This window comes from Anopheles merus, chromosome X (assembly GCF_017562075.2).
Source record: "Anopheles merus strain MAF chromosome X, AmerM5.1, whole genome shotgun sequence".
NCBI lineage: Eukaryota > Metazoa > Arthropoda > Insecta > Diptera > Culicidae > Anopheles > Anopheles merus.
The window spans coordinates 1399633-1506192 of NC_054081.1; the positions used below are offsets into that span (position 1 = coordinate 1399633).

Sequence of the window (106560 nt, forward strand, 5' to 3'; positions counted from 1 at the left end):
CAGGTCTAATAGCGGGCCGAATTATGCAGATGCCCCCAAAAGCGCAGCGTCAACCGAATGCTGATGATGCTTCCTTTCTAAAAGCCATCTGGCAGCAGGCCGGCGGCGCCATTGTTACATCCAGTTCCAGTTCGTCGTAATCGACATCGCACGATGTTGATGACGCCCAAGCAAATCCAAAAAACCCGACCAAACATGGGTGACCGGGAATACGATAAGGGCAGGTTCGTCGCCTGCCGCTTTGCTTTGAATGTCATGCGCGCATTCGATCCGGCCATGATCCGGTATCGGTCGTGCGGTTGCACAAGCGCGAGGATTAGCAGCAGTTCGCGGTCGGCCAGTCCCCGCTCATCTTCACGGTCACCGGGCCATATTCCCAACCCCTTCCCCCTGCCCCGGAATTGGGAGCTAGCCGGTGGGAAGTGGGCGTCTGAGACTCGTGGCTTTGTGTCATCTTCAAACGGTGGTAGTAAAAAAAATCTTCCAAACATATGAGGTTGACTTGATCCTAAGGTAGGTCATGTCAGTCAGATGAGATTTTGATGCGACAGAAAGGCATTATTCCCATTCTATCGTCCTCCACAACGATGACTCTCCACAGGACGCTCAAGGAATCCATCGAGCGCCCTCAATCAATTCCCCTTCCGGTAGACACTGCCCGCCCAATCTTTTCGCACGTCATGTTGACAACAGTACTTGAGTGCCATCGCCGCAACTGCCGTCCTTTAATCTATCTTCCACCGAGCCACCTCCGGAACCGGCTATGCTAAGCAGCAGCAGCGACAGCCCCATCGGTTGATTTCCTCATAACCCATAAGTCATTCGGAACTTAGGGGGAAGCTCCTCGCCGATATCGGAGCAATCTCAACAAAAACAGACGTCATAAAAAAGCACACACACACACACATAGCAAACACGCGTATCTAGCTGCGTAGAGGGTTCCGCATCGGGCAATATTTTGTTACGATTATTACCTGTCGCGGGTTGCCAGGACGGTCGAAGATTGACGACCGGTGATGCTCTCGCCAGTTAGTTTTGAATTAAAAATTAGACTAGCGAGAGCCGCCGGGAGCCGCTGCCCAGCGAGGGCAAGGAAGCGAAACGAAAGGCTCAGCCGGTTGTTCAGTCTTGCCCTTGACGGTTTTCGGGGTGTGTCCAACCGGCTAGAGAGCCCCGGGGGCTTTCGTTTTGTATCAGTCAATATCTATTGCCTCTAAGTCTGAGTCGTAGACAGTGAGGCAGTGTTTGGATGTATGGGCAGGGCACTGGAAGCTCTGATGTTTTTGTTTTCCACAAAGGCACGATTGTTAACTTTCCCGGTCTGGTCTGGACCTTGGCATTGCACCGATTCTTGTGTCGAGAGATGTTTTGGCGCAATACACTATGACATCTTAGTGGTTAAAATTGATGGAAAAAAGTTTGAATTCGAATACACTTAGAGTCCTTATTGTCCTAGGTTCTAAAGAAACTCGCTGAGAGGGTTTTGTCCGACATTGCTCGCTAAAGAGTGCATGTATCCCAAAGGCAAAGTCCTGCAATAGTTTAAACCTCTCCAGAAAACACTTCATACCAGTGTTCATACGATGTTTCCAACAAAGAACATCACTTAATATCATTCATCTAATGTCCCAAACCTAAACTGTATGCTGATGATCATCACACTCACATCCGCCCATGGTGAGCCCAGAATCGATCAAAACATTTATACCAAAACTGCCCAATTCCCGAAACTGTCGTTGGTCAATCACCATCAAAACACCCGAACTGGGACCATTAAATGACGGAACTGCTTCTCCAAGCTGTGGGTTCAGATGTCTCAGCCCGTCTAAATGTCACACACCCGCTGCTGCCGAAGGATAGCGTCAGAACGTTGACGATCCGCTGACGGTTGACGAGGGGGAAAGAAATGAGAAGATGAGCTTGTTTTAATGTGGGTTTTTTCTTCATCTTCTTTTGATCAAGTGGCATTGGACGTCCTACACAGGTAGCAGAGCAGATGATGTAAACATAGTCGATCGAAGGAATGGCACAAACAGGCCCGAAAAAAATGGTGTTCCCGTGCCTAGCTGGTAGCACCCTCGATTTGCATCACAATTGCACACCGCTTTAGTGACTAATAGATTTTGCGGGTGTAGTGCTGGGACTCGGAGGTCGCTCACGCGGTGAGCAAATTTAAATGAAATCGGAAAAGAATCGCGCCCATACACACAAACACACGTTGGGTATGTCAATCATTGGACGAAGATATCGATACATTAGAAGTGGGTTTGACGATGAGCGTGCGCGCGCGGGTGTGTGTGATGATTGACTGTGCGTTGCCTTGGCATTTGAAGCACTCCATCACACGCCTGGGGCGTGCTGCGGGGGGGATATTTTCTTTTCCCCGCTATCCGTCACACCCCGAAAAAGTAGAAAATTTCAAAAGCGGTCTTGTGGGGGACGGCAGAACTATGCAGGTGCATTTTTGGTGATTAAGGCTAATCGTGATACTCTGACATATCTGGCACGAGCACGAGATGGGATGGTGATATATGGTAGATTGCTGGTTTTGTTTGGAACGTTGATATTTGGGAGTTTTGGAGCAATCAACAATTTGAGAAATGCGGGAATGCTCTTAGTTTTGCAGTCCCAAGTAAGTTATTCAATGATTCGCTGAAGAATTCAATACATTGTGTCATCTCTCGGACTATCAAGCTTTAGATATCACATAATTTAGCCGATTAAAATTTAGAATGTTTTGGTTGTTAGATACTACAAATCCGTTGCAAACAGACTGTGCTTGGAAAACAACAAAACATAACCTTCGATGGGCAATATTTAATGCGCTTTGGAGCTAAGAGCTAACTCCCCTGCCCCGATACGCTGAAGCTTGCTGTTGCGTTTGCCCATCACCATAAATCAAGTAATTAGCTAGCCGAATTACATTTCCACACGCTTCGGGCGTGACAAATCTCGCGCAGCACCGTATGACACTAAATCAACAAAGCGTTGAGCGTTAATGTACAGAGTTTCGGCTTGCCGTTTTAAGCACTTCCTGGCCGCATTTGGACCCGCAGCGAGCAACGTGTTCAACCAGATTTTGCCATTAACCTTTTGCTCCTCCGCTTCACGCGCGTGGGCTTTAAATTATTGGATCCTTCCGCTTGGAGACATCCTAAAAGGGCCCTTTTTTTTAGATGGGTGATAGGGCGTACTACGTCTTAGCGCAGTGATAATGTTGGATTTATTAGTCTGTGAAAAGGAATGGTATATGCTGTTGATAATAGCAACGCTTAAATCTAAATGTAATCGTATTCGTTTAGAGGTAAGCGTTCACTCTCCATCTCTGTCTGCACTCAAGTGATGGGTAAAGTTGGCAAAAACCCAGAGTCGACTCCGATCCAACTCCGATAAATTCGGAATCGACTCCGGAAGGTAGGTCCGCGCTGCAATATCCGGAGTCGTTCGGAGTTGTTCGGAGTCATTCGGAATCGTTCGGAGTCGTTCGGAGTCGTTTGGAGTCGTCCGGAGTCGTCCGAAGTCGCCCGGAGTTGGAGTCGTTCGGAGTCGTTCGAGGTCGTTCGGAGTCGTCCGGAGTCGTCCGGAGTCGCCCGGAGTCGGAGTCGTTCGGAGTCGTTTGGAGTCGTCGGAGTCGTTCGGAGTCGTCCGGAGTCGCCCGGAGTCGTCCGGAGTCGCCCGGAGTCGCCCGGAGTCGGAGTCGTTCGGAGTCGTTCGGAGTTGTTCGGAGTCGTTCGGAGTCGTTCGGAGTCGTTCGGAGTCGTTCGGAGTCGTTCGGAGTCGTTCGGAGTCGTTCGGAATCGTTCGGAGTCGTTCGGAGTCGTTCGGAGTCGTTCGGAGTCGTCCGGAGTCGTCCGAAGTCGCCCGGAGTTGGAGTCGTTCGGAGTTGTTCGGAGTCGTTCGGAGTCGTTCGGAGTCGTCCGGAGTCGTCCGGAGTCGCCCGGAGTCGGAGTCGTTCGGAGTCGTTCGGAGTCGTTCGGAGTTGTTCGGAGTCGGAGTCGTTCGGAGTCGCCCGGAGTCGGAGTCGTTCGGAGTCGTTCGGAGTCGTTCGGAGTCGTCCGGAGTCGCCCGGAGTCGGAGTCGTTCGGAGTCGTTCGGAGTGTCGGAGTCGTTCGACTCCAGACGACTCCAGACGACTCCAGACGACTCCGGACGACTCCGGACGATTCCGAACGACTCCGACTCCGGGTGGATCTAGTGGTTCCATTTTGCCGGAGTCGGAATCGAACTAACAATAGTCGGAGTCGGATCGGAGTCGTGGGTGCGCTCCATACAGCACATCACTACTGCACTCTTCAAAAGACCCATCAGAAATGTTGGGAGTTTCAGATTGTTCTGGGACTTCAAAACAATGTACGGTTTCGATGTTCGGCATATTCAAGTACGAACAACAATTCCAAATTACGAATGTTGCAATATCTTATCTTCCCAGGCGACATTATCATTGTGAGAGTTTGGAATGAGCAATTGGATAAATTATTTTACGATCATCACAGACGAAGTTTCTGCCTCCCGAATCAATAGGATCGCGGATATATTAACAGTTCCCAGCTGGTACAGATGCGCACACAGTGCATTTAGAGTTGTTTTGTCTTCTTCTTTATTGAAATACATGTTCCTTTTTCTTGTTTCTTTTTTAATAATAGCGGAATCATCATATAGTTAACATCGTTTTTGTTTTCTCTTAATTTCTTTGTTCATCTATGTCGATTTCGATGCTGCCCGTGTGCAGTTTTAACGCACCGGTCGCAGATTCTTAACTTTTCTCACGGCTGACATCCCTTTCGCACTCAGTTGATCTCACTTTTCTCGCACGCGCTATCCACTTCAATAGAAAATATATACCGATAACGCTCTCACGCACTGTAACGAAACTCCTGCAGCCTGATGTGTTCATTGCAGCCGTTACATTAAGCCCGTCGTCGAGTGAATGAACTTGCCGTATGCAAAGAAAGGAAATACCACTACTATTGATCCTTTCTTTAGTCGAGCAAAATCGGGAAACGTATCAATACTGCAGTGACACTGACCTTTTAGTAAAGCCATCACTATTATAATTATTACTGTTATTATTGTTAATAATATTATTATTGTAGCACAGAAACTGTACGCTAGGAAAGAAATAAGAAGGAAGAACTGTAGAATTGAACAAAAAAGTGAAGCAAGGTGACGGCATTTTAATCGCTTCGTTGGCTTTATCTATTTAATGGGGCTTTCTCACACTACTAATACATCATACACTCATCGACTACAGCTTTGCACACAGCTTTGCAGACTTTCTAACAGCTAATGCATTGGTTTGTGTTGGTTGCTTCTCTCGCTTTGCCGTTGCTTGTGGTAGCACGTTCCACTGCTATACGATCTAATTTCTTAGTTTTGTTTGTTTGATTTAGACTTCATTACAATATAATAAATAGTTTCTGTGTGTGTATTAATGCTTTTATTTATGGGTATGTGTGTTTTTTTAATACGACATTGTATCGGACTATTCAATCAGCGCCGACAGGTGAATGCACATCAGTTCCAGCACAGGATACACGCACACATATTCAAATGCGATAGCACAGTAATCGTTTGCCGGCATGCTTTGTGTGTGACTGTTAATATGTATCTGTGTGTTAGGGGTTCTGCTTTACCTTGTTTCAGTTTCCAAACTTAGCTTCATCTGCTTGGAACTTGCATTTGTTTCTTCACATTAAATATTTTATTTTAATTAATTTTTCACCATCTCTTCGTTTTCTCTTTTCGCTTCCTTTTGTAAACAAGATTGTTTCACATCTTTTGATTTTTTTGTTCTTCTTTGTTACATTATTCTATACTCGACGATCTAGTCTAGTTTCTTTTAGATATATACTCTATTTGTCACTTTTGTTATCCACTATTTCGCCCCAGCGAGACCTGATTTTCTTCAAATGAATTTAAATATGAATTTCGGGAGAGGGTGCAGGCCAGGGGATGCATCATCATTTGAAAGTGCAAATGAGTGTTCGCGTGTATGCGTGTGTTTTGAAAATATACCAAAATGGTTGAATTACATCAAAATCGCTTCCAGTAGTGCAAAGATGGCAGTACTGCAAGTTGACAAACAATTCCAATTATGTCAGCACTAGGTGGTAGTGACATCGCGTTCGCAGTTGCGTCGGTATCTAGCACCGTCTAGCTACAGTATACACGCAACGAAAGTGGACTACAGTATTGACCATAAATGTAAGGTTTATAATCTGGAGTAAAAAAACTCTCATATTTAGGGCAAAAGTGTACTTCCCTATTCCAACGTTTGGCTCGTTTGGCAAATCATGATCTCTTTTATATCTTTGTTGAATACATGCACGAGAGTGTGAGTGTGTATGATTATCTCTCTCTCTCTCTCTCTCTCTCTCCTCTCTCTCTCTCTCTCTCTCTCTTTCTTGCACCCACAGTAGTGAATAGGAACGAAAGGATGCTCAATAAAGTTGAGTGATTAGGGAACTGATAGCTACAATATGTGACAGGTTGTGCCTCCATAGAGTTAAATGATCAATTCTACTATTCCTATTGTCTTTCTTTCAAGCTGTACATCATCAACAGACACATTTGAAGGATGTTTTGTTGTTGTTGTTGAGATGCTGCAGGATGCAGACGGAATTGCACACACAAAAAAAAGGAAAACAATAACATCCCCACATCCAGAGAGAAAGCATTACTTTATTCAAGTCCATTTGCTGGAGTCAACTAAGAGACAGTGTGGAAAAATGACACTTATTGTTTGTAAGCGAGTGTGTTGTTGGGCTGCCCTTTTACTGCTGCTTTTGCGCCCTGACGAAGGGCTGAATCGTTTCAATATCATGACATTACATATCTGTTTCGAAAAATATACCATTTTGTTTTTGGGGGGAGGTTTTCGGTACCACAAACACCTTCCTTCTTAAAACACAGGACGCCTTTTGGGCGGGCGCAAGGAGACAGAACGGATCAACCGATCTTTACCGATAGGGTTCTCGTTACACATCTACCTGGAGCGAGCGCAACTCCTTCATCGATCCAGATTACACTGCGCTGCATTATTACACGGCAACCAGTACGTGGACAGCCTTCTGCTCACCCCCGGTTAGTATAGCGTATATCACGTTTAAACAACGCCTAATCAGGGTAAAGGGAGGGGGTCCTTGCGAGTACGATAAAGGTTTGTTTTGTTTGTTTTTTTTTGTGGTAATAAGGATCTTGGAATTAATTAAAATAAATATTAATAACACAGGAAGAGTAGCCAGCAAGGTCACCTCACTGCGCAGAGCTAAGGCGATTTTTTGTGTATATATGTGTGTGTGTGTATGTTGTAGGGACAAAAATATATATAAGATTCCCTTCTAATGACTCTTCCTGTTTCGCAAACACATTCACTTGCTTGGTTCCTTGCTTTCTTACAACTGTGATTATATGTTATTGCCATCTTTAATTTCACCCCCAAACAGTATCCGTGCCTTCCCTTTCCTTCTTTTGCGTTTCTTCTTACGGTTTGCGTTAAATAAATAGCTCCAGGATGGTCCGGCCCTTCGCCTGCTCGCGCAATATCACCCCCATTTTTGCACATCCACAAACGGCTACACATACAGTCACAAAATGCAGCGCAACTAAACCCTCTCGCTCCTCCCTTATTGCATTCGCTTCGCCGCTGCATTTCTCCTACAAATAACCTTTTCTTTTACTTTTTAATAGCCCCATTCGCCGCCTTCACGATGTTGCTGTATGCATTTTCTTTTTTGCCGGTGTATGTTTGTGGACGTGCGTCCGCTTACTTTTCTCTCCCCCTGCCCCACTTTTTAATACTAAACATTTCTAAATAGTAAAAATGTTACTCGTTTGGTTTACTCAGGAAGCACACCCCTGTAAATTTCTTTCGGGAGTGTCCGTGTATAGTCATGTGAGTGTGTATGTGTGTGTTTGCGGGTACAGTATGGTGGTACAAAAGCTAGCTGCAGATTTCCCCCACTGTACATCAAACGCATGAGGTGGCGCAAGCAAAGCAAGGTGATTTGGGGTCAGTCAGTTTGAAAAAAAAAAAGTGTTTTAAGTAATTAAAACGAAACCTAAAGTAAATCAACCACTGTTGGAGTTAATTACAACATGAATGCTTTACATCACAATCACCCACATACACCCACAGCTTACACACATATCGACTTACAAACACACACACACACACACGCACACACATACACGCAGTGGCACAGTGCGGTGCATTATGAGCCCTTTCTACTGAAAGCAAAAGGAAAGAATGACGTATCATAGCAGGGCTGTTTTTGTTTTTGTTGTTGTTGTTTTTTTTTTTGGGTAAGTTTATTTTAAAAGTAAAATAAATACTTTTGCTGTCAGAGTACACGATAAAATTTTCTCCTTTTCTTTCTTTCTATCTCTCTCCTCTCTCTCTCTCTCTCTCTCTCTATCTCGCTATGCATCTCTTTCCCTATCTCTATCTCTATCTCTCTATCGATAGTATTAATCTGTTTTGTTGTTGTTGTTGTTGTTCTGAACTACACAAAAGACGTCTTTGCGAAACATTTGTGTGCGAGCGAAACGGGACAGGCAAATGAAAGGACTGAAGCATTTAAAGAAAACGCTGAAGAGTTTGGAAGTACGGGGGTTGGTATGATCAGTTGCAATCTTACCACATTCGTCACCGTGTAGTAGAAAAAAAAGGGGGAAAATCCGGAGAACAGAAAGAGAGCAAGGTGAAGGTTGACATTTGGTGCAAAGAATGTTAGAATGGGCCAAGGAAATGGCCATCAGGGTTCTACGACCGCTTTGCCTGTTCCTTGGCGCTACTACGCTAGCACTACGCTTGATCGTCTGCCTTGCCCTGGCTAGCGCCGCCGCACTGTATGCACACATGTGTGTATGGTGTGTGGTGTGTGTGTGTGTGTTGGGATGTTGCGCACACCCAGCCGCACAAACACACACACACACACACACTCATTCTCCCTAACAAGCCCCACCTCCTCTCGTTCAATCCTTCATCGTCCTTCAGGTGGTTATGTGGTTTCCTCAAGGTGGAGCTTCTCGGGCTCTCACACGTCTACAGCACAATTAGTAGCCACGTTATGTAGTCCTATGTGTGTGTGTGTGTGTGGGTGTGTTACTCTTCCTAACATCAAACAAGCAGCAAGGTGATTTTTCTTAGCATTAAAACCCCTCTTCTCGATCCGCGCCCGCCTCACAGCAGAAGAAGACGTAGTATTTTAGGGCATCCGATGGCGGCGTTGCGGGCGCCTTTCGCTCACTGCAGCGCATTGCCGCAGCCATTTGCAGGAAGAGAGAGCGAGAGAGAAAGGATGCTGGTGCGTGCATGCGTTCGTGTGCGTGCGTGCGTGAGTGTGAGTTGATTTTGTTTGTTTGTTTGTTTGTTTTTTGCTAATATATTATGTATTTGGGTTGGGTTCCATCGAGTGTGCCCGTACGTTCGTCGTCTGCGGTCGTATAAATATATATATATATATGCATATGTATAACGATATATAGCGCAGAGAACGGGGTCGGGTTATTATTTCTTCCACCATCACGTCCACGTTTGTTGCTTTCCTATTTTCTCTTTCTCTCTCTCTCTCTCTGTCTCTCTTTTTCCTTTTCTTACTCACACACACACACACACACACACTCATACACAAACGCGCGCGCAACGCACCCACCGAACAGCCCCGTGCTCCTGCGTGTGGGTGGACTAGGAGGGGAGGGGTGGGGTTGGGTTGTTTACTGTATAACGCAACAGGTGCACTTTTTCTTCTTCTTCTCGTCGATCACGACGTGCGACGCGGACTGGGGACCGGGTATCACCTGGTTGCTGATCGGTGTCGTGCTGCTGTGGACCGTGCTGCCGTCCGCCCCGGTCGTGCCATTTTTCGCGCCGAGCGCGGGCGAACCGGCGGCACCTCCGCCGGCCGTGCCGGGCGATTTGTGGGGCGATTTGGTGCCGTTCTGCTGGGCAGCCGCTGCCTGCAGCTGCGAGGCCTGCGAAGCAAATGGAGGAGAGCGGAAAACCGTTGGAATTATTATTGTTTGCATTTGCAAAGGGGAGAGCACACCCAGGAAGTCGGCTGGAAGTGCTAGGAAGCCCAAATGCTAAACACTTTCTGACACGCTTTGACCTTTTATATCGATCGTCAAATAGCTTGCAATAGTAAGTATAAGAACAAGTTATCCCTAGCAGTAAAATAACATTTAGGCTCTAATGGCAATTGGAATAACTGAAGAAGTTGCAGTAACAGCTTAGGCAGCGCTCTGCCCCGAACCGAACAAGACATTGAAGCCTATTTAGGACATTTTTTCAATAATTAACACTTCTAAACCCTGTACTTTTTGTTTTTTTTTGCCTATTTCTTACTACTATACATGATGATGACTCATTTCTGAATTACTTGCAATTAGTGTGGTTTAAGTACTACTAGTAGAATTGCAAAACAAAACAAATCTCCTTACTCTAATCTGACGGAATAGTGTCATGTAATGCAAACGTTTGAGTTGCCTGACACGCATCACGATCAAAAAATACGAGAGATGTTGTCCAACATTATCGCATTATACGGCAGAGCAGTGCTACGGAGCAAAAAAACTACAAAAGCATACCAAAAACTGTTGTGCTTGTGCTTGGAAGAACATTTGGCTCATCTCCGTTTGGCTCAGATAATTGGTACCTTACTTACAGGGTTTTCCAACTCACTTACGAATGTCCACATCATTATTCATCACCTCGAAGATGTTGTCCAACAACTGTCAAATGGTGTATTTGCATCAAAATAAATAATTTTCAGTTCTTACACATGATTTTCAACACACCACTAAGAACTGTCAAACCCAATCCAGCTTGAGACATGGTGAAAATCAGGTGGAAGAGCTGAAACATTATTTTGATGAAAGTACAACATTTGACAGCTGTTGAAAAATATTTGGAAAGCTATGACTAATGTTGTAGACTTTGGGAATTGACTCAGAAAATCCTGTATTATCTCATAACTAATCAGCAGCTTGTCCTGTACGATCATACAAATCCTGTCTAACCTTCAAGAAACTCCTATAGGACGGAAAGCGGAATGAAATAGCAATTTCCTGCTTGTGCCTGTCCCAAAAAACTGGGTCGTAGAGAGCCGCTGAAAAACCATATATTCTTCCACTATCACTAAAGCTAACATTCACTAGCTCTGATGTAATAACCAGTAAACTATTGCATGCTATGTTGATGCATTTGCTTAAAACAAATAAAGTTTTTCGATTGATTTCTAGGTGATATGCAATTCTGCACTCTTGTCATAACATTTTTCCAACATTTGGCTGATCCTGTACTGTCCCACCACCAGGCGCAAGAATTCGCGTCTAATGGCGCCCGCAATCGCATGCATACGCACCTCGTGCTTTGCTACCGCACCGTCCACAACCGTCGTGTCCGGGTCGTCGGTGCTGTGGCTGTCCTTAGGAGTGCTGCCGTTCACTAAGCTTTGGTCGCCGGTTGGTGTGATCGGTTTGCCACCTACGGAGAAACGGGAAGGGACGGCAACGGGCAAATCGATTAGACACTGTGTGTGTGTGTGTTGTTTGTTGTTGTTCAGCTAGGCGGGAGGAGGGACAAACCCCGCCCGAACATACCTTTGATCAGATTGACTATTTCGTCCGCTTCCCTCGACAGGTCGCCGCCCGGTCTGAATGGATTGTCCCAGCCTGACTCGGTACTGCAAATGCGCGTGGAAGAGAAACAAGAAATCAATATTAGTGCATCAGTGTGTTTTGGGCTCGATTGTGGGCACAAATCAAACCCTAAACAAATCAAAAAACAATAAAACAGAATAACGCAACGCATCGCATTGTGGACTTAAAAAAAACAGTAAATCGGAGAATGGAAAGGAATGGGAAGGGAAGCGAAAGGGTGCAATGGGGTCCCTCGTTCAGGGTGGTGGCGCACAAACACAAACACGCGTGCCCACCTGTTCAGGCGCGCCAGGATGGTCGTGTTCGGTACGTTCTGGAACTGCTGGTGATGGGCGGCGTACTGCGCCTGGTAGGTGGGGTTCGGGTAGCCGCCGGCGCTGGCCATCGCCGTCGCCTGGGCGGCACACTCCTTCAGATACTCTTCGCGCGGCACCTCCACCACGTAGTACAGTGCGCCGCCGTGCGACTGGGACGGTGTCGTTGCCGTCGAGTTTACCATCGTGTTTCCCTTCCGGCTATGCGCACACACATACACGTACTCGCACGCTCGCTTTTGACACAGTTGCTGTGGTATGTTTTTGAAGTTGGTTCTGCGAGGAAATTTTTTCCCGCCGCACGACCGGATTAGTCTCCGCCCCGAGTGGATAAAGGTGGAAAAAGTGTTCAGCCCCTCGGTGGTACACTTTGCGAAAGCTTTTCGCCAAGCCGTCAGTAATGGGTTCGCCGCAACAGCTCGTTTTTGCAGTGCACTTTTGTAACCGCGTGTGAGCGACTGTCTCGGTCACTTAGCGCCCCTTACACAGCACAGTGTTTCAACGAAATGTCACTCACAGTCGGTAAAAGGTAACCGGCACCGGGCGCCTCCATTGTGTCGCGGGAATATCAAATCACTTTCGGAGTGTTCAACACATTCAATTTATTTTTAATTATTATTTCACTACAATCAGAAGGCTGCGGATTAAATTGTTTTGTTTGAAAAGATGGAAAACAGTCCTCCCTTGCACACAAAGCTAAAGTTGTGTCAAATGTCAAGGTCAACGTTATTTTCGGCCACTTGCCGTGGTTTTGGCGACATCTGTCCAAACAGCTCACACGCGTGTTTTTGTCATCCACCCACCGGGTCGGAGAAGATTGTACAGGTACCAAAAATGCTTCAAACGCTTTAACCTTAAAGCTTTGAAGCTGCAGCATTTATTTACTGTTCCCGCAGCACACGCACCACCGTTAGCAACAGGAAAACAGAGAAAGCGAGAAAAGATGAGAACCCCAATAAACGGACAATTTTTAAACGCCGGTGTCATATTTTTAGCCACCCGCAGTAGGTCACATGGGAGATTGCAGGGGAGGTGGGGATCGAGTAGCGGCACCATGGCGCGGTGCAATGCCAACCGCTGGTCGGGCTTAGCTATTTCCGACGTTAATTTTGTAAGCAAACGCACAATTTTGGGGCCGCGCGGGAGGGTGCCAACGGTTTCCATTTTTCCTTTCCACACAGCGTATGTGTGCGTGTGTCCCCGTGACAAGAAAAAACTACCACAAACACACACATACATACACATTAGAATCAGAGATACATTCGCGCCAACCTGTACGATCTCCATTTTGGCGTGAGCGAAATGAAAAGCGAGAGAACAAAAAACCCATGTCACACTCATTTCCGAAATGAATTATTCAGACAGGGTGGAAAGAGGGGGGGGGGGGTTGGTTGGTACCAAATTCCAACGATCGTAAGCGGGGGAGTCGAAACCAATGTTGCTCTGCTTTGCGTTTGGGGTGGTAGTGACGATAAGTGACGAAGGACGCGCACAATAATTAAAAAACGGAAAACCTCAAAGATTGAGCGGGAGCATTTATCGATATTTTTCTGCCCACCTTCCCCGTACGTGTGACTCAATCTAACGTAACGACACACACACACACACGCGCGCACTTACAAAAGAATTACTTCTTGCATTCTAATGCAAAAAAGGGCTCACGCGTCTGATTGCTGGTGCTCTCTTGATTAGATTCGAATCGAGCCGGAAATTTGACGTTCATTGTCCAACTTGTGTCCCTAGGACCACCCCCACCACCCTCTACACACACTCACACAAGGTGTGTGACGTGTGGGCCACCCGAATCGATGCGATTTAGCTCCAAAATGGACCGAAACACTGTCCGAAGAATGGCAACCTCATTGCTTGCTGATTTGCGTCCACTGTTGGGTGGGTGGGTGGGTGGGTGGGTGGGTGTTTGGGTGGGTCGGTGTGTACGCGCTTCACTCTTCCGCTAAACTGATCGGCCGGTTGATTGTGTGTCCAAAAGGGTTGGAGGTTGAGTTGAGCCATTATTTGCATTTTGAAAACGCGCCGTAGTCGCGCGCGCGAGCTGCTGTTTGATTGAAGTGCTCCGGAACGGAAGGGCAGAAAATCCACATCCAACACACACACACACACACGTCCGTTACACATCGCATTAGGATCAATTTAATTTGTGCTCATCATTATTAGTAGTAGGAAGAAAGAAAAAAAACGAACAGCCACCATCGACGGGTCACCGAGCAAAACCGATTTTGATGGCGACGGCAAACTGGCGCGGGATGTCGGGGAAGTGAGGCTAGATTTATTGCCCTATTTTCCCCCCCGATTGTATTCTTCTCTCGGGTGTGTGTGTGTTTAATACCGTTTGTCACTGTGTGTGTGTGTGTGTGTCTGTGTGGCGGTGACCTTTAAAAAATGGTTTATTTTGTGCATCGTTACGTGCTGAAGAGTTACTGCGTTACTCGCGTAAAATATAGACAGACACACACACACACACACACACACACACACACACACACACACACACACACACACACACACACACACACACACACACACACACACCACACACACACACACACACACACACACACCACACACACACACACACACACACACACACACACACACCTAAACACAGACACAAAATGTTGCTCTCTTCAATTAGATTTAACTTTTGGTGTTGTTGTTGTTGTGATTGAAATAGTAAGCAAACACTATACACACCCACGTGAGCAACATCACAACCTGACGCTACAGCGAACTCGTGAGCGTCCTGCAACAACAACAAAAAAACTGCCACAACTGTCAAATCGAACACTCTCACTGGTGGTAGCAAATTCGCTCCAGCAGTAATCGACTGTATCGAAGAAAATAGCAACGATTGCTTTTTTAGTGGTTTGTTTGTTTTAGATTTGACTTAAACAGATCGAGCTGCAGCATTCGGCCCGTAGATGTAAACGGCAACATTGAAGCTACTGTGCACACTGGAAGGGAAGCGTTAGTAACTCACGAATACGGCTTTGCCGTTCGAGAAGGCACCTTCTGCGCTGTCCAACCAACAACAACTAAAGATGTAAAAAAAAAGGAAGAAGCAACCAACCTCCGAGCAAGAAATGAGTGGTTGTGTGCGCGTGCGCAAATACACATGCCGGGCAAACCTGACATCACCTGTCAGTGGTGACAAAAATGCGAGCCAAAAGGCAGCAGCCCCTCCTGCCGCTCAACCCCTCCTCGAAACTGAACTGGCGCGCTATTTTCTTCGCTTTTCTCCCCCCCCCCCATCTCTCGTACCGCCCCGCTCAACCCCGCCCCTTAGTAGTGGGTCAGCAGTCAGAGTTTCCACCGACAATGGGCAATTGGGAGGAAGAAGAGGCAACAACCAGGGGGGGGGGAAACAGGTCGCCGTTAAAAAGAGCAAAACTGTCAACAAATTGTAGCGCCCTTGTACTGGTGTGGGTGTTTTTCCTGTACTGCTGCTATTTTGTATGGTTTCTGGTTTGCTGGTGCATTTCGCATGCACGCAAACACGAGCGAAGTAACTCCCGTTCTCGGTTTGTAGCGCACTTTCTTTTTCTTTTTTTTTTGTGTGACACTTTTGGCAGCCTGATGACACGCTCAGCACTATTCCATTACTTCTCGGCGCCTACTCCTGCCGTCTTCTTTCCCTCCAACCAACACGTTCCACCACAGCGTTTGGTCACAGTCTCGGCTTAACCTCACATTTGAAACCCCCGAACACCACTGGCTGTGTTTATTGACCTCTTGCCGCGACAAACAGTGGCCTTTCAAGCCACCCCAGCGCGCCAGCGACAGTCAACAATCCCTTCAGCGGTTAGCGCCAGGACAGGGCCACTGCAATCGAACCTTGGTGTGTTCCGTACGGGATGCCACTACCCTACTTTACACTGTTGTACGTGCGTCTGCATACGGTACGCGACTGTACAGTGCGAAAACTGGCGCGATCCGTGCTTCCCCTTTGCAGGCGAGAGCGTGTGTGTGTGTTGGTGATGTGCGAGACAGAGAGAGAGAGAGAGAGAGAGAGAGAGAGAGAGAGAGAGAGAGAGAGAGAGAGAGAGAGAGAAGCTACACACTCTTGAATTTTCTCATCACGGCGCTTCTCTTTGTGTGCGGGAAATTCGGGAAAAATCCCTATACACCACTGAATGAGCGCGTGTGTGCGTGATGAGTTCCTGGGCCATATCTCCTGAGCGGGCCTATGCACTACACACACACATACACACACACACATGGGGTGTGTAGTAACGCGTTCGCTTCATGGGTGCGTTTTCCACCCACCACCCTGGGGAGTGCGCGCGCACGAAAATTTTTACCACACATCTCGCTCGGTGCGACCACTCACCGTCACTCACTGAGACGGACGTGTCCTGCGAGTAGCTGCTTGTGTTTTTAGATTTGTTTTTGTTTCAAATATCCATTTTTGTGTTCCATCTTCTTCTTCTTTTTCTTATTCTTCTCAAACATACCCTAAGACCTTGAGTAATTTGTTTGTATATAAACAAAATTAACCCAACTTAAAAAAAAACAATTGACACCTGTCAAAGTGACATTTCGTTCGAAGGTGGTAAAACGTCATATTTCGCTGTGTTTCAGAATGTTTGTACAAACCAAAAGTGTCACTCACTTTGGGAGCTCACGTTTATCATCACTTTTACTCTCTTACGCAAACAGTCAAAAGACATGTCAGGAGTGTCTGGCTTGGCCCCTTCCACCTACTCGGAACGAAAAAAACGTCCCCTTATACGAATGTTTACGCTGCACCCCCGCTGCACAATGGCCTCCGGCAACACCCCCAGTACTGATAACTGTCATCTACCCACCCAGCAGGATTAGTGTGCGTGTGTTTGTAAGTGTTTTCATATTCTTCTTCAAAACGTCCAAGGATTGGAATCGCGTGTACAAATGGCCTACTTTTTCTTGACTGGTCGGACAGGAAAACTCGAGAACATAGGACACAGGAGGTAATGAGCGGAGGGACGTATTGGTGCGGCCAGGGTAATGACTTCACGGAGCGGAAGTGGATATCAATTACACGAAACCGCACAGAAAGCAAATAGACTTCATTGCCTACATTTCAATTCTAATTCTAGCACAGAATAAAGGCTAGCTGAGAGGGTGATACATCGAGAGAGAGAGAGAGAGAGAGAGAGAGAGAGAGAGAGAGAGAGAGAGAGAGAGAGAAAGAGAGAGAGAGAGAGAGAAGGACAGGGAAAGATGTTTTCTTTGAGATAACATCATTATCGAACCACTGTCTAGTATTGGTTGTGCTGTGCAGGAATGTAGAACAATACAAGCCGAGAAAGCAGTACATATTTTAGTAGCCAGCCACAGGAACGGTGGGGTGGGGGTTGGGTGGGGGTGGGGGGAGGGTGGTCCGCACACCTGATGACTCATCGCGCTTAATGTATACTTCGAGACCGTACCGACAGTACGAAAATAAATGAAAGTAAAAGCAAACAAAACGCGCTACCACCACCACCGTGCCGCCAAAATGGAGGGCAAACACACACCATGAGTATTTTAGTCGGTGGGTGTCATAATCCAAAGCGGAATATGAGCGCACCCTTAAAAAAAATCGGCAATGACTGGGCGGAAAACCAAGACATGAAATATGTATGGCGCGGTATAAGAGCAGTGGGCCGCGATAAGCGCCATCTGGAAAGTGAGGCAGGGTAGTTCACAACATCTCGTATGAATGATGCAAGTCGCAGTAAAGTTAAATTAGGCAGACAAAAATGTCCTTTTGTGCGTTTCCTTTCTTTGAAGATGTTTGGAGGAGCTTAGGAAGTTTCTGAGATCGGATATTTCTGAGGACCTCTGAGCTAAGGCCCACACCAAGGAGGAAATACCGTGCATAAAGGATTAGGTTTAAGATCATCTGGGCATATGAAGGCAATCAGTCCAAAGTATACAAATAAATTTCCAAAAAATCCGAAAAAATCACAAAACAAACATGAAATTCAGTTGGCTCATGCTGATTGGCCCATTTGTATGTAGGGCATCGTGCTCGTGTGCGTTCGCTTTGGGCAGCTTTATCGTACGTACAGTCATCTTGAAGCATCAAACTGTAAACCACGATTTCTTCCGATACTGGTAGCCTTAAGGTGGACTTATTCTAGATAAGATGATAAGGCACCGGTGGCATGAAGATTACGATAAAGCCCAAAGCGTCCAAAAGTTACGTTATCAGTCGCGAGACCTGTGACACTAAATATATAACCGACCAGCTGAACGGTCCGGCCATTACTGTAACGTTCAGCATCTGATTAGTCTGTGTCTTACACCCGAAACGTAAACCTTTGAACCTAGTGGCAGGTGGCAGTGTTTCAGCATGCTTGTCGTGGTGTTTCTCGTGACGCTACTGGTGCTAGCGGTACTGCGCGAGTATCGCGATCGCAAGCGGCTGCAGCACATTGCATCCCACTTCCAGGGTCCGAAGCCGCACTGGCTGCTCGGATATTTGCCACTGTTCCCGGTCAACGACATACCGGGCATCTTCGAGACGATGGTCAAGCTGCACGAACGCTACGGACAGGATCTGTTCAACTGGGGCCTCCTAAACGACCACATGGTCGTCGTAACCAGTGCCGCTAACGTGGAGAAGGTGGTGATGGCGAAGAAGACGGAAAAATCACAGATTTACGAGTTCATCGAGCCGTGGCTGGGACAGGGTCTGCTCATCTCCAGCGGCGAGAAGTGGTTCCACCGGCGAAAAATCATCACACCCACCTTTCACTTCAAGATACTGGAAAGCTTCGTGACCGTGTTTAACCGCGAGGCGGAGCTGCTGATAGAGAAGCTTGGACAGAATGCGGACGCGGGCCGTGAGTTTGACATCTACGAGCCGATCTCGCTGTACGCGCTGGACAGCATATGCGAGACGTCCATGGGTGTGGAGATTAACGCACAGCATAATCCCGAAAACCAGTACGTGCGGGACGTGAAGCGGATGAGCGAGCTGGTGCTGCTGCGCATCTTTCACGTGCTGTCAGCGTTTCCACGCACCTTCTGGTACACGATGCCGAACGCTTGGGAACAGCGGAAGCTGATCCGACGGCTTCACGCATTCACGGACTCGGTGATTCAAAGCCGTCGGCGACAGCTGCTGGCTGCGGTGGAGCAAGGAGAAGTCGGAAATCAAGAAACACACGCGGATGATCTGTACGGTGCAAAGCAACGTTACAGCTTTTTGGACCTGCTGCTGAACGTCACAGTCGGTGGAAAGCCACTGTCTGATGCGGATATTCGGGAGGAGGTGGATACCTTCATGTTCGAGGGTCATGACACGACCACTTCGGGCATTGCCTTTACCTTCTATCAACTTGCAAAGCATCCTGAAATACAGGAGAAGCTACACCAGGAGCTCCAAGATGTGCTCGGAGTAGATTATCGCCAGGTACCGTTGACCTACAATACACTCCAGAACTTCCGGTACCTGGACATGGTAGTGAAGGAGTCGCTGCGACTTCTACCACCCGTTTCGTTCATCGGACGTCGGCTAGTGGAAGATATCCAGATGAATGGCGTAACTATTCCAGCCGGCACTGACTTTACCATCCCCATCTACGTCATCCATCGTAATCCTGCTGTTTTCCCGGACCCGGAACGCTTTGATCCGGAGCGTTTTTCAGACGCCAATCAGCACCCTCCCGGACCGTACGACTACATCCCGTTCAGTGCTGGGTCACGGAACTGCATCGGACAGCGCTATGCGCTGCTGGAGATGAAAGTCACCGTCATAAAGATGTTGGCACATTTCCGCGTCTTGCCCGGTGAACAGATGCCCCAGGTGCGCTTCAAGACAGATCTAGTGTTGCGCCCGGATAAGGGTATTCCTATCAAACTTGTGCGCAGAAAATTCGATCCAATAAAATAATGCTCAAGCATGCGTGATTAGGTTTCTGATTTTACCGATTCGATGTTACTCCGCTGTTATCAGTTACATTATCGGAGCGTGTACTACAAACACTCAACATTAGACTACAGCGCGCATTAGTCACAGTGTGCGAATCCAAGGGGTAGTTCACCACAGCTCAAAAGAATGCTGGACACTCGTCTAATCAGCTACAGGTACTCAAAGATATGGTCGGTGGAGTGCCGGCGGGTACTGGTGTACGTTCTGTGCCGAAACAGAAGTAAAATCGTATCAAATACACTGAAGCCAGAACAAAGATAAGGCTCGACAGTGTTTATTTTTTAAAATATACCCACGATTAATCTGACCACGAAACACTTTAGCACTGGTGCTCATCTTTCCAATTTTACAACAGAAGCTCCAATCGTGTGCAGCATGCTTTTCACACGTAAAACAGAACTACTGCGGAACGGTCGAGCAATCAAGCCCTGTCTGTTAAAACAGAGCATCAACGGTATCAACATGTCGTTCGTATTGTTTCTGCTGGTCATTCTGATTGTATACGGGCTGGCGCAGGTCTATCGTAAGCGACGCCGGCTGCACCGCATTGCGGCCCATTTCGATGGTGCCAAGCCGCACTGGCTGCTGGGGAACGTGATGGAGTATCCGGCTAACGACATACCGGGCATCTTCGAGACGATGGTAGCGCTGCACAAGCGCCACGGTAAGGATCTGTTCAACTGGGGCCTCCTAAACGACCACATGATTACCGTCAGCAGTGCCGCTAACGTGGAGAAGGTAGTGATGGCAAAGAGGACGGAAAAATCCTCCGTGTACGAGTTTATCGAGCTATGGCTGGGACAGGGCCTGCTCATCTCCAAGGGCGAGAAGTGGTTCCATCGGCGTAAAATCATCACCCCCACCTTTCACTTCAAGATACTGGAAAGCTTTGTGACCGTGTTCAACCAGGAGGCGGAGATATTGATTGAGAAGTTAAGCCAGTATGCTGACACGGGTCGTGAGTTTGACATCTACGAGCCGATCTCGCTGTACGCGCTGGACAGTATCTGCACCACGTCAATGGGTGTGGAGATTAATGCGCAACGGCACCCGGAAAACCAGTACGTGCGGGACGTGAAGCGGATGAGCGAGCTGATACTGCTGCGCATTTTCCATGTGCTATCGTCCTTTCCGCGCACCTACTGGTACACGATGCCGAACGCGTGGGAGCAGAGGAAGCTGATCCGACGGCTGCATGCGTTCACGGACACCGTGATCCACAAACGTCGGGAACAGCTGTTGGAAAGGAGCTCGCAAGTGTCTAACGAGCAGGAGTGTCTGGATGAGGAACATCTTTACACAAAGCGTAGGGAAACGTTCTTGGATCTGCTGCTGAACGTTAGGGTGGATGGCAATTCACTCAGTGATCTTGATATACGGGAGGAGGTGGATACCTTTATGTTCGAGGGCCATGACACGACCACTTCGGGCATTGCGTTTACCTTTTATCAACTTGCTAAGCATCCTGAAATACAGGAGAAGCTTTATCGGGAGATCCAAGATGTGCTCGGCGTCGAATACCGCCATGTGCCGCTCACCTACAACACGCTCCAGAACTTCCCGTACCTGGACATGTTAGTGAAGGAGTCGCTGCGACTTCTACCACCCGTTTCGTTCATCGGACGTCGGCTAGCAGAGGACATCGAGATGAACGGTGTAACTATTCCAGCCGGCACTGACTTTACCATCCCCATCTACGTCATCCACCGCAATCCCGTTGTGTATCCCGACCCGGAACGATTCGATCCGGAGCGCTTCGCGGACGGAAATACGCAACGGCGCGGCCCGTACGACTACATCCCGTTCAGTATCGGCTCGCGGAACTGTATCGGACAGCGCTATGCGCTGCTGGAGATGAAGGTCGCTATCGTACGTATGGTTTCCTTTTATAGGATATTGCCCGGTGATACGATGCACGAGATTCGTCTCAAAACGGATCTGGTGCTACGTCCGGACAAATCCATACCGATAAAGCTGGTAGCACGCCCATGATTGGGTGTTGGAGGAGTGAGAATGGAGGGAAGGGGAAGAATTGAATAAATAAAAAAAAACATCGTACCAACCGAGGTGGTTAACCTCCGTGCTCCGTTTGCTTTTTATGAATGATGATTTTTTTTTTTTGCTTTGCGAGACAGGAATGAATATCCAATGAAGTTTACATAGTAACTAGCGCGAACGGGTGAAAGGGGATACGTGTAGGCTGGCGTTGCTGAGTACACATAGGTCACTCCTTCAAAGCCTCTGCTTCTTCACCAAACCTCCACCAAATTGCACTCAAGGTATCATTGTTCGGAGCTCTTGAAGATGGGCAGAGCGGGACAAAATTGCATCGTACATCAACCATGATGATACAGTAGATAAGATGACGTGAGCGACCTCTCGTATGTTCATTCCCCATTCTGAAAGCCTACGGAGGGACCACCATTGCACTACGTTGTGGGATACAAAGGAGTAAGGGGGAATATTGATTGAAAACAAATGTGGGAAGGCGATCGGGTAGAATCGGGTTTACTGACACGCAAACAACAACAACAGTAAAACACTAAAACAAAACACGTCACGACTCTTCCTCTACTTACCTCATTTGTCGGTTAAAGGCCGTTGGCGGCACGTTGGCACCTCCGTAGACAGCCGCCATGTCGGGATCCCGGTGGTCCGGATGAAAGTGTGCGTGCTGCTGCTGCTGCTGATGGCTGGACAGCGCGTCGTACTGCTGGTTGAGCGCGGCCGAGGTGATGTAGGTGTCTAGCGGCGAGTTGTTGTTATCATAGCCGCCGTCACCGCCGCTGCCGCCGCCGTTACCGAAATGAATCAAACTTTGCCCACCGTACAGGTGCAGCGACTCCGGCGGACTGATTGATTGCGGTTTGCTGCTCTGGAAGAACGATACACGCACCTTCGAGCGCTCTACTCTGTGTTTTTTTGGACGTCACACCGAAATAAATGAAAGAGAGAAAGAGGAACGATAGCTTAGCTAAAAGGAGGTTACATTACGGGTTTGGGTTGTATCTACGGGTAGACAATTTGGCATTTAAATTCACAGAGCTTGTTCTTAGGTGTGACGAGATACTACTAGCGATAATATAAGGTTGGTAGGATCTATTGGAAAGTACTTGAGATTGACATTTTACGCTGGAAGCTACTGTTCAGTAACGCACGTGCAAGACTTTGTACCAAAACAAACACAAAGTCTGGAGTCCGGAGTCCTCTCCGATTTTTTCCCACTCGACACATTCCATAGCGCGCTCAAGTGCCTTTGCAACGGTAGTAATTCCAAGGCGTTAAAATCCAACTAGCACCACCCTAAATGATGTCTCCAGAACGCTCTACTGTCAAGGTGAGCTTATGCCGGTGGGGCTGTCCTTGATACCACTTGATCTTGGCTCCCGGCGTCACCGTAGGCTCATCTCACCTGACTCACATTGACGGTTCCATCCGAGCTTGCAAACAGACACTCTAATCCTGCCTCTAAGTACCACTTCCAAGCCTTTTGGTCGTCTCCTGAGTGAGGGCACAAGCAACAGTTTGCAGGAGGCGTTTGGAGCTGAAATGGAGCCTATTCACACATTCGATTTAAAAAGCGCCTAGCCGTTCCAACTCCATCACCGACTACGAAAAACCTGTTACACTGCCAAATGCTGCTATCTGCCTCCCACCCCTCTACCCTTGACAGAAACAGTATAGAGCGCTCTGCCACGTAAAAACAAGAAACACCACAACGTGGACTGTTCGTTTAAAATATTCAAGCAAATCACTACGCCAAAACAGCACCTCCCCCCCAACAGCCGAAATTTGCTTCTCCTTTCCCACCAGAATGGAAGTCTTTCGCAGCGATACTTCGCAAGGCCCTAACAGGCTCGCACTATCTCGCAGCACCGGCGACCAAATAATGTGCCGGGCTGACCCGCAACAAAATCGGATCCGCGTATGGATGACGGCAAGAGCAAACAGAAAGGAAAGACATACGGCACACAGCACAAACTACGCACCACACTCAAGGCGAACCGATTCCGATGTGTCGGGGAAGATGATACAATCGGCCGTGGTCGGTGACTCTGTCTTGCATGCATTCCACCGCACTCCATTGCACCCCTTCCGCAGCCCCCGTTTGCCTTGAAAGGACGGCGAAGGGTGGAGGGGTGTGGAGCGATGGGAACAGAATCCACACAAACTAACCCGGTTGACCCCGGTGGTCAACTGGTGCCTTGGGGGTTGGTTGATGTCATCGCTAATGGTTCCCACATCTGATACAGGAGAGTGAGAGTGACTGAGAGAGTGTGTGAGATAGAGAGAGTGTGGTAAACAATTCACCAATTCTGTGATAGAGAGAAAGAGAAGGAGAGAGATTGTACGAGGTGTGACAATCGGGAGCACTATCTGCTGGGAGCGCACAGTGGTCTTGAGTGTGTCTCCCGTCAGGGAATGCCAAACTTTGAGCCGTGGCAATTTGCTGTGGGATAGTTTGAATTCCTCGCTTCTCCGTCGTTCTGGGCAATAAAATCGATACAATATATTGCCGACGAAGGCGACGGCTCCGGGGCCTGTGATGCGCACTACACGTTTGACCTGGTTGATTCGTTGAGGAATCTTGATGAAGCCCTCCACCCCCCGCTCCCACCTACTGAACGACATGGAATTTGATTGCGTCACCTTCTTACTCACTTTCTGCCGGGATGACAACAGCATGCATCTAATCACAGGCACTGGCGCGCGGTGGAGTTCAGTTTTATAGCTCCAATCAAAGTTCTTGTCCGGGTACCACGGGGAAGATGATGCAAGACGACTGCGTTTGGAGTTGAAGAACGGGAAAAAGTTGCTCGCGTAAAAGTTTGAAAGTTGCCGCAAAACGCTCGCGGCCATAGAGTACCGCGCGAAAGGAACGAAAAGCATTGAAAAGGAAACCCGAAACGCCCCATACATACGGGGGTGACCCAGGCTCCGGCGGGTAACTTGTTGGAATGACCTCGCCAATGACAGCTAATCAATTGTGCACCCCGTATAAATACACCGGCACTTGGCTCAACCATTTTAAGCAACAGATGGACATGGTTGGTGTCAAAATGCCAAACACTAAAAAAAAAACATACACGACCTCCCACTCCATGTGCCAAATGGTGTGCCAGCGGCAGGAACGTTCCAAAAACACATTATTGTCTTCCATCTCTTGCAACGCAAGCATTCTTATTTTTGGCTTTTCGGAGGATCGAGGATTACCGCACCCCCGGTGTTTCTCTGGACTCGATTGAGCGACGATCTCCAGACTGTATTAAAACGGAATCGATATCTTAATGTATGGCAACCATAAAAAACACACAGGCACAGAGAGAGAGAGCGAGAGAGCTGCTGGACTGACAAAAGTTTCGCAAAAGCAGTAAAAAACTTATCGATGGTTTATGAGGTTGCCCTGTTTGTCTGTGGGTTCTCCCGCCTGTACCACCGCACACCATGTTTGTTAAGGTCAGGCAAATTACGTCATCCAATCAGAGCAGACAACCGGCCATGTGGCGGTGAGACCGAGTTGGAGGAGCAACTCTTTCAACTTGCCGCTTGGCTTGGGCACCGCGACCCAGGATTGGTCGACCGTTCTGCCAGTGAAAGTATTCGCCCCGAACACTAATCGCACCGAATGGTACACATTGTGCCCCCCCCAAACCCTTTCGCGATGCCCCTTTAAAGTGCGTGCGCATTTAGCAGCAGGTTGTTTGTTTTGGAGCGGTTCTGGGGTTCCAATGCTTCAAAGGAAGCTGCCCGGTTGTACGCATCGGAGAAGTTTAAGTGAACACATCACTCGAACGGTTGAGAAAATTTATGATTTCTGCAAGTAGAATCTAACGTAGCAGTAGCGTATAAAACATCACTGTAGTGCACGGTTAACTTGAACGCTCTTTGGCCGCATTGATTGATGTGATTCGATTTCTTTTAAAAATATAGCAGCAAAATATCGTTGGTTTCTATTACACGAGAGCATTTTATTTGAAAACACGCTGAAGAATGTGGTCACCAACATCAATTATTTTCAAGCGATTTGAGACAGATTTTGTTGCTTTAAAGCATCAGTAGGGCTGTAATATGTTGAAACCTAAAAACAAGCAAGATGGTTAATCTTATGCAGCTCTTCTGCTGCCACTTTGCTGAGCGCCAGAAGATATGCAATGTGATATTTCATTCGCTCTTATTTTTTTCTTTTGAAATAACTCATTTTATTTTCCTAAAACGAATGTAATAGCTAAATCGTTCACATGATATACCGCCAAACTTATAAGCAACGTCACACAGCAGGACTAGGCGGATTGTGTTCGATTATGTCACCGGATCCATTTCTTTTATTCAATATTTTGTAAACAAAATTTCCCGCAGTGCTCTTCACCACCTCATAACGATCTACCGTAATCACTGTAATGTTTTAAAATCGATTAAAATCAGCTCGCAAACTAACGTAACGCATCGCTCCCTAGACGGCTGCAGGCTAGTGTTGGGCGTAGACTATTTGGCGACAGGAACCGTGGCGTGTGCGTGACCCACTAACACAATGCACGGCACCGAGAGAGCGTGTTCGTGGCATTGCTGGCTGACACAGTAAACGGTGCCGACCGTTGCCGAGGCTTGGGATGGGCGTCGAGCACGAACACAGAGGTTCGACACGCACATTGGTACGGTTGCGTTTGTTTAATTCGATTACCCTTAACGAATGGCGGAATGTACCGCCCGGGATAATATATCAGGGAATATCAATCGATTACGCTCACTTTGAATTCGAAGAGGTTTTTGATGGTTAGAAAAAAATAGTTTTATTTTCTCTTTTTTTTTAATTTATTGTATTTGTTTCGTATAAACAGTTCGTCAGGCTTCATTTCCACAAAGAAAATAAAACCACTTCATCAGCCACTGGAGCTAAACAATCAATACAAAGTCTGCCACAGTCTTAGCAAAACATTGTTGCACAAAATGGCCAAGCCCGATGAAATCATTCACGCGACCCACCGCCCCAGTCCCTTCCCGCGCTTGATGGGCGCAATAATTTGGACAATTTATTTGTTTGTGTTCACGGGCGAACTAATTGGGCGAGCGCACGGAGCGCAGAGGGCGCTCCGCTAAACATCTGCTAAACCGCTGAGGACCACCCCCTGAGGGGGATAGAGAGAGAGAAACAAACGAACGTTAACCCAAACGATCAATAAACGACACAAGCAAGTAGTTTAAATACGTTTCTGCACGTCACACGGATGACACACTGTTGCTTCAATCAGCGTAACTGTGCCCAGAATAACAGTTGCAGTTAATGTGGCCAGCAGATATGCGACGGAGAGTTGCACGGTTGCAAATGTTCGCTTGAATAGCCTATATTACGCAAACAGAGTGTCGTGCTCGTTTCGCAGTCATTGCTCTGCCCCTTTTGCCGACCGGGGGAAAAAAAACACTTCAGCGTACTTTGTATGCACTGCTTGAGTGGAATTATCGTTCACTGATGGCATAGTTTATTGACAAAATCAACTTCAAAGCATTGCATTCTTTACCAACATCTTCGCTGCACGATCACACGACCGTTAAGCAAATCGACAAGCCAGAACGGTGCTTTAACTAGGGTTAGAGCTGCTGGAAACGATCTTCCTATTGGGTGGATCGGCCAATAACAACAGGTGTACTTGTGTGTTATGTTTCCACCAACCTTGTGTAGCACAAATCACACCAGAAGTGTTTAGCTTGAACCATCCACGAACGCTCCAGCGAGACTATTTATTTCCACAAGAAATTGTTTGTTTTTGACGTTCGTGTGCTTATGTGTGTGTGTATTTGTGTTTGTTGAAAGTTGCAACTATTTCTCAAACTGGCCGGGAATTGGCACTGGAGTTAAATGTGTGAAGAGTACGTGTAAAGGGGCAGGGAGTTGTTTTTAACCTAACGGTTCGCGCTTCCATCTGGTATGATCTCATCGGAAACGATGATGCTTCTCCACAAACACACAAACACAGTCCTATGGTGTGTGTGTGTCCGTGTGGCAGTGAGACAAGTACCTTTGTATGGCACCCTCCGCGTGCGCCCATCATCCCCAGTATCCTCCGCTCGCTTGTGATTGTGTGCCGCTTCCTCCCAGCCCCGGGGACGACCACAGCGGAGAGCGCGAGACAGAGAGCGAGAGAATCCAAAAACTGTGAAAAACATATACCGCAACAAAGCAGCCACGGAACGGAAGCTGACGTCAAAATGAGGCACCCACCTACCTTAACCAGCCCCGCAGGAGCGCGCGCGCGTGCTCGCCCAGTGTTGCGCTCCCCTGGCCGCGGGCGTGCCATTATTGCCCTATCAACTTCCTCCCGATTACGTAATGACAACAACCGCGCGCGCCATAGCAACCGAAAAAACGTCTAGTTTGTGTGTGCGCGCGGGGAGAGCGGAGGTGGTTACGATCTGTCCGCACCCCGCAAACAAAAAACAACAAATACGCTCAAACGCTCCAATATTACTTCATGCAGTGCGCGATCTACAGCGCAATGCAAACAGGTCGATTAGTCTCGATTGATGTTGGTACGAGGCAAACCCAGCCGACGAAACGCTCGCTGCGTCGATAATCGGCCGAACGCACCCGATAACGCAGCAATCACACCGGAATAAAACTTTTATTCAGCGACGATTCGACGATCACACAACCGCATTTCAGCGTGGGACGATGGGCACTGGAGCACTAAAAAAAAGGGGCTTGAGACAGCGGAGTGGGGAGATGTTTTAATGGGTTAATCTGAAACGTTGGCTGTGTGGCGGGCGTCTGTCAAATGCATCTCTTCCAGCACAATAAGTCGAGCGGGGTTGGAGCGCTCATAAAAAAGATACGGAGGGCTGCTGTTGCGCTAATGGAATTGCAGCAACAGAACGTGCCTTAATTAATTTATTGTTTAATATCGATCCTCATACATTAAAGAGCAGTAAACTCGGTGCAAAGAAAAAAAATCGCTGCGATACTGCGCATTGCTCCTGCCGCTAAGCTGTGTGCCGCTGGTCAGAATATTTCGATCCGAAAAAAAATCGAACAGGAAAGCAAAAAGAATGTTGCAAAAGCAGCTCTGATCTGAGATCGGCCCAAACGTGCGGGTAGTGGCTGTTGGCCCGTCTCGAATGATATGCATTTGGAGTGGTCTTGGGCGTTTTGTTATGGCGCGATGGGCGGATCTATTTATAAGCATCTACGTCAATTTTGGTCCGCATTTCTCCATTTTTTTTTGTTGCTGCTTGCCACTTTCTTTGATACAGTTTATTTTGCACACAAAACCCCCTATATGACCAATGGACCGCGCGTAGAGAATGTTCTTGCCCATAACATGCCTTGAGGATTAGAGAAAATGGTAACGCCAGTCGGTAAACATCCTTGATTCTCTCTGCCAAGGGTTCTGTTGCTCTCGGTGGCATTTTTTTGCATTTTTTTTTTTTTTTTGGAAACGCGAACGTGCGCTGGTGTAGGTGAGTGTGTATCGTGTAAAGCGTTTGAAGATGGGGCGGATGTTTAATTTCACTATCACACACTCCTCGGCTGGCCGGTTGGGTTCAGAGCGAGCGGTACAGCGCGCTGCGTCTACGTGAGCAGTCACGCTCAAAGGCGCTTAATTAGCGATGTGTGACACACGTGGTGTGAGGGTATGGGTTGATGGATGCCGCCTCACGTTTGCTGGGACGCTTCTCGCACAATGGAAGCGTCTGTGTGGGTCTGCCGCTCGGCTCGGCAAGATTACATCGTACAATATTGATGGCCATTATCAGGTGGTTTTACATTGTGCCTTTAGATGCAATGGAGGGGTTGGCTTTACCTGCCCATATTCAGGTTCTACGAAGGGCCTGTAGCCCCGCCTGTGTACAATGAGTTCGTGTGTAAGCAAGGTAAGGTTCACGCTACATCTGCGGTACGCTGGTACCGCAAAGGAGCGGTCTATGAGCAGTCTAGCGCGGAAAAAAACGTGACCACTCCCAACCAGGATGTTTAATTTATCATGCCTGGCAGAGCTGATGGACCAAGATAGCCTCCGGTAGTCCGTTGCGCTAGGCAGTAAAAAGGCGTTATCTGCTTGTTTGGTTTCTGCCAATAGTGCATAGCACGAACCGAACTAAACAAACGGCAAATGACGCATACAGAAGCTGCATACAATGCCAATGCTATTCTTAGGCACCTCCTAGCCGAACGATAGGCGACGCTGCTTCCGTCCCGCGCTTCCGATGCTCCACTCACATTTAGATAACCTTTTTTTTTTCTAGGCGCAGTTTGCGGAGAAACTGCTGCCCGGCTTAAAACTGCGCAGTTTTGACAGGCACGTTTGGCCACAACACCCCGATCGAGCGTGCTGATCCGCGCGGCAAAATCGAACACAAATTTTCACAGAACGATTTCCATCCCCGTTCGCCGTAAAACAAACAAAGCGACTTTTCCTTCAGTTATGCCCCTCCCCGCTCCCCGCCCGTTCGCATACGCAACCTCGAGCGGGCCACGAGGGATTCGACGCAGTCCAGGAAAGGGAATGATGATGATATTGCGCAGTTGGACGAATAAAATGCGCCATTTCTACCAGGCCTACCACCCCGTGCATATGGTGTCTGTGCGTGCCTGTGTGTGTGTATATATTAACACCAGCAAAAGTAGGAGTGCATGGGAGGGGTGGAAGGGGAGTTTTCATTAGACGCACGTGCCGGTTTCCCCATCGCTCGGGGATGCTGGGACGAAAGGGAAAGCAGAGACAGCGAGATATTGTGTGCATTCGGTCCATACTACCTCCCGCGTGTGTGCGCATCCCGCTTAACTGCCTGCCTTAACTGTGTGTGTGTGTGTATCGGTAGTGATGGGGACGTTTGGATGGAAAGATTTTAAAAATAGTTTAATCTCACACCATATTCCCCTTTTCTCCGTGGTGCTCTCTGTCTCTCTCGCCTTCGGTATCTCGCCAAAGGCCGTAATCACACCCGCTTGGGTGCGCTCATCAGCATTAGCGCTCAGCCCTTCGCACCACTCGAAATCCCCCCCCCCCTGGCTTGAGGATATAATTTTTCCATCTGTCTAAAGATAAAAGACTCTATTGCGGGCGCCGAGCAGTTCGATTTCCTTGCGAGAACTTACGAAAACTGTAGTTGCGTACGCTTGGACTTGCTAGATAGGCGATTTACTAAGGGCAAATGTTGGCGTTGTGTGTGACAGGATGGTTTCCAGTCTGACTACTGTCCGTGGGTGTATCTCTAAGAACAAATATGGAAGCTACACTGTAATCCTGTTTAACTGAAACCCTGTTTGCAATTCCCAATACGTAATACTTTAGACAGCATCAGAACTTTTGTTTTATTATTGTTATTATTATTGCATTTTTTTCCTAATATTTTAGGCACTTGTTGAAGTGTATGAAGTGCTCAACATGTTGTGTAAAGTGTAAAAATAGTTTATCTGTTTTTGTACATTTACATCCCAACATTGTATAGTATCAATAGTAGATATTGGATTATATCGTAAGCAGCTAGTTATGAGCGATTATTTACGAATGACTAGTCGAAATTTACAATTTACGGGGGATAGAATGAAATACATGGTGTGAAACAGTTGGTAGAGAACATCTGGTGACCTGAAACTATCATTTGTTAGTCTAAGACATTTAATAGTAAACCTCACTGATAGTCTAGTGACACATCTCTAGTACCTGAAGCGGTAAACTAGCACCTAACTAGTGTTTTTTTTATTTATTAGTGTGTTTACATTGTACACATAGCTTGCTTGGACAGCTTGGACAACATTTCGGTTGACAAAAATGCAGCGGGTGCCGAGCAACAGTCGCACCCACTCGGCAGTCGCTCCCCGGTTCGACTTATTTATTTGCCATCGATCGACCGATTGTCACGCGCCGATTGAAAACCAAAGTCAAAAACCAAAAAAAAAGCCTTTTTTTGGGATTGTAAATCCCCTTTTACTTCCCCTCCCCGAGTCCCACGATTGCAATGGCATTTCTCGTTTGCGGCACTAGCACCGCGATAAGATTAGCACAATCCCAGCAACAGCAACAACTATAAAAAAAAACGAGTGAAAATAAATATATATTTGACGAGGGTTGGAAGGAAATAATGACGGCGATAGCGATAAAAGCGCAGACAAGAACTCATCCGTACGGATAACGAAGCAAACACACATTGCACAGGGGGCGGGTAGGTAAATTGGGGCTTCCCTTCAACCCGTACCCTACCACCCTACTACCCCACTTGCTCCCTAATGAAACAGGTAACTGTGTGACACTGGGGCTCGCTCGTCCTGGCGAGTGTGCCTCAGAGAGCAAATCGCGGGCAACCCAATAACGAAGGGACGGAGGATTTCCATCCGTCCGCATCGACCGACAGAGGACACAAAGGACACAAAAAGCACATCCACATAGACACACACACACACACACACACGCACATACGTGCATACGTGAGTCGGAGGATAAGCCAAATCAACCCCGAGTGGCTGGGGTGTTTATGGCCAAACAGACTCCGCTTGCCGTTTACCCGGGATGAGGACGATTGGAAGTGACATTTTTTTTTTGCGTTACTGTACAAAATGAGTGCTGCAGAATTGAGAGTGGCATGGATGTGTGTGTGTGTGTGTGCCAGAAACTCAGGGGCTTCACACAATTGGTTTTGCGTTGTTTGACCTTGAACAAAACCATGCGCAGGTTGGGGGCAAGCTACGGCGTTGTTGCTAACGAGCCTGGCCAAGCGTTTCGTGTAGTCTGCCCCCCCCCCCCACCCCACTCACCCTTGCCCAGTGTGGTCGGTGTCCAAGCGCCCAACCGGAACCGGAGCGGTTTCCAGTTGCGGTTTTGAGTTTTGGTAGGGACGCCACGGGACTCGCTGGACCGTGGCGGGCGACTGAGCAGTTCGCCTTAATCGCGTGGGGTCGTGTGTCTTGGCCGTAAGTGCAATAGCAAGGTGTGGAAGGGGTGGAAGGGGGGGTGGAGGGATCAGGTCAGTCGACAGCATCGGCAGTGCATAAGCACAGGCGTACCGGGCGTACTCTCACTCGTAGTAGAGAGCTGAGTGACTCTGATCCGTAGGTTTCGATAAGGCTCGCTTCACTGCACGATGGTTATCCGTGCACCGTTCTGCGCCATAGCTTGGAGCCAGACACGACAAATACCACGCTTTTGTTAATCTTGTTTTTGTGTTATTGTTGGCTTGTTTTTTTTTTTTTGTTGTTGCAAGAAACAATCCACTCGATGTGCAATCTCCATTTCCCCCAACCACTCGTTAGCAGCTCCATTTCGGCTCAATTCGAGCGGTTCAGTGAATGAGAGAGAGAGAGAGAGAGGGAGAGAAAGAACGGGTGAAGAGGGAACATTCGGGCAGGATGTGACTTATGAAACGGGCATAGAGACAGGCGGTCTACACCAGAATGGAAAATGTCAAACCATCCCACACAGAGCCTCGCGTAAAACAAACAGGCACGCATACACCGACAACCAAGCACCAACGATGCCTAAGGTCACACACACACACACACACAGACAGGCGCACGATGCAGCAGGATTTATGGCGCCAATTAGCCAATATCCTTGTGGATATCCTTGGATTTTCATCCCATTTGTTGAATGGAGGGGTTCGCTGCCTGCTGCCTAGCACACCGTAACCATTCCAAAACGAGCTCTGTGTGAGTGTGTTGATGCTGTTGTTGTTATTGAGATGTACTATAGGAGCGTTTGGAGATTTGGAAGCGATTAAATAAATAAGAAAAACATTACACATACACAAACACATACACACACGCCGTAGGTTGAGTCACTTTGACGTTCGAGTAGTTTCGTGAGTGGCCGTTAATTGGCTTTGTTTAGCGATTGATATGGGAATGGTGTGTGAATGCGTGTTTCTTCCCTTTTTTGGACACTTTGGCCACCACCGTACACAGGCACTAGCGTTCATACACACACACACACACACTCACGCGTGTACCAGCGTGTACATCAGGGGCTCCAAATATTTGACTGTCGCGTTTGCAGCGGCTGCAGGGAGGGGGCTGATTGAAGAGCGGCTGTTTTGGGCGGGCCGGGAGGTATACCGTTGATATATTTTGTTGAAGCTTGACTCGCCAGAAAGGGCATGCACACACACGTACAGATTCACACACATACACAAACGCACGGCTTACTGCACGACTGGCTACTTACAACCGTATGGCAAACTAGGTTAGGGGCCATTTATAAATCGGTAAGGTTATAATGCCATGCCTGTGTTTCGCGGTGCTGCACCCGGAACGATACCGTTTTTTTTTCTTTCTTTCCTTCTGCCTTTGGTGTGTTGCTTCTCCTTCGTTTGCCTCCCCTCTTGCCTCTTTCCCGCACTGTCTAACGCACACATACAGACACGTACACTTGCACAAAAAGCATAGCCCGTGGGATAAATGCACCCTTTTTACTTCTTCTTCCGCTGTGCGAGCTTCAAACGTCAAAGCGCGAGTCCGCGCAAGGCAAACACGCGGAAACTAACCTACAAACTAGTGCCGGATGGGCGCTGTAGTGCTGCTTTAAAGGCTACTTCCCGGGGCTGGCGAACCGTTAGGTCCCGGACGCCCGACTGCCCTACCATTATTATTGCCAGCGCATGGGGGAAGCAGCCCGGTTACTTTACTGGCCCTTTTTGGTACGTAGAGCGTAGTCGTTACTGTGTGCACTTTTTTGCTGCAGTTTCAGAGGGTATAGTAACAAGAAAAAAAGGCGAAACTATGTACGTACCAAGCATTCGATTTTGGGGGTATAGCTTCCCGATGCTTCGGTGTTACCAGGCGCGTCATATACACACCACCGCAGCACGAATCAACAACCGCAATCAAAAAAGTAGTCGATCCACAACAACAACAACAACAACAACAACAACAACGATGTAAAAGTAAAACTCACACGTTCACCTCGCAGGAGCGCCACAGGAACCGGACCAAAGATGCACGTCGTCACGATATTCCGCTAGATTTGATTGTGTTTTCGTTCGGTTTGCTCGACCCTTTCGACACGGCCGCACAACACAGTGAAACCCACCCAGCGGAATCAGAGTGAGGCGCCCTCCACTCTCTTTGCGGATCGAAACTCTTTCGCAGCTGTATGTGTGTGTTTGTGCCTTTCCGGGGGTATGTGTGAGTGTGTTTGTTAACAGCTTCAACAGTGCGCACACAAACACACGGTTAGAGACAACGCACGCATCATCATCACATTAGATGGAAGAAGAAAACGAACACTTCCCATCAAAATCATCTTGCGTGCGATAAAGTGAGTGCGCGAATGCTGCCGCTGCTGCGACTCTCTCGCCCGATAGAACCGCGTTTGAGCGCTTTCCATGTGAGTGCCGTCCCTGCTTTCGTTCTAGCCTTGCAGTTGCGCCCATCTCAATCGCGCTCGCTCTCCCTTGCGCACACAGCCGATGGGCAGTGCGATGGTGCTCACTGGAAGCAGCTACTGCTTCCCGTTCCAGAAGGTGTGCGTTTATCAACACCGTCTGTTTACCATTCGCAGTAACAGTTTCTACGGGCAACAGTCACTCGATTAATTGATTATGTCATGTGCTGACTGGCACCATTGGATAACGCCGCATGGAAATGGTCAACGAAATTGAAGTGTTGAATTATTAGGGAAAAACAAACTGGTTTGATAATGATAATAATAAAACATCAAATGCTTGTTTTGAGACATGTTTTGCTTATTATTCTCAAATTTCTTGTTGTGTGCATATGTTTAGGTGTGCACAATTGCATATGTTTAGGCGTTCATATTTGAAACAAGTAATATTTAAACGCCTTTTTTATTTCCAATGGAGTTAGTCGCCACGAGACCCCCAAACAAAGATTTGCTGGCACGAACGAATGTTTTTGATCGATTTCTGGTTCAATAAAGAACAGTGCACGGAAATTTGACACTGTTCAAACTGAGAAAAGTTGCTGAAAAGTTAACCTTCTTTCTTAAGCTTTGCAACTCGCCAAGCTTTCACATAAAAATTGTTCTTATTCTACTCATTTGAATAAAAAAGACACCAACTATTGTAAACAAGCCAAAAATAAACATAACTTTGCATACCTTCAGGCGCTGGTCAGGGCGCTAACTACGAGATAAGAGTAAGTTCTCCTGTTACTCATTTCCACCGCGGACTGTAGGAAACCGTTCCCATAGTGGTACACTTTCCAAATTTTGGTAAAAAGTGAAGACGAAACTGCCCTGCACGCCACAAATACACGCGCGCTACGAGCCAAAGCATCTGTACGTACACCGCGATGGCACTCACTGGAAGTAACGTTAAGCAGGAGTAGCCTCATAATGCGCTTGCTCCCTGCAAGCAAAAGCAATACATACAGCGGGTCAAAATATCAAAAGAGAGAGAGAGAGAGAAACACAGAGAGAGAGAGAGAGAGAGAGAGAAAGAGAGAGAGAAAAAATGAGTGCAACTCTCCTCCGTCCGACAGGCAGCAGTCCGGCAAATTCGCCTGCACGCTGCCATACGGGATCTTACGGGCGCGCGAGAGCGACTGCCAGTGCCGTGTTGGAGCAGCGCACGATGTTGATTTGCTGCTGCAAGTTCTGTGCTGACCATGGAGCTAGCCAACAGGGAAACGACGGCCGTAATCTAATACAGACCGGATGTGTGTAGTAAATGGGATGCAATGTGACGAAGCATCCCCAGGCCTCCATACTCCCTCCCCGCCGCCCCTGTATAATAGGTCACTGCGCGCAAGGTTAGACATCTGTTGTCAATTACGGGAATTATATTTATTTAGCTGTTCGCAATAAGCGAGCCCGTGTCCCTTGTGGCGTACACAGGGCGCTCGAGCAGAATTCTGGAACGTGCAAGGGATTAATGACGCTGCATTTTATGTAATGCGAATGTAGGTTTTGCTTTTGCTCGGCTAGAGGTGTTCCGGGAGTTGAAGAATTTGAGAAAGCAAATCCACTTGTGAGTGATTGGATGGAAATATTACTTCCTGTTTAGATTGCTGGCACCCAAAACTATTAAAAAGGTCATGAATAAATCAGACGCTGTATCACACACACACACACACAGGCACATGCAAAGGTTGCCACATAATCAATATGAGCTAATCGATACCCAGCATGCCCCAGCTGTACCGCAATCAAGCAGTGTACGCCAAAGTAACGCAGGGGATAGCAGGACTGGGCGACAAATGATGAAATAATGATTGAATTCTTGAAGGTATCCGGTCACAACGGCACCCCCCCGAAAACGGGAGGCCATACACATGATTGATGAGCTGGGAACGCAGGCTCAGGATCGTTTCTGGTTTCTGGTGACGAACGACGCGGGCGTTATTTTGGAACCGCAGTGGTCCCCCTTGTAACACGTTTCGAGCCACTTGAAAGGGCCGAGATGCATCTTTGGTGCTCTGCACTCCGGTTTTTGGATAGAATTACTCACGGGTATTATGTTTGACGTTCAAACACAAAAAGAAAACAACGAAAAGCAGGCAGCGAGTTCGAGAGTATGTGCAAACAAACGTGGGGTTCGCCGTCTGTCATAATTGGTTAAAATTTAGCAGCGCCGAAGCGAATGCGATGACGGTGACTGGGACTGCTCGACCACACGTTGCGGATCATCTCCAAGTGGCTTGCCGTCCCGCCAGCCGCTTCCCCATGCCGCTTCATCCGTACAGAAAGTACGAGAGTTCGTCTCGTGTTGCCTGTCCCACCACCGCTAGAGCGACGTGGGCTAGCGGGAAGGGCGTCCGTCGTCCGGTTTGTCCCGTTTGCGAAAAAGATTCAAACATAATTGCATGGTTCCGGTCCACTAGGCCCGAGTTATGTCAGCGTGTCGTGCAATTGTGTTGCCATTCAGCGGCGAGCGAACGGTTGATTATTATGCTGACATTCGCCCGGGCCGCGCTCGTTGCCGTGTTACATTTTCGCCGTATTGTGTTGCTCTTTGCTCTGCCGCTCGGTGCCCTCCCTTCCCCGGTTGCGATGCAGCCGATGCCTTCGCTTCATTGCGGCGCGGCGGTGGGAATGCTTTCTAAGCGTGTGTGTGTGTGTGTGTGTGTGTGTGCTCTTCTTGGTGGCTACTATCCGCACATCAGTGGATATTTTAACATGATACGCATGGGAAGCGAGACAGCAAGAGAGATGGAAAAACAGACCGAGATAGAGAGTCTGGGAAGTGCGAGGTACCGCCGTCCTCCGTACGAAACGGAGCTGAATGTGTTAGGTCGAATCGAGAAAAGCAACAACAACAACAAAAACCAACCCCATTCAACCCTCCCCAGGTGCAAGTGCAAACCCCCCCCCCTCCCCATCCCCTCCGGTACTTACTCTTCCTGCAGCTCGATGCCGCTGTCATCGTGTGATGCTCCTGTGCCCGCCGGGCCCCCGTCCAGCGGATGGTGGTAGCCCCCGGAATACTGCGGCTGGTACGGATGGTGATGGTGCGGCAGGTGGTGCGGATGGTGCGCCAGCCCCGGGGCCGGATAGTGATGGTGCACCAGGGTGGTGCCGGGCGGGCCGCTGCCCCCGCTGTACACGGTTGTGTGGCCGGCGCCGGCCAGCACGGCCGGCGACTGAAAGAACTCCCGCTCGGCGTGCTCTGGCAGGGGGGTGGGCGTCTCGAACACCAGCGTTTCCACCATCGAACCTTTGGACGAGCCGAACGATACTCTGTGCGGAGAGGGAGAGAAGAAACAGAAGCGCATTTAAACTACGATCGTTAAAGTTGCAAACAATAAAAAAACAAACTGGAACAGCGTTTATTGCACTGTGCACGGTGGTATTGATTTTGGTTCGGCGCGCCAGCCAGTAACGACGGCCGGGCACAGGTTAACCTTCTCCCTAATGTGTGTGTGTGTGTTTTTTATTATTTTGCAAGTTTGATTTAAACCATAAATACGATCCGAGCCAGCTGGATGCAGACCGTGCAAAACTGATGATGTCAGTGGTAAACAGATTGCTTTGCGGGGGCAACGAGAAGAAGATGGTAACGTCGTTTTACAATCTCGCCGCTCGGTCCATCATAATCACAATAAAACTTTTAACCATCGATAACAAACACATCACTGTATGGTGCGATCGGGTGGTAGCTATATTGCCAGTTTTATTATTCGCAGCCAATTGCATTTTCAAGAATGCAAAGCAATGAAGTGATGACAACATTTCGTGTACAGTTGAATAAATACTGCAAAAAGAACTTCATCGGGATATTGTTCTCTCAGTACGCCAGACTGTCAGTATAGTAGTGTACAAAAATTGAAAAAAAAAATAAGGCAAGTCAATAAAAACCAGTCATTGGGGAAGATCAATCATGATTGAAGAAGAAAAAAATAAAGAAAATTCCAAAAACAAGAAGTACAAGCAAACGAATAACACGAAAAAGAAGAACAATAATTCAAACAAGAATACAAAGATAAGGACAACATATAAAGAAAATGAACAAGAACAAAAGAAACATCAGAAAACAAAAACAAGAATATGGAAAGAATGAATCAAGAACAAAATGAAGAACATTAAACAAAATCAAAAAAAGAACTAAAACAAAACCAGAATTAAGAATAAACAAATACAATAACAGAACAATCACAAAAACCAATAACAAAACGTGGACATGAAAAACACACCTGGAAAATTTATTTGCAGAAGTGCAAATAGAAATACAAAAAAAGATGATCTGTAACACTTGTTCAAAAAGAAGTAATTATACATGAAATACTTTCTATGTTTCTACTATTTTGTTGGACTGTCTCATGACGAGTTACTGACATGTGCAGAGGCGTTATGTCAAAGGCAGCGGCACCACTACCGTAAAGGAACGGAATAGAAGTTGTCAAAAGTAACGTTTAAGGAAAAGCGTATACAAAGACAGACAAGAAACAGGGTAGAGAAGAGGAAATACAAGAACGAATACAACAGTACGATAAGTAATAGTCGAACAAACCAGAAGATAATGTATAACTAAAAAAAGCTGAAAGATTGACTGCTTAAAACCTTCCCATTACGAAAGGCTCAACTTATTAATTAGCGAACCATTAACACTACTCCCATTGCAAAACATGATTGCTTTATAAAACACACGTCACAAAACGCCGCAAAACCTACACGATATAAAACTGAAAACAGAAGGCAAATATTTGTTTCGTTCCCTCGCGCGCCGCACAAACCCCGCTTGTCGGGGCCAAACGTCAAACGGCGGCAAAGTTATTTACTTTCCCATTTTCCACTCCATTCCGGTACAGATTGGAGAAGAAAATCCACTAACCACTCGCCGGATGGCGTCAAATTATGAGCTCATAAAAACTCATCCTTTTACATTCCTTGCCGCCAACCGCCAACCCTCTCTTATCGTGCCTTCTCCCTCTCTCTCTCTCTCTCTTTCTCGCTGTGTTGATCTCATTTTTGCTCGCTCCAGTACAATTTGCTAAATTTTACATTTATGACATTTTGATTTTCGCGACGGAAAAACGGACCCGGGTGCCGTCGCCAGAAGAGCGCCGCCAAACATTATTGTACCGAAGGGAGAAAATGGTGCGCAGAAGCGCGAGGGGTGCCTTACTGCGCTGCCGAAGAAGTTACCGAACCGTGGGGCAACCAAACCATTCCATTTCCCCGGGAGCTGCCACAGCCCCTGCGCTCCCCCCCCCCCCCCCCCTTGTGCGTGTACGAGCGCGCAACAGCGGCAATGATGCTAAATTTATCTTTATTCAATTTCGGTCCAAAAACCTTTTGCGGCTGGCGGCATTCCTGGTTGGAATTGAAATCGGCAGCGCGAAATGCAGCAAAGATTTGGCGCGTGCCCCCTTAACCGAAGGACCTCGGGGAGGGGCAAGCACGTGGAAAAAGGTGGCAGAATGATTTGCGCGAATCTAACAACAGCAACAACCACGACGACGTCCTAAAACACGAATATTTTCGTACTGACGAATGGAATGGGGCAGGTTTTTCAAACCCTCCCCGATATTGACAAGTTGGAGGAGAAAGAGGAAATAAGGCAGAGCGTTGTGTGTTTGTGTCTAAATATAAAGAATAGAAAAAAAAACCTTCTACCAACACCCTACTACCCAGCGTTTCCAGTGTTTTCCGTTCTGCTAGACGCACGGTTTAAGGTATATAGTGCGTTACAATTGCATTTACACTGGCTGATTGAACGAGCGCCAAACCGCACCGCACAGCAGCGAGGGCACGTTTATTTTGTATCAAAACACACAATTAATGCCCCGGCTTAATGTGCCGTTTGCCCGGGCCGATGGCTTTTGCACGTATGACTGCATGGAATGCACGTTTTTGATTGTGCTGTGCGCGCTCGCGTTTGCTTTACGACCAGCGCCACGCTGGTATGTCATGGGAAATGGGGATAAACAAATGCGCGTTTAACTGCCCTTTTTTGCCGAGGTTGCAGAGATTACGAAGGTTCACGCAGGGTAAAAGATATCCTCGCAGCTACTAACGTGCAAGCAATAGTGAGTTATTTTCACATTTGCATCAACAATTGAGATACCTTTCCGATCATGCAATATGAGGGGCCATCCACAAATTACGTAAAACTCGTGTTGGGTTGAGATATTTACATTTTCAAGTTATAGAGTTCCAAGTTGTACTACGTGAACTATAAACCATAAAATTAACTTTATATAACGTTCGGCATTCGAGAACATTCACTAAAACGTTTGTAACGTTTTGTTCACTGTGGTATTCAATTTCGGTTGTCGGAAGATTCAAGTCAATGAAGCAAAACTCTGTACTGTATATTGTGATCGGGCAGTGATATTCGAGAGATGTGTTTATATTGTTGTAATTATGGTTAACATTAGTAAACCAACACACTTATCACTCATTTGCTATGTTTGAAATTGGAATGCTTACATTTACTCCACGGATTCGAGTGTCGTCCGACCTATAGAATAGGTCAGTTAATGTTTCAAAGAGTCTCACGAGGAGTTAGCTCCCCTCCTCCATGAAATTTATAAGAAAAAATCACTACATATTCTATCCCACATACGTAACGAGCTGCGAATGACACTTCCAGGGAAGGGCAGGATATGTTGATTTTTTTGCTTTACTTTACGTAATTTATGGATGACCCCTGAAACAACTCTTTTTTAATTTCATCAGAGATACTTTGACGCCGATAGTTGATTCTAACAGACGTTTAGCTGAAGGGGGCATTGCATTGAAAGCATCCTATTTTGGCATTACGTCATTTATGGATTTCCCCTTAAATTACTGTTTCGCTCTCAATAAATCATACAAGATGCTCAGATGCTTGTAGGAACATATTTAGTAAGTATTATTGACTCGTAGAGCATATCGACGTGAGTTAAGACTGTGTGGACATGTGTAGATGTAATTCTTTAGCTACTTTTGCTATTCCAGGAGTGCAAAGCGCAACGATAAAAAAAACCTATCCCAATCATGTTTCAGCCGTAAAACACTGTACCATAAACACTGGACGCAACCATCGAACGTAACGATCGTATCACCGCGGTTTAGACACCGCTGCCTATCTCCTCTCCGTTGGATGTGGTCCGGGGCTTCCACTCCGGGCTTGGAAAAGGCGTGTTTTGAGGAAATGGAAGCTAAAAATAACGCCCCCCCCCCCGAAAGAACGTCGTCGTCTGCGGAATAAACACACGTGCATATCTTCCATTTATATATATATAATCTCCTAGACGTAGGTCAACGTAGCATCGCCACTTTGCCTCTTCATCTTTGCCCACAAGCGCGCTCGCGCGCGCGCCAAACGCTGGACGCACAACAGCTGCCCGCCATGGCGATGGGGAGCAACAACGAGCGGTGGAAACCCATTTTGCAGCGAGCAGCATATCAAGCTCGTCAATTGCGGGAACACGATCCCAATGAGTGTATTACACCAATTGGAGGGCACGCTCGGACCACAGAAAAGCCAGTAGAGGAAGCGAAAAAGAAACAAACCCCCGTAAGACAAAAGAAGCGGATCGACACGGCCAGTGCTGCCAAATCGGTACGGCATTAATTTAAAGCACAAGTCTCGTTCCAGTTTTTTTCGTTGTTGTTGTTGTGTTACACAGTTTTCCTGAAATGCATACCAGTCAGCCTAAACCTAACCTCCACACAACTTCCACAACTCTTCCCCGGGGAAAATGGTTCCCCTCTCCACCAGTGCAGACGAACTCGTAACAGTTGTTAATAGGGCTATTTTTGTAGATCATTTCTTTCCAATAAATAGATATGTGTTTGTGTGCGGTTGTGCATTTTTTTTTTGTTCGTTGTTTGTTGCTGCTGTTGTCTGTCAAACTCACAATCGTCTTGGTGGCGGGAGGGAGGAAATGAAAGGGAAGCAATGCTTTTGGGAAGATCAACGAGACGGGCAGGCGGGCAGAACTTTCTCCATCGTTTGCGCCCCCGACACACACACACACAGCGAGCAACATAATGGTTCACAGCCGGGCTCGATTGAAAGAGGGCAAGCAGCAGCAGCAGCAGCAGCAGCATCGATCCGTTCCGATTTCGGAACGTGGAGCGTGTCTTTTGTGGCAGCATGGAACGAAACGGAGGGAACGGGTAAGCAGTCGAGGGGAGGCCGAATGAAAGGTTCAAGCAATGGCGCACTCAATCGTTCGGGCTCGTGCAGCAATAAGACGTTCGATCGAGCCCACTTTTCGCCGAGTTTCTCACGAAATAGACACGCCAGTGCGCGCTGCGTTCTCGCGGGTAGCCCACCCGGCTGGGGGTGTTCCCGGCGCGCTGGGAAAAATCGAGCGTGAAAAGAATGGTGGCGAAGCAAGGCGAAGGCAGCTGCATTCGGCACCCTGGAAGTCGCACGAAAATTGGACGAAACCGGTGCAAAGATCGACAAAATAATCGGTGAAAAGCAGCCAGCTGAACGGTGACCAATTTTGATGGGAGCGTGAGCGTTTGAAATGGAATATTGAGCGTGCCGCGGGGGAGGGAGGGATGGAGAGCAAGAAAACACCAAAAAGAAAAAAAATACAAAACAAAAACGAGGTGAAATGAGTAGACGAGCGGCTAAACGGCCCGAGAAAGGCTCGATCGCTGTGTGCGCGAGTTAATCGATCATCAATATCCGGGCTCATGATGATAACGGCCGCCCATTACACGGCTTGCAGCATATGGAGATGTTGTGGAGGAGACCTCGAGCAATTAAAAAAGAAGAAGCAGGTAGCGGTACCGCAAGGCACACTTCTACCAGCATACGTTGCGTGCAAGCGAAACAAAAACAAAACAACAAACAAGCTTTTCTTTGTAAATGAAGGTACAATTTTGCTGGCAGCACTGCTGCTCATCCTGATTTGCATTTCGACAGCACTGGCTGGGCGGTTTGATTGATTCGCAGCCGCTGACAGAAAGGTGAGGTGACAGGTGACAGACAGGGGGTTAATTAAACACCCGCGAGCGAGAAAGAGTAATTGTGCTTTCCTCGGTAGCTGACACATATACAAACACAAAAACATCCCACCGGGCAAGATGGACGACACAAATCAGCTCGAGTTCGGCTTGAGTCGTTTGGTTCTCGTTGTCTCTATAGTTATAGGCCGCTCTGCGAAACTTGTGGACGACAGAGATCGCGCACGGCACAAAGTGCATCAATTGAGGCTGAACGACCCGGCGTAGGCGGTAGATTGATGCGCCACAGCAACGATGACATGATCGTTGCACCCGACCCGGTTGCAAGAAGATCCCCTTCGATTCGGCCGGCCGGTGGTGCACAGGCCTTCTCGTTCTCATCAAAAACCCATTGCCCATCCCATCCCACACAGCGCCACCAAGCGAGCAAAACAGCGCGCAAAAAGTATGATAATTGGAGCTAATCGGGCACAACGTTCAATCTCGCGCGCTCGGTCTCTATCGAGACATCGTTAAGTGTCACCGAACCCGGCCCCTTTATTGCATGCGGGACTAAGGTACTAACCCCGTTCGTTGTAATTATGCCAAGCGGCGTGTACCAGCCGTGCCCAGTCACGGTGCAACCCATTGAGGAGTTCGTCGCCTGCGTCGGCTCCAGATGTGTGGTTCTTTCACTTCCAGCGCTTACATTCACTATTAGAGGGGGGGGGGGGGGGGGGGCGGGGGTCTCTGCGTAGCAAAAAGTGCAACCTCCGCAATTAAATCATACGCCTTTCGTGCCTGTCGATCAGCTGTGCCCGGTCCGTGCGCATGTCCCAGGACATTCTATCGGGGCGAAAGTGTACGTCAAGCTTCTCGACAGCTCTACCGCTTGCTTTCTTTCGCCTTTCTTTCCACCACCTCCGTCGTGGATGCTGGCAATAATTTCTCCCCCCCCCCCCCCTCGAGCGGGCGAAAGTAGATTCATCGTCTTTGCTTTTCTCTAATGTCCCGCACCCTTGGTCGCACCCCCCTTCATACACACGATCGTCAATAGCAGCAGCAATAACATCATCATCATCATCATCATTAAACAAACCGATCGCAAGCAGATCACCGCTCATCAGAGGGGGAGAGGAGGAGGGGGGGGGAGGCCACTGCACGCCGTAGAATGTGGCGCAGACATCACTCCAATCACTCCCCATCCCTTGCCCGCTCAGAGTGTAAGATAAACGTCCGGGCGGAAAAGCCCCATTACCTCGTGGCAGGCTCTCTTGCTCTCTCTTCCTCTCTCTCTCTCTCACACCCATTCTCTTCATTTCTCTCGGCAAGGGGGCGCCAAGTGCGGGAAGGTTAAGGCCTGTATGGGAAGCGTTTTTCACCTTCTGCAGGCTCTGGGAACGGCGGCGCCATTTTCCCAGCGCGCTGCGGGCACGGCTCGATGAACTCTCCCGGCACCGGGGAAGTGCAATCTGGTTGGAGGTGCTGCTGCTTGCGAACAACAATCGATCGATCGGGGTGGAAGCGCTGAATTGCGCAGCAAACAGCCGAAGGGTCGGGTAGAGATCGCAGGTAGCACACTACCCCAGCAGCTTGTGCAACAGCTTGTGCGACCCGTCAATCCCGCCATTTTCCCCTCACGGTTGCAGCGTGTTTTGCAATTCAAAAAGACAGTCCCTGCGGACGATGGCACAGGTCGTAAGTTGTTACAGCGAATGACATGTTGCAGAGAATGAGAGACATTGAACCAATATTTAACATCACACTGCACGCTGGCTGGTCAGCACTATCATTCGGAGCAGCTGGAGTATCTGGTGGAGCGTCGAGATGAGATTGTCTGAAGAATTACAAAACTCATTACCTCATCTATTCTAGGTTCTTTTTGTCTACGACCTCCAAATGCCCGGACTTCCAGAGCTACCAGTACAAACTAGTGGAATGCAATGCGCATTTGGATCTGGATTGGAGCATGCTCTTCAAAAATCACGACAATCATACACTCTAACGACCAGCACAACTCGCTGACACCCTGAAGCCGTCTACCACCTCCAAAAGAGATCTCCGACTGGAACGACGAAGAAGGAATAGGAGGACTGAAAGAATAACCAGACGAACCTCCGCTGGATCTCCGCGCTCCAAAACTGTGAATCTCATCAGACAAAAGACAATGTAAATTTATTGATAACCATAACCTTGACGCCAACATTTGGCGTCTTGAACCATTTGACACTGCAGACGGCAAACAACTCCAGGCAGCTCTGGAGGAGGAACAGACGAACAGAACTGCCAGAATACTCTAATTAAAACAAATTCCGAATATTCCAGTACGTGCCCATTGGTAACAGGGTGAAACAGTTCGATTGCCTTTCGATGCACGTAAGCCACCAATCGCTTCTTGCACGTGACGCATTTCGTTACCTTAGGTTTAGAGTCGCCCATAAATAAAGTATTTGAATGCGATCTTGTGGGCCAGATCTCGCGTGGACCAAACACTAAAGACACCCACGCACCACTGATGTCATCGCTGGATCGCGTGTGTTTGTTTATATATTTTTGCGTTCTGCTTGCCAACTTAACATACGGTTGCAAGTCTGTTTACGCCAAGCAGCTGATTGGGCGTGGATAGGGAAGATTTTTTTCTACTTCATCTTACAAAACCCGTTTCTTGCCGTTCTTAGTCCGCACGGTATTACAACCACGTTTCTAACTCCAATCCCTCCGTTCGAAACTGGCTACCAATATTGCTTATGCGCGTTTTTATCGTGGTGTGGAGGCTTGGGGGAGGGTTTTTTTTGGGTAAATAGTTTTCCTTGAACAGAAATGGTGTTTTTTTTTTGGTTGTTGCTGGTTGTTCCTACGTCTAATTTCCAAACTCAACCCATTTCTGGTTGGAGCTGCTCGCTTCACTCAACATCATAATAAATGGGGGCGCAGGGAGTCACCTGGGCAGAGTGTGTAGCGCAAGCAAATACAGGAAAAAAAAACACACATGGTAAGCAGGAAACGGTAAACGGGAAGCGAACAAGCGAGACAGGGCTGTCAAACACAGTTATGTGGTAATTTCCAAAAGATAAGTTTGGCCTCTAATTCACTTACCATTGAAGATGTTTCATTAAATTTATCCACACACGGCGGGTTGCAGTAAGTTCTTCTTCTTCTATTTGGCGTAATGTCCTACGCGGACATACAGGCCTATACAGACGCTTTCGAGGCTTAAGTCATTGCCACGCAGTCGCGGTTAGTCAATCCTTGCTACGAGGGGACGGTCCGGTCTATTCTAGGTTTGAACCCACGACGGGCATATTATTGAGTCGTTCGAGTAGACGACTGTACCATTGGACCGACACCAGCAGGCAGTAAGTTAGATTGGCTTTTAAACACACTAAGATGGCATGAAATATGTAGACAACCCTGCCCTAAATACGGATAGTCATAAAAAAGGGATGTCTAGAACGATTACGGTTATTCTAGCAAAGAAGAAGATTTAATTTCATTGTTTCAATCCGCCCAAAAGCGATAAGCCCATGCAGGAGATCTCCCCTATCTATACCTCCCTGTAAATCAATCAATAGTTTGACTAGCCTGTTCACACGCCAAAGGTAAAGCGGTGAACGGTGGTTCGCTTCCCATCCTCCGCCAGCAAAACCTGACCTGAGGAGAAGCTGACGCGTTCGGTTGTTTACGCGTGTGCATGTAGTTTAACGGTACCCGCGCGGTTGCCGCTTCTTTCATCAACGTTCCTCAACTAAACAACGACAACGATCGCAGTGCTGCCACTACGTCTTGCTGCAACACACCACGGACTTTTGAGCAACTTTTCTCTGCCAGCAGACAGAATGGCCACTCGTAGGGGGGTAAGGTGGGGGGGAAGGCGGAAAAGTGCGCCTAAAGTTCGAACCGAGCACGCCGGGGGGGGCGGAACTCTTTATTGCGCCACTCGTTGCGTACATGCCTACCGTTTAGAGCGCAATGGCCAGGCAAAGAACGGTTTGCAGAACATTATTAGGCAAGCCGGAGCGCTCATCAGCACAAACTTCACACCTTTCTTCCTCCATGACTCCCAAAAAAACAAAAAAAAACGGGAGTAACACACAATAAACCTAGATGTGAAGTTTTCTTCGCTTTGCAACCTTCAAACAAGCGGTTCGTATGGAGGTATGCCTTCACTGTGGCAAGATTTAGTTGTTTCCAGCACGGCTGCGGACAGAGCGGACCGCAAGCGGGACGGCTTAGCGACGAAGGGCTACCCAAATTTTCTACCCAAACAACAAGCACTTCGGAATGCAAATGGCCACCCCGGCTGCTACACCACGATGCGTAACGGTGAAATGGTCGAAGGGGAAGCGCAGTAGCCGCACACCTTTTAAGCTAAGCAACACCTCCACCGGTCGGATGTGGTTGTGCTGTGCACACCCACGTACGATGGGTATGCATGACACATCGGCAAGGTATTCACATGCGAGAAATAAACAGTTTATAAAAATGGTGTGTGTGTGTGTGTACACCTTCCCAACAGGCCGGACTTGTTTTGGGGAAGTGATGGTTGGGAGTGATGCCGTTGTGTAGTTTCTATGAATTTTATTTATTTATCTTCCGCATAATGTATACTTCCTTGTAGGAAACTAAAATAAAAGACAATAAGCAGAAATACAATAACACGATTCGGTGGCAATTTATTAAAGAATTCAATGTGTTTTAGATGATTGATATCTGTTCTGGTTCAGCGCCATCTATAGAGTAGTAGCAGGGCTAATGGGGGAATGTTTTTAAAACAATCTTCTTCGTCTTATTGAATGTCAGCATTGCCAAAAAGACTTCCCCCTATGCACACAACTTAAGCCACTTTTAATTGATTGGTATACCACGTGATCGAAAAAGAAGTCACACAGGTCATATCTGGAAGCCTAGACGGGAATTGAACCGTCGATGAGCTTTCCAGGAGCCGTCATGTCTACCATTGTAGCCATTCGGTCGTCACGCGTGTCACGCTCCAAATTGCCTATATGTAGGGTTTTCTGTTTCACTGGACATTTACCTAATGAGTCAAGTTCTTGTTGAGTTCTTGCTTGAAGGTACTGTTAACAAAATGATGCAATGTGTTTAGGAGCCTTCAGAGCACCGCCAAAACACGTCTTCTGCCGAGAATTGCCAATGCAAAGCTACGAAAACCACCTAAAAACATGTTCCAGTGAGTCTTTTCCTTGCATGCATTCAAGCATAACAAATCTCCATGTCGATCATTAGTCATTCTAACGCTTGACGCTAGACATGCTAAAAAACGTCCAACCGACGGTATACGGTGCATATGGCCAAAGACACCGACTGAAAACAGGTTCACCCGGGGATCGCATACGACATGGGGTAACATGCAAAACACCAACCAAAAAGCAACGAGCTGCGGCAAAAAAGCAAAAAACCAAACAAACAACACAAAAAAAAATTAGTTCCAATTAATGTGCTATGTCGATCATCTCGTCCCACCGCCCTTCCATCACTCTTTATCTCTCTTGCTCTTGTTTCTCCAGCGAAAGTAAAAAAAAACTCACACACACACACCATTCACGTTTTGTGCATGATCGCGCGTTGACTTCGTTTGACAAATTCGCGTACAATTTCGTGATCCTCTGCGGAGGGCCCCGAGGGCGCACATGTTTTGCACAACAAACACAACACTCTGCCGCCCCGAGCGGTTTGCGGTTCATGGGACAGTGGTGTGGTGCTGCAAGGCGCTGCACCCCAACTGCCGCTTCTCCACCTGGGTGATGTAACTGATCGTTACCTTCACAGCCGACGAAGCAACTAGCGCGACAACGTACGTTTTTTCGCAGGTTAGGTTACTAATTAGCTCCAAACACCGTGCGCCATTTGTTTGGGCGTTACTCGCCGCTGATATGCGCAAGATAAGTGTAGAGTGGTTTTGCGTGTTTCATTTGAATGAAGATGCCAGATTCCACCAACAGAATTTGTCTGTTTTTACTTTAGTACGAAAATCTGATGATGTTTTTTATGACTTATACATAGCTATTTTATATGTAAAATAGAATGGAGAACTACATTTTTGATTATCGTAGTATAACGTAACGTAAATGATAATGTATGCCCTCAACTACCTTAGTACAATATATGTTGTTTTGATATTTCCCAATATTTCATAATAAAAAGCCTTTTTATTTTAAAAAATGGTTGTCGACCACTGACTAATTGACATTACATGCATGCAAAATGGAATTACAGTTTTTCTATGTAGTACGAAATCGTTTTACATACACTTCCAAGAAAGGCATAATGCATGCTCTAAATACGACAAAAATAAACAGCCAATACATTTCCAATCGAATTGAAACAATTTCTTACATTAACGACACCTGTTTGGCTGATCTCAAAACCCCCCCTGCCCGTAGGGCAACTTAGCTTTCAAGGCCAGTTTGTGTGTTAGCTTGTTAGCAACCTTTTCAGCAACAAACCCGGGTTTGCGATAAGCCCTTTTCAAAACAACGGCTTAGGGCAGGCACAGGCCAAATATTTACATTTCTAAATTATCAGCAATCGGAATCGATGTACGGGCGCTGTTCAATTAACCGCAGCCGATTAGCAGGCGCTCCCCACGAGGCGAAACTAATGTTTCACAATGAATGGCAAGCATTGTGGCGCAGTGCACCTTGCACAGGCCAACCGTAGCTAATGCAAGACGAAAGCACTACACAAACGAAGCGGGGCAGAAATGTTTACTTCACGCTGTTTTCACGCAAAAACAAGAAAAAACTGTCACCCTACGGTGCCATTTACGTGCGACACAATCGATGGGTGGGAAGAAAAAATACAACTTCCACAAACAAACGCTCACGCCCGTCCGATGCATCTATTTAGCACCTTCCCGCTAATGGCTGGACAGCTTAAAACAACAAAATCAAGCTGCAAGCCTCAATTTTAGCACCGCTGCCATTATCCGTTCATTCTTTTCCGCCCATTTCGCAAACGCTTCTTCGCGCCCCTGCTACTGCTGCATGCTGCATCATTCTGCATCTGCAGTGGAGTCGGGCCAGTAAATAATGTAGACAGACGGAGGACTTCCAGTGGAAGCAACAATCCAAACATAACAAAAAAAAAGCATTAAAGTCGCGCGGAATATGCCACTAACAAAAAAAAAGCGTGACCTTCAATATATTCTTACTGGCGTACAAAAAAAACCAAACCTTAAACGGAACCACACTCACAAATCCAACAGATTGTGAAATATCGTGTTTTTGTTGTTGTTGCTCGCCTTTTACCAGGAGCAAGGGACGCACCCGATTGCTGCATTTACCATGTGCCAAGTACGCGAAACGGCGGCGCCCGGTGCAGTTGCGGAGCGGAATCGGAAGCCGAGAGAAGGGTACCGTATGACCTTGGATCCTTGAAAGCCCTATTTAACGCGTGTGAAAGAACTCCTTGAAGCAAAAAGCAAACAGAAAAAAAACTGTGGCCATCTGGGCGAAATGGCAGGATAGCGTGGACGTCATGCAAACACACACACATACACACGGACACGCGTATGCAGGTTTTCGTCTTATCGAGCGCATTTTATTGGCAGCCGCACCCCGATGAAAGTGGTTCGTCTTTGCTGGTGCTGGTGCTAATGCGCCTCCACCTACATCTCGTTTGCCTTGAAAATTAACGAGAGCGAGGAATGGAGAGGGCAAGAGAGAGAGAGAGAGAGAGAGAGAGAGAGAGAGAGAGAGAGAGAGAAAGAGCGCGATAGATGGCTATAAAAAAAGAGCGATAAGGGTGGAACATTCGGGGAAAATTGTTCGCGTCGCAGTAGATGGTTTGGAGCACTGCCAGGAGTCGGGATTTTCGAGCAGCAGTTCACTTTGCCCGCGTTTTGCACAAGCCAAATGCAAGCCAGGCATGTCAAACGCATTACGTCAGCGGCCCCGCCAGCTTGCGGCACTCTTTGAAGATGAAAGCCGTTCGAAAAGAACAAAAAAAAAAGCTTCATCACGGCGCAGTGCATTCGCTTATATTTTTATGTTTATTGCACCGAGCGGAACCCCGCTCCCTTGCGGAAAGGTTCGATGCGCTACACGCGCCGATCGCGCTCTAACTGGCAGTGCGCGTAGTTGGGAGCATGATTGTGAATGATGGCCGGATGAAATTGGCATATACTTTACGAGATCAGTTTACGATCCGTCGCTGGCGGTAGGGATCGATGGACAAAGACTTGCTCAGTGGATGCGAGTCGGTGCAAGCGATTTTGACCCCTTCCCATCTCATCGGGGAAATAGCCCGGAAGACATTGCAGGCTAGTGTGAATTGTCATAATTAACCGCTTCAGCAGCTCGGCAGCCGTTCTGCGACGGCTGTTCACTTTTACAACAGCACGTTAAATCTATCTGGCGTCCAGAAGCTGCACCACAATACTTGTTTTTTTTTTGCTTTTAATTTAATAGATATCTGTCAGAGTTGTAAAACTTACAGGAGCTCATTATTTGCAATTTATTATTTGAAAAATATATTTTAATTTGGACATCAGAAATTTGCTCTGAGTGCTTAAGTATTAAGGGGATCGTTTGCATAGCGCATTTTATCAACTAATAAAAGGTATCCCACGATTTATTGGTCGGTTCCCATAATTTTCCGAACTTCATAATGATTTTCCACTGTTTTCAGAAGCTGGTATGTATCGTTTTTTCACATTTAAAAACGATTTCAGAAATTGTTTGTTTTCAACGCAATTTTTTGTCTATTTAGACGGAAATTTAATCAAATAAAACATTAAATGTTCAGCATTTCGGAACATTCGCAGGAAAAAGCTTTGAACCATAGCCATTGTCATTGCCGTTATACTTGATCTTTTACTTTAAGTCTCTAACTGCCCATGATTGTCTCTAAGAGAACTTAGAGTCTTGCGTCTTTAGTCTTAGTCTTCCGAATTAAATCAATTTCATTAATCTTTTTCTCAGATTGTTTCTGGTACTTTTGAAATGTAAAATTTAGGTTTTTAAAAATCTGTTCTACTCCCTTGCAAGTTTATCATGATTCTCATTACAGGGTTTCCCACGATTTATTGGTTGGTTCGCATCAATTTTTAATGGGTTCTCATATTTTTTTTTATGCGTTCCCACGATTTTTTGGTCGTTTTGAAGAATTTTTTGGTACAATTGTATTGATATCCGATCGGAAAATACCAATAAATTATGGGAACGAACTAAAAATCTATGGGATACGACCGAAAAATCGTGGGAACGCACCAAAAAATTATGGGAACTGACCAATAAATCGTGGGAAACCCTGTATTGCCTTAAAGGCAAAAATTGACGCACACTGTCCCTCAGGGACAAAATATAGCGACAATGACTGTAAACGATGCTTGAAAGCATTGACAATATTCGATGACACCATTTTTCTGGGGTGTCAAACTGTATTCTTGCGTGCAAACTTGCGTCACAGAACCAGCGGATTGCAAGGAACGTTTCAATCACCACGAGCTCTTGTATTTTTGAATTTAATAAATGATTATTGTATCGCTCTATTCGATCCCCAATTTGACCCACTTTGACAAGCCTGCCAAACGGTGATCGCTAACGGACTTACGCCCCTACCGGCCCCTTCCCAGCCCGATCGCTTACCTTTTCAGTGTGACGTTCTTGTTGCCGCCGAGCTTGTTTAGCTTCACCTTCTTGCCGCCCCCGCCGGAGGCCGACCCGGTACCACCTGCCCCCGTCGCCGAGTCGGAGTCACTGCCGAGGGACACGTCAGCCGCGCCACCGGTACCACCACCACCACCACCACCACCACCATCACCAATGTCTGTCGTTTCCAGGGGCAACGGTGCGACGGCTGGCGGGTCCGACCCCAGCAGGTTCCCGTTCAGACTGTTCATCGTGCGGCAGTTGCCGTTGGTGCGCGCGCCACTAGCGAAGGAGGAAGCCGGCCGGCCCGATGGCTCGGTCGTGGCCGGGCCGCACCCGTTCGTTCGGCCCTGCGGGGACCACTCGGGGCGCGTCTCGCCGCTCGCGTTTCGCAGATTGTTCGCACTGACCAGCAGCCGATGGTGCTCGTCATCGTTGTCGCCACTGACGGCTAGGTAGCCATTGTAGTAGGCGCCGGTGTGGCCACCGGTGGCGCCGCCACCGTTGCTGCTGCCCGGCCGCCCGTTCGACCCGACACCGTTCGTCGGCTTTAGCACGCTCGCGAGCTTGGCCGGCGGGCCGGCATGGTTGCCGTTGGTAGGTTTCCCGTGCCGCCCGTTCGGCACCACGATCAGGTTGTTAAAGTTCTTGTCACTCTTGACGGCGGCACCGCGCCGCGGCCGATCGTCGATCGCGTCCCGGTCGTCCTCGTCGTCGTCGTCCGCGCCCGCACCGGCCAGCAGGTTGGTGCTTTCGTCGCACTGATCGGCCTCCGGCTCGTCCTGCCAGCGGCCCCGGCCCGACCGCACGTCGCGGCCACCCCCGACCGTAGCAGCTGCTGCACCGCCTGGCGCACCGGAGTCGCCTACCAGTTTCGCATCGGAGCCGCCGCTGATCAGCTGATAGCGATGGCTGGCAGCACTGCCGCCGCCACTGTGTTTGATTGTAGGCTTGATGATGGAGCGCACCTGGGCGGACGATGTGCTGGCCGCGGTAGCGCCACCGGAACTGTCGCGCCCGATCGCCCCACCGGCAACACTGGCTGCCGCACCTGCACCACCACCGCTGCCGTTGCCAACACCGACACCACCGGTTGCGGTTGTGGTGGTTGTTGTGGTCAGGTTGAGGCTTAGATTACGCGTTGCTGCTGCAGCCGCTGCGGATGGCGATTTTTCCTCGACTGGCAGCATGTAGGAGAGCATGTTGGCAGCAGTGCAGCGAGCGAGCGCGCTCGCATGCAGTTGCAACTGCGCTCACGCGTCAGCAAGGGCAAAAAAACAACAAACGGTGCCCTATGACAGCTTGTTGGGGTGGCGGGATGGGGATAGTACACGGGACAGTAGATCAGAAACCAGAGAGAGAACGAGATAAACAGACCGACAGAGAGAGATACAGCGTGCGAGAGAGAGATTGAGCCGAAGCCAAAGGGAGAACCAAACAACAACACACTACAGCAGCAGCAGCAGCAGCACACCGATGTATATATAGAACGGGAGTGAGTTACCGTTCTCCCCGTGCTGCACAACCGCTGCCCTTTTTTCGCGCAAAGGCGAGTCCCCAAGCAAGGCGTCCTCTGCTAGCGTCGCACACCGGATTGCCAGATTGTGATAATGATGATGGCGATGGTGATGCTGACGACGCTGGTGTGTTTGCTAGCCCAACCAGGATCTCGCACCAGAACGTTACTAGATTGCACCAAACACGAAACACTCGCAGGTAAGCACTCGGTCCGGTGGTGTAAACCGCACAGCCGAACAGTTTTCGATAACGGCGGGGCGGAGAATGAATGTGCGAGATCGTTACAGGTGGCTCTGGAATGGCATTCGTGCACTGCTAGAGCAGCGTTTTCGTCGGTTGCCCTATATATCTTGCAGGGCAGACTATTTTCTTAGAGCACCTGTCAAAATTTGCACTCACTTACACCAACACGATTTTCCGACTCAACCTTTTGCTACCCTCTCTAGCTCTTACATACACACATATATGCACGCACTCACACTGCACTGCACTTGTACACAAAGACGAAGTTTTCACTGGCCCGAAAAAAAAAACAAAAACAAAAACAATAATCGGACTTTGGGGGTTCTGGTCACCCTGTGGCTGCCCCCAGATTTGCCCACAAAGGAAAACAAGCCAGTCGCTGCTGCAGGTGAGTTACTGCCCCTGGCGGTCGGGGCGCGTTTGTTTGAGGGTTGAGGTTGATAGTGACGAGCCTCGCGTCCTTTTCCGAGTTGACGCCTCCGCGACGACTATGCCACTAATGGTGGTCGCGCTGCTCGCTTTGCCAACACAAACATTCGCTGCTGCTCGCTGTTTGTGTTTTCTTTGCTTTTCGGGTGCTTTTTTATCCGCTTCCTCTACTTCTTCTGCCTTTTCTCTAGCTGCTTCTATACCACCCCCATTCGGCGGGCTACTAATACGAAGCGCGGTGCGAGCTCTCCGCCAAACTGCGCACCGACGGCGACGCTGCCGGAACGCTCTCGAATCTTGGGACCGAGAGCTGGGATGCGGTCCCGATTTTTTAGTATACGGCGCGCAGCGCGCATCCGCTCTCTTCCTCTCAAACTCACACTCTCGCTGGTTGGCGCTCTCGCTGTTCTTTTCTGTTTTGCTTGTAAAGTCGGTACAGTTTTGCGCTTTACGCGTCCGCGTCCGATATCGAACGGTTTTTTTTTTAATTTTGTGTGCGAGCGTTCGGTGGGCAGGAGGTGCGGCGGTAAACAACCCGCGACCGATGGCAGATGAGCCGCTCGGTACTGACGTACGTTTTGACGAATCCCCCAAAACTTGTTCGACTTTAGAATTTGCACAAAATTCACAAACACACACACAGACACACCGAGCAGAAGCTGGCACGGGGAAAGAGACACAGCGGCACAAATTTTAACACGCAATACGCACGTACCCGCGTACCGTAGCGTTAGATAGCGCGGATATCGTTTTGCGGTATGATGGGCCGTTGGCTTGAGCGATTTTCCAACCCGAGTGCGGTGCACTTCCCTGCCACATTTTCCTTTTGTTTTCTTTTTTTATGCTTCTTTTTCTCTCTCTTTCTTACTTGGTTGTAGCACTCTTCACTTTTGCTGCATCACCACTTGGTCACATTATCTGGTTTCGGGTGCCTTTTGTACCCTTCCTAGTGCGTGATGCCTCACAGCTGAGTGCAACACGGAAACCGATGCCAAGTGAGCCGAATTTTGGTTGACTCAGCACGGGCAGGACTTTTTGTTGTGACAGTACCTCTTTTGCAAGTACGGACTCCGGTTGGGAGGGTAGCTGAGCTCTGTGGGACGAGATGAAACAGAAATGAGAACATTAGTTACGATACATACAAGCTTCATCAAATATGTAGACAATATGAACCAAATACAATCTCTAACCCTTTGATTTGATGCTACAATGTTGTTGCTATATCATCCTGTGTTGAATAACATCAAGTCTGTAAGCTGTAGAGACTTATTTGTTAGGTTATAGAAAGGTGACGATCGTCCAAATCATCACTTTATGCACTACGAATGTGTCCATTTGTTTCTTTCTCAACAACCATCCAAGATCTAGTATTAATTGAAGACTTTGATATTTTATTACTGTTTTGAAGTATCGGCCAAGGTTTGTATGTTTGATTTCTACGACGGATCTCGAACAATCAAACAATGTTCAGCTGAAAGCAGCTTCAGGATCAAATTTGAACTCACAAGCTGCAAGTGGGCAACATCGTCGACTTACACATTACGCTACCGGGCCACCTACGTATTGGGGCGTTAAAACCTCAATAAATCACAACGAAAAACAACACAATATCGTTAAAGTAAAGCCCCAGAACGTGCAAAATTATTTGGGTAACTCAATTCCATGATAGAAATCTAACAACCAAACAAATAGTAATAAATTAAATGATGACAACTTTAGCTTACAAAAAAAAATCTTCGAAAACATACACGAGATATCTTCTATAGTGATGGGAAAAATGAAGTTTTTGTCGGAATCGATTCCTGCTAGCTCCGCAGTTTTCTGGAATCGATTCCGGATAGTAGATCCGGAATCAGTTTCCGGAATCGATTCCGGAATCGGCTCCGGAATCGGAATCAACTCCGGAATCGGCTCCAGAATTGATTCCGGAATCGGCTCCGGAATAGGAATCGGTTCCGGAATCGGCTCCGGAATCGACTCCGGAATAGGAATCGGTTCCGGAATCGACTCCGGAATCGGCTCCGGAATCGGCTCCGGAATCGACTCCGGAATCGGCTCCGGAATCGGAATCGATTCCGGCATCAGAATCGGCTCCAGAATTGATTCCGAACACGGAATCGGAATCAGGTAGGTCCGATTCCGAGCCCCCACCACTAATCCCACCACTAAAAATATCGTGAAAGTAAGCCTGTAGCCTCATTCAAATTTATAAAATTAATAGAACTGACTTCTACGACAGAACATCTACATATTGTCACGCTTAAAACTTAATAAAATACCAAAAACTACATTATAAAAAATAGTAAAGGAACTTTCATAGCCACCTAGTGCACAGTTTTTCTTCTGAACAGAGACACCTACCTCACCATCATTAAATTTAGTAAACAAAACCTGGCAGGCTAACGAAATTGAAACCCCCCATGCCTTCCCCCCTATAGTAACGGACCCCCTGAAACGGCACGGCAGCACCAATTGCGCATCGGAAAACGAAAAGGAAAGCAACACCAATACACACACATAAAAAATAAACCAGGATCGGCAAGGTACTTTATATTTATCGGAATAGAATAACACTAATGACCCGCACTTAAGGATGACCCCCATTGGTTTCAACCCCTCCGTTTTGGGGCGAAGTGTTTGAGGTAAAATGTGTTTCTACGTGTTGGGTGGGCAGGGAAGACATACGGTTGTTTCCTCTGCCTTCCAATGCTTTCCTTCATCCCTTACGCTGTGTGCGTTTGTGTTTGTGATACAGCGCTCAAACTAATGCACGCACACACACATAAATGAGCGGGAGCCTTTCCAGACGGGGACTTGTGCAAACTAATCAAATGCTCCTCATCCTCTCCCCAGCACAATTTCCTCAAGGACAAAGGGCGAAGCCAGGCTCGCGGCGTTTGGGTGTGTTTGGCTCTATATCGTCCGTGTCTATCGGGCTGCACCCTTCGCGCCGCTGCCCACGCGGCCCCAGAGTTTCTTCGCACGAAACTTTTACCATTTCGCTCACTAGCGCTAGCTAACTCCCATCACTCCCGCCTTCCTCCCGCGCACACGTCGAGGGAGAGCGTGACGAAGCGAATCGGGATAGAGGTTTTCGGGCTGGGCGACAGCCCGGGGCCTGTCGGGAAAAGTGAAACGTTGATTTTCGTTCTGTGTTTTTCCGATAGGAGGGAAGATATTCCTCCCCCCCCCCCGCTCTCCCCGCTCTAGCGCTGAAAGTAGAACGGTGACCGGGCAGAAAATGGGGAGCAAAGGAACAGGATGCACTATTAAAAACGGAAAGCAGATATTGATTTTTGAAGCGCTCAAGCGGCGACCGTATGCGCGGTAAACAACGAAAGCCAGGGAAAATAAAGTCAGGTCCCTCTTGTCCTAACAGCAACGTACAAACACACACACACACACACATATATACAGGGGAAGAGAAAGAGATTTACTAATACACACATCCACACAAACATAGATACTCATATATAGACAGGCATACACGAGTAAACGATTGATTTCCTTTTAATACAGACTCCCCCAAGTCGGACCTGCGGTACGGTGGGTTTGATTGAGGCAGAAGCAGCATGCCAAAGGATTCATACACCCACACACACACACAGGCGAGCGCATATGTACAGCATTAGGGTCACGCTTGCCATCTTCGGGGCACCATTTGTAAGCGAAATTATCAACAAGCACTGATACTTGTCGTAACTATATATATATATAATAAATGTGCTTTTTAGTACGCTACCTGCGTCACATGCGGCTGTGTTTTAATGTAGACAATCTATCTTTACAGCAGGGTCATGCGTTAAGACTCCCTTGAACCACCCACATGGGCGACCATGTGCACAGTACCAGCGCGCGCGCGTGTTTACACGCGGGGGGAAAAAAACTATCGCACACACAAACTATCGGAACACGTTGGGTGTATAAATAAGTTTTGTTTTTTGTATGAGCATCGGCTTCTCCTCTTTCCCCCATCTGCTAACAGCACCGTAACTGTGGCTTTTACTATTCAATAAAGCGCGTTAATTCGAAAACTAATCACCGTGCACAGACGCAGCCAGTCACATCTCGGCATGGATGGCGGATACGAACGGCGCAAACGGCAAACTGCAATCGGCAATTATTATTTTATGAGCTCGCCGCCGCAACACAGGCGCGCACATTTCCCTCGCATTTTCAGTAAATCATCCAACGACGGCCAATGACGCATTTCTAAAATAAAAACAACCCAAGGAAACCCCTGTGTGGTTCCCTTCCCATGCTCCAATTTTCCTGCGCCCATGTGACACCCGTGCACGGTCGCATGCAGCAGCAGCAGCAGCATAACCTACATTCGGGCACACCCTGTGCGATGTGGGGATTTCGTTTTTTTTTACCGAATAGATTAACCATCTGCTTTGGCAAATCTTTGAGCTGTGGTTGGATTTTGCTGGAAGAACGCCCTGAAAGCAACGATATGAGAATGGCGAGGTTTATGTGACCGCTTGTTCTGGGTGGCGTGTAAAAACGCAAAACGAGAGTTGGAATTGCATATTTGTTTACATGTTGCTTCTCTCTCTGTGTGTGTTTTTATTGACGACTTTATTTACTTTTTTTTTGCATAACAATACATCAAAACTGGTCTATTGTTTAGCTGGATCAGCTGGTTTTGAAGCTTTTTTGGAAGTTACCTTCTGCCACGACAATATTCGAGCCGGTCCTTCGAACCGGATTTTATGTGTCTGTCCGCCATCCGTGCTCTATTTCTTTCTCTCCTTTTCGCTATCTATTTTTTTTTTCAAAACTGAGCATCTTTTTTTATCACACATCCATGCTATCTCTTTTGCTTTCTTCAGGTGCTTACTACCTCGCACGAAATCGTCGCAGTCAGCCGTTTGCACTGATTAGATATGCCCCGTCCGGTGCGGTAGTTACCAGTCCGAATGGCCGATAATGCTACGCGCCACCGTCTGTTCTACGCTAAGTAATTGAAATTCGTTCGAAGTGGCTTGTGAAGCGAGAGACTCGATAGTGCAAAACAATACAATAAAAAGGTTCTTGTACGCCCCATAAACAGGTCAAGGGGAACGCGGGGTCCAAATGGGATCTCTTAATTTTTAAAATGTATGTAACGTAAAATGCGCTCGTTCGAATTGGTCAACGTTATTCGTGTGTGTAGTACAAACATATTCGGAATATTGCATAACTGAGAGACTAATCCGTTCCTGTGACTCACTCGCTAAACGAAAAACTCGTTGTGCGGGAAGATCTTGTCCTCAGAATTCGTATGAAAGGTGAATTGATTTGTTCCATGAAAAATAAAAAAAATGTCATCATGATACTAATAACTGGGATGATATTTGTTGGTCCCTATTACTTTGGTGTTATGATTCATCATTTTCCATGTGATTTTTTATACTTCTGGTTGGTTCGGTTGGTTTGCAAAAACGGCCGTACCAACTACACTATGACACCGGTTCCAGCGGAGCTCATGTTTACAGCCCAATAAAACCGAGCGCGATACAGCGATGCTGGCTTCGATCGAACACGATTGCATCTGCTCCATCGCGTAACGATGGTGAAAGATTGCGCCGCAGCCAGTTAATTAATAGTATCGTAAAGCTTGCCATTGTAAAGATTACATCAAAACTAGACAACTAAATAGCAATAGATAACAGGTATGACAAACACACACAGCGTGACCAATACAGCTAAAATGATAACGTGTTGCAAACGTGCTGTGGTTCGATGCCTTCGGTACCTGCATTGACTTTGTGAACATGACACACTATTAGTACATTTACGACAGCATGCTTAGTTGTTGGAAGCAACGCTAATTGATTGGCAAAGAAAGATAGTCGTCAATGCAGGTATCATTCCAACGACTTCAAGTTGATCAATCGCGTAAAATCTGGTATTGCAATATAAAAAAAACGAACGCTTTCGTTTAAATTCGTTTGCAATTTCGTGGCGTTTCTTTTGGCGGAATAACTTATCGATTCAAACTGCGACGTCAAGCACCCGCATGTGGACGTGAGTTGCATAATAATTGCGGGAATTAACGACGAAATTCAAATGTTCTTTGCGCCGTTGGGGCATTGCTTTATCTCGTCTAGTGCCAGCCACTTGCACGTAAGACGATAACAATAAGCATTGCATTAGGTGGATACCGAACAACAGCAACAAAAAACAAACAAACAACCCATCATGGTTTATGCTATTGCACTGCCGCTCCTAAGCATTAGCTAATGGGCATGGCGAAAACTAAGCCAGCGCTTTCTAGCAGCCGTTTTCCAACAAAAACCAACTCGTGCGAAAGCGTGCCCAACCCGGCAAGAGGGGCTGACACTGGCAGCAGTAGCAGCATGAAGTCATCCTCAACACCAAACTCTACCCCGCACAAACAGAAATGCGTTCACATCCTTTACTGATCGATCCGACCGCTGACAGGGAAGGGGTTCAGCTGTCAAGCGCATGTGGAGCAGCAAAGCGATGGGCGGGTGTTTTGAAGGGAAAATGGAAGGAATTCTTCTCACCTAGCCGAACCGAAACAGCAACCAGCAGCGAGGGAATAATAACCTAACAACCAGAAACAAATGCAGGCAGCATGTGAAATGTGCCCGGAAATGGTGTGGATTGGCATACCACACCCAACCCTTCCACCCACCCCCCCACCCCCCTCTTCCCCAGGAATTCGTTCAAATGCCTAGCTCGGCCAACTGTTTGGCAACCATTTTCCAGCACACGTTTTCCTGTCGCGACCACATGTTCGGTCTGTACACTGAACGTTTCCTGAACGCACGGGGAAAAATCAGGAGCAAATGGGGCGAGTGTGCATGTGTATATGCGTTATTCTTATTGTTTGTGCCACTGTTATCGTTATGCCCGGAAAGTGACAGCGGCGAAAGAACATCACAAAACGGTCTCTAGTACACGACCATGGTCGGCTTTCTCCACTCCATCCCCAAAATCCTCGGCTCGTACGTTGGCGTGAAGTGAATGTGTTTCTTTTATTTTTCAACGCTACCAAAACCTTGCAACACTCGGTAGTTGGGCTAGGTGCAGCGCAGCGCAGATTGCACAAGCAGGCAGGATAACTGGACCGTGACTGATAGTGCGCAATGGCGAATGGCCGAAGTGTCTTCGCACCGCTCTTTGCCGGTTGGCAAGCGTTACGCAACCGGTAATGGAGTTGCCGGGAAACGATATACATGTGTGTGTGTTTTTTAAGAAGTGTTTTTTATGTAATTGCTGGTTGAAGGTTTTATGTTAACATACACACACGGAAAAGAGGGCATCAGGCTCACGAAGCGTGACAAATAAAAAAATAAATACCTGTTTACTCAATCATTTCTTGCTAAAACCTTGAAACAGAGAAGTTAGGTTTAATCTGAAGACTGTGGAGTGGCGAGATCCACCTATCATTTTGACTCTTGAGAATTACATTACGGAACTTAGAGACTGATGAACATCTGATGAACATCTTAATGAACATCCTATCATATATCTAATATCTATAATAATTGTAAAGAGATACATCCCACACATTATATACAATTAAAATACGCATTTTGTGGATAAATGAGTAGTTCCAGGATCTACTTAATATCTAATGTTTAGATCTATTCAGAATACAATTCCACTAATCCGAACTCCACGAACTTGATTAGTTTCAATTTCTTATTTGTATTATTTGATATATAATACATTAACATATAACATGCAATAATAATTTCATTCCACCATAATATACAGATACAGGCCTATCTTTGTAGTAGAGAGAACTGAGTGGTATCGAGATCTCTTACATATCAGATTCTGATATCTATTCCAAATTCCATTCTACTATAGACTAACAATCTAGAACTCAGGGATAGCTGAGTAGAGTTTGATGAAGACTGAGTAGTTTCAGCATCTACTTAATATCCCATATCTAATGGATAATATCTTTTCAAAACTCTATTCCATCATAGATTATATACATCCATATTTCGTTCCACCAAAGAATTACAATACAGATCTTGGGGATGACTGAGTAGTTTCGATATCTGCTGAACATCATATATCTGATTGATATGTCCGAATTGCTTCCGAAATGAAAATAGCTATATGTTAGTTTATTTAATGTTAAATAAGGAATGAATGTAAGATGTCAGTAGAACCGCATCTATTAGCGTAACAATGGTTGCTTTGGAGATGCTATGGCTTATGGCAGCCAACGTTAATATCTAATATCTATTCCGAATTCCATTCGACCATACTTCAAGAATGCCCAATTTCTCACAGTGCCCCAAGAGCTGCCAAGAAGTGCTCTTTGAAGCAGTGCCACTAACATCAACCACGAGCAGGCAATCCGGAGAAAGCAATCAACTCACTCACTCCCACCAGCAAAGCACCAAATATCAAGATCATTACCCCCGTCCACTGTGCTGTGTTAGACGCACCCCGTAAAGTGTGCGTCCCGGAAAAGGTCTATATCCTCAACTATTCCCGACCCCTTCCAGAATAACTAGCGAAAGAGGCAGAGAGCGCTGGAGAGCTGGTGCGAAGACAGGCCGTCTAGATGGTAATTCTTTTATTTGGATTTTTATTACATTTTCATCGGCAATTGAGCGTTGGGTGAGCTGACGCGTGGTTCAGCACCCTAAGCCCTAAGGCGGCGTAGCGCAGGAGCGATCGCCTTTTAAGCGGAGTTTCGTTCGTTTCTTAACGCTCCCGTTCACGACCCCGACAGCCCGATAAGCAAATGGCCGGACGGCTTTCCGTGGGCGAATGGTTTCCAACCCGAACGTGGAAACCCACGCAGCCGTGGTCGGATCGGTTTGGCTGCAACAATCGCGCACTATCGGCCATAAATATCAATTTGGAGCGGTAATTCCCAAACGCGTCTAAGCGCGTGACGATACAAAAACCGAGAGACGAGAAAACCCGTAAACCCCGTAAATCGGAAGCAACGCTCTTACTTACCAATTTGACGCCCAATTCCCCGACCCGAACTTCGGATTAACTCTACCTCCCGGTTGAGTTTCCCTCTCCGCTTCCCCCCTCCCCACCCAGTGCTGGGCGAAGTGGTAGAATTTTTCGGTATCGGATTTCTCAATTACGCGCCAAAGAAACTTTCGGCCCCAAATTATGAACCGTGGCTTGACGATCAAGGAATTTCACGCAGCCCTAGCGCGCGGGGTTCATTCATGCTCCATTTGGCTTCATTCCATTCGCTCAGTGTTCGCTTCCGGGGACTCCCGAGGGGAGGGCCAAGCTCTGCGATGCACAACACCAGCAGTAGCAGCAAAAAAGCGGGACAGGCAAAAGGGTACTGGCGACCGAGAGCGGGTGCTGCGCGGTAGCAAATAATGCGTACTTAATCGATAGGCATAACTGCTGCTGCGCACGGTTAACTGTACACGGTGCTTAAGCCGCCACATCCAAGACACTTCCGAAGCAGTGCGTTGTCTGTGCAAACGGGCGTAACGGGAGACGCTAGTCTAGGCCATAGAGCTCTAAACCGACCACTTCCGGGTAGCTGGAGCGGTCTGCATTAATCAGACTGGAGACGTATGCTTCACCAAAGTTGGAGTTGGCGCTATCCAAAACAACAACACAGTTCAAACAATAGTCGGAAGAGTGTTGGTCTATTGCGTTGGTGTATCCCTGCCCATTCTTGAAGTGTTCGGACCCAGTTGTTGGAGGTTCCAGTAGATTTTCTTCGACCACCGGCCTAAGACATCGGAAGTGTCCTTACCAAATCCGATCACGCTCTCCAGGGTGTCCAGACTGGGGGGCCTCACGGCCGCTGCTGCGCCATTTCACAGGCAGAACCTGTTTTTGATGTGCCATTGTTGAAAATGCTATTAGCACCATACACGGAAATGCATAACCGGGATCCGGGGACCGTGGCCCTCGGACAGCGGATGAAACAGGAAGCCCCCAGCGCTGTTGTAGGGTTTCGTCACGGCTATTACGGGCACCAAAACATACACCAAAGCAGGGAAGGTATTTGTGTTGTGCTGCCGCCGTTAAAGTATCCGCCACAAACTGGGTTAGAAAACAGCTTTCGAATGTTTCTTCTTGCCGCGTATTGCCCGAACATGTGTTGGGGGGTGAGATGAGGTCACAGGATTGCGGAAGCCACACAAAACGGAGAACAAGTGTGTTGTTTGTGGATGTTCTAAAATAAAAACCGAAACTACTCAGGCGGCCACACGGGGCTCGTTACACGCACACACACACACAAATACACGCGCACACGTTGTGTTGTTCATATTTTCTTCTTTGTTTTTATGGGTTTCTACACGCCCAAGACAACACGTACAGAATGTCTGATTATTGGAAATGTGAAACCAATCCCCCGGGAGAGTAGGGAGGGACCGATTTTTTTTTAACACCAACCTAGTCCGCCAACTACAAAGTGGAATGTGTCGGGTCCGTCCTCGAGTTTCCACCTCCACAGCCACCCACAAGTGCGCAAAGATTTGTAGCGGCGTTGAGGAAATCCCCAAAAACTGTACGTTCTAATGTAAATCTGTTTAGTATCGTGGGGAGATTTGGGAGGAGGACCACTCCGGAACACAACAAATACTTCCAGATTAGAGCCAAGTAGGCAGAAGTCCTAATGCAGTCTTTCTCCAATGGACAAGGTGACGCGTGTACTCCGCAAAAGACGTGAGCGATAGTCACGTGGCGTGAGCGTGATCTTGATCAACGCCAAGTGTCCATGAATATCTTTAACGCATTACTCAGAAATGAGTTGGAGGCGCACATTTTCGAAAGTTCTTGTTGTTGTTGGTAGGATTGTAGAGGATTTAGACCTTTGGGACCTCTCCAGCCCCTTAATTCTTGACATGTCGCACCGATGACTTGCATCAAACTGATTGATGACACCGTCCTTATGACAGGAACAGGTCATCTTAACGGAGCAAGATGGATACGACCAAGCTCTTCAAAATGATGTATATTGTCCAACGACACCAAAAGGTGTCAACTTGCCAAAAACAGACCCTACCACATCGCCTCCAAAACCCGCTTGCGCATGAATTCTATGCGTCGTGCAACATTGGCAAGTGGCGGCTCTTGCGGTTGCAAAATCATCCATCAGGGAAGCTCCAGATGTTTGCATCTTTGCAGAAGTTCGCTTAGACGCTCTAGAGAGGTGGCATTTTTTTGTTTTATTTTTTTACGACATATTCTTTAATTAACATACCAAATTTGCAGTACGCGTACGCCGCGTAAGTTTCGCGGGCCGTGCCCGCAGCGCCGACGAAGGCCTGTTACGGCTTGATTCGATGGTTGATTGTTGCTGCTGGTGTTGCCCGTACGGTCGGATGTTGCTAGGCGATGCAAATGTTGACTCGATGATTGGAGAAAATGGCGAAAACGGCCGCCCGCCGCACGGTCTAGCGCTGGCTAACTCGATGAGCTGAGGCACCTACACACAAGCGGATCCGGTAGCAGATGGAGAAAAAAAAAGGGGGGGGGGGAAACGAAAGAGCGGGTTAGAAATGGGTACAAAAGTGTGTCAACGAGCGTTATAATTAGGTTCAATTCGGCAACGCGCGCGCAACACGCACTCGTACGCGTAAGGGGAAACACACCGCGGCATGTGCGGAAGCGTATTGGGATATGATCGCTCGCGTCCGATGACTTTTGTCTATTGTCCCGAGGAAATTGGTAAGAGCTTTGAAATGATCCCCCCTTCCTCCCATCGACACCAGGTTCCCGTTCGGTTTTGTGCCATTTTTGAGCGAACCAACTGCACATCCATCATATGGTAACGTTAGCCGTGCTGTTCACACGCAAAGTAACGTCTAGGCTGGCGGGCGAGTTCGATCGTACATTCGTTCGTTCGTTCGGGCGGGCATGGCGAGTTGATATCCAAGAAAAACTCGTTACGATTTGGAATCATATTACAGTGGTTAGAGCGCAGCAAACGGCACATAGGTGTAGATTAAATCAAGACACCGACCACACCACACACCACAAAGACATTCAGAGGTCACTTCATTAAGGTTATAGATCTGTTTCTAAACAACTGCTATTGAAAATATGGGCTAGTTTTTCTCCTATGAAGTGCAAACCGTCATGTTCGGAGGAGATATAAGTACTGAAAGATCTAGTAATAGGTTTCCATAGCATTCATTAGATCCTGAGAGGTTGGAATCAAGTAAAACAACACTCAAAAACTTAAGATATCAGAATTCTGACATGATAATTATGAAAGGAAATGAAAGTAAACATTTATTCAGTAGTTCAGTCTAGAGCAGAAGCATGAGATGTAGGCTCATGGATGTTTTGGAACTCTTTCATCTTTCTTTCGTCTTTTTAATGCCTTATATAAGGTAATTGTCTAAAATGGGTTTTAGCTTTCCATATCTTTCACCACCAAGATTTAGAACCTAAAAGTGTTTCCAGAAGTCTATTGGAGCCTCTTTTCGTGAGATTTTGTGTGAATAAAGCCACTTGAAAAACATTTAGATTTGAGTTTATAGTTTTTATTTAAATATTATGATAAACAAGTTTTGGATGCAAAAACCTGCTGATTGAGAGAGTAAATAGAAGTTCCTCTTTTTAATTTGAAGGCGAAATTTAAATAAAATACCCTTGTTAAAATATATTCCATGCAGAATTGTCGCCATAAACACCCTTCCAGAAGTACATTTGCCACTGACAACGACCTCTTCCCCCTTAGCTGCAGCAGGCAACGTTAAAAAGCTGGTCACATCCTGCCAGACACTCTGACGCAAGCAGGATACAGGGAGGAACGCACACACCAAACCAATAATCGGCAGCACGTAATCATTGTGAGTGCGGCGTAATAGTACGCAAATGCGGAGTCGTCTTTAGCGAGAGCCGTCTTCTCATTTGTTTACGCTCATATCCTTACGCTTCCTTGGTGCTGCCGGAGCAGAGACAGCATTCGGAAGGAGTCCCGTTTTCCCTGTCTGCGTTCGAAATTTCCTCGGGAATACTTTCTCTCGCTTCCTTGCCTGTTTCAACCGTGCCCAGAACGTGGTACTACTCCACAATCGTGGACACACACACACAGAGCAAGTTCCGGCGTCGCGTACACGGCGAGAAACGCGCGCACCGACCTCCTTTACTAATCCCTTTTCTTTGGTAAATGAAAATATTACGCTAGCCAACAACAAAAAAAGAAGGAAAATCCAGAAAAACACCCCATTTTCCATATCTTGCCACCCACACCCGACAAAGTTGATTTTGCACACATACTGCACAGCCAAAAAGGATAATGAACGATATGATTCGCTGTTAGCGAAAAGACAAAAAAAAATCATATCCACCTTGACTTGTATGATAATTTCGATAATTCCTTTCCTTTAATTTCCCTACGCAACTCACGTTGTTTGCAACTTTTGCTGGTGCGTATGTGTGTTTTATTTAGCGGTGAGCCGCGCTGGTTCTTTGCTGTAATTTTGGGTAGATTTTACGCGATTTCTTACCGTTTGTGTACTGGGGGGGGGGGGGGGGGGGGGGGAGTACCAGAAAAAACGCCACAAAAACAACAACACAATCCGGCAAACAATCACCAACCACAAGATATAGCAATGCAAAGAAAACCGCGCGCACACATACACCACACTCTTTCGCACACGATTGCAGACAGATTTTCCCTCAGCGCCAACTGTTTGCCAACTGTTCACGCACGCACGGTCCGGCACGCACCCACAAGCAGGAGAACGGTTTTTTCACTGTTTACGCCTGCCGAGTTTTCCTGCCTCCCGAACGCGCGTGTCCGAACGAACCCGAAAAGCTAGCTCGCCTGCAGTGCCCTACCGACCTAGCGCGAAACTGCAGTCATCGCCGACCGCTGACAGTTCTTTGGCGCTGCACTTTTGGCTTCGTTGTTGGAGCGTGTACGGAACGGAGATCCACTGCGTAGCTCCAGGAAAAGGTTGGAGCGGGAATTCAATAACGAAACGTGGTAAGAAATCAATAAACTTTCGCTAATTTAAAAAAAATCCAATTTGACGAGAGACCGTGACGCGATGAGTTCGATGAATCAGTTTTTCAACACTTTATTGCATGGGGTTTGAAAGTACAAAATGTGTAAGCTGATGTAGGTACAAGGTTGTACCATTTACCGTAATGAAACGATAACATGAAGAACAAATATCATCTATAAATATGAACGAGACACCTTGGGGGTCTATTTCATACTCCGAAGAAGATGATTCATGACAGGTTTAAGTTCGTTCAATGATATTTAAGCTTCCTCGTAATCTAAAACTAACATAAATGATTTCGGTCTTTCATTTTGAATCTTAGTCATACATTACAGGGAAAATATTCGATTTGACGAACAAAAAACGAGCTAGGAGTAAAAACAATAACTGAGGCGTTTTGAAAGCCTAAATAAGCCTGCATGACCGCGTAAGACGTTACGCCATAAAGGATGAGACCGAGCAGAAAATAGGCAGATATGCAATATATTTGCGAAAAGTGAATGTTTTCACAAAAAAAATCGCAGGAGTAACTTGTTGACTATTGCTAAAGAAGACATTTATATTAATGCCCTCGATGAGGGCCAGATATGCAATATACTTGGGAAAAGTGAATGTTTTCACACAAAAAAATCGCTGGAGTAACATGTTGACTGTTGCCAAAGAAAATTTATATTCATATCCTCCACGGGGGTCCCGTGGTACAGTCGTCAACTAGTACGAATCAATAATATGCCCGTCTAGGGTTCAAGCATCAAGTTCCGGTTCAAGACCGTCCCCCTGTTGCAAGGATTTGACTATCCGGATGGGCGTGGTAATGAATTAAGTTTCGAAAGCCTGTTTAGGCTGACAGTAGGACGATTCGCCAAATAGAAAAGAAAAAGAAGACTCTCGAATAACATTTGCTTTTCCAGGCATAATGTGGATCATACTGGCAATTTTCAGAAGAAAAAAACATATAAAAATAAATTTTGGAAAGATGTTACGATTACGGCGCAAAAGATTATTAACGCTCTCTCATGAAGCCTCCTCTACACAAAGCAAAACATCACGATGACACAAGTGACAGCTACCGAAACGCATAACAAAAACGCTTGCCGCAACGCTTCACGATCAGAATATTTTTCTTATGAAGAAATTATTTATATTTAGTAGAAACTACTAATGACGATTTAGCGAACAAGTTCAACTATAAAATGTGAGAAATAAAGGATGCTCTTGTGCTAGAGAAACTGTTTTCATTACAAACAAAAACACATTTCAAAAACTATTTGAAATTATCGTTTACCATCGATATTCCTACCCCTCAGAAACCAAAAACAGCTGATCGGAATGACTTTTTATTTGCACCACAGCTAAACAAGACTAATTTAAGTCGCAGATTGTTTAAATTAGCATCACTACTTAAAGTTGATAAATAATATAATAAATTAAGCTGATTTTATGCATTGTCTTCCTCCATCCCGCAAAAGTTCCTGCAACGAGCGAAACACGTACCGCGCTCCCGTCGAGCAGCGAACCATGCCGCCTAAACGCATCCACGCAGAGAGGGTTTGTTTTGCTTGCCAGGCCTGTGCCGCCAGGCCTTTGCCTTCACCTGAATTTGCACCAGATCCTTCACTCAACCGTTCCGTGGGCAGTGTAAATCAGTGTTTGCCGAGCTCAATCTACAATCAAGCAACGGTGTTTGGCCGTTGTTGGCCGAAAAGAAAGAAAGAACGGAGAAAAAACGGGAACACAGGCGAGCAAACCCTCTCAAGCCTCCAAATCACGACCCGATGGCTGTCACTGCCAGTGCCGCTGTCACTGCTGGTGTCGCCAGCGCTGGGGCGTTGGGTGTTTTTTGAAAAGCGAAACGGTAGGTGCTGGCGGTGGACGAAGGTCTCCACGGCCACCGACTCTCGCGGGCCCCATACGAAACAGAAGCTGAAGGGCTACAGGTAGTGAGTGCACTGTTTGCCGTGCGCATTCTCCCCTACACCCGTGTTTGTGTGTGCGTGTGTGCCGTGTGTGGCTGCTACCCCCCCTACCGTGTGTGTGTGTGTGTGTGCGTGCAGGCGCGGAATAGTTGACCGTTTTCGCTCGTTTGGTCTCGTTAAGGGCGGCTCTGTTGTGTGTTGTGGCCTCCCGCTTTGTGGCGCGTTGTCTGTTGTTCTCGGGCCAAGAGCGAAAGTTGCAGCGCCCCAAGCGTCTCCGGAGCGATTAGTGAAGACCCCTGTCCCCCCTCCATCCCCCACCCCCGTCTCCCAGTGTGCGTGTGTGGCCAGGTTTGGCTTTTCTTAACCCGCTCCCCCATCCAACCCCCCCGATCCGGAATTGTTATCTCTAATTCCGCAACGAAAAACCCCACCCCAGACCGCGGGAACATGTGTGTTTTGTGCTTGGTGGTTCGGTAGAGCGCGCGCGTGTGTGTGTGTGTGTGCCCGCTTCCACTTTCTTCCTCTCAACCTGTTCAATCGCATCCCGCCCGTTTGTGGGGCTCTCCGCCCATAATTGAAACCTCCCACCACCCCGCGACAAAGGGTGGAGAGGGTGGTCGGAACGGATCACAAGTGACCGCGAGCGCCCGCACGCGCGCCAGCGTGTGTGTGTGTGAGTGTGGAGGGAAGAAACAGAGTAGGCAGGCAGGGAGAAGCAAAGCGAGCGGTAATCATTTGTTGCTTCAACACTACAATCAACCACCTCCCCCGTGTGGCACCGCAACGCAAAACGACAAGGTCTCCGTCGTTCGCGCGCGCTCTCTCTCTCTCTCTCTCCTCTGTCTCTCGCACTGCATTACCGCACGAGGACTTGTCTTGTCCCCTTTACTTCCTTCCCTCCGCGGAGGAAGGTGTTCCGATGAAGAGCAAAACATTAGCGCCACACAAACGTCCCGCCGCCATCGACCAACCCAATCAGCCGACGGTTCGAGCAGCAGCAGCAGTTGTAGCAGGAGGACGAGGAGGAGCAGGAGCAGGAGCGGCAACCCGGTGCGACCGCACGCAGCCGTGGCCACTGGTTGGTGTGGCGCCGCACGGGAGCCACAAGACGGTTTTTTGAGCGTATTATCGATTAAAAGGTAATGATAGCAAAAACACCTACTACACATACACACACACACACACACACTATCACACACATACACACACACACACATACATACACACACACATACACACATACATACACACACATACATACACACACACACACACACACACACACACACACACACACACACACACACACACACACACACACACACACACACACACACACACACATACATACATACATCCGAACCTCTTCACTCCCTTTTCGCAGCTTCCCGCCGAACTTGGTCGTGTGTGAGGAGGGGAGGAGGAGGCGCGAGAAGCGGAAGTGATACTAATAAAGAGGAAGGTCGGGAGACGCAATGGCATGCGCGCCTGTCGTACACACACACACACACTATCACACACATACACAGTCACACACACACATACACACACACACACACACACACACACACACACACACACACACAAGCACGGGAACACCATCCCGTTTCGCCCTTCCAAGCTCAATCAACCAGTTTGTTGTTGTTGTTGTTGTGTCGTTGTTGTGCCTCTCAATCATCCCCTGATGTGTCTGTATGCGTGTCTGTGGGGAGATACCATCGATCAACACAACCGCAGCACAAAAAGCCAACTTCCGTCTCCGTCTAACCCGTCCCCGGATGCCCGGTTACACTGCAATAGCGTGACAAAACCACACCGCACACACACACACACACACGCGTACTGCATTGTGTGGTTGCACAGGTGGTTGCAATTAGTATTTCTACACAACAACAACAACACACACACAGTGCCACCGATGCGGGTTGCATCACCTGCACACACTGCAGATGCACTTCCTTGTCACAGCAAGTATGTGTGCCTTGTGTGTGCCTGTATGTGTGTGTGTGTGTGTGTGTAAAAAAGGAGTAAAAACAGGACCCTACCGCGTAGTAAGGTAGGCTGGTAGGCTGGCAAAACAATGCGTGTGATGATAACCACATGTACTCTTCCTTTCTAGCAGTGCTGAAAAATGTCATTGTGAATGTCATAAAAAATCTGACTGAAACCAAATCCATGTCAGCGTCACGTACACTCAATTGTGATAACCAGAGGCGTTGCTCAAAACGATTGGTGTAACCAATGCATGCTTCGTGGCATTTTTGCCGCCAACGCTTGGTCAGTCACTATGTCATGACTTTTTTTTTACTGAGATCAGTTCTGCAAAATATCATTGACATTGTCATGACAAATTCCGGCGAAAACAAAATCATGTCAGCGTCACGAGCTCTACTGTGATGATCAGAGGCGAGACTCAAACAGTTGGTAGCGACCATCACACGCTTGGTGACATTTTGTGCAACCAACTTTTGGTGAGTCGCCCTGGTCGTGACATTATCTGTCGGTGATCATCACGTCATTCTTGGAATATACTTGGCGTGTGGTCCCAAACGTGACCAACTGCGTGACCAAGAGTTGAATGCTAAGCTCAAGCATTCACATGTCGCGTTCGGCATGTCCTGACACACTTTCATTGAGTATCAGCAATGAGCATCAAGCTACCATGGATATGGTCCTTGTTTTCGTTGGTGAACATCTCGTGATGCTCATGATTATTTTACAGCACTGCTTTCTAGTTGTAACAGCTCCTCTTCTCCTTTCTCGCTTGCGGACACATTGTGGAGCGTCGGAGAATCGCCGGTGGAGACAAAAGTCACCCGGTGGACATCACGGCTTCCGGCAAGCGCTTGCAGCTTTCGGCCTCGAATCGGCGGCCAAGCAAATGCCGTAGCGCCGTCCCACGGGGAGCTTATCTGAGCTTGCCCCCCTCCCCCGGAATCAACGGGAACCGTTGCCGTAATCGTAATACGAAGCGGACACGGGGCAGGCGAGATTACACACGCGGAAAAACGGGCACGAAAGATACAGCACCGCGACAAAGTAAACAGCGTTTACGCGAGGGAGCGAGGGAGAGGAGGCAAGCGACGCACGGAAGCAAGCAGCAAAACATACAGTGCGCCATGTGATGTGTGGCTTGCTTATTTTTGTTGCTGCTATTTCTTTAACTTTGCTTCTTCGGACCATCCAACCCGGAGGGCTGTGGGTGTGTGTGTGTGTGTGTGTGTGTGTGTGTGTGTGTGTGTGTGTGTGTGTGCTTGTGTTGGGTGGCGCTATTGGGGAGGGAAGGGGGACGGGGGAGTCTCTAATTGAGTTTTCGTATCACTCGAAACCGGGAAGGCTGCAGATACGGAAGCGGGCGGACGGAAAAGGGGAGGGAAGCATTTATTTTGGAGACATTTTCCGTTCCGCCTGCCGTCGTTGTGCTGTGGCACTGGTTTTGGGCAATTTGGAGTAGGTATGGTTTCCCGAGGGTGTTTTTTTTCTTCCTCCCTCTAATGCAGTTAGCTGCAAGCAATCGTACATGTAAGTACATGCTGTTTCACACCCTCCACCTACTGTACTGGGTTTTACACAAAGTGCAAAATTTGATTTAAGGTACTTTTAAGCAAGAAGTCTATCAGCCGCGTACAATGATTTGTTTTAATTTTTGAAATCACTAATTCCCTTTTTTGTTTTTTTTTTTTCATTTCAGCTACACCCAGCACTGAACGAGTCACATTCAAACTCCCCCCTCAACCCCTCCTCCCTTGCCCTGCGCTGCTGCTTATCTGTTGCATCATGATAGCGGAATTGGGTCCGGACCAGCGCGGGCGAAACACACTGCTCCAGCAGCGACACCAGCAGCGACCAGCGTGGACCATATCCTGCGACCCGGTGGCACTGTAGAGGAGCCGTGCCGTGATCCGGAGATAAAGCAGCGAAGAACACAAAAAAGAATTCCCAACCTCAGCCGATCAGCCTTGAGCGCCGCTCCATTTCAAACATTGCCAAAAGGATAAAGCTTCGCCACGCCAACGATCAGCCATAATGTCGGATGTAAGTAAAACCGATCGGTAGCGCTAGATCGCTGGCCAACGAAACAGAGAAAAAGGGTAGTGCGCGGGGCTTGTCTGTCTGTGTGCGTGTGTGTGTGTGTGTGTGTGTGTGTGTGTGTGTGTGTGTGTTTGTGCGAGTGCGCGGGATCGTCATCCGGGGCGCCACAACAGATATAGATCGCGGCGAGGGTTGAGTGGTTAAGAGCGTGCTAATCATATGCCAATCACCGCCACTATTACCAATCTCCCGCTGTCCTTGCACCCCTTCCCTCGCAAGTACCACCCCTTGATATATTACTTCTTATATCTGGGTGTGAGTCTACGTGTGTGTGTGTGTGTGTGTGTGTGTATGTGTAGGAATGGTACAGGCCCCGATCACGAAAATAGCACCTTTGGGCCTGGTGCTGTGTGCATGCCGGGGCTGAGGAATATCATCCTGCCCGACCCCACCTGCAACCCCTAGCCGCTGCCCGATTCCGGTGCTACTTGTTGGCAGACAAACAGATCAATTTCGCTCATGTCTAATGCTCAAACCGCGTTCTGATCGGATGGTAGTGACAAAGCGGGCAGCGGAAGCTATGGTTGTAATGGTGTTTATTTATTTCATTATTTTGCTCGTACGGTACAGAAAAACGTGTGACGTTGGATGTCGTTATGTGTCATGCATTTGAAGTCTGACACCAAAAAAAAAAGATTCTACAATGCGTTCAGGTTCTTTCGAGCCAATCTCAATAGGAAGAAAAAGATTTGGAAATAATAATTGGTCTGTGCATTAAAGAGCTCTGTTAAGCTTTTTTTTTCGGCAGCAACCCCGTTCATGAGATCTCTTCAAGGTGTAGTCTCTTCACGATGAATTGTTTCTTTGAGATAAACACCTAGCGAAAGTCCCGTCATATTCCATCACAGTGTTTCTCTCTGCAAGATTAACGTCTCCCTAAGACGAATTTCTCTAAACTCAACGCGATTGAGTGAATTTTTGAATGACACTTTTTGTATAAATGTTTTGTTTTGTCCTCAAAGGAGACCATATTTGCAATTGCTTTGCGGCATAGCTAAACGTTGGTTGATTTCCCCTTAGATGGAATTCTTCGTAAGCTGTCCCATGAAGCTTAGCTAGACTTCACTGTAACTTAGTGATGGGTAAAGTTGGCAAAAATACCGATAATTTCGGAACCGATCTGGAAGGTAGGTCGTCCAGGGTCGTCCGAAGTCGATCGGAGTCGTTCGGATTTGTTCGGAGTCGTTCGGAGTTAGAGTCGTCCGGAGTCAGAGTCGTTCCGAGTCAGATTCGTCCGGAGTCCTCCGGAGTCTTTCGGAGTCATTTGGAGTCAGAGTCGTCGTGAGTCATCTGGAGTCGTTCGGATTTGTTCGGAGTCGTTCGGAGTCAGAGTCGTTCCGAGTCAGATTCGTCCGGAGTCATCCGGAGTCGTTTAGAGTTATTCGGAGTTAGAGTCGTCCGGAGTCATCTGGAGTCGTCCGGAGTCGTCCGGAATCGGTTGGAGTCTATCGGAGTCTTTCGGATTTGTCCGGGATCGTTCGGAGTCAGAGTCGTTCAGATTTGTCTGGAGTCGTTCGGAATCAGAGTCGTACGGAGTCGTTCGGAGTCATTCGGAGTCGAAGTCGTTCGCATTTGTCCGGAGTCGTTCTGAGTCAGAGTCGTCTGGAGTCGTTCGGAGTCGTCTGGAGTCGTTCGGAGTCATCTGGAGTCGTTCAGAGTCATCTGGAGTCGTCCGGAATCGATCGGAGTCATCTGGAGTCGTACGGAGTCGTTCGGAGTCATTCGGAGTCGGAATCGTCCTGAGTCATCTGGAGTCTTCTGGAATCGGTTAGAGTTGTTTGGAGTCAGAGTCGTTCCGAGTTAGAGTCGTCCGGAGTCATTCGGTGTCGGAGTCGTTCTGAGTCATTCGAAGTCGGAGTCGTTCTGAGTCATTCGAAGTCGGAGTCGTCCGGAGTCGGCCTACGAATCAAAGGCCTGTGTACGCAGTGCACGGGCAAAATGAAAGATAAAATGCAACAAAATGAAATGTCTGATCATAAAAACATTGCACCGGACGGCTTATGTTGACTCTGATCGACTCTAGACGACTTCTATCAACTCCGGATGACTCCGACCCCTAACGACTCCGGACGTCTCTGACCCCAAACGTGTACAGACGACTCCAAACGACTCTGGATGACTCCAGACGACAGCGGACGACTCCGACTCCGTGTAATTCCGGACAACTCCGGTCGACTCCAGACGACTCCAGATGACTCCAGTCGACTCGGAAGGACTCCGACTCTGTACAACTCCGGACGACTCCGACTCCGGGCGGAACTAGTGGTTCGGATTTTGCGGAGTCAGAATCGGGCTAACAAAAGCCGAAGTCGGATCGGAGCCATGGGTGCGGTCCAAAAGCTCACATCACTACTGTACTTGTCAATGATTTCTAATGAAATATCAGCAAGAGGAAGTTTATACGATACGAACCTTCGTCTCAATTGGGCAATCTAGCGGACTCTATTTTCTATCATTTTGGGCAATTTCGTTGGACGGTGAAGCTAAAATTGTGCATGATTATAATTCATCCCGTGTCCGTACAGGGATGCAGCGCCAAGTTTGAGGGGCGAAGCAAGCATTGTTCAGTATGCAAGAAGTGTGCCGGTCCGCTACTTGCCTTGCGCAATCGCTGATAATTATCTGATTGGCTTGAAATCAAACTCGCGCACACGTGCAGCATAATGTTTGCTTCCCTCTGGGTAGTTTTTTTTGGGAGGGTCCTTGGTGCAAGCGCGCGTAATATTGTACTAAATCTTGGCGGACGGTGCGTATTGCGCCATCGCAAAATGTCTAAACATTTAAATTAAAAGACAGCCAGAGTCACACAGCAGCCATCGTGCACAGTCTGTTGCTTGGCGGCATCGAGTGTCTCTGTGGAAGCAATTCATTATGTGCAACTAGTGCATTTGGCATTGTAGCATTTACTTTGTAGCATAAACAAAGCCCGAATCACCGTTAAAAAGGCACATTACAGCTTCATAATCCTAAAATCTTCCCATCTCGGGCCAAACTCGCGCACTGCATGTGACACTGTTCGGTGCACAGAAACCGTCCTTTTTTTCACCCTCTGCGTCCGGTGACGCTCGCCAAGAAGCCCCTTTCTTATCGTGCCCCGTCGTGGTGTGCTCCTTGGGGCAAATGGACGGCCCCGGGAAAGATAAAGCATTTGTGTATCTTTTAGAGTCAATTATGGTTTGCGCGTGCTTGCGGGTTTAGCAGAGCAGATGGTGGGTGGCTGCGGGGGGCGGCGGCGGCGGCGGCGCACCTTGTGTCCAGTTATGCGCTGCGCCACGCTCTGTGTGCGAGATAAATTACCAGCCCGGGCGGAAATTTGCACCGAAACACCAACGGACGCCGCCGCGGCGCACACACACTGCAAATCACGCCACGGACAACGTCGTTATTTGCCACGCCGCCGCCAGGCGGTGCAGTTTTTGCGCGATGGCCCCCGGGTGCGCACGGGTGCTTGGCAGCAGTCGTTCCGCGCGTCGTTCAGTCGCGGGGTGCATCCAGTGACCGGCGGCCGGCCCTGGTGCCCTCTCTCTCTCTCTCTCCGTCTTTCTCTCTCTCTCGCGTGAGTGTGTGTGTGTGTGTGTGTTTTGGAGCTGACGAAGCAAGTTACAATTATTATATTTTGTTTACGAGACAAAGAAAACCCCCCGGGGCGCAAGAGAAAACTAGTCCAATGGGTGGGAGAGGGAAGTGGAGGGTGCAGGAGGGTGGCACAGGATGTGTTATATCGAAAAGCATGATACACGAAGGCGATAGAGCGAAATATAGACCAAACCATCCTCTTTTATCATCCTTCCAACCAACCCCTCCTCCCTTTACCCCGTTATCTTGATGGGGCTGAGGTGCGTGGTGTGTGTGGCCGGATGGCGCTTACCGGGTGGGGGCGGTAGGTCCAATGTGGAATGTGACGGTAGTGTGCAGGTGGCGGGACGAGGGCGGAGGCGCGAAGGGCGATAAAATTAAAACAAACCCACGATATCGTTTCTCGCGCCCTCATGCTCCAGGGAGTCTCCAGGGGACGGATGGGGCGACCGTGTGTATTATCGCAAACCAGCCACCAGCCCTCCCTGCTACCCCCAAACAAAAGCGGGTGAGAAAGAAGCGCCAGCTTTGGTGTCTTCAGTCACCCCGTCCCAGGGATGGCGGGGTTGGAATTTTCTCATTGCCGATGGTGATAAGCAAACATTTGATCTGCGCTGGCTCCTGCCCGTCCCGTTCCGACCCCCGGGGACGGGTTCTGGTCGCTGCGCGGCGCGTTTGCTCAGCATTATATTCTTTTGCACGTCACCATGGTGGTGGTGGTGGCTGCTTGTGGGTCATGTGAATATGTTGCACGTAAATAGGCACGCCAGAGCAGACAGGCGCAAGGCGACGAAAAACGGGTTGCATTTCGCACCGCCGAACTGCCGAGTAATTCTGAGTGTGTCTGCATGTGCGTGTGTGTGTGTCTGTTTGGTTCAGGGCAAGCCAGTCGTGATCAGACTGACTGCGCCAAGGGCGTCAGACAGATTAGATGGCACGAGGAGGAACCAGACCGACGACGACGATTAGGTTCGAGTCTGTAAGCGGGGAAACCTTCCAAAAAGGGGCAACTCCAATCTAGTGATGGGAAAAATGAAGTTTTACTCGAAATCGATTCCGGCTAGCTCCGACAATTACTGGAATCGATTGCGGTTAATCGGTCCGAAGACAGTTCCGGAATCAGCTCCAAAATTGGAATCGGCTCCAGAATCGGAATTGGCTCCAGAATTGATTCCGGAAGGCTACGTATTGATAGCCACATATAATCAAAATTTATTTGTAAACTAGTGTTGGGTAAATCTGATTCAAATTCATGAATCCAAATGAATCTTTGAAATTATTCAATGAATCTGAATCTGAATCAGAATCGATTGGAAAGATTCATCACTCTCGAAAGATTCACGAATCTCGACAGATTAATACATCTTGAATGATTTACGAATCTCTTTTTCTTTCTTTTTGGCTCAACAACCGGTGTTGGTCAAGGCCTGCCTGTACCACTATTTGTGGGCTTGGCTTTCAGTGCCTTATTGATCCCCCCATAGCAGGATAGTCAGTCCAACGTATGGCGGCACGGTCCATTTGGGTCTTGAACCCATGGCGTGCATGTTGTTAAGTTGTACGAGTTGACGACTGTACTATGAGACCGAATCTCTAAGGATTCATAAATCCCCAAAGATTCATAGAGCTTGAGCCTCTTATTATTCTTCTTCTGTGGTCATGCCAGCCTATATAGGCTTTCGAGACTTCTTGGCATGTATAACACAGCCGGATGGTTTGTTTAGTTTCGGGATGACGACATATGCAATGCTTGAACCCACGACAGGCATGTTGTTAGATCGTGTGAGTTAACCACTGTTCCACTGTATGGGATCGAGCAAATTCAATATTTTTAAAATGATACATCTCTAAAGCTTCATAGATCCCTGGAGATGCATGAATCTTAATGGACACATGCATCTTGGAAGATTCATGAGAAGAGATTAATGAATTCTTGGAGATTCATGAATATATAGAGAATCATGAATGTTTAAAGATTCAAGAGTCGTTAGAAATTCATAGATCCTTGGAGATTCGATTCGAGATTCGAATCACTCATCCCTGAAGATTTATATGAATGCTCACAACATAAAACCCAACACTATTGTAAGCGATTCATTCTCATGGAGATTCCCGGACTGATTTCACTACGGAAACTTCTTATTTCAATTCAAGAACTGATTCTTATTCTGAAGCTAATTCGAATTCTGGAGTCAATTATGAAACTGTTACGAGAAAAAATTGCGATTCCCAGGTCGATTCCAATTCTGGAGCCGATTCTGATTCCGGTACCTGTTCCGATTCCGGTTCCGTTTCCGGATTCAACTTCAGAAATTGGCTCCAGAATCAGTATTCACAATCCAATTCCAGGAATCGGATCCGGAGTCAACTCCGGAATCGCCTCCGGATACGGAATCGAAACCAGCATCGGAATCGGCTCTGGAATTGTTTACGAACCGGAATCGGAAACGGGTAGGTTCGATTCCGAGCTCCCACCACTACTCCAATCTAATTGCAGGTTCCAAGCGAAGGGAATGTATAATCGGCTCTGCAGACATCTACACCTACCTGCGCCTCCACAATGACGTAGCAAAAAAAAACCTCTCTAATCTATTTTTGGGACCTTTTGTTTCTTTCTATCCTTTTCCATGCTCGCGACCAACCATGCGTTATCTGCGCTAGACGGCCTCCAACTATCGTACGTCGACCTCGTTCACGACCATGCCCCCGGTGCTGACGGAAAGCCAGAAGGGCTCGGTGGAGGACATCCAGATCTCGCTCGCGCCGTACATCCAGTCCTATCTGAGCCAAACCGGGCGACGCCACTCGTGCTGCAGCGTGATGCTGCCGGTCGCGTTCGAGCGGGCCGCCCCCAGGTCCTGGTGCGATCCGCGCTTCGACTCGCCGGTGCTCGAGGGCCAGTACCAGGCGAGCGTGTTTCCCCAGCTGCGCCTCAAGTTTCGGTAAGCTCGCGCCCCAGCATCCACCCCACGCATCGCCACTCTGCATGGCCTCCCTTCCCCTCTCTCTCTCTCTCTCTCTCTTGCTTTCAGCTTTGCGCTCTTCTACATCCTGCTCTGCTCGCTCGTGTGGCTGCTCTACTTCCTGTTCGACGGGGGCCCGACCAGCTTCACCCTGCTGACCGTGTCGATCGGGCTGATCTTTCTGTTCGCGCTCGCCGGCCTGTGGGTGACGCGCACCGACCTGTACCGGGCCCACACGCACCTGCTCTCCTCCTGCTGCGCCGTGCTGCTCTGCCTGTTTTCCCTCTGCCTGCTGCTGCTGACGCGCGAAGCGCTCAGCCCGCTCGGCCACTTTTCCATCTGCATCGAGATCGTGATGCTGATCTACACCATCATCCCGCTGCCGCTGTGGCTCTGCTGCACCATCACCATGGCGTACTCGGTCTGCTTCGAGGTGCTCTCGTTTCTGCACCAGACGCACTACGACTACAACTCGCGGCCGGGCGGCCAGCCGACCGTGTCGCCGCTCGCCGCCGGCATCACCACCGCGGCCCGGCTGCTCGCCGAGGAGGTGGCGCTCGCCGGGTCCGACCAGCGGCAGCAGCAGCACCACCAACACCACCCCCACCACCACCAGACGGGCGACTCGTTCGTGTACAAGATCGTGCTGATCCGGGTGCTGATCCAGCTGTGCGTGCACCTGATCGGCATCCAGATACTGATCATGACGGTGGTGCGGATGCGCGGCACGTTCATGAAGGTCGGCCAGAACCTGCTCGTCCGCCGGCAGCTCGAGATGGAGAAGCAGCTGAAGGAGAAGATGATCCACTCGATGATGCCGCCGAAGGTGGCCGATCTGCTGCTGAAGGAGAGCGGCAGCGTGCCGAAGGGCACGAGCTTCGACCAGTATCCGGCGCCGGGCGGGCGCCGCACGACACCGTCCGACCTCAAGTCGCTGTTCCGCCCGTTCCACATGAACCGGATGGAGAACGTGAGCATACTGTTCGCGGACATTGTCGGCTTTACGCGCATGTCGTCGACCAAGACGGCGGAACAGCTGGTCGAGATACTGAACGATCTGTTCGAGCGGTTCGACGACCTGTGCCTGGTGAACGGGTGCGAGAAGATATCGACGCTCGGCGACTGCTACTACTGCGTGTCGGGGTGTCCCGAGCCCCGCCCGGACCACGCGATCTGCTGCGTCGAGATGGGGCTCGGCATGATCGAGTCGATACGGGTGTTCGATGCGCAGCGGAACGAGGGCATCAAGATGCGGGTCGGTGTGCATACCGGCACGGTACTGTGCGGGATCGTCGGCACCAAGCGGGTCAAGTTCGACGTGTGGAGCAACGACGTCACGCTTGCTAACCGGTAAGTTTGCTAAGATTCGGATATGGTTCCGGAATTGGTTCCGGAATCGGTACCGGAATCGGCAGGTTTGGAATAAGTTTTTGGAATCGATTTCGGAATCGGATGTCATTCCGGAATTGGTTCCAGAATTGGTACCAGAATCGGCTCTGGAATCGGCTCCGGAATCGCCTCCGAAATTGGCTCCGGAATCGACTCTGGAATCAGAATCGGTTTCGGAATCGGAATCTTGTCCGGATTTGAAATCGGCTTCGGAATCGGAACTGGCTCCAGAATCGGCTCTGAAATTGGCTCCGGAATCGGAATGGCCTCCGAGACGGAATCAGCTCCGGAATCGGCTCTGGAATTGGTTCCAAAATCGACTCCGGAATCAGAATCGGTTCCGAAACGGGTCGGGAATCGGCTCCGGAATCGGCTCCGGATTTGGCTCCGAAATTGGCTCCGGAATTGACCCTGGAATCGGTTCCGGGATCGTAATCTCGTCCAGACTTGAAATCGGCTCCGGAATCAGATTTAGGTCCGAAATCGGAATCAGTTCCGGCATCTTCATAAGAGTTTGGGACCAATGGTGCTACGTATGGATAGCCGCAAGGAATCCAAATTTACTTGTAAACGATCCATTCTAATGGAGATTCCTGGATTGAATTCTTATTCCGGAGTCAATTCCAATTCCGTTTCCGGAGCAAATTGCGATTCCCAGGTTGATTCCGATTCCGGGGCCGATTCTGATTCCCAATCCGTTTCCAATTGCGGAATCGAATCCGGATTCGACTATGGATTCGGCTCCGGAATCGATTCCAGCAACGGAATCGGTATCGGAATTGATTCCGAACTCGGAATCGCTAATGGGTAGGTCCGAGAACTGAACTCTCAATAAAAAAAATAACAAAGACAACCTTTTTGATGCATCACTGCCTTGCATATTGGCTTATACGATTTCATAAAGCGCCCAAACAACTCTCGCTTAAACCCTTAAAAGGACTGGAAACTAATTTTTATCTTTATTTGTTCCCCAATCACGCACAGCATGGAGTCGAGTGGAAAACCGGACCAGGTGCACGTGTCGGAGGAAACCTGCGGCTTCCTGGGCGATTCCTACATCATCGAGGAGGGCGAGGAGGTGGACGGTAAGATAGTTGACATTGGCCCAGCGTCATCATCTCCCATCGAAAAAAAATCACTGATGCCGTTCCTTTCGTTTCTCAAACCGCCGCCCGCAGGCCACCGGACGTACTTCGTGCTCGGCAAAAGGTTGGACCTGGTCGGCTCGATCACCGAGGGGCTGTCCAGCATCGGGCTGCCGGTCGACCTGAACCTGCTCGGCGCGTCGTCCCCGTCGCCGCTGGACGAGCTGCGCGACTACGCGACCAGCGAGGAGCACCCGGAAAGCTCGTGCCTGTCGCGCAGCGCCACCAACCTGTCCAGCATCCAGCCGGCCGTCCCGCCCGCCTCCCCGGCCGGGCCCGTCTTTTTCTCCTCGCTGCACGCGTCCCCCGTCTCGACGCCGCGGCCCCGCATCGCGTCCCTCACCAAGATGACCAAGTTCCTGCGGTCGGCGGTCAGCAAGGGGGACGGCGGCGGGCGGCTGCTGAACGCGGGCCGCACCCCGCCCGCCCCGCCGCCGGTGGTCGAGAAGCCGAAAATCATCATCAGCACCAAATCGATCTCAAACGGTTTCGATTCCGACGACGACGACGACGACCGAGGCGGTGGCGGTGGCTGCAACGAGGATGACGAGCTGGTGGGAATGAGTGGAGGTGCGGGTCGTGGCAGGGCGCGATCACCGGCCAGCCCGCGCCAATCGATGACGCAGGAGGCGCCGCCCACGACGCTGGCGATGCTGAACGAGCGAAGAAAGCAGGAGGGAGGAGGTGAGGTGGGCGCGGCGCAGCGCAAGCCACCGGGCAAGGTGCTGAAGGTCGGCGCGCCCGAACCGGACTGCGGCAGAATCTGTGATAGTAGCAAGAGCTGTGACGACGATGTGCCATGTATAGAGCGGATGGGCAGCAGCAGCAGCAATAGCGCCAGCAATAACCAGAACATCACCAACGGGTGCTACCAGCACGTGCCGATCGTGATCGTGACGCCGCGCCCGAGCTGCCACACGCTCGACGTCGCCAATGGCGGTACCGCCCCGCCAGCATCCAGCGCACCGACCGCGAGCGGCAGCTGCAGCGCGGCGCGGTCCCGTGACTGTGGCAAGGGACCAACGTCGGGGGAGAATCCGCACGCCAGCCAAGGCTCCGTGTTTGACGAGATCATCGACGTGCGGTCGTACATTTCGCAGTCGCGCAGCGACATTTCGCCGTTCGCCCGCACCGGCAGCTACCGCTCCCAGGCGGACCGCTCGTCCATCATCCACGAGATAGCGCTGTCGGCGGGTGCGCCCGGGGGCAGCAACAGTGGCACGTTCGGGCGACCCCGCAGCTCCACCATCACCACCACGCACCATCACACGTGCAGCGAGGCGCACCAGCACGTCCGGCACGGTTCGGTCGTGGTGTGCCCGAGCTCCTCGCGACTACTCGGAGCGGACGGCGCGAGCCTCTCGCCGTCGGCGACGTCCCGCAAGGACTCGGGCATCCGGTCGAACAGCCGCCGGTCCAGCATCCAGCACCAGCTCATGCTCATGAGCCAGACGGTGGCGCTGTCGGTGCATCGCGTCTCCGGCTACTTCACCAGCTCCCAGTCCAGCCTGTCCGGGGCGATCGTGACGTCGGCGGCGGGTGTCCCGCCCGCCCACAAACCGAACGGCAGTATGCGCCCCGCACCCATCGCCACGGCTGCCAACAGCGGCGGCACCGGCGTCGCCGCTCCCGGTTCCCGGTGCTGCATGGGGCTGAAAGAGCCCCATCCGGACCCGCTGGCCGCCTGCCTCCAGCAGCTGCGCAAGCAGTCCGACCTGCAGCTGATCCGGTGCGTGCGCGACAATGCCCGCTCCCAGCGCAGCTACCTGGTGAAGCCGCCGCTCCTGCCCATCTCGCTGCGCTTCAAGTCGCGCCCCATGGAGCAGGAGTTCCGGTCGAAGGCGCACCGGTTCGGCAGCGAGGGCGGCGACCTGCTCGAGGGCGGCAGCCCGCCCACGCTCGCCACCCCGAAGTACAACACCTACATCGACATGCTCGTGTCGTTCGTCGTCTACCTGGCGACCTCGACCTCGCTCTTTCTGCTCTCGCCCTCGGTCTATCTCGAGTCGTACAAGGTGTGGGTGTGCATCTTCGTCTTCTTCAGCACGGTGCAGCTGTTCGCGCTGTTCATCTGCACCAAGCAGGTGTGCCGGCGGACGCGCAAACCGACGGTGCGGCGGTCGCGCCCGGTCGCCACCCGCAGCTGCTACGACTGCCTGCTGCAGCTCGCCTCCGCCTGGTACCCGTGGCACATCTGCGGCGGCATCCTGATGTCCCTGCCCGTCATCTCGATCCTCTCCAACTTCGCGATGATGGACGTGACCAAGTTCCGGGTGTTTGAGTTCCACTACGGCTTCCTGATGTACATCTGCATCGTGCACTTCTGCAACTTTACGCAGCTGAACTGGTGGATGCGCAACGCGATGGCCTGCATCACGTCCGCCGCCTTTGTCGGCATTGCCGTCGGCCATATGGTGGAGCTGCAGGCACTGGAGGTGGCCACGGCGGCGGCGGCCGCGGCGGCGACGACCCTCGGTGCGAACGGGACGGCACTGCTCGCTGCGGGCGGTGGCGGCGACGGCGGCGGCGGTAACGAAATGCTGCATCGCGCACAGTTCGATTGGTTCAACAACTACCGGGTGGAGATTTACGTCGATCTGCTGCTGCTGCTCGTGCTCGTCTGGTTCCTCAACCGGGAGTTCGAGATCGGCTACCGGCTCAGCTTTCACGGCAGCGCGGTGGCCAACCAGGACAAGATCCGGGTGCAGAACATGAAGAACCAGGCGGACATGCTGCTGCACAACATCATCCCGAAGCACGTGGCGGAGCAGCTGAAGAACACGGCCAAGTACTCGGAGAACCACCACAACATCGGCATCATCTTCGCGAGCATCGTCAACTTCAACGAGATGTACGACGAATCGTACCTCGGCGGCAAGGAGTATCTGCGCGTGCTGAACGAGCTGATCGGCGACTTCGACGAGCTGCTGGCCCGGCCCGAGTTCCGCTGCGTGGAGAAGATCAAAACGATCGGCAGCACGTTCATGGCGGCGTCCGGGCTCGACCCGAGCAGCCGGGGGGAAACGTACGAGCATCTGTACACGCTGCTCGACTTTGCGCTGGCCATGCAGCAGGTGGTGGAGTCGTTCAACCGCGATCTGCTCGAGTTTAACCTGATCATGCGCGTCGGCTACAACTTTGGCGACGTGACGGCGGGCGTGATCGGCACGAGCAAGCTGTACTACGACATCTGGGGCGACGCGGTCAACGTGGCGAGCCGGATGGACTCGACGGGCGTGGCGGGCCGGGTGCAGGTCGGGGCCGACTGCATACCGGTGCTCGGCGAGCGGTACGACTTCGAGCCGCGGGGGAAGGTGTACGTGAAGGGCAAGGACCATATGGAAGTGTACCTGCTGGTTGGCAAGAAACCGGACCTACTGGGACCACCAGAACTAGATATAGATCCCGTCTGAGCACAATGGCGCCATTGCTTTTTTATTAGTCATTTACATACTATTGCCGGGGAGGAGGAGGGTGCTGACGAATGGCAAGGGCAGCGATGTGTCTGGTACATCGAAACGATATTGTTTTTTGTTTTTTAACTGCGCGAGCGCAAACAGCCGCGGAAAGCAACAGAAATAGCTAGTAGGCAAAGGATAATAGCTAAAACGAAATTGAAGGTACAACCGCATCAACGCAAACGGGTGCGCAAAAGCAAACTCCTCTAGGCTAGGTCGAGAAAGCGACGTCCAGTGGACGAAAGGTGTAGGTAAGAAACCGCTGATCATTAATCTCTACGGTCTCGAACGGACAGCAGTGGGACGAGTACTGCACTGCACTAATGTAAACGGATGCACAAGCTACAAGCAAATACGAAGGGTGTACACACGCGCGCTTACGATGACGCTAGTTTGACAAGGACTTTACGAGTTCGCTACGACGTACAGAACGAGCCGCACGGCAATATAGTAGAGGCTGTGGCGTAGACATTTTGTCCATAACAATGGCTCCTCATCCAGTGAAGACTCGACAAGAAGCTTCACGAAATGGTTTCTCAATGCAGCTGACCAATCATCTACGCCGACTATCCTCCATCCTTTACAAAACATACACAGTGGTACGTCACGAGGACATTGCGTTTCACCCTGCCTACCACACCACACCTGCATTCCTTCTTGTTGTGTGTGTGTCTGTCTGTGTCGCTTCCTGGGTGTGCCTGCAAACGAACAAAGGAATAGTAGTGCAGCGCTTGCATATGTTACTTGTGTCACTGTCGCGATCTTTGTCGTGCTCTGTCAGCTGACAGTTACACTATCTGTGTTAGTTCCACTATCTGTCACTAAAGTAGAAGCGCTTCGACACCACTACCGATTCAGGATGTCTGTTTTTGTTTTTTTGTATTTGTTATTTGCCACGGATTTGCTATTAATGAAGGTAGACAGAGCGTGCGGGGAAGGTCTCCCGACAGATGATAGAAGCGTCTGGGGATAGTAAACAAAACGCGCCAAACAACAGCAACAACAAAAACAACAGGAACACTAAAACAACAACAACCCAAGGATACTACGTACGTGCCTTCTCTCTTTGGACTAATTATACTTTAACTTACTTCCTTGCGCTGTGTTGGGGGGCGTGTGCTTGCTGCGTACGCGCACGAACCCAACTTTTTCTAGTCCCTTGCGGAAAAAAGGGGAGATGCGTGTGCATTAGGATGGATTTCATACGGAAAAGGGCTCCATAGGGAGAAGAACAAATCAGAGGAAAAAGGAAGAAAAACAAACAAAAGTGCGAATCTTGCTCTGTAACACAGGTTAAACTTAATCGTTTTTTTATTTGCAATATTTAGTTTAAGAATCGATTTCTCGATATTATAGCGTCGCTGGAAGCGCGAGCGATAGGAAAAGAAAATGGAGTGGGAGGAAGGCGGGGGGGGGGATCGGCGGCAAAAAGGACAAGGGTAAAGATCAACCTCGCCCTTTCGCCGCCGGTCCCGGACGTGCCAACCGTGTTGTACATAGTTTCGTTGCGTTTAATCGTTTTTGCTTAATAATTTATGAGATCCCCAGGCCGGGATTATTTTAAACTGGCGGGCGGAAAATGGATATTAGTCGAGTTGGGTGTGCGTGTGTGTGTGTGTGTGTGCACCGCCACTGTTGAACCGTTTTTTACTCGTCGCCTGTAAAGATTTCAATCTATTCTATTCTTGCCAAAACGAACGATGATGGTGGTAGTAGCTGGTTAAGGCTTCGTACGTGCGTTTTTTTTTTTGTTTTGTGTTTTAACTATTAAATGCCATTGCTGTTACGTATATACGCTACAACTACATAGATATACACCACATTAAACGTATAAAATATTTATCTACTATATTTTTATATTTTTAAAACAAAACGAAAAGGACCTGTCACGACACACAAGTGGCGCTGTGATCGAAAGCGGTAGGGAACGAGGGATTTTCGTTCGTTGCGTTTCTTGTTTCTTCGTTTCGTCTCTCCTGTATTTACGGCACGCGGAACAGAAGCAAGAAAGAGAGAGAGAGAGAGAAACGTTATTACGGTTATTAGGACGATTTACATTTGAATATAATATATATACATGTATACATACATATGGTGCACACGATATTTATCATTCCCGTTCACGCGTTACGTGTCCCCTACCACACAAAACACATTAGCGAGGAAGCGTGCTCCTAGCACATTGCGCGACCAGAAGAGGAAAGGAATGCATATCAAAGAGAGCGAAAGTCGGAGAGCGAGAGAGAAAGAGAGAGAGAGAAAGATAGGGAAATCATTGGTGTCTAGAAGATGGAAAGGCAAAATGTTGCGTTTTATTTTGTTAAATATTAATCGAACGTTTAATAACACTAGCAAGAAGACGCTTATAGTCAGTGAAAATGTGATTGGAACTGTGTCTGTGTGTTTGTGTTTGTGTGGTTACCTTTGCATTAACATCACAACCTTTATACGAACCTTGGGAGGTGGGAGGTCAGAAGGCGTGACAAAACAGCGCCACGTGGGATACCGTTTTAAGAAGTACTCTTTAGTAGCAATGACGATAACATCACAACTGTATTGCGTATATGTGTTTGTGTCAGTGTACGCCTAAGTGTAGTGTCGGTTGTGGCATCCAATGCCGCCATGTTGGCAGCTTTACCATAACCGAGCAGTTCAAGCGCAGGATTTTTACATCGCGCAGGGGAGGCGGGGTTTAATTGTAATTGTAGTAATTGTTGTGGTCGTAACACAATGGCAATGCTATCGCAACTGTGCGCTGTGTCAGAAAAAAAGCAATAGGACCAACCCCTTCCCCACGCCCTGGTTCCTCCAAAATCCTGGAGCTCCCTGGTAGGCAGGACGGTGAAAAAGTATGAAAAATAAAAAGCAAGAACTATTGCAGAAATACTCACCAAACTAAGCAGATTAGCGCGCGATTCTGCGCGGATTGCGCGGATTACTATGGGTTTCGAGCAGTTTTCGAGCAGTTTGATCGTACACGGATACATCACATACAATCAGCATTTGTGTCTAAACAAAAAGAAATCACATTTAACTAATCAATCGACCAGAAGTTTACCTAACTAACGGACGAAGCCTCCATTGCCCGACGAATGGCCGTGGGTAAATTAAAACGTCGTTTTTAAACTGTGCTACCGACGCGCTCTTTAAACCGTTCATCCCGCACCGGTTTGACTTTTACAGAATATCAGATTTCAGCAGCAGTAGCGCAGCAGTTAGTAAAAACGGGGTGGAGTTGGACGGTACAGTAAGATACACACATTGGACTCAAAATATTGTTATCTCTTTACGTACAAACAAACCCACATACGCAGACACACATAAACACGCGCCGATTAGGTGCAGTTACTGCAGAAAAAAAAGATTAAATGTGATCGAGTATTAATGGAAACAGGCCGTCAAAGCTGTACCGAAGTTGGTTTCAGCTTGTTTGTGTGTGTGTGTCTGTGTGTGTTTGTGTGCAGAAGATGGGTTAAAACGATAGAATGAGAACGAGAGAGCGACCGACAGGTTACAAAAGGGTCCTATTTAAAACAAAACACTACTAATGCATCGCTAAAGTAACTCGTAAGCTATGTGGTAAAAGAAAATGCAAAGTCAAAAACTGCAGAAACTAAATATATCCACAACGACTAACCTGGTGGTGGATTATTGTGTTTTTCTTTCTTTCTAAAACATCCCTGATTCTAGTGTAGGAATTAAAAAGATGTACAGTAACGTACTCTTTCCACTCATTCCATTGCATCAGCTGAGAACGGCTATGCAGATCAGCCTCCTCCCGACTTTTCCGACTCGTCAGATGATACCATGGTTGTCTTGTAGACGATAGACCCTTCTGACTCTTGAAAAGATGACATCCATCGTATCGTATTCACAGCAACAGCTCTTGTTTGGTTTAGATAAACAATACTGTCACGAACTGATGATCATGGGATATCCGTTATGGCGTTCTCTGCGACATCAAGCTAGCTGACGCATCTTTAGTCAGGACCGAAAGGCAAAATAACTCCTCGTTTGTTCACTGAATCTGTTTTTGGTTATCAGAGAGACAAGCAACACATCAACACCATATTACATAATCCAAACAAGAAACTGAATCCCAGCTGGAATGTATGATATTTGAGATATTTGAGACCCAAAATGTTGAACATATTCCACAAGATTCAGATGAATAAATTAGATTCTTTTTGGAGTTATAAGATGGAAGTTTTTTACATGATCTTGATTCCCCGAGATGTCTGTATCAATCAGAATAGGTTTCCATGCTCTTCGTATTGAGGTTCATTTTTTATCACATGCACACAAGTCACAAGTGGCTCCAAATTACAGGTCACCTCTTGTACTTGTCCAGCCGGAGTTTAAACTGGATAACAAAAAAGTAGTACCAAAAATATAGACTTGCATAGGTTCCATTATTATTCGTATTATCAGATGTGGATGAATCCATATCCACCAAACTTGGTTCTGTCATCTAGGTTTCCTTGAATCCACTGATTGTTTAGGCTCTTTTCCAATAAATTTGAGTACTATTGACGATGTGTGTAAGAATTTACCACCAGTTGGATAGTGTCATCGTACGAAAAATCGCTAAAACCGTTTCCATTTATTTAATGCATACAGTAGTACAATCAGTGACGTCATCATACGTTCAATTTATTATGCTGTCAACGTGTATTAAAGCATTCTTTCGACTCTTTGTGGCGCTCTTAGCGCAAACAAATCCGCTCATCCTACAGACTAGTGAATAATAGGAGCTTTCTCTTTCTCTCCCTCTCTTTCTTTCTGGCCCTCTGGGGAAATTTCCGCGACTGTCCATGTCGAACGTTGTTCTACTGTGGCTTCTAGCGTGATGGTCCAGTGTGGTTCGTTTGGGTGTCTTTCTGTGTGTTGCCAAACGTGAATAGTACCTAGCAAAAGAAGTATGCCAAACTCTCTGATGCACACCGAATGGTGAAGCGACTTCCTTTTCGCACTTTCGCAGAATGTTTCCTCGCACGTAGCTCGCTCAACCGGCTGCGCTCCTTTTGTAATGGATAGTCTGGTGCCGTGACCAGGATTTACGTACATGTGGGCTATGTGTGGCTAATGCTCGGTGATTTGCTGTGACATCCAATGTGTGTCTGGTAGGTGTAAAAATGTGTCAGTTAGAAGGCCTTCTTGGCCGGTTCGGGGAACGCCTCGCGGGCCGGTATGAAGCTCAGCATCATGATGTGCCGGGCGTACGCCTTGGTCGTGCGGAACAGTGCGTCCGTACCGTGGAGCCGATCCAGCACGCCCAGCACACCGAAACACTGGTTGAACCTGGACAAAAATAAAAATCACCAATCAATCAAGAGCTCGACATGTCCCACAATCACCCCGCAATCTTACTTGAGATGGTGAAAGTCGTGCGCCTCCGGGCTGGGAAAGAACGGCAGATGGTAGCCGGAGTGAGCGTTCAGCGTGGACAGTATCACGAGCGTAAACCACAGCCAGGCGACCGCCACGTGGCTGCCGAGCATGAAGATCCCCAGAAATGGTGGCACCAGATTGCTGAACACGTGCTCGACCGGATGGCAGTAGATGGCGGTGATCGCGATCGGGGCCGTCCACTCGTGGTGCTGCTTGTGGATGTACCGGTAGATGCGCCGGCTGTGCAGCAGCCGGTGCGCGTAGTAAAACCCAATCTCCTCGATGAAGATGCAGAACGACAGCTCCGCCAGCACCCAGTGAAAGGTGGGCAGCTCGCGCAGATCGTTCAGGCCGCGGAACCGCATCGCCTGGTACATGCAGTACGCCATCGGCACCCCGACGACCGTCTGGTTCAGCAGCACCGTCGCGATCACCTTCGCGAGCCGGCGCCGATCGACCGGCTCGTTCGTGCCCGGCTGCATCTTGTACCGGCGGATGATGGCGGGCCGGCAGGTCACGTCGAACAGGGTGTAGATGCCACCAAACACCCAGTATACCGCCATCGTGAAGATGGTCGTACTGGCCACCCAAAGGTGGGCCGGATCTTCGCCGGTGAAGTCGATGAACCGGTCCCACTGCGACTGCCAGAAGTCACCGGAAGCGCCCCAGAACCGCTGCAGATGCCTGCGAACAGATGCACACAATGTAAGGGAGGCACTCGTTTTTTTTTTTGTTTTTTTTTGTTTTTTTTTTAGACGCACTGCGCCGCCACCACTCACCAGGTCAGTGTGTTGCGGAAAGCGGCGAACCCGACGAGAAAGAAGCTCACGATCACGAGAAAGCTGTACAGGGAGGAAAGGAGGCGCGGGTTTTGCGGCTCAAGCGTGGTCGCCGGCCCGGCCGGGTCCTGGCCAGGTGTGCTCCTTCCCTCTTGCGCGTTCGGCGCGCTCTCGGCACCGTCCGGTGGGACGACATGAGGCTGCAGTTCGCCAGCAAGCGACGAACCACAGTCGTCGGCCGGCAATGGGCTACTGGAACTGCTCTCCATCTGGGAGAGTTGGAAGGAAGAGAAACGGTTAGAAAGCACTTCCAGTTGCACGTGGCACTCAGGTTGTTTGTATACACCGCGCGTCACACACACACACACATGCATGCACTGTCCCGCGCATAAAAAGGGCTTGGAGGAAAGGATGCCAAAAAATCAATTCATTGATTTTTCATCCAGACCACCTCCCCCTTGGGTGGACAGGTGTCTGTGTGGTTAGGTGACCCCATTCTACCCCGATTCCCATTTTTTGTCTTTTCCTGATGCGGGGTCCATTTTAATGACGCATTTATTTTTAATACGCACCAAGCAGCGGCCACAACAAGCGCAGCCGTGTCGGTTTGGTCGCGATTACATAAATCAATTATGCCCCGAAGGTCAAGGGTAGTGCGTGTTTTGTACAACACCAAAACATCCCCCTCTTTCCACCTCAAGAACCGCCCGTTGCTCCCACTAATTAGTAAGACGAGGGGCTCGGGATGATATCAACACGCGCGGTTTCTCCCGCTCTCCGTTCGTTGGGTGCCTTTTGGACGGCAAATGCGCGTCGCTTTCAGTTATGCAACGGCAATGCTTTGGAGTGTCTGTTTTGATTGTGCTTGAACAGGGCTTGAACTCCAGGACCAGACACACACACACACACGCACGCGTTTAATTCGTTTTGAATTGGACACTTGCAAAACACCAGCTGGTAGTTCCGTTCGAAGACTTTAGGTCTCTCTAGGACCCCGGCCCAACACTTGAGATCTTCCCAACAAACGAGACGTGTTGATAGTAGCGCTGCACTTTCTTTCTTGCTGAAGTTTGGGACCAAAATCTTGCTCTGCGTGTGGGTGGGGAAAGAAATAGTTACCCTTCAGTACAATGTTGCTGCACAGCTGATGTGTGAGTACACCAGACACCAGATGCGAACTAATGTCGCGCTAGCGACGGGCTGTAAGGATATTCGACGCAATTTGCCCGTAGCACATCGCACCCGACAGCGAGAAAAGCGAGAGACACATAAAAACACACACACACACACATACATATCCACAGATGCATATGTTTGTGCTTTCCACCTCTCTGTTGCGATTGACCGTTTTGCCGTTTGGTGGTTGTGCCGGAATATTGGACAAACAAAGCGCGCGCCCCAAAACCCGACCGTCCGAACCGCGCCACAACACAGACGAAGCTTTTCCGACGACAGAGAGCGAGAGAGTGAGAGTCTGTGTGTGAGAGAGAGAGAGAGACATTGGTTGGGAAAATTGAGAAATGTTTTGCCGAGAGCGAGCTACAGAGGAAAAAGCGTGGAAATGCTGGTGAGCATTCGTGGTTTCGGGACTTCAAAACAAATGTCGCGCTTGAATGTGTAAACAAAGCCTATGGTACATCGGGCAATATCTCTTCTTCTAGATAAATTTGGCACATTTCCCCCTTTACAGGATGATCATGCATAGAACCTAACAATCACATGCCGACAAACCCTGCATCCTTTCACAATCTCTGTTGGTTCTCTTGGCTATGGTTCTCCCCTGTCTTTTGCTGACAATTTTCCCTCCCTCAGGGAAGAGCAACCGTTTGGAGCTGGGGAGTTCAAGATGTCTAAGATCTTATCATTATTTCGATTATTTTGTTAATTTGAATTGTCTAGACTTGATTACAGAATCTACTTTCAATAGGCTATTTGTGGAGGGATTGTTTGTAATAATCGTATCATCTAATTAATAACTATTTCTGAGTCTACATTTATTCTTACTTATCATCCATCATCTGTAGTACTAGTTACTCGTATTACTACAATAGTTGAAGTCTACTAAAACAATAGTAAAGTTTACTACTCTACTAAAGAACCTCTTCTGACAGATTTACGAAACAAAGATCAAGATGATAATGGCATTCCTAACAACAAGTTTCACTCTACATAAGTACATTCTTCGGTGAGCGGACTGTGTAGATGTTCAAACTTCATCTTAGAAAAGCCCTCTTCTTCTATTTGGAGTGACATCCTACGCGGACATCTCTGGCCTATACAGGCTTTCGAAACTTAATTCATTACCACGCACATCCGGATAGTTAAAAAATCCTGGCAACCGGGGGACGGATTCTAGGTTTGAACCCATGACGGTCATGTTATTGAGTTGTTCGAGCTGACGACTGTGCCATGGGACCCTCAGGAAAGACATCAGCTCTAATTTACAACAGGAACATCGAATTATTCGCAAGGTATCATGTATGCTGTATGTCTATTCTGCCAATATCTTTCTCCAGACGAAAAGCATATACCTCTAGCTATTAATATGAGTAAGTGGCAGTCTAGTTCCTGTAATTGATTCAATTCGTGACCTTGGTTCATTTGTTGGGATTTGATATAAGTGTAGCTAGGGATATCAGAAACCCTTTCATGATTCAGACTCCTGTTCTGTGCTATCGTCTGTTATATTTTTTAGTTTGCTTGCCTTTGATGGTCCTCTGAGCAATATTAGTAGGATAGATGGATGGAGGAAATATTATTTTGCGTTTCCATCGATGATCCATATCCATAAAACTTGCAGCTCCTTGCAGAGTACTTTAGCACAGATCATGGTAGACCATACCTCTTTGTTTCTCACAACTCCAGTGGATATTAAATCTTACCCCCACCGACAATCGACACAAACGCTGAGTGCATTCGCGCGCGTCCTCCACAGAATGCACTTTTGCACTCTCCCCCAATTCCCGGCGCTCTCTCTCTCTCTCTCTCTCTCTCTCTCTCTCTCTCTCTCTCTCTCTCTCTCTCTCTTTTTATATCTCTCACTGTTTTCCCCCTCTCTTTCTCTCACACGTTGCTGTATGTCTCACACTGTTATACAATTCCGCAGAAAAAAACGCCAGCGCTCTTTGTTGCTTCGATGCAAAGCGACGGGGCAGGAGAGTCCAATTAGCGTTGCATGTGCTGCGTAGAAATGCAACAGACAACAAAGCGTTGGGCAGTGAATAGATTTTGTGTTTTTTTTCTTCCCTCTGTCTCTCTCTCTCTCTCTCTCTCTCTCTCTTTTTTTTTTTTGTTCTATTTTCTGCACATTGTGGGTGCCCAATGACTCAACCTTTTTGTGTTTTTGCAAGAAAGCATACACAAAAAAAATGCAAAATACAAGAGCTAACAGAGAGACGTTCTAATGCTGCTGTTGCCAACCAACTTCGAAAAAGCCTTTGCAACCCTCGAAGCATTATGTTTATATCAGCTTCCTCTCTTCCCTCCCCTCCCCTCCCTTGCCCATCCCATCTTCATCAGCCCTTATCAAGGCGTGCGCAAGCGGGAATAATGACTGGAAGACTGGCAGCTGAGACTTGCTCCACTACCTGCCTTTGCAAATAAACTGCAAATAACTGATGTAACCTGCTTACACGGTGACAAAAAGAAAGGAAGATTCGCTTTCCACTCCTGCCCACCACCACTCGTCCAAAGGAAAGGAAGGGCAGAACCCTTGCTACAAATGCTGCGCAAATCCGGCCTAATCTCGGCTGCGATTAAACCGCTCAAGAATGCGTTCAACCCAAAAAAAAAAAAACGGCGAAGGTCTGACCTTTTTAATCTTTAGGCCGCACTCTGGCGCTCTATATAGCGGGGACGGACAAGTTCGCGGTCAACATTAAACGCGAACGGTGCGCCTCTGGACTACGTAAAAATCCAAGCGTCAATAGAAGCAAGCCGCGCGAGTACGCAACGCGAAAAGCGCATCACGCAGACCGTTAGACCGCGATAGAGAGAGCACACACACACACACACACGAGCGCACGCTCCGCGCGATGGTGTAATTGTAAAGCAATTGAATCTTCAATTGCCTACCACTACCACCATCACCGTTGGCGACCGAAAAACAATCTCACAATCAAACCGAACGCTGCCAGCATCGCGGCAGCGCACACACAGAGGCTTTCGCTCGGTGCGCACGCACACAGCCCCAGCAGCCGGGCGTGTACCGATCAGGGCCGCAACACTCGCATCTCTTTATTTGCAAGCCGTGCACGATCCGGCCCAGATCAGTACGTGCGAGTCGATTGAACGGTGCGAACGCGCGCAGTGGGCAAAGTGGACACAAACTACCACACACATACACGGACACACAGACAGATGCGATCATGTCGCTCACGGTGGAGCTGTTCGATCTTCCGGCACACCAGTTCCGGGTGTTTTGGGGCGCTTCCGGCAGCATGTGGCAGTCGCTGTGGGACCGTTTCCTCGACTTCACCGGTACGTGTGTGTGTGTGTGTGTAACATCCAACAATCACAACAACAACAACAACAACAACAACAGCACCATCAACCGATCACAACACGATAATAATCTTATCGATGAGCCGCATTTTCAAAACGCACTTTTGTTCGCCATGGTCCAATTTATGCACATTTTCTCCCCTCTCTCTCTCTCTGCCCCGTTCCGGACAGGTGATAACCCGCTCGCCCTTTGGACCGTCGGGTCGTACGTGTACACCTCGCTGATCTACTGGAGCATCGGGCTGGCCTACACGCTGCTGGACGTGACCGGGCGGCCGGCGGTCCTGCGCCGGTACAAGGTGCAGCCCGGCACGAACGAACCGGTCGACCCAGCCCGGCTGCGCACCGTCATCCGGCAGGTGCTGTTCAACCAGTTCTGCACCGGGCTGCCGCTGCTCTTCCTCATGTACTACCTGCTGCCGGGGCAGACGCGCGACACGATCCGCCAGCTGCCCACCTTCGTGACGGTCGTCTGGCAGCTCGGCGTGTGCATCCTGATCGAGGAGGTGATGTTCTACTACAGCCACCGGTTGCTGCACGACGGCCGCATCTACCGGTACATCCACAAGCGGCACCACGAGTGGACGGCCCCGATCGCGATCACCGCGATGTATGCGCACCCGGTCGAGAACGTGCTGAGCAATCTGCTGCCGATTGCGGTCGGCGTGTGGACGACCGGGTGCCACATCTCGGTCGCGTGGCTGTGGTTCACGCTCGCCATCTCGAACACGCTGCACGTGCACTCGGGCTACCATTTGCCGCTGCTGCCCAGCCCGGAGCAGCACGATTACCATCATTTGAAGTTAGTGTGCGGTCGGCAATGGGGGACGGAACGCAAATTAGAACAGTTATTTTACACCTTTTTCTGCTGGTTTTTCTTTCCACAAGGTTCAACCAATGCTACGGCGTGCTCGGTGTGCTGGACTGGCTGCACGGCACGAGCGAAATGTTTCACCGGTCGAAGCAGGCGAAGCGGGACTACATCATGACCAGCCTGGAGCCGGTGCGAGAAACCCATCCCGATCAGTAGCTCCTGTAACGCAACGAGAGTGTTGAAGAGGGGAAATCGTCTTCTGAGGACCATTCAATATGTTGATGGCGATGGTGTAATTTTAGAGCAGCCGCTATACGACTAAGCTTGGCTGGTATCAAGCCCAGCGAAAAGCCTGTTTTGAACCAACGGAGCAGGAGCAAAGCAATTACAAAGAGAGTACATATCTATATATATATTTTTAAATAAATATAAAATGTTTGCAAAAACCTTGTACTTGCGCCGGGCACCGAGAGAGCAGTTTGTGCCATCCGATATCCGAACTGAAATAGCAAATGATCCTTGCTCGATAGAATTTAGTCGTTGTTCTTTTTGTCCAACTTAAACTTCCTCCAAAAGAGTCCTCAATTCCGGAGCCGATACGATACTGGAATCGATTACGGAGAAGATTCCGGGGTTGACTCCAGAGCCGATTCCGAAAATGAGTATGGAGCCGATTCTGGAAAAGACTACGGAACCGATTTCGGAAATGACTCCGGAGCTGATTTCGGACATGAGTCCGGAGTCGATTCCGGGATCAGAATAGGCTCTGTAATCGGCATCGACCTGGGGAAAGGCAATTTGCTCCGGTAGAGGAATCAGAATTAACTCCAGAAATGGAATTAGCTCCAGAAGAAGAATCAGTTCTGGAATTGAATGCTTTAGAATCGCCTTGGGGTCTCTTTGATAGAATTAACAACAATCCATACTTCTTGCTTTGACGCTCTGTATCAAATTAATTATCTTCGAGTGCTTCTCACGCTCAGATAATTGCTGAGTAGCAGTGTGTAGCCCTTTGGACTTTGGATGCAGTTCAGCAGTGAATGCATCGATTAAGAGGGATTTCAAGTGAATTGCACTTAGCAAAAAAAAACCCCACAGCGAGCAGTACTCATTGCATCCCGTCAATCAGCTGGTCAAATCATTACATCCCAAGCAATAGAGACAGTACTCCCTATTTATCCATTATAATAAATTCGTAGCTGTCGTACATTTACATTACAATTCTTTCCGTTTTGACTAAAGCCATAAAGGAAGACAGCTTTCCAAGGTAAACGAAAAGGAAATCTAAACTGTTTTGCTGTGTTTTACACACACACCTAGCACGCAATCATATACGGCTCATATCACCCAAGAAATAAGCAATTAAAAACGGTTAAGCCACCGCTGGAGGAGGGATAAGCGCAGGCTATCTTGCCCGCGTGCACCAACACCCCAAGCTGGTCCATTTGGGGTTTCACTGTAGCAGTATCTCAACAACATCTGCTCGTAACAACAACAACAAAAACTACTAAACTGATAAGATCGAGCAGTGTGTGTGTGTGCGCCTCTGAGCGTGAAATGTTGGTCATGTCGTATCAGAAGCTGACTTGCTGCTTTTCTCTTCTTAGGTGGCACAACGAACCTACCGGGCATATGAAGCCTGCGCCGTATTGAGGGCTTACCAGACTTATGGACTATCGGTTTTATCACACCCACTGGACGGTCAAGCCACAGATAAGGGTCCGGCAGCGCAAATAGTGCTCAGTTGGCCACTTAGTTACGGGATGACCTCCATAGATCCCGTTCCACGTACTTCGCGTAAGGATCTACCCCAAAGAGTACTAGCTGAGAAATGTTTGAGTGATGTTGAAATGAGTTTTGATGTCGCGTGATTATCACCGACAGCCAAGAGTTGATTGCACAAGAAACCACCAAGCGTGTGATGGTCGCACCAACTGTTTGAGTCTCGCCTCTGATCATCACAGTAGAGCTCGTGACGCTGACATGGATTTTGTTTCAGCCGGAATTTGTCATGACTATGTCAGTGACATTTTGCAGAACTGTTCACAGTATGAAAAAAAGTCATGACATAGTGACTGACCAAGCGCTGGTCGCAAAAACGTCACGATGCTTGCCAATCGTTTTGAGTATCACCTCTGGTCATCACAATTGAGTGTACGTGACGCTGACATGGATTTTGTTTCAGTCAGAATCTTTTATGACATTGGCATTTTGGAGCACGGAATTTCTTTGAAAGTATTGAAGTGAGAAAGCAAAGCAAAGAAACATTTCATTATTAACTGGTGTGTTAGTGTGTTCCTCTGTTCGCTTCGAAGTATATTTTGTCATAATAATAATAAAAAAAGAAATACGTTAACAATACTTGTTTTCTTCTTCTTCTCTCCCTCTTCCTCTGATCTAGAGATAACTCACAGTAATAGTTCCAAAAAATTGGTTTACCTTTTAGTTTTGTTACTTTCCGTTTTGTTTTTTTTCTGTTATCGCTTTTTTCACTATATCGTTTTGCTAAATTTTAACTCTTACCCTGTCCTACCCTTCGTACGTACGACTATTACTACTACTACTACTATCAGCGTAACAGAGCCATGAACGGAACGTACGAAAGCTTCCTTTCTGTTTGTTTTTCTTTGCGTTCGCATTTTTTATGATTTTGTTATGAGTTTCACGTTTTCCATTCCCTTTTTTTTTTTTTGGCGGCTTGGATGGTGGGGACTCATCCCGACCGGTTAATCCTTAGCCTGTACTACACCTACAGTGTCTGCCTGCTCTACTGTGGAGAAGGGGGGAAGGATTTGATCCTAACCGTGTGTAGCTCTGGATTTTTGTGGGTTATACGGGCAAGCGCAAGTGGTGTAACACCTTCGCGAAACATTCCTCTAAAACTACCAAACAAAAATAAAAGGCAAATTAAACGAAAATGTTAGGGGGCTTTAGTTGCGTGTCTACCTCACGGACAGGATGGGAGGGATGTACGCTTCTACTTAGCTAATCTAAAGATGGGGGGAGGAGGGGGGGGGCGATCGCCAACGTCCCCAAAAGATTCTCTGTCGGCTCGGCCGAAAATTCCACAGCAAGAGGGGAGGGAGTTAACGGGAGAGGGCTTCAAGAAGGCACTTTATCGCACATTAATTAACGTTTGCTGTTCCAATTTCGCTGGCCCGCTGGAAGCGGGAAGGAAGATGAAGGGCCAGGGCAAGGGGAATGCGGGGAGGGAGGTGGCAACTCAGTAGTTGTACATGCCGTCGATCAGGAAGTCCATCCGCCGGTAGTGGCGCGTCAGCCAGAACTCCTTCGCCCGCCGGTACGACAGCAGAAACAGGCCGAGCAGCAGCGGGATGGCAAAGATGAGCGTCACGATCGGGACGATGTACTCCCGGCGGCTGTTCGGCAGGTCGCCGCCCGGCGGCAGATACTCCTTGGAGAACTGGGCGAGCGGTTCGTCGACGCGCAGCCGGCCGCTGCTGTCCACCTGCGGATCGTACGGTGCCGCCCCGTACCCCGGTTTGGCCGCCTGCAGCAGGTTCGGCTCGTCCTCGATCGAGTAGGTGATCTTTGGCTTCTTTGGAGGTTTGGTGGTGGTGGTGGTCGTGGTGGTCGTGGTGGTACTTGTCGTTGTGGTCGTTGTTGTTGATGTGGTGGTGGTTGTGCTGCTGCTACTGCTAGCCGCGACCGTTCGCTGGGTCGTTGTTGCGTTGGCACTGGTGGGCGGCCTTGATTGTGGTGGTGGCTGAACCGCTGACGTCGCCGTTGCTGAGCTCGGTGCGGTTGAGGACGCGTTTGCACTGGTGATTGCAGGCAGGGTGGAACCGTGCGTGCCGGAGGAAGACGTGGACTCGTGCGGCGTCGTGCCGGCCGTTGCGTTTGCCGGTGTGTGGGTCGTGCTGTTACCGGACGCACTGACTGTTGATGGGTGCTCCGGGACGGCGCTCCTCACCGGGACGACCACATCGTTGCTCACGCCCTTCCGCGCCACTATCCGCTGGCCCCGGTCGGCGTGGTGCTCCTGCTGGGCGCTGACCGTCCCGTTGTCCCGCTCGCCACCGTCCGCCAGCATCGCACCGATCACCTTCGCCACGGTGACGTTCACATTCGGAGCGTCGGGGTGCTGTGGTGGCGCCCCGTTTCCACTGCCCCGGGCCAGCAAGATCGCACCGAAACACACGTAGTACACGAGCGCCGTCTGCATCTTGCTCCTACTGCTGCTGGCAAGTGTTTGTTGCACCTTTTTTGGCAGACTGGTTCACAAACAACAACACAACGCTGGTGGAGCCCCTTTGGCCTGGCTGGATTCTGTTACCACCGTGTCCGGCTGTGTATTTGTCCTCTCTCTCTCTGTCTTTGTCTCTCTTTTACACACACTCACACACACGGTCTACTTCATCGTTGGCAAACTCGGTCGCAATCTTTATTTGTTCGGCTGTTGGTGGAGCGCATCGAGCGAATGGATGGATTAGTTTCTTTGCCTTTTCTTTACTCCTCCCCTTACCTGTACGCCCACCCGCTCACCTTGCTTTGAAAACAAAATATGTGCAGCCGTCGAGGATGGGTGGGGTGTATCCACCCCCAGAACGCCCCAACTGCGAAGTTTTGCGCTGGCAACACGAGACGGGGATTTTCGGTTTGTTGTGACACCGCTAACGTCGTCACGTCACGCGGGCGGTCAAATGCCCAAACGGCAAAAAAGCCCGCTAAGGCCGCGCTCTGACAACTATCCGACAGGACAGACACAGCTCTGTCGGTCGAGCAATCTTGCACCGACGAAAAATGAACGATGGTCGATACCCAGGTGACAACTGTTCTACATTTTTAGCTTAAACTCCTCGTGAACAGCTCGATTTAACCCTTTGCCTCATATAAACGCTTTAAAACATGGCTGTGTGAGTGAATCATGATGTGTTGAAGCGTTGAAGTTGTCAGAACTTCGGTAGAAGCCCGACAAACAAGAAGCTTGCAGTTTCGTCCTCGGTGTACAACAACCAAAACACTGAGAAGAAATAAACGATCTACCCAGGAGCACCAGAATAGCGGAGAAACGCATGGACTAACAAAACAACGTGAAAGAATGTTTTATAATATAATTTTTGTATGATACGGATTGAAGAGTACGTATGTTTTGTTTTCTGCCGGTAGCTTGTGCACACCGTGATGACAAGTCTCAAAATGGTACCAGAAAAAACGCTTCACTCTGACGTTTCAACTGTTATAATAAGCTTAAAGTCGATGAAATCGCCAGCTCTTTAAGCTAACTTTAAGCCTGCTCTTTAAGCTTCCAGCAGCTCGAAAAACGAAAAAATCTACTCGAAAATGTCACTTGGGTAGTGTCTATAGTCGTGTAATTGGTCCAAACGACCATTAGATCTAATGCTCGCTTTTTCATCATGAGTATCCAAACGCAAGTGCCACAAATCCACTAAACGACCACTAAACGGGTTCTAAACGGCTCCAGCCCCCAACCTAAAAGGAATAGTTAATTTTTATCTTGACCGGTCTAATTGAATCAAGTCTAATTAAAACACTTCGTCTAGTAGACGGCACACGACTGATGTATTCTATAAATAGAAAAGAAAATGAATGAGAATGAGAAAACTCTTCTCCAAGCGAGGAAGCTCCACTGGTTGGGTATCTCAGAAACAGATGGCGCCACCAGCTTTTTGCTATTTTTAGAATGCAAGAGTCGTTCACCGTCTGCTAAACGAAGTCTTTTTATATTCCGTTTAGGTAGAGAGCTTGAGTCGTTCAGAACCCGTTTAATGGTCGTTTAATGGATTTGTGGCACCTGTTATAAAATCATGAATACACACAAATTAAACAATAGCTGATAGAAATTGTCGCAGACGCTTGGTTTTGTTGCCATCTACACACAAGCTACACACACGAAGCTTGACGAACTTTTTGACATAAGAAATGGAGGCGCCATGTACGTGACCATGTACAGTATGTCTCAAAAATTATCGTCTTCAATAGCATATTATTTTGCCCAAGAAAATATACACTTTTATGAAAAAAATTCTCATTTGCAAATATTGCATTTTTTTTTTCTTTGGCACAACAACCGCTGTCGGTCAAGGCCTGCCTGTACCCACTAGTGAAGTGAGCATTGGCTTTCAGTGACTTATTGTTACCATAGCAGGATAGTCAATCCATTCCATTGCAAATATTGCATACCCTTTATCAAACTCTTCACATGTATTATTTGAAAGTATGAAATATTATTTTTTTATTTTTAAATTCTTTTTTTATTATCACTGCAGATTCAAATAGAGGAATAAAAGAAAACACATAGTTTTCAAACAGTTAATAAAAAAATAGTTTGGTGTAAAAATAAATACGCATTAGTTCATAAATAAGAATGAAAAATTATTTTCCGAATATTGAATAAATTGGAAATGGTGTAGATAAAATTTGAAAAACACTGTGTTTTATATTAACCCGAATCGAAAAAAACGAGTGTAACGGAATACGTCGTTATGATGTAACGCTGACAAATGTCATATTCCCTTAAGAAACTCTATTTGATTTTTAAAGGCTTTAAACAACTGTTAATAATCAAATAGAGTTTCTTAAGGCTACTTGGGATTACTCAAATCTCAGGCTGCGCTCTGGCACCAATCGAACACGA

At 48.4% G+C, this 106560-nt stretch overlaps 7 protein-coding genes across 13 annotated transcripts; 4 read left to right on the forward strand and 3 right to left on the reverse strand.

The window, feature by feature from the left end:
* Positions 1 to 5709: 5709 nt before the first annotated feature.
* On the reverse strand, positions 5710 to 69437 carry LOC121596912 (WAG22 antigen). Its single transcript, XM_041922307.1, has 8 exons — positions 69412 to 69437; positions 67155 to 67379; positions 53783 to 57068; positions 38181 to 38522; positions 22479 to 22811; positions 11605 to 11687; positions 11367 to 11488; positions 5710 to 9975 (listed from the first exon to the last, which is right to left on the reverse strand). Exons 3-8 carry the CDS (start codon positions 54985 to 54987, stop codon positions 9718 to 9720), a joined length of 2343 nt encoding a protein of 780 aa, XP_041778241.1. The 5' UTR covers positions 54988 to 57068; positions 67155 to 67379; positions 69412 to 69437; the 3' UTR covers positions 5710 to 9717.
* LOC121596932 (cytochrome P450 4d2-like) lies at positions 18123 to 19872 on the forward strand. Its single transcript, XM_041922328.1, has one exon. It carries the CDS (start codon positions 18316 to 18318, stop codon positions 19858 to 19860), a length of 1545 nt encoding a protein of 514 aa, XP_041778262.1. The 5' UTR covers positions 18123 to 18315; the 3' UTR covers positions 19861 to 19872.
* On the forward strand, positions 19976 to 21978 carry LOC121596921 (cytochrome P450 4d2-like). Its single transcript, XM_041922318.1, has one exon. The coding sequence runs from the start codon at positions 20275 to 20277 to the stop codon at positions 21889 to 21891; it is 1617 nt and encodes a 538-aa protein (XP_041778252.1). The 5' UTR covers positions 19976 to 20274; the 3' UTR covers positions 21892 to 21978.
* A 1845-nt stretch (positions 69438 to 71282) lies between the features above and the next one.
* LOC121595522 (adenylate cyclase type 9) lies at positions 71283 to 92090 on the forward strand. Of its 4 annotated transcripts, none has more exons than XM_041919598.1 (6): positions 71283 to 72970; positions 75523 to 75866; positions 82161 to 82441; positions 82532 to 83812; positions 84836 to 84936; positions 85030 to 92090. In XM_041919598.1, exons 2-6 carry the CDS (start codon positions 75858 to 75860, stop codon positions 88407 to 88409), a joined length of 5052 nt encoding a protein of 1683 aa, XP_041775532.1. In that variant the 5' UTR covers positions 71283 to 72970; positions 75523 to 75857; the 3' UTR covers positions 88410 to 92090. The 4 variants fall into 4 exon arrangements, with proteins under 4 accessions (XP_041775532.1, XP_041775617.1, XP_041775781.1 ...); XM_041919683.1 differs by having other exon boundaries at positions 71283 to 71770; XM_041919847.1 differs by lacking the exons at positions 71283 to 72970; positions 75523 to 75866 and adding exons at positions 79314 to 79479; positions 81849 to 81950.
* A 996-nt stretch (positions 92091 to 93086) lies between these two features.
* LOC121595733 (fatty acid hydroxylase domain-containing protein 2) lies at positions 93087 to 98344 on the reverse strand. Of its 3 annotated transcripts, none has more exons than XM_041920143.1 (4): positions 98257 to 98344; positions 94625 to 94893; positions 93825 to 94529; positions 93087 to 93755 (listed from the first exon to the last, which is right to left on the reverse strand). In XM_041920143.1, exons 2-4 carry the CDS (start codon positions 94891 to 94893, stop codon positions 93599 to 93601), a joined length of 1131 nt encoding a protein of 376 aa, XP_041776077.1. In that variant the 5' UTR covers positions 98257 to 98344; the 3' UTR covers positions 93087 to 93598. The 3 variants fall into 3 exon arrangements, with proteins under 3 accessions (XP_041776077.1, XP_041775901.1, XP_041775985.1); XM_041919967.1 differs by lacking the exon at positions 98257 to 98344 and adding an exon at positions 95744 to 96067; XM_041920051.1 differs by lacking the exon at positions 98257 to 98344 and adding an exon at positions 95569 to 95737.
* A 176-nt stretch (positions 98345 to 98520) lies between these two features.
* Positions 98521 to 100394, forward strand: LOC121596436 (fatty acid hydroxylase domain-containing protein 2-like). Its single transcript, XM_041921394.1, has 3 exons — positions 98521 to 99103; positions 99299 to 99929; positions 100016 to 100394. Exons 1-3 carry the CDS (start codon positions 98992 to 98994, stop codon positions 100155 to 100157), a joined length of 885 nt encoding a protein of 294 aa, XP_041777328.1. The 5' UTR covers positions 98521 to 98991; the 3' UTR covers positions 100158 to 100394.
* Positions 100395 to 102317: 1923 nt separating this feature from the next.
* On the reverse strand, positions 102318 to 104566 carry LOC121598963 (integumentary mucin C.1-like). Of its 2 annotated transcripts, none has more exons than XM_041926354.1 (2): positions 104448 to 104566; positions 102318 to 104358 (listed from the first exon to the last, which is right to left on the reverse strand). In XM_041926354.1, exon 2 carries the CDS (start codon positions 104125 to 104127, stop codon positions 103165 to 103167), a length of 963 nt encoding a protein of 320 aa, XP_041782288.1. In that variant the 5' UTR covers positions 104128 to 104358; positions 104448 to 104566; the 3' UTR covers positions 102318 to 103164. The 2 variants fall into 2 exon arrangements, with proteins under 2 accessions (XP_041782288.1, XP_041782296.1); XM_041926362.1 differs by having other exon boundaries at positions 104428 to 104566.
* Between the last annotated feature and the right edge of the window lie 1994 nt (positions 104567 to 106560).

Excerpts from the sequence above, each read along its gene's own strand:
- LOC121596932 (XM_041922328.1), top strand. The coding sequence starts at position 18,316 with ATGCTTGTCGTGGTGTTTCTCGTGACGCTACTGGTGCTAGCGGTACTG.
- LOC121596921 (XM_041922318.1), top strand. The coding sequence starts at position 20,275 with ATGCTTTTCACACGTAAAACAGAACTACTGCGGAACGGTCGAGCAATC.
- LOC121596912 (XM_041922307.1), bottom strand. The coding sequence starts at position 54,987 with ATGCTCTCCTACATGCTGCCAGTCGAGGAAAAATCGCCATCCGCAGCG. Across the intron at positions 22,812-38,180 it reads GGCATCGAGCTGCAGGAAGA|AGTAGAGCGCTCGAAGGTGC; the intron begins GTAAGTACCGGA and ends AAAAAAACACAG. Across the intron at positions 9,976-11,366 it reads GTGCGGTAGCAAAGCACGAG|GCCTCGCAGCTGCAGGCAGC; the intron begins GTGCGTATGCAT and ends TTTGCTTCGCAG.
- LOC121595522 (XM_041919598.1), top strand. Across the intron at positions 82,442-82,531 it reads CAGCTGCGCCTCAAGTTTCG|CTTTGCGCTCTTCTACATCC; the intron begins GTAAGCTCGCGC and ends TCTTGCTTTCAG. Across the intron at positions 83,813-84,835 it reads GACGTCACGCTTGCTAACCG|CATGGAGTCGAGTGGAAAAC; the intron begins GTAAGTTTGCTA and ends AATCACGCACAG.
- LOC121595733 (XM_041920143.1), bottom strand. The coding sequence starts at position 94,893 with ATGGAGAGCAGTTCCAGTAGCCCATTGCCGGCCGACGACTGTGGTTCG. Across the intron at positions 94,530-94,624 it reads TTCCGCAACACACTGACCTG|GCATCTGCAGCGGTTCTGGG; the intron begins GTGAGTGGTGGC and ends ATCTGTTCGCAG. Across the intron at positions 93,756-93,824 it reads CACGACTTTCACCATCTCAA|GTTCAACCAGTGTTTCGGTG; the intron begins GTAAGATTGCGG and ends ATTTTTGTCCAG.
- LOC121596436 (XM_041921394.1), top strand. The coding sequence starts at position 98,992 with ATGTCGCTCACGGTGGAGCTGTTCGATCTTCCGGCACACCAGTTCCGG. Across the intron at positions 99,104-99,298 it reads CCGTTTCCTCGACTTCACCG|GTGATAACCCGCTCGCCCTT; the intron begins GTACGTGTGTGT and ends CGTTCCGGACAG. Across the intron at positions 99,930-100,015 it reads CACGATTACCATCATTTGAA|GTTCAACCAATGCTACGGCG; the intron begins GTTAGTGTGCGG and ends TCTTTCCACAAG.
- LOC121598963 (XM_041926354.1), bottom strand. The coding sequence starts at position 104,127 with ATGCAGACGGCGCTCGTGTACTACGTGTGTTTCGGTGCGATCTTGCTG.